At 46.6% G+C, this 144,179-nt stretch overlaps 1 protein-coding gene across 26 annotated transcripts; it reads right to left on the bottom strand.

Moving 5' to 3' along the window:
• Window positions 1–23,395: 23,395 nt before the first annotated feature.
• Window positions 23,396–109,493, bottom strand: MICAL3 (microtubule associated monooxygenase, calponin and LIM domain containing 3). 26 transcript variants are annotated; one of them, XM_073650416.1, is made up of 42 exons: window positions 109,382–109,493; window positions 86,650–86,990; window positions 86,363–86,570; window positions 85,003–85,119; window positions 84,597–84,698; window positions 84,358–84,513; window positions 84,171–84,271; window positions 83,817–84,074; window positions 83,625–83,740; window positions 81,567–81,693; window positions 77,889–77,985; window positions 77,661–77,808; window positions 77,000–77,193; window positions 76,709–76,821; window positions 76,495–76,557; window positions 76,166–76,339; window positions 75,679–75,753; window positions 75,233–75,319; window positions 74,755–74,808; window positions 69,553–69,660; window positions 67,973–68,077; window positions 67,296–67,482; window positions 63,746–63,834; window positions 63,379–63,469; window positions 59,690–59,888; window positions 49,238–49,476; window positions 48,801–48,890; window positions 47,818–47,970; window positions 46,346–46,408; window positions 45,076–45,177; window positions 44,710–44,817; window positions 44,545–44,621; window positions 42,613–44,371; window positions 42,302–42,396; window positions 38,656–38,706; window positions 38,263–38,370; window positions 37,349–37,442; window positions 29,962–30,012; window positions 27,074–27,139; window positions 26,254–26,353; window positions 26,035–26,108; window positions 23,396–25,822 (listed from the first exon to the last, which is right to left on the bottom strand). In XM_073650416.1, the coding sequence occupies exons 2-42, from the start codon at window positions 86,911–86,913 to the stop codon at window positions 25,638–25,640; spliced, it is 6,648 nt and encodes a 2,215-aa protein (XP_073506517.1). In that variant the 5' UTR covers window positions 86,914–86,990; window positions 109,382–109,493; the 3' UTR covers window positions 23,396–25,637. The 26 variants fall into 26 exon arrangements, with proteins under 26 accessions (XP_073506517.1, XP_073506518.1, XP_073506516.1 ...); XM_073650417.1 differs by lacking the exon at window positions 109,382–109,493 and adding an exon at window positions 109,133–109,267 and having other exon boundaries at window positions 49,238–49,473; XM_073650415.1 differs by lacking the exon at window positions 109,382–109,493 and adding an exon at window positions 109,133–109,267.
• Between the last annotated feature and the right edge of the window lie 34,686 nt (window positions 109,494–144,179).

Below are 144,179 nucleotides of genomic sequence, written 5' to 3' on the forward strand. Positions count from 1 at the left end.
AGAAAATGGTGAGAATAGTGGTAATGGGGTGACGGGAGGTGGTGGTATGAGTGGTAATGGGGTGACAAGTAAGGGGAATGAAAGTAGCGGTGCAGCAAATAATGGGAGTAGTGGTGCAGCAAATGGTGGCAGTAGTAGTGGAGTGAATGATGGTAGTAGTGGTGCAGCAAATGATGGAAGCAGCACTGCTGTTGGTGGTGAGGAAGTAGGCGCTGGTCCCACTGCCCCCCCAGCATTGGCGGGGGCTTCAGCCCAAAGCTATTCAGGAGCTGTCAGTGCTGGGGGTAGTAGTGCGCCCTCGTCTGGTGGCCCTGGGGATGGTGACTTGCAACAGCAGCTCCTGGACGCCCTGAGGAGAGGGGAGAGCTCCATCACTGTAGAGGGGAGGGAGGTTGATCTGTCTTTCTGGATAGAGAGACATGGTCTTTCAGCCTTCCGAGATAGAGGGGCAGAGACTGTCTGGTCTCTGCCGACAACGGGGCAGAGGAGTAACCGTAGGAACGTGGTCCGTCTCCAGTGGGTAAGCAAGGATGCCTGTCCTGATAGGTCGAAGGTGGTTGAGCTCCTGCTGGGGATGGGCTTTGCGGCATATGACATCTTTGCCTTGATCCATCCCTACGGGACCTCCTACTTCGATGTCAGCTTCGTGAGACCGGAGGGCCTTGAGCTTTTCTGGTCTCGCCATGAGCTGGCTCGGAGTCGCCCCGAATGGCATGGTCTCTTTCCTTTTGCAATAACGCGCCAGAATTCAGTCAGGAAGGTGACCGTTTTGACTAGTAAACGAGTCGCTTTCCTGTATGGACATTACGACCTGGGTGGGTCGATACGGAGAGGTCACCAATATTCCCGAAAAGAATCTGGATGACCATGGTATCTGGTCAGGGGCCTGGACCTTCATGGTGAAATTGAAGGTTTCGGGAAACACTGTTACCCATATCCCCTCCTCAGCCTTTTTGGGGAGGGATAGGATCTTGATTTTCTACCGGGGGCAGCCTAAGGTCTGTCACAGGTGCGGTAGCCCCACACACTTCAGTGCGCAGTGTACCACCCAGAAATGCGCACTGTGTGGGGACCTCGGTCATCTTGCTGCTGCCTGTGGCAGGATTGGGTGTGACTTGTGTGGTGACCTCGGTCACCCGTTCAGTCGCTGTCCGCGTTCCTTCGCCAATGCGGTCCTGAAAGCGGCGAGTGCGGGACAGGCGAAAGCCGGGACTAATCTTGCCGGTGAAGGGACCAGAAGAGGTGGAGGAGGCAGGGAACCAGTGAGGAGCAAACTGCCGCCATCTAACATCAGGCGGCAGGAGCAGCGCTGTGGGGACAGGGGGCAGGGAGTAATGTCCCTAAACTCTGACCCAGGTACTTCACTTGCAGCTGAGGATCCTAAAGACAGCAAACTGAGTGAGGAAGTCAAGAGACGAATAGGAGGAGCTAGAGGACGCCACGTCTTCCCAGGAACCTTTATCAGATGACATTCTTGATGAGGGAGAGGGGGAGTGGTCACAAAAAAGGAAAAAGGGTAACAGGAGGACAACAGGACAACCAGGGGTAGGAGGAGGACCAGGTCTCAAGCTGCCTCTTTATAGTGCGACCCCTCTGACTCTCTGGCCGTGATCCAGGAGCCATCTGGTGGATCTCTCCATCCGGAGGACGGGGACCCGGGGCCGGAGGTTGCGGACAAGGTGGTTGGGGCTCAGGAGGTGGTTGGGGCTCAGGAGGTTGCTGGGTCTTCCTCTCGGGGGGCAAATAAAAAGCCCTCTGAGGAAGGAACTAACCCAGGACCACCAGATAAGGGCAAGAATGTATGTAAGGAGAGAATGGATGAGTGTCTTAAGAGCACTAAAAACCCGTCATTATCAGAGGAAGAGGTTGGGACTGTCAGTGGTGGGAAGAAAAAGGCTATCTAATTCAATCAATCATGATGGCGGCACCCACCCCGCTGATGCTGGCAACTATTAATGTTAGCAGCATAAAGTCAGATGCGACAAGGTACACGGCCTTTCATTTTCTCAGCCAACTTGATGCCGACATTTTGTTTTTGCAGGAGACCAGGTTGACCGATATATCAACCTTGCATAAAGCAAGGCGGGAGTGGAGGCATGGACCCTCCTACTGGTCTCTTGCGGCCGAGCCGTATAGCGGGGTGGCGGTCCTTTTTAAGCCCGCAGCGGTTGAATGCAGACGAGTGATCGAATTAGAAATGGGGAGAAGCTTGATCCTAGATGTCTCCATGGGGGGGGGGGGGGGGAGAAACTTCGGCTCATTAACATCTATGGTCCCCAGTCCAAGTGGGACCGCAAATTTCTCTTCCTGAAGATCAAACCTTTTTTATTTTCGAGTCGGCAGGTGGTCTTCGGAGGGGATTTCAACAATGTCACGAGATCCTGTGATAGAGGAGGTTCCGGAGACCGGCTGCTTATGACTGCTTTGCAGGATAGTAAGTGAGGCTCGCCTGGTGGATGTCCACATCCAGAACAACACAGGCCACACGGGATTTTTTAGGGGTAGTCAGTGCAGGTCTAGGCTAGACAGGTTTTATTTGAAGGAGGAGGCCATCTCTTCACTGTTCTCCGATCACTGTTTGATTATGTTTTCTCTGAACGTTACAGAGACTCCTCGGATGGGAAGAGGTTATTGGAAGCTGAATTCGTCACTCCTTGAGGAAGAAGCTGTAAGACGGTCTTTTGAGGAATTCCTTCAGAGTCAGGTACCATTGCTGGGCCTAAGTAACACTAAGTCAGAGTGGTGGGAGATGTTCAAACATCGGGTGTCGAGATTCTTCCGGCAGCTCTCGAACCTCAGAAGCCTGAACAGGGATCGCCTCTATCAGAGGAGGAAACTCGAGCATCTTGTCTCGACTGGAGGTAGCCGCGAGGAGATCTCCAGAGTGAAGTCCTCGCTGAAGAAGAGTCCGTACGATAGGCACGCATCTTTGGTTTTTGAGAGGGACAACGGGAAGTACTGCTCGCCCGACCCTTACAGAAACTGTAAGATGTCAGTGAATAGTAAGATAGTGACGGGGCTTATGGACAGTACGGGGTCCCTGAGAAGGTGCAGATCAGGGATCTTGGAGGTCGTCAGTTCCTACTACTCGCACCTCTTGGGAAGGAGGGAGCTGGATCGTGACAGGATGTCGGCTTTCCTGGCTGAAGCTGTTCCTGAGCCAGGGGCTGACCTCTCGCAGGGCGTTTGGGCGGAAGCGATCAAAGAAGAGGAAGTGAGACTGGCGATCGATGGGCTTAAGCCCAAAAAATTGCCAGGTCCGGATGGCTTAACATCTGAGTTCTTAAGGGCCTCTTTGGTCCCCTTCTTGACTCAGGTGTTTAACGAGTGTCTCTCCTCGGGCACTCTGCCGAGATCATTAAGGAGGTCAGCTTTCATCAATTTGTTGAAGGGTAAGGATCCGTCACGCATTGAGAACTGGCGTCCCATAGCACTTCTCAATGTGGACAGGAAGATTTTGGCTAAGATGCTTTTCAACAGGCTGGTGAAGTTTGCACCCCGGCTCCTTTCGGAGGCTCAGCACTGTTGCGTTACTGGCCATAGCACTTTTAGTGCTGTTCTTAGAGTCCGAGGGGCCAGGGAGCAAGACAGGGCGAGCCTTTGGAAGGGGTTCTTTCTGACCCCGGATCATGCAAAAGCCTTTGATCGGGTTTAACCACGAGTACCTCTGGTCCACTCTTTTGAGGTATGGTCTGCCTGGATTGGAAAACCTTTCGGGGTAGGATCTGGTGTCCGTCAGGGCTGCCCTCTTAGCCCTTTGCAATTGATCCCTTCCTCAGAAGAATCGATTGTGGACCATTGGCGGGGGTGAGGATGGGCAGGGCGGCGCAAGAGGGTAGTGGCCTACGCGGACGATGTCACCATCTTTGCTTCTACGCAAGAGGAGGCGATGGTGGTGATGTCAGAAGTGGAGCGCTACTCGGAAGCATCCGGGTCCAAGGTCAACCACGATAAGCGTGAGAGTCTCTGGCTGGGAGGCAGAGATCCCGGCTTTGATCTTCTGGACACCCTCCCCGAACCCTAAAAACACGCCAAAGTCCTGGGCATCGAATTCGGCCAAGGTGATTACCCGACGAAAAACTGGGCAGGCAGAATTAAAAGCGTTGCCCAAAGAGTGGACCAATGAAAGGGTTGGTCTTTGAACCTGAGAGAAAGGGTTGGCCTGTGCAAAGCTTCCCTGCTCCCCTTGCTAATCTACCTGGGCAGCGTCTGTCTTGCCAGAGCCTCTCTGGACACGGGTCTACAGTCTGTTCTTCCAACTGTTATGGGGGAATAGACTGAACCTGGTCAAGCGGGAGGTCACTTACCGCACGAGGAGACTAGGGGGGTTGAATATGGTGAACCCCGTGGTGTTCCTAGTGAACACCTTCTTGAAAGTTAACGTGGCAAACCTCTAGAAAGAGGGGGCTCCTCCGTGGGTATTCTCCTGCAAGGGATGGTTTCAGCCTTTCTTCCAGGAATGGTGTTCACGCACCGCATGGGCATCTCCCGACTTACGTTACCCCGGTTCTGAAAATTATCCGCCGGTTGGGTCTGGGAATGTGGGAGGTGAGTTCCCTCCCGAGGAAACTCCTCGATATGAGGGTCTTGCTTTCTCATTTTCAGAGTCCATTGGTCCTCAAAGACTGCCCAAGTGGGATCTGGAGGTTGGGTTGAGTTTGATAAATTCTAGCAGGATCCCCAGGAAGTACTGGGACTTGACTTGGCGCTGCTTCCATGGTAAGCTGTATGTGAGGGACAATTTGAAGTACAGGAGCTCCGAGGACAGGAATTGCCCCCGTGAGGCTTGTGCTAACGTGCTGGAAAGCATGGAGCACTTCCTGCTTCATTGTCCCTTTAATACAGAGGTGTACAACAGGGTGGGGGCTTCCATTGGTTGGCCGCGGCTGGCTACTCTGTCCTATGCCGGGTGGGCCTATGGAGCGTTCGGAGACCTTGGGAGAAGGGACCGAACCACTTTATTCATAGTCAGCGCAGTGGTGAGGTATTTCACGTGGAACGCACGAGTTTTAGTCTCGACGCAGAGTAAAATCCTCCATGTAGATGAAGTCTGTAGGAACATCCTAGGTGACCTGGTGAAGGTACGTTCTCTGGAGTATGAAGGACTGGGTGCCCGGAGGGCGGCCCGTCTCTGGAGGGGCTTTTCCTTCAGGGTGCCTTAGTCCGGTAGTACTCCTATATCCTAGTGGTGGGCTGATGTCTTTCCACCCTAGATTTTTGTTTTGCATTTATGTCTCCTGAATAGAAGGTTTGCCGGCATCAAATTTGAGCCTTGGATAGTGAGTGTGTAGGTTGTGTTCTGTAAATATTGTAGACTAGATGGTGGCCGGATTCTAACGCATCGGGTATTCTAGAATATGTATGCGGCCGACCGGGCGCAATCAGCGAAGCAGTGTTTAAATTTGGCGCCAATCTCGCTGATTGGTCGCGGTCGGCCGGTGGTTGCGACCAATCAGCAGAGCGGGGTTTAAATTTGGCGCCAATATCGCAGATTGGTCGCGGCCGGCCACCGTGACCAATCAGCAGAGCGGCGTTTAAATTTTCCTTCCATATCGCTGATTGGTCGGGGGCGTCGACCGCGACCAATCAGCGTCGTATTAGTGAGGACCAGGGAGCGGCGCTGCTTGTGCGGATGCTTCAGCTGCGAGAAGCCGGGAGATGAGCGGCTGCTCGCAGCAGAAGCATCCCGACCAGCGGCGCCGCTCCCCGGTCCTCCATTCACACTTGCCGTCCGGAGATCAGAGGGCCAAGCCGCTGATCTCCCGACGTTGGCTGCATGGAGGTGAGCGGCGCCGCCTGTCGGGGTACTTGTGCTGCCAGCAGCGGGGAGATGAGCGGCCACTCCCCGGTCCTCCTTTGACACCCTAGCCGCATGGAGGTGAGCGGCGCCGCAGGTCGGGGTCCTTCTGCTGCTACCGGCCGGGAGATGAGCGCCTCGCGACGGTCATCTCCCGGCTGCATCGCCGCTGACCTTCGTCCTGCAGATGAGCCGCTAACGGCCGCCATCTTTTTCTGAAATCCCGCGTCGCTGATTGGCCGCGCCCGGACCAATCAGTGACGCGGGATTTCCTGGACAGACAGACAGACGGGATAAGACGATTATATATATAATGTATAATAGGGGGTTTTAATTTGGTTGGGTGGGGGATTTGGGGGGGGGGTTCATCAGCGGTAATAAGAGGACTGATCTGGCCTGATCCTAGCTCGGAGTAATCCTGAACTTTGTGGCCAGAGCTGGATCAGGGGTGGCGGGATAGTTAGTGTAGGTCTGTGTTTCAATATATATATACACTATATGGAGGCCCGATTCTAACGCATCGGGTATTCTAGAATATGTATGCGGCCGACCGGGCGCAATCAGCAGAACGTTGCTTAAATTTGGCGCCAATCTGGCTGATTGGTCGCGGCCGACTGCGACCAATCAGGAGAGCGTTGTTTAAATTTGGCCCCGCGCCAAATTTAAACAACGGCCGACCGCGACCAATCAGCGATATTGACGCAAAATTTAAACAACGCTCTGCTGATTGGTCGCGGATGGCGGCCGCGACCAATCAGCGAGATTGGCGCCAAATTTAAACACCGCTTCGCTGATTGCGCCCGGTCTGCCGCATACATATTCTAGATTACCCGATGTGTTAGAATCGGGCCACCATCTAGTTGTATATAATCTTGTATATAGGACGGTGTTTTATGTGTATATAGGACGGTGTGAGTGTTGTGTGGGGTTGTATATAGTAGTATGAATGAAGCTGGGCCGGGGGTTTTATAATAGTTATTTCTTCTCTATGTATATATTCCTGGGGTGATGGTGATTTTGTTCTTTCTCTGTAGGTCGGATCTTCTATTTTCTGTGATTTGTGTCGGGTTTTTGTCGTCTTGTTCTGCAGTTTTTGTTCTTCTGTTTTGTGTCCTGTAATGTTTTCTTCTATAAATAAAAAGACCTACAATCTATTATTCTCTGTTATCAGCCATCACTGGGGGAGGCACAGGAGACTACAATCTATTACTCCCTGTTATCAGCCATCACTGGGGGAGGCACAGGAGACTACAATCTATTACTCCCTGTTATCAGCCATTACTGGGGGAGGTGACTGTAGGACAGGAGACTACAATCTATTACTCCCTGTTATCAGCCATTACTGGGGGAGGAGACTGTAGGACAGGTGCCCACAATCAGTTTCTCCCTGCTGAGAGTAGCACCTGCCTCCTGAGCTCCAGGACTTCCAGGAGGAGCCCCATAGTCTGTCTCTCTTCTCCCCAGGGAGAGGCAGGCTTACTGGGAGGCCGGCATGGCTTCCCAGCCTCCTATCCCCCGGTCTATGCCGGTGGGGGACAAGGAGCCACAACAACCGGCCCAGGAGGGAGTGAGGAGATCGGGTAGGGTGAAGAAAAACATACCCACCTACTCCAACCCCGAGACGATTCATCGCTCGCCCAGAGAGGGAGACCGGGGCACCCCAGGCCCCAGGAACAAGAGCCCAGCAAGATCCTGGGGGGAGATGAGCTCCAGCGAGTCCACAAGTTCCTTCTCCTCCTGAGTGGTCGCCATGCTGCGAGAGTACGGGGACGCCGGCAAAGCACTAACCCAGCTGAAAGAGGAGCTGAGGGAGGCCCGGGTCCTGAACACCCGGGCGTCCAACAAGGAGAGACCCGCGACCTCCCAGAGGTTTAAAGCCCTCAGAAATGAGGTGGTCAGGTTAGTGCTCCTCCGGGAGGGGATTGAGAAAAGCGCAGGTCCCTTCCTGGAGAGGTTTAAGAACCAGCGGCGGTTCTCAGAAATGAAGGGGTTAAACACCCCAGGAGAACTGCCAGCCGGCGTCCTTAGTGAAGAGGAGGAGGAGGATGAAGAGGTGACTGGAGTCTCAGTTGCTGGAGCCAGTGAGGGGCAGAGCCGGAGCTCAAGTGGTCTCCCTGCAGGGCAGAGGACTCCGACAGCAGAGGCTGGAGTGTCGGGGGAGGAGGAGGAAGGAGGACTGCTGAGGGAGATCCGACAGCTGGAGTCTCCAGTGGACCTGACGCGGTTTTCCTTCGGGGAGGACGATCCAGTGGAGGAGAAAAAAAGAAGAAGAAGACCGGAGGAGCTGCACAGGAGGTGGTGAGTTACAAGTATGTACCAATGTCTGATGTTGCGCCTGCCACCTCCTGTGTAAACCCCACCAAACCTAAAGGCGCGGGCTCTGCAGTGGGCTCGAGCCAGAGGCAAGGTGGGGAGAGGAGAAGGACGTCCGGCGATGCTGCCATCTGTGCGGGGAACAGTGCAGGGGGCGAGGCTGTGGAGGTACTCACAGCGCCGGACATAGGGAGTTCTGTGGAGCTTCCCTCCCTGCCCTCTGCGGCTAAGCCGGTTATCACCGGGGCCGGGGAGGCCGGGAGGGATGTGAAAAAAACATCCGCCAAGAATACTGGGCGCACTGCTGCGACAGGGGGGCAGTGTGCCCCAGCGCCCAAAAAGGACAGTAAGGCCCCAAAATCTGTGGGTGCAGGGCGGGCAGCGGTGCCCAACAAACAGTCTGGCCAGAACAAGGAACAAAATGCTGCAGTAGGGGGGCGGGGCACTCCAGGAGACGACCTGCAGAAAGCCAGCAGTAACCAAAAGAAAACGGGTGTGGTGCTGCAGGGAAAGGAGTCTCTGGGAGTGCTCCCCTCCCCCGGCCCAGCAGGTGTGAGTGCAGAGACACCAGACACAAGGGAGGAAGGAATGGAGGTGACTGTGGAAGGTGCAGAGAACAGCCGAGGTAATGGGGTGACAAGTAAAGGGAATGGAAGTAGTGGTGCAGTGAATGATGGGAGTAATGGTGCAGTGAATGATGGGAGTAATGGTGGAGCAGAGGGTGGGAGTAATGGTGGAGCAGATGGTGAGAGTAGTAGGAATGGTGGAAGTAGTGGTGCAGTGAATGATGATGTAGCAAATGGTGGGGGTAGTGGTGCAGTGAATGATGATGCAGCAAATGGTGGGGGTAGTGGTGGTATGAATGGTGGGAGTAGTGGTGTAGCAAATGGTGGGGGTAGTGGTGGAATGAATGGTGGGAGTAATGGTGTAGCAAATGGTGGGAGAAGTAGTGGAGTGAATGATGGGAGTGGTGGTCCTGCGAATGGTGGCAGTAGTAGTGGAGTGAATGGTGGGAGCAGCATTGGTGTTGGTGGGGGGGAAGTAGGCGATGGTCCCGCTGCCCCCCCAGCATTGGCTGGGGCTTCAGCCCAAAGCTATTCAGGAGCTGTCAGTGCTGGGGGTAGTAGTGCGCCCTCTTCTGGTGGCCCTGGGGATGGTGACTTGCAACAGCAGCTCCTGGACGCCCTGAGGAGAGGGGAGAGCTCCATCACTGTAGAGGGGAGGGAGGTTGATCTGTCTTTCTGGATAGAGAGACATGGTCTTTCAGCCTTCCGAGATAGAGGGGCAGAGACTGTCTGGTCTCTGCCGACAACGGGACAGAGGAGTAACCGTAGGAACGTGGTCCGTCTCCAGTGGGTAAGCAAGGATGCCTGTCCTGATAGGTCGAAGGTAGTTGAGCTCCTGCTGGGGATGGGCTTTGCGGCATATGACATCTTTGTCTTGATCCATCCCTACGGGACCTCCTACTTCGATGTCAGCTTCGTGAGACCGGAGGGCCTTGAGCTTTTCTGGTCTCGCCATGAGCTGGCTCGGAGTCGCCCCGAATGGCATGGTCTCTTTCCCCTGGCAATAACCCGCCAAGATTCAGTCAGGAAAGTGACCGTTTTGACTAGTAACGAGTCACTTTCCTGTATGGACATTACCACCTGGGTGAGTCGATACGGAGAGGTCACCAATATTCCCGAAAAGAATCTGGATGACCATGGTATCTGGTCAGGGGCCTGGACCTTCATGGTGAAATTGAAGGTTTCGGGAAACACTGTTACCCATATCCCCTCCTCAACCTTTTTGGGGAGGGATAGGATCTTGATTTTCTACCGGGGGCAGCCTAAGGTCTGTCACAGGTGCGGTAGCCCCACACACTTCAGTGCGCAGTGTACCACCCAGAAATGCGCACTGTGTGGGGACCTCGGTCATCTTGCTGCTGCCTGTCGCAGGATTAGGTGTAACTTGTGTGGTGACCTCGGTCACCCGTTCAGTCGCTGTCCGCGTTCCTTCGCCAATGCGGTCCTGAAAGCGGCGAGTGCGGGACAGGCGAAAGCCGGGACTAATCTTTCCGGTGAAGGGACCAGCAGAGGCGGGGGAGGCAGGGATCCGGTGAGGAGCAAGCTGCCGCCATCCACCATCAGGCGGCAGGAGCAGCGCCGTGGGGACAGGGGGCAGGGAGTAATGTCCCTAAACTCTGACCCAGGTACTTCACTTGCAGCTGAGGATCCTAAAGACAGCGAATTGAGTGAGGAGGTCAAGAGACTTGAAAGGGAAGAGCGAGAGGACGCCACGTCTTCCCAGGAACCCTCTTCTGGTGACAGTCTAGATGAGGGAGAGGGGGAGTGGTCACAAAAAAAAGGGTAACAGGAAAACGGCCAGAGGTAGGAGGGGGACCAGGTCTCGAGCTGCCTCTTTGGAGTGCGACCCCTCTGACTCTCTGGCCGTGATCCAGGCGCCATTGGAGGGTTCAGCCGCCCCCCCTCTGGTGGATCTCTCCAACCGGTTCGGGGCTCTCCAGGACCTCCCTCTGGAGGGGGGAAGTGGGGACCCGGGGCCGGAGGTTGCGGACAAGGTGGTTGGGGCTCAGGAGATGGCTGGGTCTTCCTCTCGGGGGGCAAATACAAATACAAAGCCCTCTGGGGGGACGACTAACCCAGGACCACCAGACAAGGGCAAGAATGTATGTAAGGAGAGAATGGACGAGTCTGTTTGTCTTAAGCGCACTAAAAACCCGTCGTTATCGGAGGAAGAGGTTGGGACTGTCAGTGGTGGGAAGAAAAAGGCTATCTAATTCAATCAATCATGATGGCGGCACCCACCCCGTTGACGCTGGCAACTATTAACGTTTGCAGCATAAAGTCAGATGCGGCAAGGTACACGGCCTTTCATTTTCTCGGCCAACTTGACGCCGACATTTTGTTTTTGCAGGAGACCAGGTTGACCGATATATCAACCTTGCATAAAGCAAGGCAGCAGTGGAGGCATGGACCCTCCTACTGGTCTCTTGCGGCCGAGCCGTATAGCGGGGTGGCGGTCCTTTTTAAGACCGCAGCGGTTGAATGCAGACGAGTGATCGAATTAGAAATGGGGAGATGCTTGATCCTAGATGTCTCCATGGGGGGACAAAAGCTTCGGCTCATTAACATCTACGGTCCCCAGTCCAAGTGGGACCGCAAATGTCTCTTCCTGAAGATCAAACCTTTTTTATTTTCGAGTCGGCAGGTGGTCTTCGGAGGGGATTTCAACAACGTCACGAGATCCTGTGATAGAGGAGGTTGCGGAGACCAGCTGGCTTATGACTGCGTCGCGTTAAACAGGATAGTGAGTGAGGCTCGCCTGGTGGATGTCCACATCCGGCACAACCCGGGCGACACGGGATTCACCTTTTTTAGAGGTAGTCAGTGCAGGTCTAGGCTAGACAGGTTTTATTTGAAGGAGGAGGCCATCTCTTCACCGTTGTCGGTTGTGGAGGTGGAGTTCTCCGATCACTGTTTGATTATGTTTTCTCTGAACGTTACAGAGACTCCTCGGATGGGAAGAGGTTATTGGAAGCTGAATTCGTCACTCCTTGAGGAAGAAGCTGTAAGACGGTCTTTTGAGGAATTCCTTCAGAGCCAGGTACCATTGCTGGGCCTAAGTAACACTAAGTCGGAGTGGTGGGAGATGTTCAAACATCGGGTGGCGAGATTCTTCCGGCAGCTCTCGAACCTCAGAAGCCTGAACAGGGATCGCCTGTATCAGAGCCTGAGGAGGAAACTCGAGCATCTTGTCTCGACTGGAGGTAGCCGCGAGGAGATCTCCAGAGTGAAGTCCTTGCTGAAGAGGTGTCAGTACGATAGGCACGCATCTTTGGTTTTCGAGAGGGACTACGGGAAGTACTGCTCGCCCGACCCTTACAGAAACTGTAAGATGTCAGTGAATAGTAAGATAGTGACGGGGCTGGTGGACAGTACGGGGTCCCTGAGAAGGTGCAGATCAGGGATCTTGGAGGTCGTCAGTTCCTACTACTCGCACCTCTTGGGAAGGAGGGAGCTGGATCGTGACGGGATGTCGGTTTTCCTGGCTGAATCTGTTCCTGAGCCAGGGGCTGACCTCTCGCTGGGCGATTTGGCAGAAGAGATCAAGGAAGAGGAAGTGAGACTAGCGATCGATGGGCTTAGGCCCAAAAAGTCGCCAGGTCCGGATGGCTTAACATCCGAGTTCTTTAGGACCTTTAGGGACTCTTTGGTCCCCCTCTTGACTCAGGTGTTTAACGAGTGTCTCTCATCGGGCACTCTGCCGAGATTATTAAGGAGGTCAGCTTTGATCATTTTGTCAAAGGGTAAGGATCCGTCACGCATTGAGAACTGGCGTCCCATAGCACTTCTCAATGTGGACAGGAAGATTTTGGCTAAGATACTTTTCAACAGGCTGGTGAAGTTTGCACCCCAGCTCCTTTCGGAGGTTCAGCACTGTTGCGTTCCTGGCCGTAGCACTTTTAGTGCTGTTCTAGGTGTCCGAGAGGCCGTGGAGCAAGGCAGGGCGGGCCTTTGGAAGGGGTTCTTGCTGACCCTGGATCAGGCAAAAGCCTTTGATCGGGTTAACCACGAGTACCTCTGGTCCACTCTTTTGAGGTATGGTCTGCCTGGAGGGTTTGTGGACTGGCTTAAGACCTTGTATGCAGGGGCTGAGACTTTCCCTCTGGTGAATGGGTGGATTGGACGACCTTTCGGGGTAGGGTCCGGTGTCCGTCAGGGCTGTCCTCTTAGCCCTTTGCTTTACGCGTTTGCGATCGATCCCTTCCTCAGAAGGATCGATTGTGGACCGTTGGCGGGGGTGCGGATGGGCGGGGCGGCGCGGGAGGCTATCCTGAGGGTGGTGGCCTACGCAGACGATGTCACCGTCTTTGTTTCTTCGCAAGAGGAGGCAGCGGCGGTGATGTCAGAAGTGGAGCGCTACTCGGAGGCATCCGGGTCCAAGGTCAACCAGGATAAGTGTGAGAGTCTCTGGCTGGGAGGCGGAGATCCCGGTTTTGATCTTCCGGACACCCTCCCCGAACCCCAAGAACATGCCAAAGTCCTGGGCATCGAATTCGGCCAGGGTGATTACCCCACGAAAAACTGGGAAGGCAGAATCAAAGGTGTCGCCCAAAGAGTGGACCAATGGAGGGGTTGGTCTTTGACCCTGAGGGAAAGGGTTGGCCTGTGCAAAGCTTTCCTGCTCCCCTTGCTAATCTACTTGGGCAGCGTCTGTGTCTTGCCGGAGCCTCTCTGGACACGGGTCTACAGTCTGTTCTTCCAGATGTTATGGGGGAACAGACTGAACCTAGTCAAGCGGGAGGTCACTTACCGCACGAGGAGACTAGGGGGTTTGAATATGGTGAACCCCGTGCTGTTCCTAGTGAACACATTCTTGAAAGTGAACGTGGCAAACCTCTGGAAAGAGAGGGCTCCTCCGTGGGTATTCTCCTGCAAGGGATGGTTTCAGCCTTTCTTCCAGGAATGGGAGGCAGGGGGAAGAGTGAAGGATCTTCGCACACCACACGGGCATCTCCCGGCTTACGTTACCCCGGTTCTGAAAATGATCCGCCGGTGGGGTCTGGGAATGTGGGAGGTGAGGTCCCTCCCGAGGAAACTCCTTGATATGAGGGTCTTGCTTTCTCATTTTCAGAGTCCATTGGTCCTCAAAGACTGCCCAAGTCGGGATCTGGAGGTTGGGTTGAGTTTGTTAAATTCTAGCAGGATCCCCAAGAAGTACTGGGACTTGACTTGGCGCTGCTTCCATGGTAAGCTGTATGTGAGGAACAATTTGAAGTACAGGAGCTCCGAGGACAGGAATTGCCCCCGTGAGGCTTGTGCTAATGTGCTGGAAAGCATGGAGCACTTCCTGCTTCATTGTCCCTTTAATACAGAGGTGTACAACAGGGTGGGGGCTTCCATTGGTTGGCCGCGGCTGGCTACTCTGTCCTACGCCGGGTGGGCCTATGGAGCGTTCGGAGACCTTGGGAGAAGGGACCGAGACACTTTATTCATAGTCAGCACAGTGGTCAGGTATTTCACGTGGAACGCACGAGTTTTAGTCTCGACGCAGAGTAAAATCCTCCATGTAGATGAAGTCTGTAGGAACATCCTAGGTGACCTGGTGAAGGTACGCTCTCTGGAGTATGAAGGACTGGGTGCCCGGAGGGTGGCCCGTCTCTGGAGGGGCTTTTCCTTCAGGGTGCCTTAGTCCGGTAGTACTCCTATATCCTGGTGGTGGGCTGATGTCTTTCCACCCTAGATTTTTGTTTTGTATTTCTGTCTCCTGAATAGAAGGTTTGCCGGCATCGAACTTGAGCCTTGGATGGTGAGTGTGTAGGTTGTGTTCTGTATATATTGTATATAATGTATAATAGGGGGTTTTAGTTAGGTTGGGTGGGGGATTTGGGGGGGTTCTTCATCAGCGGTGATAAGAGGACTGATCTGGCCTGGTCCAGGTCCCGCCTGGGGAAAAACTTTGGGGCCTGATCCTAGCTCGGAGTAATCCTGAACTTTGTGGCCAGAGCTGGATCAGGGGTGGTGGGATAGTTAGTGTAGGTCTGTGTTTTATATATATATTAAAAAATTACAAAATAAAAAAAAAAAATACAAAAAAAAAAAGGTTTAAAATTGTCCAGGTCACTATTGTATATATTGTTATTTTTGGTTTTCTGTGGTGTGAATGAGGTGCGGTAAGGGGGTGACTAAGGTCAGGCAGTGGGACCAGTAGGTTAGTGTTAGTTCCCGGTTGTATATACGTTATATTAGGTTTAGTGTTTTATTGTATATAATCTTGTATATAGGATGGTGTTTTATGTGTATATAGGACGGTGTGAGCGTTGTGTGGGATTGTATACAGTAGTATGAATGAAGCTGGGCCGGGGGTTTTATAGGTTTTATAATGTTATTTCTTCTCTATGTATATATTCCTGGGGGGATTTTGTTCTTTCTCTGTAGGTCGGATCTTCTATTTCTGTGATTTGTGTCGGTTTTTGTCGTCTTGTTCTTCTGTTTTGTGTCCTGTAATGTTTACTTCTATAAATAAAAAAGACCTACAATCTATTACTCCCTGTTATCAGCCATTACTGGGGGAGGAGACTGTAGGACAGGTGCCCACAATCAGTTTCTCCCTGCTGAGAGTAGCACCTGCCTCCTGAGCTCCAGGACTTCCAGGAGGAGCCCCATAGTCTGTCTCTCTTCTCCCCAGGGAGAGGCAGGCTTACTGGGAGGCCGGCATGGCTTCCCAGCCTCCTATCCCCCGGTCTATGCCGGCGGGGGACAAGGAGCCACAACAACCGGCCCAGGAGGGAGTGAGTAGATCGGGTAGTGTGAAGAAAAACATACCCACCTACTCCAACCCCGAGACGATTCATTGCTCGCCCAGAGAGGGAGACCGGGGCACCCCAGGCCCCAGGAACAAGAGCCCAGCAAGATCCTGGGGGGAGATGAGCTCCAGCGAGTCCACAAGTTCCTTCTCCTCCCGAGTGGTCGCCATGCTGCGAGAGTACGAGGACGCCGGCAAAGCACTAACCCAGCTGAAAGAGGAGCTGAGGGAGGCCCGGGTCCTGAACACCCGGGCGTCCAACAAGGAGAGACCCGCGACCTCCCAGAGGTTTAAAGCCCTCAGAGACGAGGTGGTCAGGTTAGTGCTCCTCCGGGAGGGGATTGAGAAAAGCGCAGGTCCCTTCCTGGAGAGGTTTAAGAACCAGCGGCGGTTCTCAGAAATGAAGGGGTTAAACACCCCAGGAGAACCGCCAGCCGGCGTCCTTAGTGAAGAGGAAGAGGAGGATGAAGAGGTGACTGGAGTCTCAGTTGCTGGAGCCAGTGAGGGGCAGAGCCGGAGCTCAAGTGGTCTCCCTGCAGGGCAGAGGACTCCGACAGCAGAGGCTGGAGTGTCGGGGGAGGAGGAGGAAGGAGGACTGCTGAGGGAGATCCGACTGCTGGAGTCTCCAGTGGACCTGACGCGGTTTTCCTTCGGGGGGGACAAACCAGTGGAGGAGACCAAGAGGAGGAAGAGGAAGACCGGAGGAGCTGCACAGGAGGTGGTGAGTTACAAGTATGTACCAATGTCTGATGTTGCGCCTGCCACCTCCTGTGTAGACCCCACCAAACCTAAAGGCTCGGGCTCTGCAGTGGGCTCGAGGCAGAGGCAAGGTGGGGAGAGGAGGAGGACGTCCGGCGATGCTGCCATCTGTGCGGGGAACAGTGCAGGGGGCGAGGCTGTGGAGGTACTCACAGCGCCGGACATAGGAAGTTCTGTGGAGTTTCCCACCCTGCCCTCTGCGGCTAAGCCGGTTATCACCGGGGCTGGGGGGGCAGGGAAGGATGTGAAAAAAACATCCGCCAAGAATACTGGGCGCACTGCTGCGACAGGGGGGCAGTGTGCCCCAGTGCCCAAAAAGGACATTAAGACCCCAAAGTCTGTGGGTGCAGGGCGAGCAGCAGTGCCCAACAAACAGTCTGCCCAGCACAAGGACCAAAATTCTGCAGTAAGGGGGCAGGGCGCTCCAGGAGACTACCTGCAGAAAGCCAGCAGCAACCAAAGGGAAACGGGTGTGGTGCTGCAGGGAAAGGAGTCTCTGGGAGTGCTCCCCTCCCCCGGCCCAGCAGGTGTGAGTGCAGAGACACCAGACACAAGGGAGGAAGGAATGGAGGTGACTGTGGAAGGTGCAGAGAACAGCGGAGGAAATGGTGGTAATGCAGTGACAAGTAAAGGCAATGAAAGTAGTGGTACAGTGAATGGTGGGGGTAGTGGTGGAATGAATGCTGTGAGTAGTGGGAATGATGGGGGTAGTGGTGGAATGAATGCTGGGAGTAGTGGGAATGATGGGGGTAGTGGGGGAATGAATGCTGGGAGTAGTGGGAATGATGGGGGTAGTGGTGGAATGAATGCTGGGAGTAGTGATGCAGCAAATGGTGAGAGTAATAGTGGAGTGAATGGTGGGAGCAGCACTGGTGTTGGTGGAGAAGTAGGCGATGGTCCCGCTGCCCCCCCAGCATTGGCTGGGGCTTCAGCCCAAAGCTATTCAGGAGCTGTCAGTGCTGGGGCTAGTAGTGCGCCCTCGTCTGGTGGCCCTGGGGATGGTGACTTGCAACAGCAGCTCCTGGACGCCCTGAGGAGAGGGGAGCGCTCCATCACTGTAGAGGGGAGGGAGGTTGATCTGTCTTTCTGGATAGAGAGACATGGTCTTTCAGTCTTCCGAGATAGAGGGGCAGAGACTGTCTGGTCTCTGCCGACAACGGGGCAGAGGAGTAACCGTAGGAACGTGGTCCGTCTCCAGTGGGTAAGCAAGGATGCCTGTCCTGATAGGTCGAAGGTGGTTGAGCTCCTGCTGGGGATGGGCTTTGCGGCATATGACATCTTTGCCTTGATCCATCCCTACGGGACCTCCTACTTCGATGTCAGCTTCGTGAGACCGGAGGGCCTTGAGCTTTTCTGGTCTCGCCATGAGCTGGCTCGGAGTCGCCCCGAATGGCATGGTCTCTTTCTCCTGGCAATAACTCGCCAAGATTCAGTCAGGAAAGTGACCGTTTTGACTAGTAACGAGTCACTTTCCTGTATGGACATTACCACCTGGGTGAGTCGATACGGAGAGGTCACCAATATTCCCGAAAAGAATCTGGATGACCATGGTATCTGGTCAGGGGCCTGGACCTTCATGGTGAGATTGAAGGTTTCGGGAAACACTGTTACCCATATCCCCTCAAACTTTTTGGGGAGGGATAGGATCTTGATTTTCTACCGGGGGCAGCCTAAGGTCTGTCACAGGTGCGGTAGCCCCACACACTTCAGTGCGCAGTGTACCACCCAGAAATGCGCACTGTGTGGGGACCTCGGTCATCTTGCTGCTGCCTGTCGCAGGATTAGGTGTAACTTGTGTGGTGACCTCGGTCACCCGTTCAGTCGCTGTCCGCGTTCCTTCGCCAATGCGGTCCTGAAAGCGGCGAGTGCGGGACAGGCGAAAGCTGGAACTAATCTTGCCGGTGAAGGGACCAGTAGGGGCGGGGGAGGCAGGGAACCGGTGAGGAGCAAGCTGCCGCCATCCACCATCAGGCGGCAGGAGAAGCGCCGTGGGGACAGGGGGCAAGGAGTAATGTCCCTAAACTCTGACCCAGGTACTTCACTTGCAGCTGAGGATCCTAAAGACAGCGAATTTAGCGAGGAAGTCAAGAGACTTGAAAGGGAAGAGCGAGAGGACGCCACATCTTCCCAGGAACCCTCTTCTGGTGACAGTCTAGATGAGGGAGAGGGGGAGTGGTCACAGAAAAAGAAAAAGGGTAACAGGAAAGCGGCCAGAGGTAGGAGGGGGACCAGGTCTCGAGCTGCCTCTTTGGAGTGCGACCCCTCTGACTCTCTGGCCGTGATCCAGGCGCCATTGGAGGGTTCAGCCGCCCCCCCTCTGGTGGATCTCTCCAACCGGTTCGGGGCTCTCCAGGACCTCCCTCTGGAGGGGGGAAGTGGGGACCCGGGGCCGGAGGTTGCGGACAAGGTGGTTGGGGCTCAGGAGATGGCTGGGTCTTCCTCTCGGGGGGCAAATACAAAGCCCTCTGGGGGGGGGACTAACCCAGGACCACCAGACGAGGGCAAGAATGTATGTAAGGAGAGAATGGACGAGTCTGTTTGTCTTAAGCGCACTAAAAACCCGTCATTATCAGAGGAAGAGGTTGGGACTGTCAGTGGTGGGAAGAAAAAGGCTATCTAATTCAATCAATCATGATGGCGGCACCCACCCCGTTGACGCTGGCAACTATTAACGTTTGCAGCATAAAGTCAGATGCGGCAAGGTACACGGCCTTTCATTTTCTCGGCCAACTTGACGCCGACATTTTGTTTTTGCAGGAGACCAGGTTGACCGATATATCAACCTTGCATAAAGCAAGGCGGGAGTGGAGGCATGGACCCTCCTACTGGTCTCTTGCGGCCGAGCCGTATAGCGGGGTGGCGGTCCTTTTTAAGACCGCAGCGGTTGAATGCAGACGAGTGATCGAATTAGAAATGGGGAGATGCTTGATCCTAGATGTCTCCATGGGGGGACAAGAGCTTCGGCTCATTAACATCTACGGTCCCCAGTCCAAGTGGGACCGCAAATGTCTCTTCCTGAAGATCAAACCTTTTTTATTTTCGAGTCGGCAGGTGGTCTTCGGAGGGGATTTCAACAACGTCACGAGATCCTGTGATAGAGGAGGTTCCGGAGACCAGCTGGCTTATGACTGCGTCGCGTTAAACAGGATAGTGAGTGAGGCTCGCCTGGTGGATGTCCACATCCGGCACAACCCGGGCGCCACGGGTTTCACCTTTTTTAGAGGTAGTCAGTGCAGGTCTAGGCTAGATAGGTTTTATTTGAAGGAGGAGGCCATCTCTTCACCGTTGTCGGTTGTGGAAGTGGAGTTCTCCGATCACTGTTTGATTATGTTTTCTCTGAACGTTACAGAGACTCCTCGGATGGGAAGAGGTTATTGGAATCTGAATTCGTCACTCCTTGAGGAAGAAGCTGTAAGACGGTCTTTTGAGGAATTCTTTCAGAGCCAGGTACCATTGCTGGGCCTAAGTAACACTAAGTCAGAGTGGTGGGAGATGTTCAAACATCGGGTGGCGAGATTCTTCCGGCAGCTCTCGAACCTCAGAAGCCTGAACAGGGATCGCCTGTATCAGAGCCTGAGGAGGAAACTCGAGCATCTTGTCTCGACTGGAGGTAGCCGTGAGGAGATCTCCAGAGTGAAGTCCTTGCTGAAGAGGTGTCAGTACGATAGGCACGCATCTTTGGTTTTCGAGAGGGACTACGGGAAGTACTGCTCGCCCGACAGAAACTGTAAGATGTCAGTGAATAGTAAGATAGTGACGGGGCTGGTGGACAGTACGGGGTCCCTGAGAAGGTCCAGATCAGGGATCTTGGAGGTCGTCAGTTCCTACTACTCGCACCTCTTGGGAAGGAGGGAGCTGGATCGTGACGGGATGTCGGTTTTCCTGGCTGAATCTGTTCCTGAGCCAGGGGCTGACCTCTCGCTGGGCGATTTGGCAGAAGCGATCAAAGAAGAGGAAGTGAGACTGGCGATCGATGGGCTTAGGCCCAAAAAGTCGCCAGGTCCGGATGGCTTAACATCCGAGTTCTTTAGGACCTTTAGGGACTCTTTGGTCCCCCTCTTGACTCAGGTGTTTAACGAGTGTCTCTCCTCGGGCACTCTGCCGAGATCATTAAGGAGGTCAGCTTTGATCATTTTGTCAAAGGGTAAGGATCCGTCACGCATTGAGAACTGGCGTCCCATAGCACTTCTCAATGTGGACAGGAAGATTTTGGCTAAGATACTTTTCAACAGGCTGGTGAAGTTTGCACCCCGGCTCCTTTCGGAGGTTCAGCACTGTTGCGTTCCTGGCCGTAGCACTTTTAGTGCTGTTCTAGGTGTCCGAGAGGCCGTGGAACAAGGCAGGGCGGGCCTTTGGAAGGGGTTCTTGCTGACCCTGGATCAGGCAAAAGCCTTTGATCGGGTTAACCACGAGTACCTCTGGTCCACTCTTTTGAGGTATGGTCTGCCTGGAGGGTTTGTGGACTGGCTTAAGACCTAGTATGCAGGGGCTGAGACTTTCCCTCTGGTGAATGGGTGGATTGGACGACCTTTCGGGGTAGGATCAGGTGTCAGTCAGGGCTGTCCTCTTAGCCCTTTGCTTTACGCGTTTGTGATCGATCCCTTCCTCAGAAGGATCGATTGTGGACCGCTGGCGGGGGTGCGGATGGGCGGGGCGGCGCCGGAGGCTATCCTGAGGGTGGTGGCCTACACGGACGATGTCACCGTCTTTGTTTCTTCGCAAGAGGAGGCCGCGGCGGTGATGTCAGAAGTGGAGCGCTACTCGGAGGCATCCGGGTCCAAGGTCAACCAGGATAAGTGTGAGAGTCTCTGGCTGGGAGGCGGAGATCCCGGGTTTGATCTTCCGGACACCCTCCCCGAACCCCAAGAACATGCCAAAGTCCTGGGCATCGAATTCGGCCAGGGTGATTACCCCACGAAAAACTGGGAAGGCAGAATCAAAGGTGTCGCCCAAAGAGTGGACCAATGGAGGGGTTGGTCTTTGACCCTGAGGGAAAGGGTTGGCCTGTGCAAAGCTTTCCTGCTCCCCTTGCTAATCTACCTGGGCAGCGTCTGTGTCTTGCCAGAGCCTCTCTGGACACGGGTCTACAGTCTGTTCTTCCAGATGTTATGGGGGAACAGACTGAACCTAGTCAAGCGGGAGGTCACTTACCGCACGAGGAGACTAGGGGGTTTGAATATGGTGAACCCCGTGGTGTTCCTAGTGAACACCTTCTTGAAAGTGAACGTGGCAAACCTCTGGAAAGAGAGGGCTCCTCCGTGGGTATTCTCCTGCAAGGGATGGTTTCAGCCTTTCTTCCAGGAATGGGAGACAGGGGGAAGAGTGAAGGATCTCCGCACACCACACGGGTATCTCCTTGGGCAGTCCATTGGTCCTCAAAGACTGCCCAAGTCGGGATCTGGAGGTTGGGTTGAGTTTGTTAAATTCTAGCAGGATCCCCAAGAAGTACTGGGACTTGACTTGGCGCTGCTTCCATGGTAAGCTGTATGTGAGGGACAATTTGAAGTACAGGAGCTCCGAGGACAGGAATTGCCCCCGTGAGGCTTGTGCTAACGTGCTGGAAAGCATGGAGCACTTCCTGCTTCGTTGTCCCTTTAATTCAGAGGTGTACAACAGGGTGGGGGCTTCCATTGGTTGGCCGCGGCTGGCTACTCTGTCCTACGCCGGGTGGGCCTATGGAGCGTTCGGAGACCTTGGGAGAAGGGACCGAGACACTTTATTCATAGTCAGCGCAGTGGTGAGGTATTTCACGTGGAACGCACGAGTTTTAGTCTCGACGCAGAGTAAAATCCTCCATGTAGATGAAGTCTGTAGGAACATCCTAGGTGACCTGGTGAAGGTACGTTCTCTGGAGTATGAAGGACTGGGTGCCCGGAGGGCGGCCCGTCTCTGGAGGGGCTTTTCCTTCAGGGTGCCTTAGTCCGGTAGTACTCCTATATCCTGGTGGTGGGCTGATGTCTTTCCACCCTAGATTTTTGTTTTGTATTTCTGTCTCCTGAATAGAAGGTTTGCCGGCATCGAACTTGAGCCTTGGATGGTGAGTGTGTAGGTTGTGTTCTGTATATATTGTATATAATGTATAATAGGGGGTTTTAGTTAGGTTGGGTGGGGATTTGGGGGGGTTCTTCATCAGCGGTGATAAGAGGACTGATCTGGCCTGGTCCAGGCCCCGCCTGGGGAAAAACTTTGGGGCCTGATCCTAGCTCGGAGTAATCCTGAACTTTGTGGCCAGAGCTGGATCAGGGGTGGCGGGATAGTTAGTGTAGGTCTGTGTTTTATGTATATATATTAAAAAATTAAAAAAAATATATAAAATATAATATAAAAAAAAAAAAAAAATTGTCCAGGTCACTATTGTATATATTGTTATTTTTGTTTTTCTGTGGTGTGAATGAGGTGCGGTAAGGGGGTGACTAAGGTCAGGCAGTGGGACCAGTAGGTTAGTGTTAGTGTCCGGTTGTATATACGTTATATTAGGTTTAGTGTTTTATTGTATATAATCTTGTATATAGGACGGTGTTTTATGTGTATATAGGACGGTGTGAGCGTTGTGTGGGGTTGTATATAGTAGTATGAATGAAGCTGGGCCGGGGGTCTTATAGGTTTTATAATAGTTATTTCTTCTCTATGTATATATTCCTGGGGTGACGGTGATTTTGTTCTTTCTCTGTAGGTCGGACCTTATATTTCTGTTTTGATTTATTTTGCTTCTATTTTCTGTGATTTGTGTCGGGTTTTTGTCGTCTTGTTCTGCAGTTTTGTTCTTATGTTTTGTGTCCTGTAATGTTCTTCTTCTATAAATAAAAAAGACCTACAATCTATTATTCCCTGTTATCAGCCATTACTGGGGGAGGTGACTGTAGGACAGGAGACTACAATCTATTACTCTCTGTTATCAGCCATTACTGGGGGAGGTGACTGTAGGACAGGAGACTACAATCTATTACTCCCTGTTATCAGCCATCACTGGGGGAGGTGACTGTAGGACAGGAGACTACAATCTATTACTCCCTGTTATCAGCCATCACTGGGGGAGGCACAGGAGACTACAATCTATTACTCCCTGTTATCAGCCATCACTGGGGGAGGTGACTGCCTCCTGTAGCCTGTGGTACATGCACTGAATCCTATCACATATCTGAGTGCTCTGCTCCTGCTAAACAGGAAGTGTTGTCATGGGGACGCACATCAGGAGATATTTAAAGAGACAGGACGCAGTTTTCAGTTCTGAACCTTTTATATACAAAACAGCAAATCTCTTTCAAGTATTAAAAAATAAGTTAATAACAAAAAAAAATAAAAACAATTAAACCAAAGTGATAACAGTGTCTGCGCAAATCTCAGGGGGATGAGACCCAGAAGAGGAGGAGCCAGATGACGCCCGCCTGGGCACTGAGGCAGAGGGTCACCAATGAGTGACCAGGTGCCCAGACGGGTGACTATCACCCCTCCTCCACCAAGAAGCAGAAAGACCATGGTGAACAGACCCCTGTGGTTGGTCGGGGGCTGTGCAGAGCAGCAGGTGTCCTGGCTTCCGAACCTGACCTGTAGCAGAAAGGCCTCCATAGAGCAGGGGGTGGAGCCTGAGGGGGTGGAGCCTAGCACTGAGGCTGTCAGGCTCCGCCCCCTTAGTCCCTCTCACTGCGATTCCTATGGTGCATGGAATTTAATGAAGGGAAGTCGAAAGTGAGGAAGCCGCCAACTCTCTGGGGTCACGGTGTAGTTGCTGTCCATACCGACCAATCACAGAGCAGCTTTCATGTCTAAAGCGGAGGTGGAATAATGAAAACTGTGTTGTGATTGGTTGCTCTGGTAAAATGAAAGCTGCTCTGTGATTGGTTGGTACTAACCCTGACCCTGATAACTCAGCTTCTCCCCGCCGGCCTCCATCGATGGACTTCTCCTTTAACTCCTTAATAACGTAGCAAGCAGTTTTTCATTTTGAGAGCTGGATTTTTTTTTTTTTTTGTTCGTTTTAAATTTTGTTCAAACCCCTTTTAAGTTTTAAAGAGCCGGTACGGACAAGTAATGGCGCCGGCTGAGATCCGGTGGAGTACAACTGCGGCATCTTGCGTTACGTGCATGTAGATGGCGCGATTCATTACGGGGTCCTGGGGGGTAACAAGTTACCGTCAGGTGAGGTGACCCACGATAAACGCTACCGTCCACCATGTTGCGGGGCCGACGTTCCTGATTTTAGACCCATCTGTAGTATTGTTCGGAAGCTTGGTGATGGCGGCAGTGATGACGCGGAAACCCCCGGTGCGCGGTACACCGGGACGAACGTCCGCAGCACAATCAATATCCGCTATGTAACATAAAATATAAAAAAAGTGTCGCGGCCTCAGAAACGTGAAGACATTCAGTCGTATCATACAATGCAGCAGGCTTATGGGTAACACACACACACACAAAAAAAAAAAAAGCCGCCCCTTTAAGAACGAGACTGACGAGGCCGTGGCGTGTGACCTTCGGTGGTATTGCTCTAATTTCCAAGTATTTCCGCCACATTCAAGACAGACCAATGGGAGACTCCGATACTGTGACACACCCAGCAAGGTCAATTATTATTGGCGGAAACAGAAGACAAAAGCAGGAGGAGCTGCCCGTGGCGACCAATCAGGAGCCAGCATTCATTTCCTGTGCTGGAAAAGGTGGACTCTGATTGGTCGCCGTGCACATCTGACCTCGACATTTTGAGGAATTAAAAAAAAAAAAAATAAATCTTTGGAGGTTGGAATAAGAAAAACAAAAAAAGGAAAGAGCTATCCACAGTGCAGGCGTCGTTAACCCATTGTGTCCTGAAAGAGTTAAAAAATGGCTGCCCAGGGCAGCACGGTGATGGAAGAGCCTTTACGAGACGGCGGGGGTCTCGTGGACTGAGCGATGTTGATATCGCGCTGCTCAGTCGTTCCAAGGGGTAGAAGGTGGCGAGATCCTCATCAATCACGCCGGATACAATCTGCGACTACACTGGCGTAATGGGGGGCTTTCGGCGCCGGCCCCTATGAACGCAGACACCCACCAGTCACCGTTTGGGGGGGCACCTTACAATAAAACGAGCGACATTCCTTTAAAACCTTCTATGGAGAGGACGACTGAGGAGCCACCTAGTGGCCAAATCCCTCAACTGCATCCCCGCTGTAGTACGGGGTGAGGGTCCCGCGTGGTCCGCGCCCGGCACCACTGGAAATGGCAGCGTATTGTAAACCTGAATAGAGGCCGCAGTGCCGAACATCATCTCAGTGGCGAACTGTATGCGGGGGAAAAAAAAAAAAAAAGTCCGGTCCCTTCGGTGGGAATCTCTGCCTCCATTATCTGCGCACTGTAAAGTGCTGTGCGAGGGTTAACGGGGCCGCGTAACATCTCCACGGGAAGGAGCACAGCTCTCGGCTGACCGCCACGTTTAAGACACACCGACCCCTCGCCACGAGGGGTCCCGACAGCTCAGGAAGGACCCTCAGGACCAGTTCAGGTTGTAGCCTTTGGATAACATCACTTCCTCCAAGTCCTTGTCCTCCTCCTTCTCACGCAGCCTCTGCTCCTCCAGCAGCGCCACCAGCGCGTCCCGCTGCTCCACCACGTCCAGCATCTCGTTCAGGATCTGCTTCTCGTCTGTCAGCTCCTGCTCGCTCTTCAGCTGGTCTGTGGGCGGAATACAAAAAGCGGAGCACTTTACTGCACGTGGTAAATGTAACAGGAAGAGGCGTGGCCGCACCATTGTAAGCCCCGCCCCCGAAATCAATCACTGATTCAAGTCTGGATCTAAGAACAGGGAGGAAGGGTCCGGTTACTGAGGAGGTCGGGAGCTCGGACATCATTCCCAGAAGCCTCTCTGCCTAGGATCGGCCACTCACCCTCCACCGCCATCCTCTCCCGCAGCTCCTGCTGTAGCCGACTCTGCCGGTCCTCGAGCTCCAGCTCTCGGGCGCTGAGGAGACAGAACGGGAAGAAATCAGAAGACCAGAACCTGCTGTAGGCCCAGGAAAGGCTTAGATACACATGATTGGCTTAGATACACAGCTCAGCAGACAGTATCACACACGACAGGCTGAGATACGCAGTTACAGACTCACAAGATCATCAGCTCGGACTCGTATCGGACCAGCGCGTTCTTCTCCTGCACCAGCCGGAACCATTCCTGCATCAGTTTGGGGTCGTCCTTCTTGCCCATTCCTGTAACAGACTCAACGTTCACCGTCTGGGAACCGAGACCGGAGGAAAAAGGCGATGGAGCAAACAAAAAGAGACACAAAGCCAAACATGGAGGCGAGCAGACAGGAGGGGGCACTACTGAGGGGATCCGTACAGGAGAACAGAGGGTCCAGCTCAGGGGGCACCACGTATCGGCCTCCGGGTCCGAATAAAAGAGACGTAATCATCACGGTGTCCTCACAAAGCCTCGCGCCTCACATACCGGGGGGCCCTGATATTACCGGGGGATCGATTCCCCACGGGAATGGGGAAAAGGAAAAAACACAAGCACCACATTAACCCCCAAAGTTCCCCAACATCTTAGGATGTTTATGGGGGAAGACGAAAAGCTCAGTAAAATCTTGGTTCACGTAGTCGTAGTCAGAGAATGTTGGACTTAATTTTTTTTTTTTCTTTTGCTCAAAATTCAGAATAAAAAATAAAAAGAACAGAAAAAAATGATAAACGAGGAAACAGACACAGAAGCAGAGCGAGACCCCCGAGAGGTGGACACGGAGGGACCCCGCAGATGGCGTCCCGTCTACGAGTCCGGGGATGAGAAGCCGGTCATGCAGAGATCGTGCACACAGCAGCCGGGAGGGGGGGTTGGCGGACACCAGGCAATGGCAGGGGAGGATCGGGACGCGGGGGTCTCTCACACTGATAACCTGGCGACACAGCTGGGACGTGGAGCTACGTTACCTTCGTGGACACAGCAGGGGCAGAAGGAGATGGGTCTGCGGCGCGGAGTCCCCACAATGGGATCAACTTGAGAGAATGACATATGGGGGCAAATAGATGGTGGAGACAGAAAACAGAGCGGCGGGGGAGGGGACATCGGGGAGGATCGGACAAAACAGGGAAAGAAAGCAGAAAGTACAAAGAGTGAGAGCAGGTGACAGCAAGAAGAAAATGTAGGAAAATAGACCCCAAACCAGGGCCGCAGCACAGGACCCCCGCTGATTACCCACTGCAGGGCAGAGCCACCCCACCCCCGTAATTAATATCTTATGAAGACAAGTCCTAGATCCCCACTGAAAGGTAACAAGCTCCAAGGGCAGTGGTCAGCCACCACCCTTGCTCAGCAGCGACACCTGCAGGCCGCACAGGGTATAACACCAGACTCAGCAAGCGCTGAATGAAACCAAATGGAATTGTGGGAAAAAAAATATTTAGTGGCCAAAGGCTCGAGTTCCCGGCCACTCCGCCAGTTCTAGAATCCCGTGTGTGAAGCACCAAAGGGATCAGTCACCGGGGGCACGAGACGATCCGACCAAAGCACGGGCAGAATTACTACCATAGTAATATACCCAGCACCCTCAGGCCTTCCCGTGTACACCATCCAGACTGATCCAACCTCCTCCAGATCCCCTATCCCCCTCCTCATTCCTCCCCCTCCTCCAGACCCCCTATCCCCCCTCCTCATTCCTCCCCCTCCTCCAGACCCCCTATCCCCCCTCCTCATTCCTCCCCCTCCTCCAGACCCCCTATCCCCCCTCCTCATTCCTCCCCCTCCTCCAGACCCCTTATCCCCCCTCCTCATTCCTCCCCCTCCTCCAGACCCCTTATCCCCCCTCCTCATTCCTCCCCCTCCTCCAGACCCCCTATCCCCCCTCCTCATTCCTCCCCCTCCTCCAGACCCCCTATCCCCTCCTCATTTCTCCCCCTCCTCCAGACCCCCTATCCCCCCTCCTCATTTCTCCCCCTCCTCCAGACCCCCTATCCCCCCTCCTCATTTCTCCCCCTCCTCCAGACCCCCTATCCCCCCTCCTCATTTCTCCCCCTCCCACAGATCGCTCCATCCCCTCATTCAGATTCCTCCATCAGCTAAGTAGACGGTATCACACAGGAGAGGATTAGATACACGGCTCAGCAGACAGTATCACACAGGAGAGGATTAGATACACAGCTCAGCAGACAGTATCACACAGGAGAGGATTAGATACACGGCTCAGCAGACAGTATCACACAGGAGAGGATTAGATACATGGCTCAGCAGACAGTATCACACAGGAGAGGATTAGATACACGGCTCAGCAGACAGTATCACACAGGAGAGGATTAGATACACGGCTCAGCAGACAGTATCACACAGGAGAGGATTAGATACACGGCTCAGCAGTCAGTATCACACAGGAGGGGATTAGATACACGGCTCAGCAGACAGTATCACACAGGAGAGGATTAGATACACGGCTCAGCAGACAGTATCACACAGGAGAGGATTAGATACACGGCTCAGCAGACAGTATCACACAGGAGAGGATTAGATACACGGCTCAGCAGACAGTATCACACAGGAGAGGATTAGATACACGGCTCGCACATTACACCAGGAGAGGATTAGATACACGGCTCAGCAGACAGTATCACACAGGAGAGGATTAGATACACAGCTCAGCAGACAGTATCACACAGGAGAGGATTAGATACACGGCTCAGCAGTCAGTATCACACAGGAGAGGATTAGATACACAGCTCAGCAGACAGTATCACACAGGAGAGGATTAGATACACGGCTCAGCAGTCAGTATCACACAGGAGAGGATTAGATACACAGTTCATCAGACAGTATCACACAGGAGAGGATTAGATACACGGCTCAGCAGACAGTATCACACAGGAGAGGATTAGATACACAGCTCAGCAGACAGTATCACACAGGATAGGATTAGATACACGGGTCAGCAGACAGTATCACACAGGAGAGGATTAGATACACGGCTCAGCAGACAGTATCACACAGGAGAGGATTAGATACACGGCTCAGCAGACAGTATCACACAGGAGAGGATTAGATACACGGCTCAGCAGACAGTATCACACAGGAGAGGATTAGATACACGGCTCGCACATTACACCAGGAGAGGATTAGATACACGGCTCGCACAGTACACCAGGAGAGGATTAGATACACGGCTCGCACAGTACACCAGGAGAGGATTAGATACACGGCTCGCACAGTACACCAGGAGAGGATTAGATACACGGCTCGCACAGTACACCAGGAGAGGATTAGATACACGGCTCGCACAGTACACCAGGAGAGGATTAGATACACGGCTCGCACAGTACACCAGGAGAGGATTAGATACACGGCTCGCACATTACACCAGGAGTGGATTAGATACACGGCTCGCACATTACACCAGGAGAGGATTAGATACAGCTCAGCAGACAGTATCACACAGGAGAGGATTAGATACACGGCTCGCACATTACACCAGGAGAGGATTAGATACACGGCTCGCACAGTACACCAGGAGAGGATTAGATACACGGCTCGCACAGTACACCAGGAGAGGATTAGATACACGGCTCGCATAGTACACCAGGAGAGGATTAGATACACGGCTCGCACATTACACCAGGAGAGGATTAGATACACGGCTCGCACATTACACCAGGAGAGGATTAGATACACGGCTCGCACATTACACCAGGATATTACATATCGGGGGATGTTATTACAGTTTCTTCTTGTTGTTTCGGGATTTAGGAGCCATGGGGGGGGGGGTTGGGCTTTGAGGTCGGGAGGTGTAATAGGGGGCATGTGGGTTAGTACTGGGGTGCGGTTTGGGCATACATACCACCCAGGTGCAAATCGATGAGGTCACTGTAATAAGACTCTCCCCAATAGTCTACAACAAGGAATTGTGAAGAGAGTTATTGCACTGACAACAGAGAGAGCGCGAGACAGAAAGAGGACGTGAAAGGGTTAATGTAGTGTCAGAAGAGGGGTACAGCGGATGGGGGCAGGGGCGGAGGATGGGGAGTGGTGTAACAAGGTGGGGACAGTGATGGTGGGCTAGGGGTAAGGTGGGGAGGTCGGGCTGGAGCTTGGGAGGTGATTCAGGGATTAAGTTAAGGGGTGCAGTGAGATATGGGGGCCCTGAAAGATACAGGGGCCCCGGGAGAGGAGCGGGAGCTGAGGAGGAGGAGGAGAGGAGCGGGAGCTGAGGAGGAGGAGGAGAGGAGCGGGAGCTGAGGAGGAGGAGACAGAAGAGATGAAGAAAGCTACAGAGAAGGAGAACAGAGGACATTATGCAACACATTGTGCAGAAGACGACACTGCGGGCGCCGGCTGTACAACTACTCCCATCATCTCCACACTATCACATACAGCACACGTCTATCCAGGAGACGGAAGCGAATAAAGGACGAGAGCAACAGCTCAGTGTGAACAGAACGTATAATTCTGCTGATCCATTATGTATCTGTATCAGGAGATTGTTTTACTGGAACAGAGCTCCAAACCCTCTGCACATGCATAGTCTGTCTGAAGCCACCACTAGGAGGATACAGGGAGCTCCCCCTAGTGGTGGCTGCAGACAGGATCTTATCATGTATCTCTGTATACAGGGAGCACCCCCTAGTGGTGGCTGCATACAGGATCTTATCATGTATCTCTGTATACAGGGAGCTCCCCCTAGTGGTGGCTGTAGACAGGATCTTATCATGCTTATCTGTATACAGGGAGCTCCCCCTAGTGGTGGCTGCAGACAGGATCTTATCATGTATCTCTGTATACAGGGAGCTCCCCCTAGTGGTGGCTGTAGACAGGATCTTATCATGTATCTCTGTATACAGGGAGCTCCCCCTAGTGGTGGCTGCATACAGGATCTTATCATGTATCTCTGTATACAGGGAGCTCCCCCTAGTGGTGGCTGTAGACAGGATCTTATCATGCTTATCTGTATACAGGGAGCTCCCCCTAGTGGTGGCTGCAGACAGGATCTTATCATGTATCTCTGTATACAGGGAGCTCCCCCTAGTGGTGACTGCAGACAGGATCTTATCATGTATCTCTGTATACAGGGAGCTCCCCCTAGTGGTGGCTGCAGACAGGATCTTATCATGTATCTCTGTATACAGGGAGCTCCCCATAGTGGTGGCTGCAGACAGAATCTTATCATGTATCTCTGTATACAGGGAGCTCCCCCTAGTGGTGGCTGCAGACAGGATCTTATCATGTATCTCTGTATACAGGGAGCTCCTCCTAGTGGTGGCTGCAGACAGGATCTTATCATGTATCTCTGTATACAGGGAGCTCCCCCTAGTGGTGGCTGCAGACAGGATCTTATCATGTATCTCTGTATACAGGGAGCTCCCCCTAGTGGTGGCTGCAGACAGGATCTTATCATGTATCTCTGTATACAGGGAGCTCCCCCTAGTGGTGGCTGCAGACAGAATCTTATCATGTATCTCTGTATACAGGGAGCTCCCCCTAGTGGTGGCTGCAGACAGGATCTTATCATGTATCTCTGTATACAGGGAGCTCCTCCTAGTGGTGGCTGCAGACAGGATCTTATCATGTATCTCTGTATACAGGGAGCTCCCCCTAGTGGTGGCTGCAGACAGGATCTTATCATGTATCTCTGTATACAGGGAGCTCCCCCTAGTGGTGGCTGCAGACAGAATCGTATGTATGTATCTCTGTATACAGGGAGCTCCCCCTAGTGGTGGCAGCAGACAGGATCTTATCATGTATCTCTGCATACAGGGAGCTCCCCCTAGTGGTGACTACAGACAGGATCTTATCATGTATCTCTGTATACAGGGAGCTCCCCCTAGTGGTGGCTGCAGACAGGATCTTATATATCTCTGTATACAGGGAGCTCCCCCTAGTGGTGGCTGCAGACTGGATCTTATCATATATCTCTGTATACAGGGAGCTCCCCCTAGTGGTGGCAGCAGACAGAATCTTATATATATCTGTATACAGGGAGCTCCCCCTAGTGGTGGCTGCAGACAGGATCTTATATATCTCTGTATACAGGGAGCTCCCCCAAGTGGTGGCTGCAGACAGGATCTTATCATGTATCTCTGTATAGAGGGAGCTCCCCCTAGTGGTGGCTGCAGACAGGATCTTATCATGTATCTCTGTATACAGGGAGCTCCCCCTAGTGGTGGCTGCAGGCAGGATATTATCATGTATCTCTGTATACAGGGAGCTCCCCCTAGTGGTGGCTGCAGACAGGATCTTATCATGTATCTCTGTATACAGGGAGCTCCCCCTAGTGGTGGCTGCAGGCAGGATATTATCATGTATCTCTGTATACAGGGAGCTCCCCCTAGTGGTGGCTGCAGACAGGATCTTATCCATGTATCTCTGTATACAGGGAGCTCCCCCTAGTGGTGGCTGCAGACAGGATCTTATCATGTATCTCTGTATACAGGGAGCTCCCCCTAGTGGTGGCTGCAGGCAGGATATTATCATGTATCTCTGTATACAGGGAGCTCCCCCTAGTGGTGGCTGCAGACAGGATCTTATCCATGTATCTCTGTATACAGGGAGCTCCCCCTAGTGGTGGCTGCAGACAGGATCTTATATATCTCTGTATACAGGGAGCTCCCCCTAGTGGTGGCTGCAGACAGAATCGTATGTATCTCTGTATACAGGGAGCTCACCCTAGTGGTGGCTGCAGACAGGATCTTATCATGTATCTCTGTATATAGGGAGCTCCCCCTAGTGGTGGCTGCAGACTGGATCTTATCATGTATCTCTGTATACAGGGAGCTCCCCCTAGTGGTGGCCGCAGACAGGATCTTATCATGTATCTCTGTATACAGGGAGCTCCCCCTAGTGGTGGCCGCAGACAGGATCTTATCATATATCTCTGTATACAGGGAGTTCCCCCTAGTGGTGGCAGCAGACAGAATCTTATATATCTCTGTATACAGGGAGCTCCCCCTAGTGGTGGCTGCAGACTGGATCTTATCATATATCTCTGTATACAGGGAGCTCCCCCTAGTGGTGACTGCAGACAGAATCTTATATATCTCTGTATACAGGGTGCTCCCCCAAGTGGTGGCTGCAGACAGGATCTTATCCATGCATCTCTGTATACAGGGAGCTCCCCCTAGTGGTGGCTGCAGACAGGATCTTATCCATGCATCTCTGTATACAGGGAGCTCCCCCTAGTGGTGGCTGCAGACAGGATCTTATCCATGTATCTCTGTATACAGGGAGCTCCCCCTAGTGGTGGCTGCAGACAGGATCATATCATGTATCTCTGTATACAGGGAGCTCCCCCTAGTGGTGGCTGCAGACAGGATCTTATATATCTCTGTATACAGGGAGCTCCCCCTAGTGGTGGCTGCAGACAGGATCTTATATATCTCTGTATACAGGGAGCTCCCCCTAGTGGTGGCTGCAGACAGGATATTATCATGTATCTCTGTATACAGGGAGCTCCCCCTAGTGGTGGCTGCAGACAGGATCTTATCATGTATCTCTGTGTATAGTGAGCTCCCCCTAGTGGTGGCAGCAGACAGGATCTTATCATGTATCTCTGTATACAGGGAGCTCCCCCTAGTGGTGGCTGCAGACAGGATCTTATCATGTATCTCTGTGTATAGTGAGCTCCCCCTAGTGGTGGCTGCAGACAGGATCTTATCCATGCATCTCTGTATACAGGGAGCTCCCTCTAGTGGTGGCTGCAGACAGGATCTTATCCATGTATCTCTGTATACAGGGAGCTCCCCCTAGTGGTGGCTGCAGACAGGATCATATCATGTATCTCTGTATACAGGGAGCTCCCCCTAGTGGTGGCTGCAGACAGGATCTTATATATCTCTGTATACAGGGAGCTCCCCCTAGTGGTGGCTGCAGACAGGATCTTATATATCTCTGTATACAGGGAGCTCCCCCTAGTGGTGGCTGCAGACAGGATATTATCATGTATCTCTGTATACAGGGAGCTCCCCCTAGTGGTGGCTGCAGACAGGATCTTATCATGTATCTCTGTGTATAGTGAGCTCCCCCTAGTGGTGGCAGCAGACAGGATCTTATCATGTATCTCTGTATACAGGGAGCTCCCCCTAGTGGTGGCTGCAGACCGGATCTTATCATGTATCTCTGTATACAGGGAGCTCCCCCTAGTGGTGGCTGAAGACAGGATCTTATATATCTCTGTATACAGGGAGCTCCCCCTAGTGGTGGCTGCAGACAGGATCTTATATATCTCTGTATACAGGGAGCTCCCCCTAGTGGTGGCTGCAGACAGGATCTTGTATATCTCTGTATACAGGGAGCTCCCCCTAGTGGAGGCTGCAGACAGGATCTTATATATCTCTGTATACAGGGAGCTCCCCCTAGTGGTGGCTGCAAACAGAATCTTCTCATGTATCTCTGTATACAGGGAGCTCCCCCTAGTGGTGGCTGCAGACAGGATCTTCTCATGTATCTCTGTATACAGGGAGCTCCCCCTAGTGGTGGCTGCAGACAGGATCTTATCATGTATCTCTGTATACAGGGAGCTCCCCCTAGTGGTGGCTGCAGACAGGATCTTATCATGTGTCTCTGTATACAGGGGGCTCCCCCTAGTGGTGGCTGCAGACAGAATCTTATCATGTATCTCTGTATACAGGGAGCTCCCCCTAGTGGTGACTGCAGACAGAATCTTATCATGTATCTCTGTACACAGGGAGCTCCCCCTAGTGGTGACTGCAGACAGAATCTTATCATGTATCTCTGTATACAGGGAGCTCCCTCTAGTGGTGGCTGCAGACAGAATCTTATCATCTTTCTTTGTATATATGGAGCTCCCCCTAGTGGTGACTGCAGACAGGATCTTATCATGTATCTCTGTATACAGGGAGCTCCCCCTAGTGGTGGCTGCAGACAGAATCTTAAGTATCTCTGTATATAGGGAGCTCCCCCTAGTGGTGGCTGCAGACAGGATCTTATCATGTATCTCTGTATACAGGGAGCTCCTCCTAGTGGTGGCTGCAGACAGGATCTTATCATGTATCTCTATATACAGGGAGCTCCCCCTAGTGGTGGCTGCAGACAGGATCTTATCATGTGTCTCTGTATACAGGGAGCTCCCCCTAGTGGTGGCTGCAGACAGAATCTTATCATGTATCTCTGTATACAGGGAGCTCCCCCTAGTGGTGACTGCAGACAGAATCTTATCATGTATCTCTGTACACAGGGAGCTCCCCCTAGTGGTGACTGCAGACAGAATCTTATCATGTATCTCTGTATACAGGGAGCTCCCTCTAGTGGTGGCTGCAGACAGAATCTTATCATCTTTCTTTGTATATATGGAGCTCCCCCTAGTGGTGACTGCAGACAGGATCTTATCATGTATCTCTGTATACAGGGAGCTCCCCCTAGTGGTGGCTGCAGACAGAATCTTAAGTATCTCTGTATATAGGGAGCTCCCCCTAGTGGTGGCTGCAGACAGGATCTTATCATGTATCTCTGTATACAGGGAGCTCCTCCTAGTGGTGGCTGCAGACAGGATCTTATCATGTATCTCTATATACAGGGAGCTCCCCCTAGTGGTGGCTGCAGACAGGATCTTATCATGTGTCTCTGTATACAGGGAGCTCCCCCTAGTGGTGGCTGCAGACAGAATCTTATCATGTATCTCTGTATACAGGGAGCTCCCCCTAGTGGTGACTGCAGACAGAATCTTATCATGTATCTCTGTACACAGGGAGCTCCCCCTAGTGGTGACTGCAGACAGAATCTTATCATGTATCTCTGTATACAGGGAGCTCCCTCTAGTGGTGGCTGCAGACAGAATCTTATCATCTTTCTTTGTATATATGGAGCTCCCCCTAGTGGTGACTGCAGACAGGATCTTATCATGTATCTCTGTATACAGGGAGCTCCCCCTAGTGGTGGCTGCAGACAGAATCTTAAGTATCTCTGTATACAGGGAGCTCCCCCTAGTGGTGGCTGCAGACAGGATCTTATCATGTATCTCTGTATGCAGGGAGCTCCCCCTAGTGGTGGCTGCAGACAGGATCTTATCATGTATCTCTGTATACAGGGAGCTCCCCCTAGTTGTGACTGCAGACAGGATCTTATCATATATCTCTGTATACAGGGAGCTCCCCCTAGTGGTGGCTGCAGACAGGATCTTATCATGTATCTCTGTATACAGGGAGCTCCCCCTAGAGGTGGAAGCAGACAGAATTTATTTATCTTTATGACTGTAGAGGATTTGGAGCTCTGAATTGGAAACATTCGGTAGAAAATGTCTATAACAAACCTGGTGATGCGATTACAATGGATTAGTCGGGTTACACAGATATGAAGAACAGTCTGAAAACAAAGGAACATAAAAAAACAGGACGAGGAGGAGTCACGTGGACGATATATTAGAGATGAATGACGCCAATCATTATTTACAAGCTTAAGATTTGCATGAAAGTTTCGGGGGGACGAGTGCTCAGCTGTGACACGTCTATATCAGAGTCTGGTTGTATCAAATGTCCATAGACCCCAAAATGGGACGGTTCCTTAAGATGATGATATGTAAGACCTCAGGATGATGGGAGTTGTTCTTCACATGTTTAGTTTAGGTCAGGACTACAGGCGACCTCTGCTGTTGCCATCATAGGATATAGGGTTATATAATGTGCCAATATAACAAGGGCACAATGGCCAAGAACAAACACCTTGGGCAAGTACTAGTAACTCGTACAGAAGTGGTGGGGAGGCGCCGCACTGCTGGACAACAGCTGTAAAGCACTAATGACGTGAAAGAGAGGCAGCACCACCTGGTGGCAGCCGTGTGTGCCGCAGTGTGAATTGAGGTGTAAAGTACCACAAGTCTTAGGGACATCTCATTACAGTAGGTACATACAGGTTTTTATAGCTCGGTGTTCACACATGGGATTCTCAGAATTGAGGAGAGTGAGAAGAGATTAATATTGTAAAACCGACAAATTAAAAAGACAAAGTTCATTTGTAAAACATGAAGAGATTGATAGAAAACACCCAACCAGATTGATGCAATTTTGTTTGCCCAAGACATTGTCTATAGGGAGGACGACACAAGACAGCACTGCAGAGAAGTGTCAGAGGTTAGTATAGACGCCAGGTCTGACCGCCGCCGCACGGGGTACGCAGCTCCGCTGCACAGTGATACGGGATGTACACAGGACGGTGCCATGTCCGACACCCCAGAGGATTCAAAATAATGAGATCAGCATCAGGGCAAAACAGAGAATTACCGGCTTCTCCCCGCAGCGCCTTCTCCACCGCCACACCGCGCTCCTCCAGCTGCCGCTGCTTCTCCTCCACTTGTTCCAGCTGCCGCTGAATGATCTGCAAAGGGTGTGATTATTAATTGAGCGGCCCCGCGTTGGATCAATGGGGGTGGAGGGGTGGGAAGTGGGACGGCCCCATGAAGGACCGGTGGAGGGGGGTGCAGCCCCATGATGAACCGGTGGAGGGGGGTGCAGCCCCATGATGAACCGGTGGAGGGGGGTGCAGCCCCATGATGAACCGGTGGAGGGGGGTGCAGCCCCATGATGAACCGGTGGAGGGGGGTGCAGCCCCATGATGAACCGGTGGAGGGGGGTGCAGCCCCATGATGAACCGGTGGAGGGGGGTGCAGCCCCATGATGAACCGGTGGAGGGGGGTGTGCAGCCCTGTGATGGACCAGTGGAGGGGGGAGATGGCGCCCTGTGTCGGATCGGTGGAGGAAGGGCCCGTGTTGTATCGGTGGAGGGGAAGCCCCGTGTCGTCGGATCAGTGGAGGAAGGGTTGGGGGTGGGGCGGCCCCATGTCGGATCAGTGAAGGGGGATAAAGGGGGACGGCTCAGTGTCGGATCGGTGGAGAGGGGCGGATCCCCACAATCTGAAATGGTGACTTGTCCTATGAATAGGTTGCAAGTATGCTCCATACAACCCCTTTAAAAGGGGCTGTGTTCTACCGTCACCCCCGTGCCATCACCCACCTGTGCCCAGTGTAGCCACCCACCTGTGCCGTCACCCACCTACCTGTGCAGTCACGCACCTGTGCCCGATACGCCCCCCCATGCCGTCACCCACCTGTGCCTCCCCCCCCCCGTGCACCCACCTGTGCCCGCTGCCCCCCCCCGTGCACCCACCTGTGCCCGCTGCATCCCCCCGTGCACCCACCTGTGCCCGGTGCAGTCTCTTCAGCTCCTCCTGCTTCGCCTGCCTCCTTGCGGCCTTTTGGACCCTCTTGGTGAGCTTCGCGTTCAGTTCCTCGTCCGTGTAGGTTTTCTGTAGATGGAAAAAACGTCAAAATCCCCAAAACAAAAGTCACCTGGATTCTACAAGAAAGACCCCAATAAGAAGTGGCGGCCTCCTCTCCCCACCCCCTGAGCCACACCAACCCTCACACCCTGCCTGGGCGTCCACGGGAGGGGTGACTACCATCATGCAGGAGTAGAGGTGCGGGGGGCCGTGTTTTGGAGCTTGTGCACCCCAGGGACCAGGAGGGCCACAGAAGAGCGGAGGGTTAACCCTTTAGGAATGGACAGAGTAGCAGCGTAATGATGTCACTACCTTTGATGAATACGACCGTCTGAACGCCAGAGCGTGGGGGACATAGACCGACTGACAACACAAACCGCGGGGGGAAAACGAAGCAAATTAATCAGGTTAAAGCAAATGAAAATTAATCCATAAAAACAGTCATTAAACAATAAAGACATGAAGAATGAATGAAAAAAAAAGACAAAACAGCTTATTGGCTGCCAGGGAGTGTTACAGAGGAACAAATCTCATACATGGCCCAACATGGCCGCCTGTATGGCCCCGGGAAGAGAGGACAACAAAGTGATTTGTAGTGGTGGTCTCCAACCTTGTTGTGGACTACAACTCCTAGCATGCCCGGAGGCGCTGGGCTCATCTGTAAGGTCTCCCCGGCAGCACAAAACATCAGGGCCTCACATCCAATAAACCAAGGCAGACACTGGCCGGGCGACCAATCACATCGCTGCTTATTTTCACGTCACTACTAGTAAAATAAAAGCTGAAATCTAATTGGTTGTCACTGGGTCATAGCAACCAATAAAATAGTTGCTTTCATTTTCTAACCCGCACCCTGACACTATAACAAAGCTAGAATCTTACTGGCTGCTACAGGCCCATAGCAACCAAACAGATGACCGCTCTCTTGGCCCCTAGCAACCAAGCAGGTGACGGATCTCTTGGCCCCTAGCAACAAAGCAGGTGACGGATCTCTTGGCCCCTAGCAACCAAGCAGGTGACCGCTCTCTTGGCCCCTAGCAACCAAGCAGGTGACCGCTCTCTTGGCCCCTAGCAACCAAGCAGGTGACCGCTCTCTTGGCCCCTAGCAACCAAGCAGGTGACCGCTCTCTTGGCCCCTAGCAACCAAGCAGGTGACAGCTCTCTTGGCCCCTAGCAACCAAGCAGGTGACCGCTCTCTTGGCCCCTAGCAACCAAGCAGGTGACCGCTCTCTTGGCCCCTAGCAACCAAGCAGGTGACCGCTCTCTTGGCCCCTAGCAACCAAGCAGGTGACCGCTCTCTTGGCCCCTAGCAACCAAGCAGGTGACAGCTCTCTTGGCCCCTAGCAACCAAGCAGGTGACCGCTCTCTTGGCCCCTAGCAACCAAGCAGGTGACCGCTCTCTTGGCCCCTAGCAACCAAGCAGGTGACCGCTCTCTTGGCCCCTAGCAACCAAGCAGGTGACCACTCTCTTGGCCCCTAGCAACCAAGCAGGTGACCGCTCTCTTGGCCCCTAGCAGATCACTGTTTAGATTTTAGACTGCACAAGTAAAAAGCAGGAATCTGGTTGTTGCCCCCGACGACCCCTCCCCCGTTCCGTCTGCTTTGGCTTTGACATGAGGCCAACTAGAATGATGAATCTGCGTGACACAGTTATAATACCTGCGAGCTCGTAATAACCGCTCAGGATATTATAATCTGATGTCGGCCGCGTTTAGTAAAATGATATCATTGTCAACGCTGCGCACAAGAAGCACAAAATAATGTCTGGGGCCTGGAAAACGGAGACAACGGCGGCCCAAAGGAATATATTCTATATACCCTGTTGTGCTGCCCATAGCGACCAATCAGATTGCAGCTTTCATTCACCAAGGAGCATTTATGAAACAAAAGCAGAGATGTGATTGGTTGCTGTGGGCAACAGCACCATTTCCACCCCTCCCTCGTGTATCTCCACCGCGGGTGACACCGTATACGGCCGCCGACGCTCAATGCTCATTTTATCATCGATGTTTCTATTTTCCAGGCTCGTGATTAACGCAATTAATAGAATTAGCGCGGCGGGGAATGAACGATTAACAAGGTTTGTCAGGACATGGCGGCGACGGGGACACAGCGGACGAGACAATCACAGACCGGGAAGCAAATGACGAATCAGGACCGTCCCATCTGAACGCCGACATACGGGACTGTGACATAAAAACATGGCGGCAGCAGCTGGAGGATGAATACGGCCACCACAGGAGGCGCTGCGCTCGGCCATTGTCTCCAGTGCCACAGACTGAGGAGAGGAAAGGCACGAGGTAGACCACCGCGCCTCTGAAACACCTCCTGGCCATAGCCAGGGGGAGAGGGACACTGAGACCCCAACGGCCACAACCAGGGGGAGAGGGACACAGACCCCCAACGGCTACAACCAGGGGGAGAGGGACACAGACCCCCAACAGCCACAACCAGGGGGAGAGGGACACAGACCCCCAACAGCCACAACCAGGGGGAGAGGGACACAGACCCCCAACAGCCACAACCAGGGGGAGAGGGACACAGACCCCCAACAGCCACAACCAGAGGGAGCGGGACACCGAGACCCCCAACAACCACAACCAGGGGGAGAGGGACACAGACCCCCAACAGCCACAACCAGGGGGAGAGGGACACAGACCCCCAACAGCCACAACCAGGGGGAGCGGGACACTGAGACCCCCAACAGCCACAACCAGGGGGAGCGGGACACTGAGACCCCCAACAGCCACAACCAGGGGGAGAGGGACACAGACCCCCAACAGCCACAACCAGAGGGAGCGGGACACTGAGACCCCCAACAGCCACAACCAGGGGGAGCGGGACACTGAGACCCCCAACAGCCACAACCAGGGGGAGAGGGACACAGACCCCCAACAGCCACAATCAGGGGGAGCGGGACACTGAGACCCCCAACAGCCACAACCAGGGGGAGTGGGACAGAGATCCGCAAGGCCACAATCAGGGGGAGCGGGACACTTGTGAGACCCCAACAGTCACAGCCAGGGGGAGTGGAACACTGAGGTCCCCAACAGCCACAACCAGGGGGAACAGGACACTGAGGTCCCCAACAGCCACAACCGGGGGGGAGCGGGATACGGAGATCCCCAACGACCACAACCAGGGGGAGCGGGACACTGAGATCCCCAACGGCCACAACCAGGGGGAGCGGGATAAGGAGATCCCCAACGGCTACAACCAGGGGGAGCGGGACACGGAGATCCCCAACGGCCACAACCAGGGGGAGCGGGACACGGAGATCCCCAACGGCCACAACCAGGGGGAGCGGGACACGGAGATCCCCAACGGCCACAACCAGGGGGAGCGGGACACGGAGATCCCCAACGGCCACAACCAGGGGGAGCGGGACACGGAGATCCCCAACGGCCACAACCAGGGGGAGCGGGACACTGAGACCCCCAACGGCCACAACCAGAGGGAGAGGGACACTGAGACCCCCAACGGCCACAACCAGAGGGAGCGGGACATTGAGACCCCCAACGGCCACAACCAGAGGGAGCGGGACACTGAGACCCCCAACGGCCACAATCAGGGGGAGCGGGACACGGAGATCCCCAACGGCCATAACCAGAGGGAGCGGGACACTGAGACCCCCAACGGCCACAACCAGAGGGAGCGGGACACTGTGTGAGATCCCCCAATGGTCTAGGATTTCAGTGGCGAGGTGATAAAATAACCATTTTAAGGCGATTTGTAACAACCAGCACCAGACCATCCTAACTAGCACCAGACCATCCTAACTAGCACCAGACCACTCTAACCCCCCAGCTACCCAGGACGATACCTCTTCTCTTTCCACATGAATACTGGGATCATGGCGCTGGCGCTGAGAGATGGAAACGTGAGATCAAGATGAAAATATATTCACCCCACCAGTGATAAGTGGTGAAGCCATCGGCCGCTGCGCTGAGCCGCTTACCTCACGCTTGGACTTCTGTGAGGATTTCTCAAGGACGTCATCACTGGAAAGATCAGAGTCTTCAGAGAAGCTCAGGTGTCGTCTGAGCGGAAGTTCTACAAGACAAGATCGGGAGACCTTTGTTAGCCTCTTTCCAACCAGGTTACATTTCCACTTTTTTCCCCTACCATAACTTTTTATTTTCCCGTCCTGATAGGTGAACCAGGGCTTAATTTTTGCGGGATGACTTGTAGTTTTAATGATGACTTTATTTTACCAAATAATGTGTTGAAAAACAAGGAAAAAAAAAAAATCTAAGTGGGGTGAATTACCTGCTCCGAGGACCGCATTGGACGCTTTGACCTTCCCGGAGTCCACGGTGTTGGTGCTAGAAGGAGTGCTCGGTGTAGACTTCTCATCCACCGACTTCTTCTTCTTCTTCTCCTTCTTATAACCAGAGAAGACAGACTTCCACAGTGATTTGGGTTTGGTGCCGTCGTCCAGTTTGTCAGACAGGCGGCTCATCTCTCCCTTGGACTTTTTCTCCTTCTTCCTCGGGGAGAACAATGAAGGCCTCTTCTTGGGTTTTCCACCCCCAGAACCTTCCGATGAGGTGATGGAGCCCTCAGCTGGCAGAGGCGATAGAAAAAGTTCCTCTGCAGCCCCTATTCTGAGAGTTGGCGCCTCGGCTAGAGCTCTGGACTCTGTAGGGAGGCGAGTAGAGAGTTTGGTGGAAGACAGAACTGACCCTCGGTGAGACGCCTGCACGGTTTCCAGATGCTTCATCTTGTGAAGCTGTTGGGCCATGGCGTCCCTCAAGGCCGCGCTTTTCACAGACTTCTCCCTCGCCCTAATCCTCTCCTCGGCCAACTCTTTAGCTTCAGGAGTCAATTGCGGAAGAAGTCTTTTTCTGTGGTGACCTCTTTCTACAGAAGATGGAAGTTCTCCATTCTCCTTAGTCAAGGGAAGTCTCTGGAGTTTAGCCCGACTTGTTGGAGGGGTGAAGAACCTCTCGTGGAGGCTGGAGTTATCCGTTCTCTCATCGTAGGTGTCTTCCACATCATCGGCGAAAGGGATCTCGTCCACGCTCTCAACGAAGGACTTACGAATTTCTTCCAATTTTGGCGTGGGCTGAGGAACATCTGGAGATTTCACATTTGCCTGGGAAAGTGGCGGTGGGATGGATTCTGGTCCATTCTGCCAGGAGGCTAGGCTTTTTTGGAGTGTAGCAGGTTCTTCTCCTTGTGGCGGGGGAGGAGGCGGACTAGAAGGTGGAGTAAGCAGAGCAGAGTCAGATGTGTTGAAACTCTCACTGGCCGCTGTTCGAGTATTGGAATTACTACCATTCAGCCCGAGACCTGAACTGGTGGACAGGTCCCTCCTTTCACCCTCAGAGCTCTTCAGTTCCTTTTCAGATGGCGAAATGGGGGTAAGAGGTGACAGGAGCTCAGGATCCAGTCTATTGGGATTCACTTTCTTGAGGACGTGCTGAGTTTTCAAAGGTGGAGACTTCAGATCACCTTGCGTAGCCTTAGACACTGGGGTTCTGGTTGCAGAGGGATCCATGGATGGAAAACTGACCTCTGATGTTCTGCTCCGCTCCACCGGCGTCAATCCGAGGCTACGACGAATCTCAGCACTTTTTGTCCAAAATTCCTCTATGAGGTCAATACGTTTCAAAGCCTCTTCTGAATTGGGGCTGGTCAACGAGTCTGTCCGCACTTCATGGCCGCTAAAAGGCAGCTTGGCCAGGGGGGTGGAAGTGATGACTGGACTTGGCTGCAGACATACAGGTGGCTTGGTGGTGGGGGGAATGGTGACCACCTCTGTGGAAGGTAAGGGCTGAGAGCATATAGGAGAAGCAGGTGACCTCAGGGGTCGGAGGAGAGGTGGAATTGATGGGGATTTTACAGGAGATGTTGGGGTTATCAGTTCTTGTGATGGGGTTGGCTGGGAGCAAACCGGTGAGACAGGGGTAAGAGCTTTCGGTTCTAATGGAGTTGAGGCTTTGCTGCCGGCTCTTGGGATGTAGGGGTCCGGGAAGAATCTGACAACGGGTGAAGTCCGCTCCTTGGGAGTCAACACGGAGACCTGCAGGAGCAAAAGGTCCATCACTTTAAGTATTAACCTGGCCACTAGGGGTGCTAACAACATGCACGGGGCTCTTAGTTTAGACGTACAACAGCTCAGATTCACAAATGTAAGGCATAAAAGAAAAGAAAAAGCCACAGAACGTAAAAACCTGCAGCGGTGACTACACGCACCTTCTCACTCTCCGCCTTAGGGCTGAAGACTGCGGGCTCGGGGGTCGCTGAAGCCGCACAGGAACCTCTGTCCGACTCTGCAGGAAGACACCAGTCAGGATTTACGTTATACCGCTGCGCCGTAAGTGGAGTCTAAGATTCACGATGACGTTCCCCGATCCTTACCGTTCTGTCCGCTGGAAAGCGCATCTGACCCCTCCTCCAGTCTGAGCCTCAGCCTCTCTGACTGCTGAAGTCGCTCCTCGGCCTCCGCGTCGGATGGGATGTCGTCATCTGGGCGACAAGATATTAAGGGTTAGGGGATGAAGAGAACGGACTGACGGGGTGCCCCCCCCACCCGGTGGAGGATTGAGGTTACTGCAAGTATAGGCAGAAATCAGATTCCACCTAGAAGTGGCGTTTGCAGGGAGATGGCGCCTGGTACATGCAGCAGCAGGAGAACGGGACAGAGGTTGTCGGAGTCGGGGGGGGATGTCTGACAACCAATTTCCCAGTCTATTTATGAAACGGGAAAGATAAGAGACCACGTACCGTCACCAAGATCTGCAGACGTGTCCCCATCACCTCCTGCGCCAGCCTCTAGAAGACCAGTCCCCAGCACTTCAGCCTCGGCCTCTTCATCCTCACAGGCAACTGAGGGAGGAGGGTGGGGAGCAGCAAAGAGACCACCGGGGAACAGGAAGAAGAGAGCGACTTTAGGAGAGAGGCAGAGGGAGCGTGGAGGAGGCGGCACACAGCAGGTGGCACCAGGTGACCAGGGTTAGTGCCTTCACTCATTAGTTAGCTCTGCAGACAAGCGGCTGTGACCATCTCCCGCCAGCAGGGGGCGCTGCACAGTGATCTAGCAAATCTTCTGCACCTATAGCTACAAGTCATTGCTGGGACTTGTAGTTCTGCACCCTCTACAGATGCCACAGCTGATCTAAGAAAGTGGCACCTTTAAGGAATTATTGGGTCAAGTATCCTAAGAAAATAACTGGGACCCCCAATAAGGGTCCCGGGATACCCTGCAATGCAGCCCCCTGCTGGCAGAAAAAGGGTAAAACACAAAAGCTTATTAAACCCCTACAGTAAAGCCCAATATCCCGCCAGTCGCCCCCACGTGTCCGGGCGATGGCGAATGAATTGCTGGGCTCCTCTCCCGTGGCACAGGAGCCAGCAAACAGCAGCACATATCTCAGTTTCCTACGTCCCTGCAGTCAGGGGAGGAGCGATATTGGGGGTCACTGCAGGTGGAGGGTTAATTGTGGTATAACTCCGCGGGAAAGAGGAGAGCGGCCCACGTGTGGCAAGTTAAGGGCAGAGCCGCCATTACCACTAACGACAGTGCAGCCGCTGCTTTATCATCTCCTTCCGCAATGTGAGACGGTAAAGGGTTAAAGTGAGTTATTAAAGGGCCCCTCCTGCGTCAACGGGAAAAGTTCTGCGCAACAACTTCACCGTCTCCAAAACCTCTGCTTGCTGCCAGTGAATGAAAGCAGAGCTCCGATGCACTGTAAGGAGCCTGCAGCTGCGCATGGTCAGGATAGGAACGTCCGCATTCAGTCGCAGCAAGCAGAGCTCTTCAGGCGATATCCGCCTGAAATATCAGAGACGTCCGCAGCCGCAGAGGATTTACAGCCGGTGAATCCTCCGGTGAGATAAGCGGCGCCAGTAGGTGAACGTCTACTGGTGCGTTAATGGCGCAACTCAAGCCACGGCACGAGCAGAGCGAGCATGCAGGGCGCAGGGAGGGCGGTGCAGCAGCACAGCCACACTGCTCCGTACAGGGTGGGCACAGCGACCTCCCCCCATCATCTACCTCCGGGCACGGTCTCCAGCCACGCTTGTACGGGGTCATGGCGGTGGGTGGGGAGCAGGAGCGCTGCGACAAGATAAAACAATACAACACAATATATATGAGTAAACGGAGGAACGCGGAGGTCCCGGGGGCGAGACCCTCATAATCAGGCAGGACTGAGGTCGTGTCATTATGGGATTAACACATTCAGTGCAGTTATTGAGACCTTTGTCGCAGGATTTCATCTGAAAAGGTCGCAGCCCACTGGAGGGCAGTAGTAGTGAGAATATAGCAGCCCACTGGGGGGCCGTAGTAGTGAGAATATAGCAGCCCACTGGGGGGCAGTAGTAGTGAGAATATAGCAGCCCACTGGGGGACCGTAGTAGTGAGAATATAGCAGCCCACTGGGGGGCCGTAGTAGTGAGAATATAGCAGCCCACTGGGGGGCCGTAGTAGTGAGAATATAGCAGCCCACTGGGGGGCCGTAGTAGTGAGAATATAGCAGCCCACTGGGGGGCCGTAGTAGTGAGAATATAGCAGCCCACTGGGGGGCAGTAGTAGTGAGAATATAGCAGCCCACTGGGGGGCAGTAGTAGTGAGAATATAGCAGCCCACTGGGGGGCCGTAGTAGTGAGAATATAGCAGCCCACTGGGGGGCAGTAGTAGTGAGAATATAGCAGCCCACTGGGGGGCCGTAGTAGTGAGAATATAGCAGCCCACTGGGGGGCCGTAGTAGTGAGAATATAGCAGCCCACTGGGGGGCAGTAGTAGTGAGAATATAGCAGCCCACTGGGGGGCAGTAGTAGTGAGAATATAGCAGCCCACTGGGGGGCAGTAGTAGTGAGAATATAGCAGCCCACTGGGGGGCCGTAGTAGTGAGAATATAGCAGCCCCCACTGGGGGGCAGTAGTAGTGAGAATATAGCAGCCCACTGGGGGGCAGTAGTAGTGAGAATATCGCAGCCCACTGGGGGGCAGTAGTAGTGAGAATATAGCAGCCCACTGGGGGGCAGTAGTAGTGAGAATATCGCAGCCCACTGGGGGGCAGTAGTAGTGAGAATATAGCAGCCCACTGGGGGGCCGTAGTAGTGAGAATATAGCAGCCCACTGGGGGGGCAGTAGTAGTGAGAATATAGCAGCCCTCACTGGGGGGCAGCGGTGAGACTATCGCAGCCCCCACTGGGGGGCAGTAGTAGTGAGAATATAGCAGCCCCCACTGGAGGGTAGTAATAGTGAGAATATAGCAGCCCACTGGGGGGCAGTAGTAGTGAGAATATAGCAGCCCCCACTGGGGGGCAGTAGTAGTGAGAATATGGATAATTGCCCTCATAGGTCATTGTTGATCAAACCCTGAATCTGGCTACTAAGAAGTGATGGAACTTGTAGTTCTTCAGTGGCTCAGTGAATTACACATAATATGGTGTGAACTTACCTGGAAAATTACCCCCCCCCCCAACCAATATAATTATCTGCACGGCCAGCAGGGGGCATTACCTTTAGAAGGAGAAGACGTGCCCACTTCTTCCCCCTCTGTGTTAACCCCTTCCTGCTCTTGGCGAACCTTGTGGACATGAGTCCAGTGGACGTCCGCTTTAATCTCCATGGGGTCCACGGGGGTCAGCGCTTGCTGCAGTTTGAGGTTCCCGGCTGGAGAGAGGTGCGAGGAGCGAGGCAGAGACACGAGGTACAGGATAGTGAAGGAGAACAGAGAGAAGAGACAGTTACACAGAGACAGGAGCCCGGAGCAGAGATACTGTGTAAGTTAGGAGACAGAAGCAGGGTGCAAGGGTTAATGAGCATCAGCGACCCCCCAGACCAGACCCCTGCCATTTACAGACCCCCAACACTTCTCAATTAGTCCAGCGGACCCTGCACCAGATCAGCAGCGGCCAATCACATTATGGCTTATTAGCGATGACAGTGTTAGCGGCGGGGGGTACAGGAGGCGCCCCCGCAAAACGGCCAGGACTACTACTCTAAATATGCTAAATATTAAAGCGGCCCAAAGCGGAGCCAGGGATATAAAACCGGCCCATGCAATATACTGCGGGGCCCCACCAGCGACCGCCTCCCCGTAGAAATCATGTTATTTCCACGCCGGTGCTGGGATTAGCCCATGCAGGGAGAAAAGAAAAAAAGAATTAATTCCATATCAGAGGTAACTCATGCTCGCAGGAAGCCTCCAACACCACTGAAAACCACAGGGGGCGCTGCCTCACTTTTAGCTCTCAGGATGCTGCTCAGGTCACCGTCGCCCTCTGCTGGGGTGGGAGAGGATGCACCGGAGCTCCCACATGTCTGACAGCAGAAGAATTATGAATGCAGCTCTGGGTGTGTGCAGAGTAAAGGCCTTGATGTAAATCTAGAGGATTTCAGTGGTGTAGGAATTATTCCAGGTGTTAAATATCCCTCGCAGGAGAGAAATAAAAAAAAAAGGAAAAAATAAATCAGTGGCGTTTGTGGGGAGGGTGGGATACCTTTAAATGTACCAACTGCGTCTTCATCAGAGATACGCTGAAGCCATAGACCCTGCTGCAGTTCTCTCTCCCAGGGGCAATACTCACCCTCTGCACATGGTGGCGCAGTAGAGCCGCCCCTCCCCGCCCCCACAGAGATGGAGACAAAGAGAGAGAGAAGCAGAGAAAGATGAGAGGAGGGATCGATGGGAGAAGAAAGTCCTGAGATAAGAAGAAATCCTCGCACTCCGCTCCATGGACAGAGCGGTGAGGGGCTCACAATCCTAAGAACGGACCCTGCAGACCATTCTCCAGTCCACGGAGCGGTGAATCCAGGGTGAAAGGGTTAAAAAAAACTAAAATATGACCCAAATTGTAAGATACAATGCCGACAAAGGAGTTTTAAAGTGTGGGGTGAACTAAAATAATAACCACCATGTGCAAATATATAAACTGACCTTCACTAGATGGTTCCTCCTCCTCTTCTTCATAGTCATCCTCCTCCTCCTCCTCACTGACGCCCGGATACACAGCCTGATCTGCTTCCATCTCATCCGCACTCCGACCCTTCAGTTTTGCATGAATCTTCACAGCCTCCTTCCAGGGCACCCCGCCGAGATCAGAGGAGGGCGCCGGCTCATAACCATCATCCTGCTCCTCCTCCTCCTCATCTTCCTCCATCTCAGACTCTGAGCTACTGGAAAATCAACAAAATATACAACCACACCAACACCACTGTAATACTGCCCCCTATGTACAGGAACATAACTGCTATAATACTGCCCCCTATGTACAGGAACATAACTGCTATAATACTGCCCCCTATGTACAGGAACATAACTGCTATAATACTGCCCCCTATGTACAGGAACATAACTGCTATAATACTGCCCCCTATGTACAGGAACATAACTGCTATAATACTGCCCCCTATGTACAGGAACATAACTGCTATAATACTGCCCCCTATGTACAAGAATATAACTACTATAATACTGCTCCTATGTACAAGAATATAACTACTATAATACTGCTCCTATGTATAAGAATATAACTACTATAATACTGCCCCCTATGTACAAGAATATAACTACTATAATACTACCCCTATGTACAAGAATATAACTACTATAATACTGCCCCCTATGTACAGGAACATAACTGCTATAATACTGCCCCCTAGGTACAAGAATATAACTACTATAATACTGCTCCTATGTATAAGAATATAACTACTATAATACTGCTCCTATGTACAAGAATATAACTACTATAATACTGCCCCTATGTACAAGAATATAACTACGATAATACTGCTCCTATGTACAAGAATATAACTACTATAATACTGCCCCTATGTACAAGAATATAACTACTATAATACTGCCCCTATGTACAAGAATATAACTACTATAATACTGCCCCCTATGTACAAGAATATAACTACTATAATACTGCTCCTATGTACAAGAATATAACTACTATAATACTGCCCCCTATGTACAAGAATATAACTACTATAATACTGCTCCTATGTACAGGAATATAACTACTATAATACTGCCCCCTATGTACAAGAATATAACTACTATAATACTGCTCCTATGTACAAGAATGTAACTATTATAATACTGCCCCCTATGTACAAGAATATAACTACTATAATACTGCCCCTATGTACAAAAATATAACTGCTATAATACTGCCCCCTATGTACAAGAATATAACTACGATAATACTGCTCCTATGTACAAGAATATAACTACTATAATACTGCCCCTATGTACAAGAATATAACTACTATAATACTGCCCCTATGTACAGGAATATAACTACTATAATACTGCTCTTATGTACAAGAATATAACTACTATAATACTACCCCTATGTACAAGAATATAACTACTATAATACTGCCCCCTATGTACAGGAATATAACTGCTAAAATACTGCTCCCTATGTACAAGAATATAACTACTATAATACTGCCCCCTATGTACAAGAATATAACTACTATAATACTGCTCCTATGTATAAGAATATAACTACTATAATACTGCTCTTATGTACAAGAATATAACTACTATAATACTACCCCTATGTACAAGAATATAACTACTATAATACTGCCCCCTATGTACAGGAACATAACTACTATAATACTGCCCCTATGTACAAAAATATAACTGCTATAATACTGCTCCCTATGTACAAGAATATAACTACTATAATACTGCCCCCTATGTACAAGAATATAACTACTATAATACTGCTCCTATGTACAAGAATATAACTACTATAATACTGCCCCTATGTACAAGAATATAACTACTATAATACTGCCCCTATGTACAAGAATATAACTACTATAATACTGCCCCCTATGTACAAGAATATAACTACTATAATACTGCTCCTATGTACAAGAATATAACTACTATAATACTGCCCCTATGTACAGGAATATAACTACTATAATACTGCCCCCTATGTACAAGAATATAACTACTATAATACTGCTCCTATGTACAAGAATGTAACTATTATAATACTGCCCCCTATGTACAAGAATATAACTACTATAATACTGCCCCTATGTACAAAAATATAACTGCTATAATACTGCCCCCTATGTACAAGAATATAACTACGATAATACTGCTCCTATGTACAAGAATATAACTACTATAATACTGCCCCTATGTACAAGAATATAACTACTATAATACTGCCCCTATGTACAGGAATATAACTACTATAATACTGCCCCCTATGTACAAGAATATAACTACTATAATACTGCTCCTATGTACAAGAATGTAACTATTATAATACTGCTCCCTATGAACAAGAATATAACTACTATAATACTGCCCCCTAGGTACAAGAATATAACTACTATAATACTGCTCCTATGTATAAGAATATAACTACTATAATACTGCTCTTATGTACAAGAATATAACTACTATAATACTACCCCTATGTACAAGAATATAACTACTATAATACTGCCCCCTATGTACAGGAATATAACTGCTATAATACTGCTCCCTATGTACAAGAATATAACTACTATAATACTGCCCCCTATGTACAAGAATATAACTACTATAATACTGCTCCTATGTATAAGAATATAACTACTATAATACTGCTCTTATGTACAAGAATATAACTACTATAATACTACCCCTATGTACAAGAATATAACTACTATAATACTGCCCCCTATGTACAGGAACATAACTACTATAATACTGCCCCTATGTACAAAAATATAACTGCTATAATACTGCTCCCTATGTACAAGAATATAACTACTATAATACTGCCCCCTATGTACAAGAATATAACTACTATAATACTGCTCCTATGTACAAGAATATAACTACTATAATACTGCCCCTATGTACAAGAATATAACTACTATAATACTGCCCCCTATGTACAAGAATATAACTACTATAATACTGCTCCTTTGTACAAGAATATAACTACTATAATACTGCTCCTATGTACAAGAATATAATTACTATAATACTGCCCCTATGTACAAGAATATAACTACTATAATACTGCTCCTATGTACAAGAATATAACTACTATAATACTGCTCCTATGTGCAAGAATATAACTACTATAATACTGCTCCTTTGTACAAGAATATAACTACTATAATACTGCCCCCTATGTACAAGAATATAACTACTATAATACTGCTCCTTTGTACAAGAATATAACTACTATAATACTGCCCCCTATGTACAAGAATATAACTACTATAATACTGCTCCCTATGTACAAGAATATAACTACTATAATACTGCTCCTATGTACAAGAATATAACTACTATAATACTGCTCCCTATATACAATATAACTACTATAATACTGCACCCTATGTACAAGAATATAACTACTATAATACTGCTCCTATGTACAAGAATATAACTACTATAATACTGCACCCTATGTACAAGAATATAACTACTATAATACTGCACCCTATGTACAAGAATATAACTACTATAATACTGCCCCTATGTACAAGAATATAACTACTATAATACTGCTCCTATGTACAAGAATATAACTACAATAATACTGCTCCCTATATACAAGAATATAACTACTATAATACTGCACCCTATGTACAAGAATATAACTACTATAATACTGCTCCTATGTACAAGAATATAACTACAATAATACTGCTCCCTATATACAAGAATATAACTACTATAATACTGCTCCTATGTACAAGAATATAACTACTATAATACTGCACCCTATGTACAAGAATATAACTACTATAATACTGCCCCTATGTACAAGAATATAACTACTATAATACTGCCCCTATGTACAAGAATATAACTACTATAATACTGCCCCCTATGTACAAGAATATAACTACTATAATACTGCCCCTATGTACAAGAATATAACTACTATAATACTGCCCCTATGTACAAGAATATAACTACTATAATACTGCCCCCTATGTACAAGAATATAACTACTATAATACTGCTCCTATGTATAAGAATATAACTACTATAATACTGCTCTTATGTACAAGAATATAACTACTATAATACTACCCCTATGTACAAGAATATAACTACTATAATACTGCCCCCTATGTACAGGAACATAACTACTATAATACTGCCCCTATGTACAAAAATATAACTGCTATAATACTGCTCCCTATGTACAAGAATATAACTACTATAATACTGCCCCCTATGTACAAGAATATAACTACTATAATACTGCTCCTATGTACAAGAATATAACTACTATAATACTGCCCCTATGTACAAGAATATAACTACTATAATACTGCCCCCTATGTACAAGAATATAACTACTATAATACTGCTCCTTTGTACAAGAATATAACTACTATAATACTGCTCCTATGTACAAGAATATAATTACTATAATACTGCCCCTATGTACAAGAATATAACTACTATAATACTGCTCCTATGTACAAGAATATAACTACTATAATACTGCTCCTATGTGCAAGAATATAACTACTATAATACTGCTCCTTTGTACAAGAATATAACTACTATAATACTGCCCCCTATGTACAAGAATATAACTACTATAATACTGCTTCTTTGTACAAGAATATAACTACTATAATACTGCCCCCTATGTACAAGAATATAACTACTATAATACTGCTCCCTATGTACAAGAATATAACTACTATAATACTGCTCCTATGTACAAGAATATAACTACTATAATACTGCTCCCTATATACAATATAACTACTATAATACTGCACCCTATGTACAAGAATATAACTACTATAATACTGCTCCTATGTACAAGAATATAACTACTATAATACTGCACCCTATGTACAAGAATATAACTACTATAATACTGCTCCCTATATACAAGAATATAACTACTATAATACTGCACCCTATGTACAAGAATATAACTACTATAATACTGCACCCTATGTACAAGAATATAACTACTATAATACTGCTCCCTATATACAAGAATATAACTACTATAATACTGCTCCTATGTACAAGAATATAACTACTATAATACTGCACCCTATGTACAAGAATATAACTACTATAATACTGCCCCTATGTACAAGAATATAACTACTATAATACTGCTCCTATGTACAAGAATATAACTACAATAATACTGCTCCCTATATACAAGAATATAACTACTATAATACTGCTCCTATGTACAAGAATATAACTACTATAATACTGCACCCTATGTACAAGAATATAACTACTATAATACTGCCCCTATGTACAAGAATATAACTACTATAATACTGCCCCTATGTACAAGAATATAACTACTATAATACTGCTCCTATGTACAAGAATATAACTACTATAATACTGCTCCCTATATACAAGAATATAACTACTATAATACTGCACCCTATGTACAAGAATATAACTACTATAATACTGCTCCTATGTACAAGAATATAACTACTATAATACTGCTCCTATGTACAAGAATATAACTACTATAATACTGCTCCTATGTACAAGAATATAACTACTATAATACTGCACCCTATGTACAAGAATATAACTACTATAATACTGCACCCTATGTACAAGAATATAACTACTATAATACTGCTCCTATGTACAAGAATATAACTACTATAATACTGCTCCCTATATACAAGAATATAACTACTATAATACTGCACCCTATGTACAAGAATATAACTACTATAATACTGCACCCTATGTACAAGAATATAACTACTATAATACTGCTCCCTATGTACAAGAATATAGCTACTATAATACTGCTCCCTATGTACAAGAATATAGCTACTATAATACTGCCCCTATGTACAAGAATATAACTACTATAATACTGCCCCCTATGTAAAAGAATATAACTACTATAATACTGCTCCTATGTACAAGAATATAACTACTATAATACCGCTCCTATGTACAAGAATATAACTACTATAATACTGCCCCTATGTACAAGAATATAACTACTATAATACTGCCCCCTATGTAAAAGAATATAACTACTATAATACTGCCCCTATGTACAAGAATATAACTACTATAATACCGCTCCTATGTACAAGAATATAACTACTATAATACTGCCCCTATGTACAAGAATATAACTACTATAATACTGCTCCCTATGTACAAGAATATAACTACTATAATACTGCTCCCTATGTACAAGAATATAACTACTATAATACTGCTCCCAATGTACAAGAATATAACTACTATAATACTGCTCCCAATGTACAAGAATATAACTACTATAATACTGCCCCTATGTACAAGAATATAACTACTATAATACTGCCCTCTATGTACAAGAATATAACTACTATAATACTGCCCCCCTATGTACAAGAATATAACTACTATAATACTGCCCCTATGTACAAGAATATAACTACTATAATACTGCCCCTATGTACAAGAATGTAACTACTATAATACTGCCCCTATGTACAAGAATATAACTACTATAATACTGCCCCTATGTACAAGAATATAACTACTATAATACTGCTCCTATGTACAAGAATATAACTACTATAATACTGCCTCCTATATACAAGAATATAACTACTATAATACTGCTCCTATGTACAAGAATATAACTACTATAATACTGCTCCCTATATACAAGAATATAACTACTATAATACTGCACCCTATGTACAAGAATATAACTACTATAATACCGCTCCTATGTACAAGAATATAACTACTATAATACTGCTCCTATGTACAAGAATATAACTACTATAATACTGCTCCTATGTACAAGAATATAACTACTATAATACTGCTCCTATGTACAAGAATATAACTACTATAATACTGCTCCTATGTACAAGAATATAACTACTATAATACTGCTCCTATGTACAAGAATATAACTACTATAATACTGCCCCTATATACAAGAATATAACTACTATAATACTGCCCCTATGTACAAGAATATAAGTACTATAATACTGCCCCTATGTACAAGAATATAACTACTATAATACTGCCCCTATGTACAAGAATATAACTGCTATAATACTGCCCCCTATGTAGTAGAATATAACTACTATAATACTGCTCCTATGTACAAGAATATAACTACTATAATACTGCCCCTATGTACAAGAATATAACTACTATAATACTGCCCCTATGTACAAGAATATAACTACTATAATACTGCCCCTATGTACAAGAATATAACTACTATAATACTGCCCCTATGTACAAGAATATAACTACTATAATACTGCCCCTATGTACAAGAATATAACTACTATAATACTGCTCCTATGTACAAGAATATAACTACTATAATACTGCTCCTATGTACAAGAATATAACTACTATAATACTGCCCCTATGTACAAGAATATAACTACTATAATACTGCCCCTATGTACAAGAATATAACTGCTATAATACTGCCCCCTATGTAGTAGAATATAACTACTATAATACTGCTCCTATGTACAGGAATATAACTACTATAATACTGCTCCCTATGTACAAGAATATAACTACTATAATACCGCCCCTATGTACAAGAATATAACTACTATAATACTGCTCCTATGTACAAGAATATAACTACTATAATACCGCCCCTATGTACAAGAATATAACTACTATAATACTGCCCCTATGTACAAGAATATAACTACTATAATACTGCTCCTATGTACAAGAATATAACTACTATAATACCGCCCCTATGTACAAGAATATAACTACTATAATACTGCCCCTATGTACAAGAATATAACTACTATAATACTGCCCCCTATGTACAAGAATATAACTACTATAATACTGCTCCCTATGTACAAGAATATAACTACTATAATACTGCTCCCTATGTACAAGAATATAACTACTATAATACTGCTCCTATGTAAAAGAATATAACTACTATAATACTGCCCCTATGTACAAGAATATAACTACTATAATACTGCTCCTATGTACAAGAATATAACTACTATAATACCGCTCCTATGTACAAGAATATAACTACTATAATACTGCCCCTATGTACAAGAATATAACTACTATAATACTGCCCCCTATGTACAAGAATATAACTACTATAATACTGCTCCCTATGTACAAGAATATAACTACTATAATACTGCTCCCAATGTACAAGAATATAACTACTATAATACTGCCCCTATGTACAAGAATATAACTACTATAATACTGCCCTCTATATACAAGAATATAACTACTATAATACTGCCCCCCTATGTACAAGAATATAACTACTATAATACTGCCCCTATGTACAAGAATATAACTACTATAATACTGCCCCTATGTACAAGAATATAACTGCTATAATACTGCCCCCTATGTAGTAGAATATAACTACTATAATACTGCTCCTATGTACAAGAATATAACTACTATAATACCGCCCCTATGTACAAGAATATAACTACTATAATACCGCCGCTATGTACAAGAATATAACTACTATAATACTGCCCCTATGTACAAGAATATAACTACTATAATACTGCTCCTATGTACAAGAATATAACTACTATAATACTGCCCCCTATGTACAAGAATATAACTATTATAATACTGCTCCTATGTATAAGAATATAACTACTATAATACTGCTCCTATGTACAAGAATATAACTACTATAATACTGCCCCTATGTACAAGAATATAACTACTATAATACTGCTCCTATGTACAAGAATATAACTACTATAATACTGCTCCCTATATACAAGAATATAACTACTATAATACTGCTCCTATGTACAAGAATATAACTACTATAATACTGCTCCTATGTATAAGAATATAACTACTATAATACTGCCCCTATGTACAAGAATATAACTACTATAATACTGCCCCTATGTACAAGAATATAACTACTATAATACTGCTCCTATGTACAAGAATATAACTACTATAATACTGCTCCTATGTACAAGAATATAACTACTATAATACTGCCTCCTATATACAAGAATATAACTACTATAATACTGCTCCTATGTACAAGAATATAACTACTATAATACTGCTCCTATGTACAAGAATATAACTACTATAATACTGCTCCTATGTACAAGAATATAACTACTATAATACCGCTCCTATGTACAAGAATATAACTACTATAATACTGCCTCCTATATACAAGAATATAACTACTATAATACTGCTCCTATGTACAAGAATATAACTACTATAATACTGCTCCTATGTACAAGAATATAACTACTATAATACTGCTCCCTATATACAAGAATATAACTACTATAATACTGCACCCTATGTACAAGAATATAACTACTATAATACCGCTCCTATGTACAAGAATATAACTACTATAATACTGCTCCTATGTACAAGAATATAACTACTATAATACTGCTCCCTATGTACAAGAATATAACTACTATAATACTGCTCCCTATGTACAAGAATATAACTACTATAATACTGCTCCCTATGTACAAGAATATAACTACTATAATACTGCCCCCTATGTACAAGAATATAACTACTATAATACTGCTACCTATGTACAAGAATATAACTACTATAATACTGCCCCTATGTACAAGAATATACTATAATACTGCCCCCTATGTACAAGAATATAACTACTATAATACTGCTCCCTATGTACAAGAATATAACTACTATAATACTGCCCCCTATGTACAAGAATATAACTACTATAATACTGCCCCCTATGTACAAGAATATAACTACTATAATACTGCTCCTATGTACAAGAATATAACTACTATAATACTGCACCCTATGTACAAGAATATAACTACTATAATACTGCCCCTATGTACAAGAATATAACTACTATAATACTGCCCCTATGTACAAGAATATAACTACTATAATACTGCTCCCTATGTACAAGAATATAACTACTATAATACTGCCCCCTATGTACAAGAATATAACTACTATAATACTGCCCCCTATGTACAAGAATATAACTACTATAATACTGCTCCTATGTACAAGAATATAACTACTATAATACTGCTCCTATGTACAAGAATATAACTACTATAATACTGCCCCTATGTACAAGAATATAACTACTATAATACTGCCCCCTATGTACAAGAATATAACTACTATAATACTGCCCCCTATGTACAAGAATATAACTACTATAATACTGCTCCTATGTACAAGAATATAACTACTATAATACTGCCCCTATGTACAAGAATATAACTGCTATAATACTGCCCCCTATGTACAAGAATATAACTGCTATAATGCTGCCCGTATGTATAATATCAGTAGTAGAGTGTGGGCTGTGCTCACCTGCTGGCGGCCTCCTCCTCGTCCTCGCCTCCCTTATCCAGGAGGCTGCTCAGGTTGTGCTCCGCCAGCGTCTCCTCTGGGACTTCCTCCAGCTCCTCTTTCTGCATGGACACTCTGTAGTTCTCCAGCTCTATACGCTCCGGCGTGGCTCGCAGTCTCTTCGCTGCCGTATGATCCTCAACACCGTTTATGCTGGGAACTAAAAAAAAAACAAAAAGGAGATATAACGGCATAAAAAGCTGGACCATTAGAGCGCAAGCTCTCGGGCTGTTGGTACATTTAAAGGTTTGGAAACCATTTTTCCATCAAGTATGGACTGTAGGTGGCGCTGTGGTACAGTATTTATGATATCACTGTACGATCCTGGTAATTCTGATATTTTGTCCTCCGAGACCCCAATGTGATGAATATGCTTCAGTTTTGCACTATATTTACTGCTATTTTGCTAATCTATAATGTCATGTGACTAGATACAAGGGTGTTGATTGGCTCTGTGATGACTTCGTCCCAGGTGTGAGCGAAAATTAAAGTCAAAAGACTGAAATTAAAAAAAAATAAATAAACCCACCCTTCCGGCTGCTACCTGCGAGACTACAGCTTACAATGAACGTGTAATCCAGGCTCCGACTGAACATTGAATCTTGAGGTTTTGTCTCCAGTCACATCCAAAGCTGCATTCATAATTCTGTCTGTGCAGCTTTGGGCAGGACTGGAGCAGATTCGGAGCCATTCATCACTAAATTTGGCTCGCTCTACTATCCTCTAAAGTAGAGTCTTAAAGGGGTCTTCTCATCTCCAAGATCCTATCCCAATATGTAGTAGGTCTAATAATAATATTAGCAAATACCTCTAGCTAGAAATGTAGTATAGTTCTTCTGATTAGCCATGTCGTTTACCCTATGTGCAGGCCATTGCAGTAGTTTAGGTATCCATGGTTACGACCACACTGATATAGTGACAGTTAATTAGCGGTTGTAACCATGGTGGATATCTAAGCTACAAGCAATGCCCTGCACATAGGGTGAGCTGCATAGCTAATCAGAAGAACTATACTACATTTCTACATATTGGTATGGGATTTTGGGAGATGGGAATACCCCTTTAAATCTTTAATGTGACGGCGCCCCTTTGCCCGTAAAATAAAAAACTCAAGAAACCAGCGGGTTAAAAAAACAAACAAAAGCTTTAATTTATTAAATTAAAAAGTGCAACAGAGAAAAACTGGAGGAACACAACAAATACAGAGCATGACACAGGAAGAAATACCCAGAGACACACAGGGCAGAAGAAACAGGGCGGAGTCTCAGAGGGGAGGGTGGGGCCTAATACTGGGGGAGGAGTCAAATCACACACATAAGGCGCTAATAGGGTGTCCACATTTACATAAGTGCCGTGATCCTAAGGAAAAGGATTTGGGTCATGAAGAAACGGTTTTAATCACCTCCACAGCTGCATTTGTAATTCTGCTGATTCACTGGAGCTGACTATCCCTCCCCGCGACAAGAGGATGGGAAGCTCTCCGCTCAGTATTTAGGAGCATACACAGTTTCTATTTATAAGCCTGCAGAATTAGGAGCGCAGCTCTGGCTGTTACTCCAAACTAATATAAGGGAAGTGTCCTACTCAGAACCTGCACTTTAATGGGGGCTTGAAATAACAGTAAAGCGCCCGCGCCTCAAAATTTAAAGGGAACTTCCAGTTACTTTTACGTTTGTCGTCATTTTCCAGCTTTAGTAATAATATAGATATTTCTTATCATTTAAGGATCATTTCTGGCTTCCTAGACGTGCAGGGGGACAAACACTCAACACATTGACATTTAAAGGGATACACACATTAGAATCTCGTCCGATCCAGTGTAACAGAGTGGACACCACAACAACGATAGGTTTCCATAGAAGCGAGAAGACGGGACGCGTTCACGTTATTATCGACACAGAGAAAAGGAGGACAATACAGAGAGAACGAAACGAAAATGATTGCAAGTTACAACAGCTCCGGTATAAAAACCTAAAAATCTGACGAAATAAAAAGCATTTTTGAGATGCAAAAAATCCTCCAAGAAGCAATGTCCGAGTATCCGGAGCAGTCAGTCAGCGAGCGCTAGACGCCGTGTGAAAGCGGGAAACGCGTAATCAGGTTTTTCTACAATACACCCAGGCGGCGATCCCTTTAATCCTCCACGCACCTTTATGAAATTGAAAGCAGCAAATAATCAAGTAATTAAACGCTATTCTCCCATGCGATGCGACAGTACCAGGTTACAGCGGATGCGTTGTGTTACAACAGCTCTGGTGATCTCCACCCAGTGACACCGCAGCGGCGCACAACCACAGCGGCGCACAACCACAGCATCATGGACGCCATTTACGGCATAAAAATCTACGGTCGAAACAAAACCAAAACTACCAGACGCACTCAAAATAAAACTAAAAGCTCCAGAAAAAAAAAATATTCTGACAAATCTGATTAATAAAGGAAGCAAAATATGGCAGAAATGTATAGGATACGGCCTCTGACAGACCGTTACTAACCACTGCCTGGCAACCGTGTAGAATTGTGGTTGTTAGGCTGTGTATCCCTTAGCAACCAAACTGTCACTCACGGAATGTGACAGCACTAATAAATCAGATCTTTTTTTTTTTTGCCCCTGAAATGAAAACAGGAGTGTTCCTTTAAGAAAAACAGAAACCGTACATCCTACCCATCAAGAGATGATTAAAAAAAAAAAAAAAAAAAGCGGCGAAACGATTTTATCGCCATCCTTAATGCTAAGAAACCTAAGAAAAAGCGCATCCTACGTTCGGCACCAATTTACTGGAGTTCCGAAAAAAAAAACAAAAAAACCCTTTTGACAATCATTTTAACCCTTTCAGTGCACATAAATGTGAAATTTTGGTAAAATATATAAAAAATAAAACGTTTATAAAATATAACTCGTGAAGACCCGTGCGAAACCAATACAATTCAGAAATTTCAAGTATCAAATCAAAAAAATGATGTGCGCAGCGACCCGACTATCACGTTCACTAAATCTAATAATCTAAAGAGTCTTTTTTTTTGGACTACCGCTACATTAAAAAAAAATAATTTATTTATATTATATATATATATATATATATATATATATATATATTTTTTTTTATTTCGAAATGTCAAAAAAGAAAAAACAGATTTTTTGGGGGGGGGGATCAATGAATGCTTCCTGCCCATATATTACTATTGTAAATCCTGACAGACTTAAAAATTAATAAATAAAAAAATCAAACAATAAAAAAAAAAAACAACAACTCACTTTTGGTTCCAGTTAATACGAAACGAACTACAACTCCCATCGCACAAAAATAAAAAATGGCAGTAATAAAAAAAAAAATAAATAAATACAATAAAAATTTGAGAAAGCAGCACAATATCCCTGCGACGATGAGCAACAAACTAAAAATATCCAGATTTTTCCATCCTGCTGACCCCTCAGGGCACCGACGACCAAGGAAACTCCCCCAATATCTGCATTAGGATTTCAGACTGGACATAGAGGAACGGGAGGCCGAAGACCGTCAGCTGGCACATGAAAAAACAGTCCAATGGATCTTGGCAGAGCAGACTCTTTACGGTGGACGCCATTCTCGGCAGCCGCTGTGCCAGGGAACACAGGCTCATAGCGCGCCGCAGGAAGGAACTGCGGGTACCTGGGGTCTTCTCTGCAGCAGCAAGTGGCAACGTGGGGGCTCGTCCGAGTTCTTCAGCATCGGGGGTGTCCTTTGCGGGTGTTTTGAGCTCCTGCAGAATCAGAGATAGTAATTAACATTAATTTGTATAGAAAGCTTTTATTTTAGGTGTGTGTCAGTCTTTACTGCATTTCTGGGGTTCTGTTCAGGATGAAGTAAAAAAAAAAAAGTACTTAGACACATAGTAAAAGTATAAAATTAGAAGCTGAGAACATATTCAATACGGATTGGATTTACGGAGCCCTGGATTAGCAGAAGTACAATACATACAATAGTATGATGGTAGTTGTAGTGTCACAACAGCCATAAAGCCTTACTAAGGGCTCACCTTGCTGACCTGCGCAGGAGCGGCTGCCCTCTTCCGCTGGCTGTACCCAGAACGTCTGTAACAATAGTGCGGTTTGCAATAAAATTTTCCTGTTAAAGAAAAAAAGTAAAAAAACAGCGTATGTGTTAGATTTTTTGGGTTAGACTTTAGCAAAGCAGATGCAGAATGTAACGGGAAGGGACTCGGATGCAGCAGCAGTTTCCAAGCTGTGGGCAGGGTATGGGGAAACTTGCAATGTCTGGGGAGGGGGACAATATGCTACTGTGTGAGGGACAAAGACGTCAATGTCACATGCAGCACAGAGGAGGCAGCGAGGAGAACAACCACGCGTTAACCCCCTCGAGGACGGAGTCTATAACTTAAAAGGACATTAAACCTGCAGCTATAATTTATAGGGGACTGGTAAAAGTAAACCTTTGTAATCAACAAATTTGGGGTCTAGTTGTCCCAAAACACTAATACATCAGATTTTAAAGAGTTAAATTTTTAATAACCACATTTAAAACACATTTTATAAATAAGGGTTCGTGACAGACCCCATAGCGGTACCCGAATAATTTTTTTTTTTTTAAATTCAGATAATTTTTTTCATTAAAATAATTTTTTTTTAATTGTACATACAACAATTTTAAATACAGTGGGGGAAAAAAAGTATTTATTTAGTTAGCCACCAATTGTGCAAGTTCTCCCACTTAAAAAGATGAGGTCGGCCTGTAATTGACATCATAGGTCGACCTCAACTATGAGAGACAAAATGAGAAAACAAATCCTGAAAATCACATTGTCTGATTTGGAAAGAAATTTTTTTTAAATTTTGGTGGAAAATAAGTATTTGGTCAATTAGAAAAGTTCATCTCGATACTTTATCCTTTGTTGGCAATGACAGAGGTGAAACGTTTTCTGTAAGTCTTCACAAGGTTGGCACACACTGTTGCTGGTATGTTGGCCCATTTCTAATTATTGCTCCCACAGTTGATTTCTTCACACCAAGCTGCTTGCCTATTGCAGATTCAGTCTTCCCAGCCTGGTGCAGGGCTACAATGTTGTTTCTGGTGTCCTTCGACAGCTCTTTGGTCTTCACCATAGTGGAGTTTGGAGTATGACTGTTTGAGGTTGCGGACAGGAGTCTTTTATACTGATAACGAGTTCACACAGGTGCCAGCACTACAGGTAATGAGCGGAGGACAGAGGAGCCAGCGCTACAGGTAATGAGCGGAGGACAGAGGAGCCAGCGCTACAGGTAATGAGCGGAGGACAGAGGAGCCAGCGCTACAGGTAATGAGCGGAGGACAGAGGAGCCAGCGCTACAGGTAATGAGCGGAGGACAGAGGAGCCAGCGCTACAGGTAATGAGCGGAGGACAGAGGAGCCAGCGCTACAGGTAATGAGCGGAGGACAGAGGAGCCAGCGCTACAGGTAATGAGCGGAGGACAGAGGAGCCAGCGCTACAGGTAATGAGCGGAGGACAGAGGAGCCAGCGCTACAGGTAATGAGCGGAGGACAGAGGAGCCAGCGCTACAGGTAATGAGCGGAGGACAGAGGAGCCAGCGCTACAGGTAATGAGCGGAGGACAGAGGAGCCAGCGCTACAGGTAATGAGCGGAGGACAGAGGAGCCAGCGCTACAGGTAATGAGCGGAGGACAGAGAGGAGCCAGCGCTACAGGTAATGAGCGGAGGACAGAGAGGAGCCAGCGCTACAGGTAATGAGCGGAGGACAGAGGAGCCAGCGCTACAGGTAATGAGCGGAGGACAGAGAGGAGCCAGCGCTACAGGTAATGAGCGGAGGACAGAGAGGAGCCAGCGCTACAGGTAATGAGCGGAGGACAGAGGAGCCAGCGCTACAGGTAATGAGCGGAGGACAGAGGAGCCAGCGCTACAGGTAATGAGCGGAGGACAGAGAGGAGCCAGCACTACAGGTAATGAGCGGAGGACAGAGAGGAGCCAGCGCTACAGGTAATGAGCGGAGGACAGAGAGGAGCCAGCGCTACAGGTAATGAGCGGAGGACAGAGAGGAGCCAGCGCTACAGGTAATGAGCGGAGGACAGAGAGGAGCCAGCGCTACAGGTAATGAGCGGAGGACAGAGAGGAGCCAGCGCTACAGGTAATGAGCGGAGGACAGAGGAGCCAGCGCTACAGGTAATGAGCGGAGGACAGAGGAGCCAGTGCTACAGGTAATGAGTGGAGGACAGAGGAGCCAGCGCTACAGGTAATGAGCGGAGGACAGAGGAGCCAGCGCTACAGGTAATGAGCGGAGGACAGAGAGGAGCCAGCACTACAGGTAATGAGCGGAGGACAGAGAGGAGCCAGCGCTACAGGTAATGAGCGGAGGACAGAGGAGCCAGCGCTACAGGTAATGAGCGGAGGACAGAGAGGAGCCAGCGCTACAGGTAATGAGTGGAGGACAGAGGAGCCAGCGCTACAGGTAATGAGCGGAGGACAGAGGAGCCAGCGCTACAGGTAATGAGCGGAGGACAGAGGAGCCAGCGCTACAGGTAATGAGTGGAGGACAGAGAGGAGCCAGTACTACAGGTAATGAGTGGAGGACAGAGGAGCCAGCGCTACAGGTAATGAGCGGAGGACAGAGAAGAGCGCTACAGGTAATGAGCGGAGGACAGAGGAGCCAGTACTACAGGTAATGAGCGGAGGACAGAGGAGCCAGCGCTACAGGTAATGAGTGGAGGACAGAGGAGCCAGTACTACAGGTAATGAGTGGAGGACAGAGGAGCCAGCACTACAGGTAATGAGTGGAGGACAGAGGAGCCAGTACTACAGGTAATGAGTGGAGGACAGAGGAGCCAGTACTACAGGTAATGAGTGGAGGACAGAGGAGCCAGCGCTACAGGTAATGAGTGGAGGACAGAGGAGCCAGTACTACAGGTAATGAGCGGAGGACAGAGGAGCCTCTTAGAGAAGAAGTTACAGGTCTGTGAGAGACAGAAATCTTGCTTGTTTCTAATTGACCAAATACTTATTTTCCACCAAAATTTGAAAAAAAATTTCTTTCCAAATCAGACAATGTGATTTTCAGGATTTGTTTTCCCATTTTGTCTCTCATAGTCGAGGTCGACCTATGTTGTCAATTACAGGCCGACCTCATCTTTGTAAGTGGGAGAACTTGCACCATTGGTGGCTGACTAATACTTTTTTTTTTCCCCCGCTGTATATAATATAAAAATAGAATAAAAACCAAAACACTATCCCCATTTCTCCACCTTTGGGAACAAAGAGAAAAAAAAAATGTATGAAAAACAAAATGTTCTTCTGAGAATATAATTAAAGATCTCCATAACGGCTACTTGAAGAATATAATGGAGAAGTATAAGAATAGAAAAACTTGTCGGCTTTTTCCAGAAACAGCACCACATCCGTCCACAAATATACTGTAAAGGAACAGAGCTGCAATACTGGGCATAAACTGAGGAGAGGTCTGGCTTCTCAAAAAAATAAAAAAAAAATCAGGCATGTTTTTACAATCCTTGACATCCCGTTTAAAAACAACATTAGGATACTTAATGCCTTAATTCACCTGTGTGACTCCCATAGTAACTCACCATCCTCCAGGTCATAAGCGTAGCAGGAAAGACGCAGCGTTGTATTGCAGTAGTCACATTTAAAGCAGCTTCGATGGAAGAATTTCCCCTCTGCGCTCAGACGCTCCATGACATAGACTCTCCTGTGGCAGAAGTAACAGACGTCGCTGCCCCCGAGGTTCTGCGGAAATTCCTTCCTGAAGGATGCCTGCATACCACATGAAAAGTAATAACTGGTTAATGAGGAAGATACAACAGAAAGGCATCCACACACTTCATTACAGTAATGGAGCCAAGAAGAAAAACTCTTGTAGTTTATATATTTTGTCTGTGTTTCCTGAAGGGTAGGGGTTGTGGAGAACCCCATGGCGGTCCCTCACTGAAAACAGGACTGCAGTTTGAGAATTCCTGTAGAATGCGGTCAGATAGTTAACACTCCTGATACAAGTGAGAATTAAGACCAGATCCTCAGACACGTTAAATGACAGCCGATGGATTATTGAAATTGTACACGCAACTGGAATTTTTTGCATAAGGAAGAAAAAAAAAAAAAAAAACTAAGACTTTCCAATCTGTTCTACCAATCCATCAGGAGGTGCTGAAGGTTAATGTAGTAAAACATGAACGTTAGAAAGACGGCAACCAAAAAAAAATAGCGAAAGAAAAACATTTAAAGTCAACAACATATTCGATCTTACCACTTTTTTCCCAAATAATGGCTTTGGGGTCTCCTTCTTTTGAAGCTGATTGGCTATTTGCTCAGCCAATGAGCTCACTCCACCTGTATATAGCTTTATGTATTTCTAAATGGACAAACAAAAATTCAAAAACCAAAAGAAAAACAAAAAAAAGAAAAAACAAAAAAGAATGAAAGGTCAGAAGACAAAGGGCAGAGGTGGTACACAACCAATAGGACAGCAGTGTCAGCGGGTCACACGCCGTGCTGGGGGGGGGGGGGGTGATACAGATTAGTAGAGGACATCTCTTCTGATATTCAATCCAACAAGTTGCCAAAAAGACTTTCACGCGGTGGAGAAGCAATAAAAATGGCGCATTCCGGTTATAAGGGTCACGTGATGCGGACGTCCTGCTGTACATCAGCGACTCGATGTCTACGATCTTCAGTAGGGATTAATCACCCAATACCTCGGGCCTTCCGTTACTCAAGCGCTGGGAAATCCTATTAAGGCTGTGTTCACACGATGCGTATTTCATGCGTTTCCGCGGCGTTTTTGCAGTTGCGTAAACGCCGCGGAAACGCATGAAAAACGCATGGTAGAAGGGCAGCAATGTTCCCCAATGGAAATCCGCATGTGCTGTGCCCATGATGCGGATTTTTCCGCAGCGTTAACGCTGCGGTCAAAAATCCGCAGCATGTCAATTAATTTTGCGGAAACGCGGCGATTTCGCCGCCATTGACTTGCATTAGAACGCGCCAATTCCGCAAGACTGCATTTGTACTTGCGTAATTGGTGCGTTCTAATGTGCGGATGGTACCCGGGTGTGGAGGAGAGGAGAGTCTCATCCACACCCAGGTACCATTAAAAAAGCTGTAAAAGAAGAATAAAATAAAAAATAAATGTATTCTTACCATCTGTCGGCCCGAGCTGCGCTCCCGCTTGGTTCCCGGCACTTGCAGTGAGTTGTAGGACCTGCGGTGACGTCAGAGTCATGTGACGGGTCACGTGACGCTGACGTCGGCAGGTCTTTCAATTCAAAGTTGCCGGCGAGGGAGAACAGATTGAGCAGGACAGCGCGGGCCATCGGAGGTAAGTATATACACTCTCTCGGTTCACACTGTATAAATCCATGCTGTTTGCATGGATTTATATAGTGTGACCTAGTTATCAAGCACTTTCCAGGTGATGCTAAAATCGCCTGGAAAGCGCTTGTCAATCTGCATGCGGAAACGCATGTGAATCTGCATGTGGATCCGCATGTATTCTGCAGGAAAAACGCATGCACAATCTGCATGCGTTTTTTCTGCCAGGGAGATGCAGAAATGATGCAGAAATTTTCTGCTTCATTTCTGCATCGTGTGCACATACCCTTACACTTGCGCAGTTCTCTACGTCAGTGTCCCCTCAGCTGAAGAGGTCGCGCAGTAAGCGTGCGTGGACCCCGAAATTAGCATCTGCCAGAGTCAATGTTAGGCCCAGAGAGTGTCAGTCCTGTATTCTGTAGTGCTGGAAGCCGTAGACCTGTGAGCACACTCTGCAGCCGGCGGTGACCACAACATGCAGCAAGCGGCACACGCAGCGCGCCAGAAAGACGCTACCTGCCGGATCTCGTCGTACGAGGGGGAAGCGGGACGTTCGGCTGAGCGAAGGGTTACCGAATCCTGCCAAAGGTCGATCGGGGAGCGGCGGGTGGTCTCAGACTCAAGCTGGTGGGTATAGAGAGGAGTCAAACATTGCGGGACGGGAAGCAAACTGCAGACTGCACCCCTGTGTAACCGTACCCGTATGGACTTTAGGAAAGAAAACATTCCTTTTTATAGCACGGGACAAATATTCTGCTTTCCTTCATATGGTCATAAAAGTAGTGGGTGAAAATTAAGTCTGTCTGCAGTCACCACTAGGGGGAGCTCTCTGTATACAGAGATACAGGATAAGATTCTGTCTGTAGCCACCACTAGGGGGGGCCCCCTGTATCCAGAGATACATAAGATCCTGTCTGCAGCCACCACTAGGGGGAGCTCCCTGTATATAGCAATACATGATAAGATTCTGTCTGCAACCACCACTAGGGGGAGCTCCCTGTATACAGAGATACATGATAAGATTCTGTCTGCAGCCACCACTAGGGGGAGCTCCCCTCTGTCATTCCTTACACTGTCTCCCCATTGCCCAGAGACTCCAGTTCAAGACACTAACCATGGCATCCACAACCTTTCTACTCGTCTCCCGGTACTTACCTGCACGTAACCTCCGATCCTCACAAGATCTCCTTCTCTACTCCCCTCTTATCTCCTCTTCCCACAATTGCATACAAGATTTCTCCCGTGCATCCCCCCTACTCTGGAACGCTCTACCCCAACATATCAGACTCTCGCCGACCGTGGAAACCTTCAAAAGGAACCTGAAGACCCACCTCTTCCAACAAGCCTACAACCTGCAGTAACCACCGCTCCACCATACCGCTGCACGACCAGCTCTACCCTCACCTACTGTGTCCTCACCCATCCCCTGTAGATTGTGAGCCCTCGCGGGCAGGGTCCTCGCTCCACCATACCGCTGCACGACCAGCTCTACCCTCACCTACTGTATCCTCACCCATCCCTTGTAGATTGTGAGCCCTCGCGGGCAGGGTCCTCGCTCCACCATACCTCTGCACGACCAGCTCTACCCTCACCTACTGTGTCCTCACCCATCCCCTGTAGATTGTGAGCCCTCGCGGGCAGGGTCCTCGCTCCACCATACCGCTGCACGACCAGCTCTACCCTCACCTACTGTATCCTCACCTATCCCTTGTAGACGGAGCCCTCGCGGGCAGGGTCCCCGCTCCACCATACCGCTGCACGACCAGCTCTGCCCCCACCTACTGTATCCTCACACATCCCTTGTAGACTGTGAGCCCTCGCGGGCAGGGTCCTCGCTCCACCATACCGCTGCACGACCAGCTCTACCCTCACCTACTGTGTCCTCACCCATCCCCTGTAGACTGTGAGCCCTCGCGGGCAGGGTCCTCGCTCCACCATACCGCTGCACGACCAGCTCTACCCTCACCTACTGTATCCTCACCCATCCCTTGTAGACTGTGAGCCCTCGCGGGCAGGGTCCTCGCTCCACCATAACGCTGCACGTCCAGCTCTACCCTCACCTACTGCATCCTCACCCATCCCTTGTAGACTGTGAGCCCTCAAGGGCAGGGTCCTCGCTCCACCATACCGCTGCACGACCAGCTCTACCCTCACCTACTGTATCCTCACCCATCCCTTGTAGACTGTGAGCCCTCGCGGGCAGGGTCCTCGCTCCACCATAACGCTGCACGTCCAGCTCTACCCTCACCTACTGTATCCTCACCCATCCCTTGTAGACTGTGAGCCCTCGCGGGCAGGGTCCTCACTCCACCATACCGCTGCACAATCAGCTCTGCCCTCATCTACTGTATCCTCACCCATCCCCTGTAGACTGTGAGCCCTCGCTCCACCATACCGCTGCTTGACCAGCTCTACCCTCACCTGCTGTATCCTCACCCATCCCCTGTAGACTGTGAGCCCTCGCGGGCAGGGTCCTCGCTCCACCATACCGCTGCACGACCAGCTCTGCCCTCACCTACTGTATCCTCACCCATCCCCTGTAGATTGTGAGCCCTCGCGGGCAGGGTCCTCGCTCCACCATACCGCTGCACGACCAGCTCTACCCTCACCTACTGTATCCTCACCCATCCCTTGTAGACTGTGAGCCCTCGCGGGCAGGGTCCTCGCTCCACCATACCGCTGCACGACCAGCTCTACCCTCACCTACTGTATCCTCACCCATCCCTTGTAGATTGTGAGCCCTCGCGGGCAGGGTCCTCGCTCCGCCATACCGCTGCACGACCAGCTCTACCCTCACCTACTGTATCCTCACCCATCCCTTGTAGACTGTGAGCCCACGCGGGCAGGGTCCTCGCTCCACCATACCGCTGCACGACCAGCTCTACCCTCACCTACTGTATCCTCACCCATCCCTTGTAGACTGTGAGCCCTCGCGGGCAGGGTCCTCACTCCACCATACCGCTGCACGACCAGCTCTGCCCTCACCTACTGTATCCTCACCCATCCCCTGTAGACTGCGAGCCCTCGCGGGCAGGGTCCTAGCTCCACCATACCGCTGCACGACCAGCTCTACCCTCACCTACTGTATCCTCACCCATCCCTTGTAGATTGTGAGCCCTCGCAGGCAGGGTCCTCGCTCCACCATACCGCTGCACGACCAGCTCTACCCTCACCTACTGTATCCTCACCCATCCCTTGTAGACTGTGAGCCCTCGGGGGCAGGGTCCTCGCTCCACCATACCGCTGCACGACCAGCTCTACCCTCACCTACTGTATCCTCACCCATCCCTTGTAGACTGTGAGCCCTCGGGGGCAGGGTCCTCGCTCCACCATACCGCTGCACGACCAGCTCTACCCTCACCTACTGTATCCTCACCCATCCCTTGTAGACTGTGAGCCCTCGCGGGCAGGGTCCTCGCTCCACCATACCTCTGCACGACCAGCTCTACCCTCACCTACTGTATCCTCACCTATCCCTTGTAGATTGCGAGCTTTGTGGGCAGGGTCCTCGCTCCTCCTGTATCAGTCGCTGACTTGTTTTTGTTCAATTTATTGTACTTCTTTGCGATGTATACCCCCTTTTAAACATGGAAAGCGCCAAGGAATTAATGGCGCCATAATAAATAATAATAATAGTATACAGTTGAAATCAGAAGTTTCCATCCACTATATATAAAGACACATATAATGTTTTTCTCAATATCTGACATGAAATCAGAATAAACCTTTCCCGTTTTAGGTCTATTAGGATTTCACCATAATGTTTAATATCTGCCAAATGGCAGAATAATGAGAGAGAGAGAAGGTTTTAAGGCATTTTTATTACTTACTGCAAAGTCAACAGTTTCCATACACTAAGATTACTATGCCTTTAAACAATTCTGGACGGCCCATATGATGATGTCATGTGTTTGGAAGCCTCTGTAGGTTTTTTGGCAACATCTGAGTTAATTAGAGACACACCTGTGGATGTATTTTAATGCACACCTGAAACACACGGCTTCTTTGTGTAGCATCATGGGAAAGTCTAAAGGAATCAGCCAAGATATCAGGAAGAGAATTGTGGACTTGCACAAGTCTGGCTCATCCTTGGGTACAATTTCAGGATACCTGAAGGTGCCTCGTTCATCTGTACAGACAATTATACACAAGTACAAACACGATGGAAATGTCTAGCCATCATACCGCTCAGGAATGAGACGGGTTCTGTGTCCCAGAGATGAACGTGCTTTGGTCCGACATGTGCATATCAACCCAAGGACAAAAGCAAAAGACCTTGTGAAGATGATGGTGGAAGCTGGTAAGATTGTGTCAATATCCACAGTGAAACGAGTACTGTATCGACATGGGCTGAAAGGCCACTCTTCCAGGAAGAAGCCATTACTCCAAAAGAAACATAAAAAAGCCAGATTAATGTTTGCAAATGCTCACAGGAACAAAGATCTTAATTTCTGGAGACATGTCCTGTGATCTGATGAAACTAAATGGAACTTTTTAGGCATAATGACCATCGTTACATTTGAAGGAAAAAGGGAAAAGCTTTGAAGCCTAAAAACACCATCCCAACTGTGAAACATGGGGGTGGCAGCATCATGTTGTGGGGTTGTTTTGCTGCAGGAGGGACTGGTGCGCTTCACAAAATAGATGGCATCATGAGAAAAGAAGATTATGTGGCAATACTGAAGCAACATCTCAAGACATCAGCCAGGAAGTTAAAGCTTGGAGGAAATGGGTCTTCCAAATGGACAATGACCAGAAGCATACTGCCAAAATAGTAACAAAGGGGCTTAAGGATAACAAAGTCAATGTTTTGGAGCGGCCATCACAAAGCCCTGATCTCAATCCTATTGAAAATGTATGAGCAAAGCTGAAAAGGCTGCGAGCAAGACGACCTACAAACCGGGATCAGTGACAGCAGTTCTGTCAGGAGGAATCGGCCCAAATTCCATCAACTATAGTGAGAAGCTGTGGAAGGAGATCCCAAACGTGTGACCCAAGTCATTCAGTGTAAGGGCAATGGCACCAAATACTAATGAAATGGATGGAAACTTCTGACTTTGCAGTAAGTAATAAAAATGTCTTAAACCTTCTCTCTCTCTCATTATTCTGCCATTTGGCAAATATTAAACATTATGGTGAAATCCTAATAGACCTAAAACGGGAAAGGTTTATTCTGATTTCATGTCAGATATTGAGAAAAACCTGCAGATGTGTCTTTATATATAGTGGATGGAAACTGCTGGTTTCAACTGTACATGACAAGATCCTGTCTGCAGTTACCACTAGAGGGAGCTCCCTATATACAGAGATACATGATAAGATTCTGTCTGCAGCCACCACTAGGGGGAGCTCCCTGTATACAGAGATACATGATAAGATCCTGTCTGCAGTCACTACTAGGGGGAGATCCCTGTATACAGAGATACATGATAAGATCCTGTCTGCAGTCACTACTAGGGGGACCTCCCTGTATACAGAGATACATGAAAAGATCCTGTCTGCAGTCACCACTAGGGGGAGCTCCCTGTATACAGAGATACATGATAAGATCCTGTCTGCAGTCACCACTATGGGGATGTGACCCTGTTATTTGGGGGGGTTGGACCCCGTTAATGGGCGCAGGCTTGGGGCTTATTTGACTTTACATAAAGCAGTAGCGCTGCCGCTGTTTGGAGGTGAGTTCACTGCAAAGCAAACAAGTCAAACCCTTGCCGTTACCCTCTCGGGGCTGGGGCACCTCTCGCCATGGACACTGGACGGCACCCGGCGGCTCTGTGAACGGAGAGAAGAAAACACACAAAAATCCGTATATAAAAAGAACTAGAAGGCACAGGCAGCGCTGGCAGCCATGTGGCAGGGGGTGTGGTGGCAACCACCAAATGTGTTCTGGCATAATGCGGGAAGCCGAGTGTGCACGGTGCCCAGTGATTACCACACGTCCGCCATATTGCCGTGGCTTGTGATGAACGAGTAACACACCAAGCACGTGTGAAGCAGCGGGCGGTCAGTACGGCACGGCGAGTCTGGACCATCACAGCGCCAAAAGACAAGACGCCCCCCCTCCCAAAACCAAGCCAAGATGCAGACCGCACATAACACGGGTCATGGCTACTCGCTGTGGGACGTGGCCCCATCGCCCCAGAGCCACGTGCCGGGCAGAAGCAGTGAAGCCCCCAGAAGGATCGGGCAGAGTCACCTGCGGGGAGGAGCGGGGCCACGACCCCGTGCTGTACAGGCGGATCACCTTTTTGGGGCAGGTCCGGGGAAGGTTGCTAGTCCTGGGCTTTATGGAGCCAGAGAGGATGGAGGGGAGAAAAGCACGAGAGTGACAGACGGCGGACATGGAAAGCGGCGGCAGGAGGGGGTCTTCTTAAAGGGGACACTACCAGTTATCACATTTTAGAGCCCCTTTAAATTGCAAAAATCTCATAAATTAAATTACTAGATTAGATAACTCAATCTGGCCCACGTGGGTCTCATAGCCCCCCTGCCACCACCTCATACGCTCGGCAGCTGGGATGAAACTACAAGTCCCAGCATGCCCTCCCGGCCAACGTACTTGGACATGAAGTTGGAGAACACTTTGTCTAGGGGCAAATAAAGCAAGGCCGCACACCCCTGCCGTCTCAGGCCCCCCGTTACCTGTTTCCATTGAGGCTCAGTCTGCCGGAGGGCAGCCTGTTCTAGTAAACGCTGCTGATAGGGCAGGAGGGGTTTCTGTGGGGGGGCGTCCGGGAGGAAGACGAGAAGGTGACAGAGGAGGAGAGAACATAAAAAAGGGGGGAGAAAAGAAAGGACGTGAGCAAAAGAAAAAATAAAAAGTAGTAGCACGATATGGCCACATGGTGGCAGCACCTGCAGAGGCCGGAGAGAGACTGTCATCAGTTACTAGGTCCTGAGCTCCAGCAATGGCAACACTTAAAGGGCCGGTGCCATTAGATGACACTTTGTTTTGGACCCTTTGAGGCGGTCACCGCTGGAGCCCATCACGCATCATCTGGAATAAAAGGATTTTACATGTCATATGTGAGACAAATCAATTCAACATATACACTATATACATTGTAACGCCTGACCGTGCATCTCCAGTGTCACATGAGCAACTCAATGGCGGAGGACGGCTTCCTACCTGTTTCCGCAGTCCGGTGTTAGGCGCCGGCGCGTTCTCCTCGAATTTGGCCAGGAGCTGAGTCGCCATGGATTTCACCTTGTTCTGATTGCCAGCAGTGGCGTCGACCCGCCGGTCGGTCAGGCCACTGACTACTAGGGGTCTCTCATCCCGGTTGGGTCGGGAGCCTTCCTCCTGCAGGCGACACCAATAGCACTGATACAACTGCGCAGAAGCTTTCAGAAAGAAAAAAAAAAACAAAAAACTCCTGCCGTTTTGAGTATACAGCTCCGATGCCGACCGATTCTGCAGTCCTGCCTTTCTAGTGTGTAATAGAGAAGGACACTCACGTCTTCTGATTGGCTGGTTTTCCGCCTTTTGCCCGAGCTGTCCACTTCTTTTTCTTTCTTGTCCTTTATGGGGAAAAAAAAAAAAAAACCATAAAAATCAGAAAATGATTTTAAGATGAATTTCCGCTTTATAAAGGCTTTCCCGCCTCTTCGTACCCTGGATCTATGACATTACTATGGGAGGTCACCGCTGCCCGGGCCGGGTGGTCCCTACCTTGGGGGTGCGTTTCCGGGAGATGGTCTGCCCCAGCTTGCTCAGGAAGGAGATGGGCGACTTGGTGCTGGCCAGGAGGGCGGCTTTTTCCTCCAGATTCTGATCTGCGTCTTCTGTGGGCGACAAAGAAATAAGAACGCGAAGAGTTAAAACTGCAGGAACATTGTTTCCCTCCCTCGGAATGTCTAGTGCAGGGGCGGAGCCCGATAGTGAGAACCGCCCACGAGGATCCCCTGGGGGTCAGGACACAAAGCCGGACCCCCCCAATGACCAGTCAGCGGCCCCTTGTACCAGTGTTGTTGGTCTCCTTGAACATCTCGTAGAACTGGCTGAGGTACACCACCATGGACAGCTTGTCGGGCTCCCCGACGGACGCCATCTCTTTCCCGGTCATAATGGGGGAGATTCCCAGCTCCCGCTCGGCGATGTCGAACGCCAACTGATTGTTCTTCTCTACGTTCCTCTCGTCCAGGGATCCAAAGTCTCTGCGAAAAGAGGAAGGGGGCGCCGGTAACGTCACGTGATGGATGAGCCTGCCGTATTACTGGTTCTGCTTCCGCAGCTGCGGGTCTGTCACTATGTATCAGCACGGTGTGGAGGACACTACGGAGACGTCTCAGGATTGTCAGGTGTGTGCCACCATTAGTGCTGCCCTCTGGTGGAGGCTCCTATTACAGGAGCGGCAAGAATCAGTGTCAGCAAATTTCTGCACGTCAGTGCCCTGAAGGCGGAGGTGACGAGGACGGAAGGAGGGCGACATGCTCCTCGCACGCTCATTCTGGTGATGACGAGCAAACTACAGGGAGCAGCTTAGACCACATAAGCCCCAGCCAATCAGCTGCTGCTCTGACTCCTGATTAGTTCCTACAGAGTCAGGGAGGCGGAGCTCATTCCTGACCTTATAAAGACCCCCCCCCCCCGATAGTGGTCCCTGGAGCACCTGGTCCCTTACATGAGCTCGGGCCGATACCGGTGGATGATGGCGCACAAGGCGAGGCCGCTTTTCCAAGACATGGTGAGGTCGGTAACGCTGACTCCGGCGTAGCCGTCCGTCTGCTTCTGACACCAGCTCAGCAGTTTACCGGTGCGCGCCACCGACTCTGCGCAGCCAGGAGAAATGGGTCATTTATAGGAGAAGAAAAAGAAATAAATCTGGGTGACTGTAGACACCATTACTCACCATTTCTGCCCAGTTTGGGGGTCCTCTGGGCATTTACCAGATTCGCAATCTCCAGATTGACGTCCTTCATTTCTCCCGTATAGTACAAATGCCGAACCTGAGGAGAACGTACAATGACCGGGCGGGAAAGTCCGAAAACCCTCTACAGCTCAGTGAGAGCAGAGAGCGATGCACGGAGCGGGGGGGGGGGCGGGCGATGAACGGAGCGTGGGGGGGGGGGGGGGGCGATGCACGGAGCGGGGGGGGGGGGGGGGCGATGCACGGAGCGGGGGGGGGGGGCGATGCACGGAGCAGCGGGGGGGGGGGCGATGCACGGAGCAGCGGGGGGGGGAGATGCACGGAGCAGCGGGGGGGGGAGATGCACGGAGCAGCGGGGGGGGGGAGATGCACAGAGCAGCGGGGGGGGAGATGCACAGAGCACCGGGGGGGGAGATGCACAGAGCACCGGGGGGGGAGATGCACAGAGCACCGGGGGGGGAGATGCACAGAGCACCGGGGGGGGAGATGCACAGAGCACCGGGGGGGCGATGCACGGAGCAGCGGGGGGGGGGGGGGGGGGCGATGCACAGAGCAGCGGGGGGGGGGGGGGGAGGAGATGCACAGAGCAGCGGGGAAGGGGGCGATGCACGGAGTACCGGGGGGGGGGGGGTGGGGGATGCACAGAGCACCGGGGGGGGGGGGGGGATGCACAGAGCACCGGGGGGGGAGATGCACAGAGCACCGGGGGGGGGGGGGGGGGAGATGCACAGAGCACCGGGGGGGGGGGGGAGATGCACAGAGCACCGGGGGGGGGGGGAGATGCACAGAGCACCGGGGGGGGGGGGAGATGCACAGAGCACCGGGGGGGGGGGGGGAGATGCACAGAGCACCGGGGGGGGGGGGGGGGGGAGATGCACAGAGCACCGGGGGGGGGGGGGGGGGGAGATGCACAGAGCACCGGGGGGGGGGGGGGGGAGATGCACAGAGCACCGGGGGGGGGGGGGAGATGCACAGAGCATCGGGGGGGGGGGGGGGAGATGCACAGAGCACCGGGGGGGGGGAGATGCACAGAGCACCGGGGGGGGGGGGGGGAGATGCACAGAGCACCGGGGGGGGGGGGGGAGATGCACAGAGCACCGGGGGGGGAGATGCACAGAGCACCGGGGGGGGAGATGCACAGAGCACCGGGGGGGGGGGGGGGGGGGGCGATGCACGGAGCAGCGGGGGGGGGGGGGGAGCGATGCACGGAGCAGCGGGGGGGGGGGGGCGATGCACGGAGCAGCGGGGGGGGGGGCGATGCACGGAGCAGCGGGGGGGGGGGATGCACGGAGCAGCGGGGGGGGGGGGCGATGCACGGAGCAGCGGGGGGGGGGGGCGATGCACGGAGCAGCGGGGGGGGGGCGATGCACGGAGCAGCGGGGGGGGGGCGATGCACGGAGCAGCGGGGGGGGGCGATGCACGGAGCACCGGGGGGGGGGGGGGGGGGGGCGATGCACGGAGCAGCGGGGGGGGGGGGGGGAGCGATGCACGGAGCAGCGGGGGGGGGGGGGGCGATGCACGGAGCAGCGGGGGGGGGGGCGATGCACGGAGCAGCGGGGGGGGGGGATGCACGGAGCAGCGGGGGGGGGGGGCGATGCACGGAGCAGCGGGGGGGGGGGGCGATGCACGGAGCAGCGGGGGGGGGGCGGCGATGCACGGAGCAGCGGGGGGGGGGCGATGCACGGAGCAGCGGGGGGGGGGCGATGCACGGAGCAGCGGGGGGGGGCGATGCACGGAGCACCGGGGGGGGGGCGATGCACGGAGCAGCGGGGGGGGGCGATGCACGGAGCAGCGGTGGGGGGGCGATGCACGGAGCAGCGGGGGGGGGGGGCGATGCACGGAGCAGCGGGGGGGGGCGATGCACGGAGCAGCGGGGGGGGGGCGATGCACGGAGCAGCGGGGGGGGGGGCGATGCACGGAGCAGCGGGGGGGGGGCGATGCACGGAGCAGCGGGGGGGGCGATGCACAGAGCAGCGGGGGGGGGGAGGAGATGCACAGAGCAGCGGGGGGGCGATGCACGGAGCAGCGGGGGGGGGGGCGATGCACGGAGCAGCGGGGGGGGCGATGCACGGAGCAGCGGTGGGGGGGCGATGCACGGAGCAGCGGGGGGGGGGCGATGCACGGAGCAGCGGGGGGGGGGCGATGCACGGAGCAGCGGGGGGGGGCGATGCACGGAGCAGCGGGGGGGGGGCGATGCACGGAGCAGCGGGGGGGGGGCGATGCACGGAGCAGCGGGGGGGGGGCGATGCACGGAGCAGCGGGGGGGGGGGCGATGCACGGAGCAGCGGGGGGGGGCGATGCACGGAGCAGCGGGGGGGGCGATGCACGGAGCAGCGGGGGGGGCGATGCACGGAGCAGCGCGGGGGGGGGCGATGCACGGAGCAGCGCGGGGGGGGGCGATGCACGGAGCAGCGCGGGGGGGGGCGATGCACGGAGCAGCGCGGGGGGGGGCGATGCACGGAGCAGCGGGTGGGGGGGCGATGCACGGAGCAGCGGGTGGGGGGGCGATGCACGGAGCAGCGGGTGGGGGGGCGATGCACGGAGCAGCGGGTGGGGGGGCGATGCACGGAGCAGCGGGTGGGGGGGCGATGCACGGAGCAGCGGGTGGGGGGGCGATGCACGGAGCAGCGGGTGGGGGGGCGATGCACGGAGCAGCGGGTGGGGGGGCGATGCACGGAGCAGCGGGTGGGGGGGCGATGCACGGAGCAGCGGGTGGGGGGGCGATGCACGGAGCAGCGGGTGGGGGGGCGATGCACGGAGCAGCGGGTGGGGGGGCGATGCACGGAGCAGCGGGTGGGGGGGCGATGCACGGAGCAGCGGGTGGGGGGGCGATGCACGGAGCAGCGGGTGGGGGGGCGATGCACGGAGCAGCGGGTGGGGGGGCGATGCACGGAGCAGCGGGTGGGGGGGCGATGCACGGAGCAGCGGGTGGGGGGGCGATGCACGGAGCAGCGGGTGGGGGGGCGATGCACGGAGCAGCGGGGGGGGGGCGATGCACGGAGCAGCGGGGGGGGGGCGATGCACGGAGCAGCGGGGGGGGGGGCGATGCACGGAGCAGCGGGGGGGGGCGATGCACGGAGCAGCGGGGGGGGGGGCGATGCACGGAGCAGCGGGGGGGGGGGCGATGCACGGAGCAGCGGGGGGGGGGGCGATGCACGGAGCAGCGGATGGGGGGGCGATGCACGGAGCAGCGGATGGGGGGGCGATGCACGGAGCAGCGGATGGGGGGGCGATGCACGGAGCAGCGGATGGGGGGGCGATGCACGGAGCAGCGGATGGGGGGGCGATGCACGGAGCAGCGGATGGGGGGGCGATGCACGGAGCAGCGGATGGGGGGGCGATGCACGGAGCAGCGGATGGGGGGGCGATGTACGGAGCAGCGGGGGGGGCGATGTACGGAGCAGCGGGGGGGGGGGGCGATGCACGGAGCAGCGGGGGGGGTGATGCACAGAGCAGCGGGGGGGGGGGGGGAGATGCACGGAGCAGCGGGGGAGGGGGGAGATGCACGGAGCAGCGGGGGAGGGATGCACGGAGCAGCGGGGGGGGGGGCGATGCACGGAGCAGCGGGGGGGGGGGGGGCGATGCACGGAGCAGCGGGGGGGGGGGCGATGCACGGAGCAGCGGGGGGGGAGGCGATGCACGGAGCAGCGGGGGGCTCACCTGGCTCGGCCGCAGGAACTGAAGGTTCACGTTGGGGTATCGAGTGGTGGGGTCCAGACTGTACTGACCGAAGTTCTTGCTCACATTTTCTGGTGTCGTCTGAGGAAGTAACCGGTAAATGCTCTCCCTGGGGTCAGAAGGAACGGTGTCAGCAATAGTATCACAGAGAGTACCGCAAGGGTCATACAAAAACAGCCTAGAGAACGGCCAAACGAGTGCAGCTCTGGAGTATAAAGCAGCATCAGTAATGTACGTACAGTGACTGCAACAGCAGAATAGTGAGTGCAGCTCTGGAGTATAATACAGGATGTAACTCAGGATCAGTAATGTAATGTATGTACACAGTGACTGCACCAGCAGAATAGTGAGTGCAGCTCTGGAGTATAATACAGGATGTAACTCAGGATCAGTAATGTAATGTATGTACACAGTGACTGCACCAGCAGAATAGTGAGTGCAGCTCTGGAGTATAATACAGGAGGTAACTCAGGATCAGTAATGTAATGTATGTACACAGTGACTGCACCAGCAGAATAGTGAGTGCAGCTCTGGAGTATAATACAAGATGTAACTCAGGATCAGTAATGTAATGTATGTACACAGTGACTGCACCAGCAGAATAGTGAGTGCAGCTCTGGAGTATAATACAGGAGGTAACTCAGGATCAGTAATGTAATGTATGTACACAGTGACTGCACCAGCAGAATAGTGAGTGCAGCTCTGGAGTATAATACAGGATGTAACTCAGGATCAGTAATGTATGTACACAGTGACTGCACCAGCAGAATAGTGAGTGCAGCTCTGGAGTATAATACAGGATGTAACTCAGGATCTGTAATGTAATGTATGTACACAGTGACTGCACCAGCAGAATAGTGAGTGCAGCTCTGGAGTATAATACAGGAGGTAACTCAGGATCAGTAATGTATGTACACAGTGACTGCACCAGCAGAATAGTGAGTGCAGCTCTGGAGTATAATACAGGATATAACTCAGGATCAGTAATGTAATGTATGTACACAGTGACTGCACCAGCAGAATAGTGAGTGCAGCTCTGGAGTATAATACAGGATGTAACTCAGGATCAGTAATGTAATGTATGTACACAGTGACTGCACCAGCAGAATAGTGAGTGCAGCTCTGGAGTATAATACAGGATGTAACTCAGGATCTGTAATGTAATGTATGTACACAGTGACTGCACCAGCAGAATAGTGAGTGCAGCTCTGGAGTATAATACAGGAGGTAACTCAGGATCAGTAATGTAATGTATGTATACAGTGACTGCACCAGCAGAATAGTGAGTGCAGCTCTGGAGTATAATACAGGAGGTAACTCAGGATCAGTAATGTAATGTATGTACACAGTGACTGCACCAGCAGAATAGTGAGTGCAGCTCTGGAGTATAATACAGGATGTAACTCAGGATCAGTAATGTATGTACACAGTGACTGCACCAGCAGAATAGTGAGTGCAGCTCTGGAGTATAATACAGGATGTAACTCAGGATCAGTAATGTATGTACACAGTGACTGCACCAGCAGAATAGTGAGTGCAGCTCTGGAGTATAATACAGGATATAACTCAGGATCAGTAATGTAATGTATGTACACAGTGACTCCACCAGCAGAATAGTGAGTGCAGCTCGAGTATAATACAGGATATAACTCAGGATCAGTAATGTAATGTATGTACACAGTGACTGCACCAGCAGAATAGTGAGTGCAGCTCTGGAGTATAATACAGGATGTAACTCAGGATCTGTAATGTAATGTATGTACACAGTGACTGCACCAGCAGAATAGTGAGTGCAGCTCTGGAGTATAATACAGGAGGTAACTCAGGATCAGTAATGTATGTACACAGTGACTGCACCAGCAGAATAGTGAGTGCAGCTCTGGAGTATAATACAGGATGTAACTCAGGATCTGTAATGTAATGTATGTACACAGTGACTGCACCAGCAGAATATCGAGTGCAGCTCTGGAGTATAATATAGGATGTGCTCAGGATCAGTAATTTGTATCGTGGTTATCAGAGGCAATTACTGGCCATTACCTCTCGGCTAGGACCTCTAACGGGCTCGCTCCATAAGCCCAGCTGCGTACCATCCAAGCAGAGTCCATAGCGGCCAGGAAGCCTCGTGCTATGCCGGTGCCCATGGGCCAGAAAGGCTGTAGGATACATTACATATATTAGTGGATATACTACATGTAACGACATCTATATAATGAGATGCATCACACTGACCTCCAGGAGACTGTCGCCGACTAGCGCTACGAGCAGCCGGTGTCCGTTTCTCTCCCGCACCAGGCCGGCATTCTCGGAGGCGTACATGCAGGTGAAGTCAAACATGGCCACGTCCGGCTGCCCATAGTGATTGATGGCAAAATCCAGTGAGGGCAGCTGCTGATGGGTGGAGAAGCGTGCCGCCTCGGTGGCGTAGTTCTGCAGCGCCTCCTGATCCACGTTGGCCCGTGACAATAGCATCTCGGTGTCGGCATAATCCTGAAAACAAAGGACACGAGTATCATCCAGAGAAAGCAGTGAGAAGCGCAGGAGGATGTGTGTGTGGACAGTGACGGAGATCTGGACGACACTGACCTGTAAGATGACCCCTTTCTCCAGAAGACTCTGCTTCTTGGCCGTCATCACAAAGTAGTGGGTGTCATCCTTGTAGTAGACGATGTTCTCCAGATCGATCCCTGCGAGGGCAGAATACAGGGAAGATCAGCCCCATCCTTGCAGACGACCCCCCCACATCCCAGACCAGAAGCCCCCGGACACTGACCCGTTGCCTCGCGCAGATCCTGGAAGAACTTCTGATTGAAGATGAAGGCGACGCCGCTGATCTCCTCCACCTTGGCCTCCGCCGTCGTGTTTCGGTTGATAAAATTGGCGGTGATGGCGATGGCGAGTTTACCGCGAAACTCTTTCCTTCGGAAACCTGACAAAGCGCATAATGATTACAACGCTGATGGCAGCGGCACTGAATACCTCCTGCCGCCCCCAAACCACGGGGACACTCACCGGCCAATGTGTTCCTCCGGCCGTCGGCGCCGATGATTACATCAAAGTCGTATTCTGATATGGGGTGACCCTTGGGGTGCACTTTGGCCCTCCAGCCGATACCTGAAAGACAAGGGATCCGGTGACGTCCGTGTACGATATAACACGGCAGAGGATGCCGAGCAGCAGCAGCGCACTTTGCTTTATTGATCCGGTATTGATCCCAAATGTCATCTTGTGCTCTAGTCACATCCAGAGCTGCACGGACAATGCTGCCGACAGCTCGCAATATACGACTACTGCAGAAAAGTCAATTGCAACGCCCCCCAGCAACGTGCCCCCTACCCATCTACAACATGCCACCCTCTCCCTCCGACATGTGTCCCACCCCCATCTACAACAGGTCATACGCCCCCCAGTAACTCACGCTCATTTTCCTGCTCTTCTGGGGGCTCGATCAGTCCCTGGAACTCGACGTTGACGTGTATCTCGATCCCCAGGATGAGGGAGACCTTCAGAAGGATGAGCTGGAGCTGCCGAATACCTGGCGGGAAAAGGATCAGTGGCGTTACAGGATAGTGTTGTCCCCAAGAGCTGACAATCTATTCTCCTCATACACCAGGGCTCCAATGGCCGGGACCCCTAGGTTCTTACTATTCCACCACTGTCCCAGGTCCGGGACCCCCAGGTTCTTACTATTCCACCACTGTCCCAGGTCCGGGACCCTCAGGTTCTTACTATTCCACCACTGTCCCAGGTCCGGGACCCCCAGGATCTTACTATTCCACCACTGTCCCAATTCTGGGACCCCCAGGATCTTACTATTCCACCACTGTCCCAGGTCCGGGACCACCAGGATCTTACTATTCCACCACTGTCCCAGGTCCGGGACCCCCAGGTTCTTACTATTCCACCACTGTCCCAGGTCCGGGACCCCCAGGATCTTACTATTCCACCACTGTCCCAGGTCCGGGACCCCCAGGATCTTACTATCCCACCACTGTCCCAGGTCCGGGACCCCCAGGATCTTACTATCCCACCACTGTCCTAGGTACCTGACAGCATTAGAAGTAACGCGAGGCTCGTCTGGGGTTATTAGGGTGCACGCTCCCCATTAGTCACACGCTCTGGGGGTCTCCTTTACTGCCTGCGGCTCGCTCCTCCATTATAAACCAGAACAAGTATGTTTGGACTGGACGAGAACAAGTCTTACACAAGATTCCTGAGCGCCTGGCATCGGCCCGGGCTGTGAATACCCGCCAGGGAATGTCTGCAGCCGACACCACGGGAGGCCATTAACCCCGCACAGGAATGTAAAGCCCTGAAATGTATACGGTGGGGGGCTCACGAGGCCGTGGTGTCTCCTCCAGAGACCCCCGGGTCAGTACAGGAAGGGGTCGGCCACATATGCCTATATAATGTACATGATACCGGTTACACCAGGAGTTTTCTGCATCCTTAGTCACTCTGTAATATTTGGGAAAGCTGGATGGCGTCCAGAGAACCAGGCTGGTGTATATGGGTAATTACATACTGATATTACCCGTACGGACATATCCTCTTATGGACTGACCAGCCAGGAGTCTGGGAAAGCTGAGTGACAGTCCAGAGAGGAGAGACTAGGAAGCGGCCCAGAGTAATAATATTATATGTGCACATTAGCGAGACGGCGGAAGTGTGAAGTCACCGTAGCAAGTTACGACAGCCGACCACATGTCTGTGAAATGGGGACAAGTGTAATGCAGGCCATGGCCACTAGATGGCGGCACTGGGATGGGGGTACTCACTGATGTGATCAATGGCTCCGGCACAGAACTTCCCATAGAATTTCTTGGCGCCGAGACCTCGCAAGTCGTGGATGGTGAATGGCCACAAGTGCAGGACGTTGTTCCTGGAGAAGGCGTCCCTCTTCTCCACCACCACCACCTTGGCCCCGAGGAAGCTGAGCTCTATGGCAGTGCGCAGCCCGCAGGGGCCCGCGCCGATGATTAGACACTGAAGAGGGAACAATGTAAAGACATGAGCAAAGGTAAGGACACACAAGACCCCGGCCCCCGCGGAGGAGGCGGCCCACCTTGGCGTTGCTGCAGGCCTTGCCCTTCTTGTAGTCCTTGTGGCTGCTCCTCTTGTCCAGCTTCGACCACAGGGCTTTGGCTTTCCAGTAGTTGAGTTTGGACTTGAGTTTGTGGTAGAAGGATCGGTAGTTGCGCGGCTTCAGCTCCAGGTAGTCGCATAGTTCCTGGAAGCTTTTCACCGTCCCTTTGCAGGTCGTGGCCTGGACGAAGCGGTCGAACAGGACGTGGGCCTGGATCGCATTATCGTTACGGCCGTCCTCCATCGCTCTGCGCTGGGCCGGGACCCTCCGCCGTGTCAGCCTCCTCAGAGAAGCTGCTTTAAAGGCCGGCCATCTTTAACCTGACGGGGCAGAGCGTTAGGAGACTTACAAACCAGACGTCAGGAAGAATCATTAATGGAGCAGCGATCGTCCCTCCAGTAATGGCTGATAACAGGGAGTAATAGACTGTAGTCTGTCACCATGGGGGTCACTCTGGACATACAGACAGTGTTTGCATGACACCACAAGGGGTTAAACAGAAGCCATTGTGTAAATCCCAGTCATGTGCGTCCCATCAGTTACCACGGTGCGATAAACCTCCGACCCCCCCCACGCGCGCCGGCGTCTGGACAAGGAGAACGGTTACTTTGGCGCAAAATCAGACATTCTGGGGAAAAACCGCGGCCAATGTAAACAGGCGGCGGCCGAGTGTTACGGGCAGCGAACGTCACACCGCCACTAAAAGTAAAAGCCGACTGGTTGCTATGGGCAACAGCATAAATATGGCCGCCAGTAAAAAAAAAAATAAAATATAAAATATTATTAATAATAATAGTAATATAAAATAACATTAATAAAATAATAATAATTTGAAATTTTGATAAAAAAAAAAAAAAAAATCCCCTAAAATCTGAGTCACGTCCCGGACGGTCACCTCCGTTCTGTGGCAAGAGGAAGAGATGTCACATTCCAGGGGTGAGAAACACCGCGACCATCGCATCCGGATCCAGACCATACGTGGAAACCAGAATCCTGGCCGACCCCGCAGGAAGGGACACCTTAAATGTGACCCCCGAGAGGAAGCACCGGTGGGATGGGGATAACTTGCTGTTATCTGGGCTGAGAGCTATTGTTCCCCGTTATCAGCGATTGCATGCTAAATATTTAAGGCCATACGGCATCTTGGTGATGATTTGTGTGTGATGTCAGCGAGCGCAGACCTCGTGTTTCCACTATAAACATTCCCCCGGGACTCCGGAGCAGCGCTCACCAGGAAGCATTTTTTCCCCCGTTGCTTCTCGGAAAGAAATGACCTCCGTCGCCCCCTTTTGAGACAATCATGGTCAAAATGTGTATTCAAATACAGCGGTACAGTGTATGAATATAATTCCAGAATCTCGGTGAAGACTGGCACTGGAAAGCTCGCTGGCGTCATCCAGCATCTGCTACACATGGAGGCGATTAAGAAATAAAAAAACCCGATACGAGAGGATGATCCAGCGAGGCCGACCCCAGACTGAGCGGGGATTAAATCTGTGTCATGGAGAACAGGTGTCTGGCAGCGCCCGTATTGCCCCGCGCCAGCCCGTATCGCCGCCAAAGCTGGAGATTTGCAGTTCATGAGCCGGTGATGACCCAGGACGAGGGCAACAAATGGTTAACATCAAGTACGACACCGGCGATCATATACATCCATAATATATATATATATATATATATATATATATATATATATATATATATATATATATATATATATATATATATATATATATATATATATATATATATATATATATATATATATAAAAAAGGGAAGGTTTCTCTTTAATTATCAGTCAGGAAATTGTGCCATAATTTACATCAGCTAAGTGGAAACAGTCAGCAAGCTGACTGGAAGGGAAATCTGTCCCGAATCGCAGCAAAAATAAAAAATTACCAGCTTCAAAATTCGATTTTTGTGCCAAATTTACATAGTTTGAGCCAAAAAAAAAAAAAAAAAAAAAATCAATATTTTAGTCCCGTAAGGACCGGACCATCTCAGACATGGCAGCTGTCGCAAGCCTAAAAACCGTACGATCTACACGCGGCGCCACAGCTACAGGCGGCGCGCCCCACAGCTACAGGCGGCGCGCCCCACAGCTACGAACCAGGTGAATACAGCAAACATTGTTGTTCCTAAGAGACGGCGCGTTTCGGGGCGCCGATAAACAAGAGACGATGGATACAGAGCGATGCAAGGGGGGGGTGAAGACTCCAGGCTCCTGAAATACTCTGCGGCTTATCTCAATCTCTCCGTAGAAAAAACTAGACATTATAAACGTCCAGGAATGTCGCCAATTGATTAAATAATGTCCCAAAAAAAAAGCGAATCCGTTTAGGCCGCCATTTTGTCTGCTGAGGCCTAAGTGATGTAAATAGATGAAAAGTACAAAGCGAAAATGGCCGACGAGTGCAAAATAAACACCACAAATCCCAGGCGAGGTGCCGACCTGATATAACCCCTCGTGTCCCGACCACAAAACCTGTAATGTCTTGGAGTAAACGCCGGCGGTCAGCCCCAAATCCTGCGCTGTCAGGGCCGTCACATCACAGCCGCTCGTCTCTCGTCCTGGCAGTGGCCATCGCTGCCTGAGCCTAACTAATATCCTAAAATGGAGCTGGACACCCGGGAGATGAAGAGGGCGTCCGTTCGCACGCCCCAAGTGTGAGGTGATCCTATAAATGTCCTGACTCACGTCTCTCACACCTCAGGCGGCCACCATTAGAACGCGATTACAGGAGGGGAGAGGTGTAATGAGGGGACGTGTTACTATTTTAGGTCACACTTATATGATATTATTCTCATTATTTGCGCTATGAACCAGATAAAAGATAAAAACGCGGCCATCGGGCCTTCCCTAGCCACACTTGTCCATAGGGAAGCTTTGCATAGCATCCAATCAGGACGCAGATCTCATTTTCAAATCTGCTGTGGAATGATGAAAGCTGGAAGCTGATTGGTTGCTAGGGGGTAACACCTCATGCACTGGTCTGAGGCCTAGTAAAAAGGCTAAACTGGAAGCCATTTTGTATCCAAAATAACAGATTGTGAATTGAGTAAAGTGATTCTACCCCAAACTCAAAATAACCATCATCCTCCTCTTCATTAATCGGCATATGTACGAGCCGAACATAGGCCGACAAACCGCCATTTATTCGTAGGATAAATGGCCGTTCGTGGTGCTCGGTGTCTGACAGCCCGGCGGCAAAAGTTTGTAAACAAAACATGACTTTATTGCTCTGTAATTGTATTCTGTCAGAGCCGGCGCGGAGGATTTTATCAGCATTTTAAGTGAAAGATGTTTTTCTTTCCATCTCCCCCTCCTGCGACAGATGCGGCCATTTTCCATAACTCAGCATTGCTAACAATCCAATCATTTATCCGGATGTTACTATTCAGTACATACAGCCCGGCAGGCAGGACAGTGCGGCCTTCACACCCTGCGCCGCGCGACCACACAAAGACGCATTATTCAGCCATGAAGAGGCCGGACTCCTGCACAAACCCTTGTATTGAGCGACCGTCGCTGCCGAGGATCAGATCCCCGACATAATAGAAATGAGAGGGGCAATAAAATCCCTTCATTACCGCAATATAATGTAATGTAGATCGACAATCATCAGCCGCCGGCGCAGTAATGTCAGCGAGCGCCATCTAAATGTAAATGGTCACAGACCGTCACCTCGCCGGAGGAATGAAATCAACACTAAGAGGAAGGAGCAGACGGGGAAAAAAAACCCGCCACATCTGTTCTGTCATCTCATCCCAAATGAATACCGCCGCACGGAGCAAAACGATACGAGAGATCGAAATACAATGACAAGACGGAAAAAGGGACAGCGTCTCCATTAACACCGCACTGGGGGCAACAGATGCAACGACCAATCCACTACCAAACCATAAAATAATAACTACTATAATACTGCCCCCTATGTACAAGAATATAACTACTATAATACTGCCCCCTATGTACAAGAATATAACTACTATAATACTGCCCCCTATGTACAAGAATATAACTACTATAATACTGCTCCCTATGTACAAGAATATAACTACTATAATACTGCTCCCTATGTACAAGAATATAACTACTATAATACTGCCCCCTATGTACAAGAATATAACTACTATAATACTGCTCCTATGTACAAGAATATAACTACTATAATACTGTCCCCTATGTACAAGAATATAACTACTATAATACTGCCCCCTATGTACAAGAATATAACTACTATAATACTGCTCCCTATGTACAAGAATATAACTACTATAATACTGCTCCCTATGTACAAGAATATAACTACTATAATACTGCCCCCTATGTACAAGAATATAACTACTATAATACTGCTCCTATGTACAAGAATATACCTACTATAATACTGCTCCCTATGTACAAGAATATAACTACTATAATACTGCCCCCTATGTACAAGAATATAACTACTATAATACTGCTCCTATGTACAAGAATATAACTACTATAATACTGCTGATCAGTCTTTCTCAGTTTGTGCTCCAGATCACTTCGCCACATTGGTACATAGATGGCCATGTCGCCCCCGGCCTGTATACAGTGGAGCTAAGCTGGAGGCCTTCAATGAGTCTCAGTGGGTCAAGAGGAGGGGTGCAAGGAAACAATGCTGCAACTGTTTACAAACACAGGAATGGCGGCCCCCGCATTACAGCATCGCCTTAAAATAAACCCTGCCACAGGGCAGAGAGGATGGAGGAGAACATGGGAAGCTGCCCAGGGGCCAAGCTCATCTCACAGACCTATGCCAGCTGACAAGTGTACAAGATGTTTCTCTGGATGAGCCCCGCACAAGGCATGTACTCTTCTGCTGCCAGAGACGCTGCACCCTGCAAGAATACAGAATCGTAGACTTATAATGCGGCTATTAACTGTGAAGTGTAATGTATCTGTCTGCTCACAGCATTGGTTGTTTAGATGACATATCTTATACATAGGGGGCAGTATTATAGTAGTTATATTCTTGTACATAGGGGCAGTATTATAGCAGTTATATTCTTGTACATAGGAGCAGTATTATAGTAGCTATATTCCTGTACAGAGGGGGCAGTATTATAGTAGTTATATTCATGTACATAGGGGGCAGTATTATAGTAGTTATATTCTTGTACATAGTAGCAGTATTATAGTAGTTATATTCTTGTACATAGGGGCAGTATTATAGTAGTTATATTCTTGTACATAGGGGACAGTATTATAGTAGTTATATTCTTGTACATAGGAGCAGTATTATAGTAGCTATATTCTTGTACATAGGGGGCAGTATTATAGTAGTTATATTCTTGTACATAGGGAGCAGGATTATAGTAGTTATATTCTTGTACATAGGGAGCAGGATTATAGTAGTTATATTCTTGTACATAGGGGGCAGTATTATAGCAGTTATATTCTTGTACATAGGGGGCAGTATTATAGTAGTTATTCTTGTACATAGGGGCAGTATTATAGTAGTTATATTCTTGTACATAGGGGCAGTATTATAGCAGTTATATTCTTGTACATAGGGGGCAGTATTATAGTAGTCATATTCCCTTTTAATCCTGCAGACGTATGATGTCGCCTCCTGGAGGGATGGGTGTCTGATCATTTCCGCTTTGTGATCGCCTCCTGGATCCGGTGTGGTCTTTTCTCCGTCCAGCACTTAGACCTGATCCTTTTCCTGTTTTGGGAGGGGGCAGCAGCCGCCTCTTTGTTGTAGTCGGCAGAACATGGTGTCAGTGGATCCGCGTCACTGCGCTGGGATAAGACTTCAAAACAATGTCTTCATACGATGAAAGCCTTAATATTAACTGTTGATGAAACGTCCGGTGATTTTATAAATCGTCCTGCTCGCCAGCGGTGAGATCACGGCGAGGCCAGAGGCCGCCAGCCTCCCATCGAGCGTCGTAAAAAAATGGCGATTGCTGGAAAGTAAAATCTACCCCAAAAATCGCGGTAAATGTCTGTGCAGCCACTCACTATAGATATTATAAGAACGTTGCCTGACAACTAATATGGCCGCCATTAACGCTCCCTTCTGGTTGTCACGTGCGCTCCACACCCGCCCACGCTATGTCTGCCAGACGGCGGGATGATAAGTGTGAAACGTGACAGGTACACAACAGCGTGAACACGGAGAAGCCGAGAGAGACATTTACGAGTCGTCCTGAACGCTCCGATCACGCGGAGACATTTACACATCTCATCAAACACGAAAATAAACATGTCACCCGTCCCCGTGTCACCACGATGAGGGAGGACTGACGGTCTATACATTCATGATGAGATCCGCGGGTTGTGTCGCCCCGATCTCCACAGATCCTGTCAGTGTCCGCCATGTTTACTGCCATCTCGTCAGACCAGCTGCTGCTGCCGCCCGGTAGGTTCCTGCGCCCCCGCGTGTCGGCCATACTTCACGAGCGGCCTATATGACGCAATGTGGAAAGACAGGTGACTGACACAAAGATGGCGGCGGAGAGGGAGCATCGGGTACAAATTCCACATACTGAGGTAATAAATGTGACCGGGGACCAACGTCAGGAGGCCGAGGTGGAGACGATGTCTAATGACCGGACATTTACCTCATAGGTGGCGGCAGAAGACTGGCATGACCGGAATATTCACCACATCCAGGAGGACGGCGGCCATTATAACCGTCCATAACAATCACATCAAGAGCTTTACTGCATCTAGTAAAGACGTCGCCACAAAGCAGCAGTGACACATAAAAGGCTTAGGTACACACATACAGAGACTTAGATACACCACTACATATCACAAAGGCTTAGATACACCATTAGACTGTATAACACAAGAGGCTTAGATACACAAGTAGATTGTGTCACACACAGACAGTGGGGAGATTTGAAGCTCGTGGCCCCATCTACCACGGGACCTCCGCCTTCTCATATGGGCCAAAAGGGACATTGTAGCCCCCCCGGGGGGCCGACTGCAGCCCCCGCACACACTGTAGGCACAACACATGACGGGCTTAGATACCACAGTAGACAAAATTAGACAAGAGAGGCTTAGATACAGCAATTCAGCGCACAGTATCACATCTCTAGACGATATAACAAGAGGCTTAGATACATCACTTCATAGTAGCACACGTGGCCGATTAGGTACACAGCTCGGAAGCACACGTGGCCGATTAGGTACACAGCTCGGAAGCACACGTGGCCGATTAGGTACACAGCTCGGAAGCACACGTGGCCGATTAGGTACACAGCTCGGAAGCACACGTGGCCGATTAGGTACACAGCTCGGAAGCACACGTGGCCGATTAGGTACACAGCTCGGAAGCACACGTGGCCGATTAGGTACACAGCTCGGAAGCACACGTGGCCGATTAGGTACACAGCTCGGTAGCACACGTGGCAGATTAGATACATCGGTCTCCCCTCCCGCCTGTTTCTGGTGACAGCAGCACACGTGTCGCTCACATGTCAATGACCTCACCGGGGGCCACGTCACATTTGGGGCCACGTTTTCTACATTCTTGGTGACGTCTCCGTCCAGCTGTAACATATTACAAATCCCAACACTAGACAGTCGCAGAGGGGGCGAGAGCGCAGCGAGACGCCCGGAGAACATTCCTCCGAGGGGATGGGAAAACATTACAGCGAAAACTGCAGGAGGGAAAAAGCAACCGTGAGAAGAGGACGGTGAGACCGCGCAGATACACCGCGCCAGGCTATACCGCGCCGCCATATCCCAGAACAACCGGCGGCGCTCCTGACCCCGCTCCAGCCTCAGGTATTACACACCGGCAGCTGAAGGGGTTAATGAAGAGCTGCGATGAGGACGACTGCGGCCTCTTCCCGTCTACACGCCGGAGACCCAGCGCCTCCATATTTGGCCTGATGCGTCACCACATTGGCACAACACCTGCCCCGGCCGACAGAAGAGAAGGGGGCCGGACCCCCAAACGACTGATCCCCGTCACCTGCCCATTGCCAAGTAAAAGAAACGGTCAAGGTGCATGTACCTTCTGAACATGCGCCTACTGGAAACTAACAACAAGTTGCTGTTGATGGATCTCATATCATAGATAGTGAGTATTCGGGTCCTGCAGTTCTAAGAGCAATACCTTATGGCCTTCTCAGATCAGTGAGCAGCATCTCGCCTGCTTGCTGATGGTTTCCATGTATTATCGACTTTCCTTCTTCTATGAAAAGTAAAAAAAAATAAATGAAAGATTGTGTAGCTGCTGTTATGTAAGAGTCCTACAGGGGAGAGGGCAGAGGGGGCGCCGCGTCTCTTAACCCATGAAGGGAGCAGCACAGCTGCAGGAATAGATAACGTTACGGACATCGTCAGGCGGGCGGCTGCAGATCCGCGCACACGTGACTCAGCGCCGCGAGAAGAAAGCCACACGTGGACCACCCATGACCGCAGCGCCCCCAGGAAAGAATCCTCACACAGAATGCACCGCGAACATCAGATACTGAGAGAAGCGTGTATCCAACCCAGTCATGTGTGATACTATCTGCTGCGCCAAGTATCTACATCTAATCATGTATCGGGGGAGGAGACTGCAGGATGAGAAGTCTGCCCCCTATAGGATAAAGAGCGCTGCTGAGGCCGCCCCGATATCCCGAGCTCCCGACTTCTCCCGTCACAACGCTCCACTCAGCAATTCTTAATTACATCCGCTGCGTCGTCGCGCCGTATTCAGACTAAGCCTTATATTTCCTGAAGACTGGGTGGGACCCGAGACCACAGAGTTACAATAAACCAGACATTTTCTCCCCCCCCCGCACACGACAAGTTCCAACGAGCCGGAGCCATGACAGAATACAACGCCGTAACTACAACACCTGGACAGGCCGCGACAGCCCCGACCGACAGCAGCTACGGCGCTGATGTCATATATATGATGAGACGCGAAAAGTATGCAGCAGCCGCACAGAGGCGAGAAAGCAGTACAGATCGCGTCAAAAGCTTTCATACTGACCAAGGTTACCTCTGCCAGCGACCTCACAGGCATTCTCAACTTACTATGTCGCTTACAGACGCAACATAGAACATTTTAGGAGACTTTCGGAGTCTCAGGATTTCGCCACCATTAGATGAGAAGCATTAATCTGTATCCACCTGTCTAAAAGGAGTAACGTGTGATTAGTTCAGCCTCAGGACTTGGACGTCCACCCCAGCAAGACAATATGGCTGCCGTCACCGCTCCTTAAGGATTCACCGTACCGGTAAATAAAGGCCAGAGCAAAAATCGATGCTTTCAGTCATGTGACCTGACAATTATGGTGCCAACTAGATCAGACAGCATTGATACCCCATAGTCAATCCTCATCCCAATCAAAATCCAATAGTCCAGACAGTCTGGTAATCCAGCGCTTCTCAGCTCTCTGGAGGGTTGAGCAATAAGCAGCGATGTAATAAGCTCCGGCTGTCATCACCGCCGCAGCTGAAAGGACAACGCACATGACACCGGAATACCGGCTACTGAGTCCCATAGTCAAGAGCCGGAGATTATGGGAGAGAGTGGGATCAGGGCTGGAAGATTAGGATCCTAAGACTAACGGATTCCACGTCCAGGACACTGGAGGCGAGGACAGAGGACTTATCCCCGCGACACCGACCTTTACACCAGATTAAAGGCACAGTCAGTAACCGAATAAGTCAGGAGCTTTCTGCAGATTCCTCTGGTGACTCCTGCAACAGACATTCCGATAGAGGGTAATCAAGCAAGTACTATCCTCCAGAGCTGCACTCACTATTCTGCTGGTGCAGTCACTGTGTACATACATTACATTACTGATCCTGAGTTACATCCTGTATTATACTCCAGAGCTGCACTCACTATTCTGCTGGTGCAGGCACTGTGTACTTACATTACATTGCTGATCCTGAGTTACATCCTGTATTATACTCCAGAGCTGCACTCACTATTCTGCTGGTGCAGTCACTGTGTACATACATTACATTACTGATCCTGAGTTACATTCTGTATTATACTCCAGAGCTGTACTCACTATTCTGCTGGTGCAGTCACTGTGTACATACATTACATTACTGATCCTGAGTTACCTCCTGTATTATACTCCAGAGCTGCACTCACTATTCTGCTGGTGCAGTCACTGTGTACATACATTACATTACTGATCCTGAGTTACCTCCTGTATTATACTCCAGAGCTGCACTCACTATTCTGCTGGTGCAGTCACTGTGTACACACATTACATTACTGATCCTGAGTTACCTCCTGTATTATACTCCAGAGCTGCACTCACTATTCTGCTGGTGCAGTCACTGTGTACATACATTACATTACTGACCCTGAGTTACATCCTGTATTATACTCCAGAGCAGCACTCACTATTCTGCTGGTGCAGTCACTGTGTACATACATTACATTACTGATCCTGAGTTACATCCTGTATTATACTCCAGAGCTGCACTCACTATTCTGCTGGTGCCGTCACTGTGTACATACATTACATTACTGATCCTGAGTTACATCCTGTATTACACTCCAGAGCTGCACTCACTATTCTGCTGGTGCAGTCACTGTGTACATACATTACATTACTGATCCTGAGTTACATCCTGTATTATACTCCAGAGCTGCACTCACTATTCTGCTGGTGCAGTCACTGTGTATATACATTACATTACTGATCCTGAGTTACCTCCTGTATTATACCCCAGAGCTGCACTCACTATTCTGCTGGTGCAGTCACTGTGTACATACATTACATTACTGATCCTGAGTTACACCCTGTATTATACTCCAGAGCTGCACTCACTATTCTGCTGGTGCAGTCACTGTGTACATACATTACATTACTTATCCTGAGTTACATCCTGTATTATACTCCAAAGCTGCACTCACTATTCTGCTGGTGCAGTCACTGTGTACATACATTACATTACTGACCCTGAGTTACCTCCTGTATTATACTCCAGAGCTGCACTCACTATTCTGCTGGTGCAGTCACTGTGTACATACACCAGGCTGAAGTGAAAAATGGAGGATGTGGACATGGAGACCACAGAAAGGGTTAACGATCTGGTCAGGAGCTCGGAATGGGATGATTGTAGAATTCCAGGGTGGAACGTTGCGCTGTGTGCCCTGAGGTCACTATGACCCCGGGGTGTAAATACAGGGCGTCACTACCACAATACACCAGTAAGTGCAGTACCTGTCCGCGCCTGCACTGATGGGGGCGCTGACACACATTCAGTCATCACTAGGTGACAACTCAGGAACTACAGTCATACCGGTTGTCACCCAACTTCTCCAAAAATTACAGACTAACCCCTTTATATCCCTCCCATGGATCCATCACACCTACTTCCTGCACCTCCTAAAAGTGCAGGGGGTGACTATGCAGAGCCATGAATATTCATCGGAGTGGAAGCTGCAATTATCTCGGCGGAGACGTCTCATCATCCTTCCATTTAAGTCATTTTTAGCCCGTGGTCTCTGGGTGCGTGTCGCTGCCTGACTATAATAACACAGGGCGGGGGAGGGGCCGGCCATTATCTGTCTCCTGAAGAACACGCCGAGCGCTGCCAAACCCACAATCCCCTGCAGGGACCGCGCCGCCTCACACCGGCGACCGTAGGGTTAACGTGCCCGGCGACAATGGCAGGTGTGGATGTGATACATACCGCCACAGAGGGCACCTGCGGATGTGACAAGTGGGCGGGGTTTGTTGTATCATTCAGATATCACCGGGATTAGCGACAGCGCGGAACAACATAGAATACAATCCTCTAAATCCGGGAGATTACGATCCTGGACGACGGAGAGAAATGCGGTTTTTCTATTTAATCAGCGATTAAGATGTTTCATTCATCTATTTCCCAACCCGATGTGTGCGGCACGTCGTTTTGTGTACACAGCCCCGGCGCACAGGAAGACATTGACATCCGAGATGACATTCACCATCCTGATCGATCTGGAGCGGCACGGCAACGGCTGGCGGTCGGGCCCTCCTCGGCAACGGCTGGCGGTCGGGCCCTCCTCGGCAACGGCTGGCGGTCGGGCCCTCCTCGGCAACGGCTGGCGGTCGGGCCCTCCTCGGCAACGGCTGGCGGTCGGGCCCCCCGGGGGAAAATAATGACCCGAAATCCTAAACACAGGAGGGGGTCGAGTAGCACGGACACGAAAAAAAAACAAACACAACGGCGAATCTCCGGATCTGCGTGGAAAAGAAAGCGACGACCCCAGAGAGGAGACGGGAAAAAAAAAAAACAAGCATTTAGCAGCATCCATTATTTATGGGATCCCTTCTTGCCATCATTTAATCAGATTCACTCAGAATTCATGAGTACGGCGGCGCAAAGGAAGGCTGGCGGCAAGAACGGTGGGGGAGGGGCAGAAAATTCGCACTTTGCTAAATCAAAAGAAAAAAAAAAAAAAAGAGAGGCTATGGGGTGACCCTACTTTCCATCAGGTCCTGTAATTTTCTTTTCATTTACTCACGATTTGTTGAAAATGTACTTATTTAATGATAATGTTGCCACCAGGTGGCGCTGTTCTATTGCTTCCTCTGAGCTTTCACTGGCTCTGGCGCATTTCATGTGTTTGCATCGCTCATGGCTTCAACCCAGCGAGATAAAAGGAGCAAAGGAAACAACAACCCCCCCGACCTTGTTCTTCACCTTCTATCAAAACCGGATTCTCACCTGCTCCAGAATGAGAGACCCCCAAATCCTGCATCAGAAAATACATCAGATGTCTGGGACAGGAGTAACGCTCGTTTACACGTCTGTATATGAGGAGTGTTCCCCTTTAAAAGGAGTATTTTTTTTTTTTTTTTTAATTGGCTTCCGCCAAATCATCCATAATTTATTTAGAATAAAGGGACAAACAATGGATAAAGTGAGCTCCGCGGGGGCGGGGCATGTGTGACAAACCAGATCCCATATCTGTCTTACTGGAGGCCACATACCATGTACAATAGCGCCCCCTATAACCACATTATTACCACATGAGTCATGGAAAAGGGGAGTCTCTGGAAGAGTTCCCCTTTGAGTTATAATAACACCCCCCTCCCCCATCTCCTATATAATTGTCCTGGCAATAAAACACTCTGGCGTCCCTTGAGAAATTATGAACAAGTCCTGGACGGCCACAGCGAGAAACTGCAAAAAAAGTCCAACTAAATCATTCACCACGATGACAAGAGGCGGCCGCCGCGCCAAAAAAAAGAGTATTTATAGAAAATATCTAATGAGTCACAAAATACTTCACACATCAAATCAGACAGAGCGCGAGGAGCTACAACCACCAAGAGGGCGGCGCTAAAGAGATCGCTGCAGGTCCTGTATATGGCAGGACCCAAAGGCTTATTGATGCACATTGGGGGAGAAAGGGGCGAGCCTGACAACATAGCTGCGATGCTCTGACGACTATTCTACGACAGAAAGGGGAGTCGGGGCGCGCCAGGGCAGCCCCGACAGAAAGGGGAGTCGGGGCGCGCCAGGGCAGCCCCGACAGAAAGAAAGACGGGGCGCGCAGGACAGCCACGACAGAAAGGAAGACGGGGTGCGCAGGGCAGCCACGACAGAAAGGAAGACGGGGAGCGCAGGGCAGCCTCGACAGAAAGGAAGACGGGGAGCGCAGGGCAGCCTCGACAGAAAGGAAGACGGGGAGCGCAGGGCAGCCTCGACAGAAAGGAAGACGGGGAGCGCAGGGCAGCCTCGACAGAAAGGAAGACGGGGAGCGCAGGGCAGCCACGACAGAAAGGAAGACGGGGAGCGCAGGACAGCCACGACAGAAAGGAAGTCGGGGAGCGCAGGACAGCCACGACAGAAAGGAAGTCGGGGAGCGCAGGACAGCCACGACAGAAAGGAAGTCGGGGAGCGCAGGACAGCCACGACAGAAAGGAAGTCGGGGAGCGCAGGACAGCCACGACAGAAAGGAAGTCGGGGAGCGCAGGACAGCCACGACAGAAAGGAAGACGGGGCGCGCAGGACAGCCACGACAGAAAGGAAGACGGGGCGCGCAGGACAGCCACGACAGAAAGGAAAACTGGGCGCGCAGGACAGCCACGACAGAAAGCAAGACGGGGCGCGCAGGACAGCCACGACAGAAAGGAAGACGGGGCGCGCAGGACAGCCACGACAGAAAGGAAGACGGGGCGCGCAGGACAGCCACGACAGAAAGGAAGACGGGGCGCGCAGGACAGCCACGACAGAAAGGAAGACGGGGCGCGCAGGACAGCCACGACAGAAAGGAAGACGGGGAGCGCAGGACAGCCACGACAGAAAGGAAGACGGGGAGCGCAGGACAGCCACGACAGAAAGGAAGACGGGGAGCGCAGGACAGCCACAACAGAAAGGAAGACGAGGCGCGCAGGACAGCCATGACAGAAAGGAAGACGGGGCGCACAGGACAGCCACGACAGAAAGGAAGACGGGGCGCGCAGAACAGCCACGACAGAAAGGAAAACGGGGCGCGCAGGACAGCCACGACAGAAAGGAAAACGGGGCGCGCAGGACAGCCACGACAGAAAGGAAAACGGGGCGCGCAGGACAGCCACGACAGAAAGGAAGACGGGGAGCGCAGGGCAGCCACGACAGAAAGGAAGACGGGGTGCGCAGGGCAGCCACGACAGAAAGGAAGACGGGGTGCGCAGGGCAGCCACGACAGAAAGGAAGACGGGGCGCGCAGGACAGCCACGACAGAAAGGAAGACGAGGCGCGCAGGACAGCCACGACAGAAAGGAAGACGAGGCGCGCAGGACAACCACGACAGAAAGGAAGACGAGGCGCGCAGGACAGCCACGACAGAAAGGAAGACGGGGCGCGCAGGACAGCCACGACAGAAAGTAACCACTACACGTCGAGCATCGCACCCACCAGGCAGGTGGTTTTAATGTTCTGACTGGATTGAGTAAGGAAAAGTGGAGCGCCTCCTTCCTCCGGGAGGGCGGGCCGATAAGCAGCCAGCACCACCCTGCCTCACCGCCCGGGGTCAGGGAGATAAGGTTACCGGGCCTCTCGGATCCTCCAAACCTGACATCACATTCCTGCAGATTGATTACACCCATGTCCAATACTGACCCAGATCTGAGAGCTGCGGGGGGCTGCCGGCAACACAGGGGTCAGGTAACCATAGACCATTAAACCCCAAAATAGGACGGCCGCCATTTATACTACACTGTCAGTCGCTGTACCTAATGTAGTGTCAAAGGGAATTCCAGCAGTGGGGTCTGGGATCCCCCTTTACCCTGCAGGAGGCTGAGATTCTTCTGAAGTCTCTGGAGATCAGAGTTACTGAAGACTGAACTTTTTGAACTTCCGCCTCATAGGGTCAGAAAGGGTTTTGGTCCCTTTAAATGATTGGGATGACTGACTTAAGATCCCACAGGGCCTGAAGACCACCGGCATCAGCCCCTGGCAACCAATCAGATTACAGCTGGGCACGGGGACCATTTTTTGGACACCTGACTAACCTCCTCCAGGGGCTATACAGTCATTAAGGCATAAAGCTGACTGGAGGTTTAATAAATATGGAGTTCCCCTTTAAGTACCTACAGGCCAGCTTGGTACCTTAAAGGGCCAGTAACCCTTACAATCTGAAAGGTATAAAACTATATCTGATGACTGCACGGACCCAGGACAGCGGCGAGGAGCATTAGAGGAACTCCATGGCAGCCGTGTCTGGGTTGTATCAGCTGCTGGCAGAGCTGGGTGACAACTCGTATGGCCACCATGACACATTTATGTGGTTGTCAGACGTTAGAGCGGCCATATTGGCTGTCACCCAGCTTTCCCAGAGCCGGATAGGACGAGCTTAGGACCGGGAGTAGGAGTTCTTTATATGTCCCCCGTGCATCGTCTCGCTCGGCGCCGACACACGGGGTCACATGACCGCGCAGAACGTCTCATTACAGCCCAAGATTCTTCAACCAGAAAACCACTAAAAGCTTTTACAAGAACAAACAAACAGGAGAAATGGGAAGAAGCGCCGCAGCGGCCGGGGGGGGGGGGGCCGATTCCAGCTCTGGAGCCCTAATATAACCAAAATAAAACACAAAGACCCCCACATCCACCTGCCCAGTCCTTGAAGGAGGTCACAGCCGCACACAGGGGGGGGGCTCCGGAATGACATAGTCACCCCCATATGGGGGTCTGAGACCCCAAGTGGCATCATGTGATCTATGTGCAGCTCTGCACTTGTCACCTGATGGCACCATTCTCCCCAGTGTCTGGTGAGCGGGCGGCCTCAGTAGAGGGTGACCCCTCTCTACGCCCCAGGGCGACTCCCCAGGTGCAGATCGCTCCTCCGCACCTTTATTCTCATTGTATCATACACAAAAGCCGCTGCTAAGAATACGAGAATGGAGAAGGTTCCCAGCAGAAAGCCTCCTCCGGCCGCGCTGCTGCCAAGGCACCGCGGGGTTAAAAATAGCCCGGTGACAGGAGGAATCTGCCGCCCGAGGACAAGTGCCACCTCAGTGCCAGGGGGGCCACGAGTCACAGGCCACGGCCAAGAAGGGGGGGGGGGGGGACACACAGAGCGTGTATGTATGTATGTATGTATGTATGTATGTATGTATGTATGTATGTATGTATGTATGTATGTATGTATGTATGTATGTATGTATGTATGTATGTATCTCTATATACACACTGCTCAAAAAAATAAAGGGAACACTTAAAGAACAGAATATAACTCCAAGTAAATGAAACTTCTGTGAAATCAAACTGTCCACTTAGGAAGCAACACTGATTGACAATCAATCTCACATGCTGTTGTGCAAATGGAATAGACAATAGATGGAAATTATTGGCAATTATCAAGATACCCTCAATAAAGGAGTGGTTCTGCAGGTGGGGACCACAGACCACATCTCAGTACCAATGCTTTCTGGCTGATGTTTTGGTCACTTTTGAATGTTGGTTGTGCTTTCACACTCGTGGTAGCAGGAGATGGACTCTACAACCCACAGAAGTTGTTGAGGTAGTGCAGCTCATCCAGGATGGCACATCAATGCGAGCTGTGGCAAGAAGGTTTGCTGTGTCTGTCAGCGTAGTGTCCAGAAGCTGGAGGCGCCACCAGGAGACAGGCCAGTACACCAGGAGACGTGGAGGGGGCCATAGGAGCAGGACCGCTACCTCTGCCTTTGTGCAAGGAGGAACAGGAGGAGCACTACCAGAGCCCTGCAAAATGACCTCCAGCAGGCCACAAATGTGCATGTGTCTGCACAAACGGTTAGAAACCGACTCCGTGAGGGTGGTATGAGGGCTCGACATCCACAGATAGGGTCTGTGCTCACAGCCCAACACCGTGCAGGACGCTTGGCATTTGCCACAGAACACCAGGATTGGCAAAGTCACCACTGGCGCCCCGTGCTCTTCACAGATGAAAGCAGGTTCACACTGAGCACATGTGACAGACGTGACAGAGTCTGGAGACGCCATGGAGAGCGATTTGCTGCCTGCAACATCCTTCAGCATGACCGGTTTGGCAATGGGTCAGTAATGGCGTGGGGTTGCATTTCTTTGGAGGGCCGCACAGCCCTCCATGTGCTCGCCAGAGGTAGCCTGACTGCCATTAGGTACCGAGATGAGATCCTCAGACCCCTTGTGAGACCATATGCTGGTGCGGTTGGCCCTGGGTTCCTCCTAATGCAGGACAATGCCAGACCTCATGTGGCTGGAGTGTGTCAGCAGTTCCTGCAAGATGAAGGCATTGAAGCTATGGACTGGCCGCCCGTTCCCCAGACCTGAATCCGATTGAGCACATCTGGGACATCATGTCTCGCTCCATCCACCAACGTCACGTGGCACCACAGACTGTCCAGGAGTTGGCGGATGCTTTAGTCCAGGTCTGGGAGGAGATCCCACAGGAGACCATCCGCAACCTCATCAGGAGCATGCCCAGGCGTTGTAGGGAGGTCATACAGGCACGTGGAGGCCACACACAATACTCAGCCTCATCAGGAGCATGCCCAGGCGTTGTAGGTAGGTCATACAGGCACGTGGAGGCCACACACAATACTCAGCCTCATCAGGAGCATGCCCAGGTGTTGTAGGGAGGTCATACAGGCACGTGGAGGCCACACACAATACTGAGCCTCATCAGGAGCATGCCCAGGCGTTGTAGGGAGGTCATACAGGCACGTGGAGGCCACACACAATACTCAGCCTCATCAGGAGCATGCCCAGGCGTTGTAGGGAGGTCATACAGGCACGTGGAGGCCACACACAATACTCAGCCTCATTGTGACTTGTTTTAAGGACATTACATCACAGTTGGATCAGCCTGTAGTGTGTTTTTCCACTTTAATTTTGGGGGTGACTCCACATCCAGGCCTCCATTGGTTAATAAATGTGATTTCCATTGATGATTTTTGTGTGATTTTGTTGTCAGCACATTCAGCTTTCTACAGAACAAAGTATTCAATGAGAAGATTTCATTCATTCACATCTAGGATGGGGTATTTCAGGGGTCCCTTTATTGTTTTGAGATATATATATGGGTGGAAAGGACACAGGGAAGCGCATATACAGGTGCATCTCACTAATAGAGTATCATCAAAAAGTTCATTTATTTCAGTTCTTCAATACAAAAAGTGAAGCTCCTATATTATATAGAGTCACTCTACACAATAGACCCCTCTGCGCGTGTAATGACTCTACACAATAGACCCCTCTGCGCGGGTAATGACTCTACACAATAGATCCCTCGGCGCGGGTAATGACTCTACACAATAGATCCCTCGGCGCGGGTAATGACTCTACAGAATAGATCCCTCGGCGCGGGTAATGACTCTACAGAATAGATCCCTCGGCGCGGGTAATGACTCTACAGAATAGATCCCTCGGCGCGGGTAATGACTCTACAGAATAGATCCCTCGGCGGGTAATGACTCTACAGAATAGATCCCTCGGCGGGTAATGACTCTACAGAATAGATCCCTCGGCGGGTAATGACTCTACAGAATAGATCCCTCGGCGGGTAATGACTCTACAGAATAGATCCCTCGGCGGGTAATGACTCTACAGAATAGATCCCTCGGCGGGTAATGACTCTACAGAATAGATCCCTCGGCGGGTAATGACTCTACAGAATAGATCCCTCGGCGGGTAATGACTCTACAGAATAGATCCCTCGGCGGGTAATGACTCTACAGAATAGATCCCTCGGCGGGTAATGACTCTACAGAATAGATCCCTCGGCGGGTAATGACTCTACAGAATAGATCCCTCGGCGGGTAATGACTCTACAGAATAGATCCCTCGGCGGGTAATGACTCTACAGAATAGATCCCTCGGCGGGTAATGACTCTACAGAATAGATCCCTCGGCGGGTAATGACTCTACAGAATAGATCCCTCAGGGGGTAATGACTCTATAGAATAGATCCCTCAGGGGGTAATGACTCTATAGAATAGATCCCTCTGGGGGTAATGACTCTATAGAATAGATCCCTCTGGGGGTAATGACTCTATAGAATAGATCCCTCTGGGGGTAATGACTCTATAGAATAGATCCCTCTGGGGGTAATGACTCTATAGAATAGATCCCTCTGGGGGTAATGACTCTATAGAATAGATCCCTCTGGGGGTAATGACTCTATAGAATAGATCCCTCTGGGGGTAATGACTCTATAGAATAGATCCCTCTGGGTGTAATGACTCTATAGAATAGATCCCTCTGGGTGTAATGACTCTATAGAATAGATCCCTCTGGGTGTAATGACTCTATAGAATAGATCCCTCTGGGTGTAATGACTCTATAGAATAGATCCCTCTGGGTGTAATGACTCTATAGAATAGATCCCTCTGGGTGTAATGACTCTATAGAATAGATCCCTCTGGGTGTAATGACTCTATAGAATAGATCCCTCTGCGTGTAATGACTCTATAGAATAGATCCCTCTGGGTGTAATTACTCTATAGAATAGATCCCTCTGGGTGTAATGACTCTATAGAATAGATCCCTCTGGGTGTAATGACTCTATAGAATAGATCCCTCTGGGTGTAATGACTCTATATAATATAGGAGCTTCACTTTTTGATGATAATCTAATTTTGTGACATGCACCTATAATATATATATATGGAACGGGACACGGGGAGCGTATATATAAGGGGGCAGGACGCATGTATATATATATTGGGGGGGGGCAGGATGCATGTATGTATATATATATATATATATATATATATATATATATATATATATATATATATATATATATATATATATATATATATATATATTGGGGGGGGCAGGATGCATGTATATATATATATTGGGGGGGCAGGACGCATGTATATATATATTGGGGGGGGCAGGACGCATGTATATATATATATTGGGGGGGCAGGACGCATGTATATGTATATATATATATTAGGGGGGGCAGGACGCATGTATATATATATATATATATTGGGGGGGCAGGACGCATGTATATATATATATATATATTGGGGGGGCAGGACGCATGTATATATATATATATTGGGGGGGGCAGGACGCATGTATATATATATATATATATATATTGGGGGGGGCAGGACGCATGTATATATATATATATATATATTGGGGGGGGCAGGACGCATGTATATATATATATATATATATTGGGGGGGGCAGGACGCATGTATATATATATATATATATTGGGGGGGGCAGGACGCATGTATATATATATATATATATTGGGGGGGGCAGGACGCATGTATATATATATATATATATATATATATATATATATATATATATATATATTGGGGGGGGCAGGACGCATGTATATATATATATATATTGGGGGGGGCAGGACGCATGTATATATATATATATATTGGGGGGGGCAGGACGCATGTATATATATATATATTGGGGGGGGCAGGACGCATGTATATATATATATTGGGGGGGGCAGGACGCATGTATATATATATATTGGGGGGGGCAGGACGCATGTATATATATATATATTGGGGGGGGCAGGACGCATGTATATATATATATATTGGGGGGGGCAGGACGCATGTATATATATATATTGGGGGGGGCAGGACGCATGTATATATATATATTGGGGGGGGCAGGACGCATATATATATATATATTGGGGGGGGCAGGACGCATATATATATATATATTGGGGGGGGCAGGACGCATATATATATATATATATATATATATATATATATATATATATATATATACATACATATACACACACACACATATATATATATTGGGGGGGCAGGACGCATGTATATATATATATTGGGGGGGGCAGGACGCATGTATATATATATATTGGGGGGGGCAGGACGCATGTATATATATATATATATTTGGGGGGGGCAGGACGCATGTACATATATATATATATTTGGGGGGGGCAGGACGCATGTACATATATATATATATATATATATATATATATATATATATATATATATTGGGGGGGCAGGACGCATGTATATATATATTGAGGGGGGGGCAGGACGCATGTATATATATATATTGGGGGGAAAGGCAGGACCCATGTATATATATATATACACACACATATATATATATTGGGGGGGCAGGACGCATGTATATATATATTGAGGGGGGGGGGCAGGACGCATGTATATATATATTGAGGGGGGGGGCAGGACGCATGTATATATATATATTGAGGGGGGGGGCAGGACGCATGTATATATATATATTGAGGGGGGGCAGGACGCATGTATATATATATATATTGGGGGGAAAGGCAGGACCCATGTATATATATATATACACACACATATATATATATTGGGGGGGCAGGACGCATGTATATATATATATTGAGGGGGGGGGCAGGACGCATGTATATATATATTGAGGGGGGGGGGCAGGACGCATGTATATATATATTGAGGGGGGGGGCAGGACGCATATATATATATATATATATATATATATATATATATATATATATATATATATATATATATATATATATATATATATATATATATATATATATATATATTGGGGGGGGCCTCTGGTACACTATATTCTCCGGCCGGACGCCAACACGGATGTGACCTCCACTCATCGCCATGGAGACGGATGGAATACACCGCTTCTTCGACGTAATAGGGTCATCATTCCGCTCCGCAGGTCATGTGACGTCCAGGATCCAACCAATGACCAGGTGTCACCAGCTGCGGACACCAGAGGGGAGGACTACAACCCCCAGCGGCCTCAGGCCATGCTGACAGTTGTAGTACTCCGGTCCATCCCAAGGTCACCGAGTACAAGCTTCCATCACACACAGGCCGTGTATGGAGGAGCCACCAGCCCACCAGGGGGAATCAGCCCTGCTGGGCCAGAGGCCAGAGCTGGGGAAGGAGGAGCAATGCTGGCACCAGACCTGCAAGGGTTAAACATCCACCTGGTGGGAGAGAAGGGGTTACACCGGCGACCAGGGCCGCGCCGTCACCGCTCACCTCCCAAGCCGCATCCCCGGGAAGTGCCGGCCCCGCCCGGCCGTGTGCGCTCAGCGATCAGCGGCCGCTCCAGGACTCCTCCGGACAGATCCGCGCTGCAACATTGTATCCAGCAGCAGAACAACCCGCAGCGCTGAGCGCTGGCCCCGCCCACCGGAGCAGACCACCCGCCCAGCGGAGGAGGGGAGAACGGATGGACGGAAGCTCACACACCTTCCAAACCGAGCGCACGGTGTAGAGAAGACTCACCCGGTAATCGTGCTGCTGACGTGCAGAGCGGCACTGCAGCTTAATAAAAGAAAAGCTCCCCCCTGGAATAGCTTAGATGGTACGACCCAGCCTATACACGCGATTGGTTGAAACGGAGTGTGAAAACTATAATAGAACGAATGGGGCGGGGCCTGAGCGAGGATGAAAGGACCAATGGGAAAGCGGGGATTAATGATAGGCTCCGCCCACTGGTGTGCGGTAACAGAGTTAAAGAGACAGCACACCTTATTATTATTAATAATAATAATAATAATAATAATAATATCATGATGATTGTTATTATTATTTCCCATATTATATATTCCTGATACCACTGTGACGTCATTATATACTATAATTATTTTCTAGAATTTATAACTATTCTGTACAACACTCGCTACATAGAAAGGTATAAAAATAGAGAAGGCTGCGGTACCTGATACAGTCTGTACAGTACTATAGAATGAAACAAGAGATACCCAGGTTATATCAGCTGTACATGTATAATTATATACAGGAGATACCCAGGTTATACCAGCTGTACATATATAATTATATACAGGAGATGCCCAGGTTATACCAGCTGTACATATATAATTATATACAGGAGATGCCTAGGTTATACCAGCTGTACATGTATAATTATATACAGGAGATACCCAGGTTATACCAGCTGTACATGTATAATTATATACAGGAGATGCCCAGGTTATACCAGCTGTACATGTATAATTATATACAGGAGATACCCAGGTTATACCAGCTGTACATATATAATTATATACAGGAGATGCCCAGGTTATACCAGCTGTACATATATAATTATATACAGGAGATGCCTAGGTTATACCAGCTGTACATGTATAATTATATACAGGAGATACCCAGGTTATACCAGCTGTACATATATAATTATATACAGGAGATGCCCAGGTTATACCAGCTGTACATATATAATTATATACAGGAGATGCCCAGGTTATACCAGCTGTACATGTATAATTATATACAGGAGATGCCCAGGTTATACCGGCTGTACATATATAATTATATACAGGAGATGCCCAGGTTATACCAGCTGTACATATATAATTATATACAGGAGATGCCCAGGTTATACCAGCTGTACATGTATAATTATATACAGGAGATACCCAGGTTATACCAGCTGTACATATATAATTATATACAGGAGATGCCCAGGTTATACCAGCTGTACATATATAATTATATACAGGAGATGCCTAGGTTATACCAGCTGTACATGTATAATTATATACAGGAGATACCCAGGTTATACCAGCTGTACATATATAATTATATACAGGAGATGCCCAGGTTATACCAGCTGTACATATATAATTATATACAGGAGATGCCCAGGTTATACCAGCTGTACATGTATAATTATATACAGGAGATGCCCAGGTTATACCGGCTGTACATATATAATTATATACAGGAGATGCCCAGGTTATACCAGCTGTACATATATAATTATATACAGGAGATGCCCAGGTTATACCAGCTGTACATATATAATTATATACAGGAGATGCCCAGGTTATATCAGCTGTACATATATAATTATATACAGGAGATGCCCAGGTTATATCAGCTGTACATATATAATTATATACAGGAGATGCCCAGGTTATATCAGCTGTACATGTATAATTATATACAGGAGATACCCAGGTTATACCAGCTATACATATATAATTATATACAGGAGATGCCCAGGTTATACCAGCTGTACATGTATAATTATATACAGGAGATACCCAGGTTATACCAGCTGTACATGTATAATTATATACAGGAGATGCCCAGGTTATACCAGCTGTACATGTATAATTATATACAGGAGATACCCAGGTTATACCAGCTGTACATATATAATTATATGCAGGAGATGCCCAGGTTATATCAGCTGTACATATATAATTATATACAGGAGATGCCCAGGTTATACCAGCTGTACATATATAATTATATACAGGAGATGCCCAGGTTGTACCAGCTGTACATATATAATTATATACAGGAGATGCCCAGGTTATACCAGCTGTTCATATATAATTATATACAGTAGATGCCCAGGTTATACCAGCTGTACATAGATAATTATATACAGGAGATGCCCAGGTTATACGAGCTGTACATATATAATTATATACAGGAGATGCCCAGGTAATACGAGCTGTACATATATAATTATATACAGGAGATGCCCAGGTTATACCAGCTGTACATAGATAATTATATACAGGAGATGCCCAGGTTATACCAGCTGTACATGTATAATTATATACAGGAGATGCCCAGGTTATACCAGCTGTACATATATAATTATATACAGGAGATACCCAGGTTATACCAGCTGTACATAGATAATTATATACAGGAGATGCCCAGGTTATACCAGCTGTACATAGATAATTATATACAGAAGATACCCAGGTTATACCAGCTGTACATATATAATTATATGCAGGAGATGCCCAGGTTATACCAGCTGTACATAGATAATTATATACAGAAGATACCCAGGTTATACCAGCTGTACATAGATAATTATATACAGGAGATACCCAGGTTATACCAGCTGTACATATATAATTATATACAGGAGATACCCAGGTTATACCAGCTGTACATAGATAATTATATACAGGAGATGCCCAGGTTATACCAGCTGTACATGTATAATTATATACAGGAGATGCCCAGGTTATACCAGCTGTACATATATAATTATATACAGGAGATACCCAGGTTATACCAGCTGTACATAGATAATTATATACAGGAGATGCCCAGGTTATACCAGCTGTACATAGATAATTATATACAGAAGATACCCAGGTTATACCAGCTGTACATATATAATTATATGCAGGAGATGCCCAGGTTATACCAGCTGTACATAGATAATTATATACAGAAGATACCCAGGTTATACCAGCTGTACATATATAATTATATACAGGAGATGCCCAGGTTATACCAGCTGTACATATATAATTATATACAGGAGATACCCAGGTTATACCAGCTGTACATAGATAATTATATACAGGAGATGCCCAGGTTATACCAGCTGTACATAGATAATTATATACAGGAAATACCCAGGTTATACCAGCTGTACATAGATAATTATATACAGAAGATACCCAGGTTATACCAGCTGTACATATATAATTATATGCAGGAGATGCCCAGGTTATACCAGCTGTACATATATAATTATATGCAGGAGATGCCCAGGTTATACCAGCTGTACATATATAATTATATACAGAAGATACCCAGGTTATACCAGCTGTACATAGATAATTATATACAGGAGATGCCCAGGTTATACCAGCTGTACATAGATAATTATATACAGAAGATACCCAGGTTATACCAGCTGTACATAGATAATTATATACAGAAGATACCCAGGTTATACCAGCTGTACATATATAATTATATGCAGGAGATGCCCAGGTTATACCAGCTGTACATAGATAATTATATACAGAAGATACCCAGGTTATACCAGCTGTACATATATAATTATATACAGGAGATGCCCAGGTTATACCAGCTGTACATATATAATTATATACAGGAGATACCCAGGTTATACCAGCTGTACATAGATAATTATATACAGGAGATGCCCAGGTTATACCAGCTGTACATAGATAATTATATACAGGAGATACCCAGGTTATACCAGCTGTACATATATAATTATATGCAGGAGATGCCCAGGTTATACCAGCTGTACATATATAATTATATGCAGGAGATGCTCAGGTTATACCAGCTGTACATATATAATTATATACAGAAGATACCCAGGTTATACCAGCTGTACATATATAATTATATACAGAAGATACCCAGGTTATACCAGCTGTACATATATAATTATATGCAGGAGATGCCCAGGTTATACCAGCTGTACATAGATAATTATATACAGGAGATGGCCAGGTTATACCAGCTGTACATATATAATTATATACAGGAGATGCCCAGGTTATACCAGCTGTACATATATAATTATATACAGGAGATGCCCAGGTTATACCAGCTGTACATAGATAATTATATACAGAAGATACCCAGGTTATACCAGCTGTACATATATAATTATATACAGAAGATACCCAGGTTATACCAGCTGTACATATATAATTATATGCAGGAGATGCCCAGGTTATACCAGCTGTACATAGATAATTATATACAGGAGATGCCCAGGTTATACCAGCTGTACATAGATAATTACATACAGGAGATGCCCAGGTTATACCAGCTGTACATATATAATTATATACAGGGGATGCCCAGGTTATATCAGCTGTACATATATAATTATATACAGGAGATGCCCAGGTTATACCAGCTGTACATATATAATTATATACAGGAGATGCCCAGGTTATACCAGCTGTACATAGATAATTATATACAGAAGATACCCAGGTTATACCAGCTGTACATAGATAATTATATACAGAAGATACCCAGGTTATACCAGCTGTACATAGATAATTATATACAGGAGATGCCCAGGTTATACCAGCTGTACATATATAATTATATACAGGGGATGCCCAGGTTATACCAGCTGTACATAGATAATTATATACAGAAGATACCCAGGTTATACCAGCTGTACATAGATAATTATATACAGAAGATACCCAGGTTATACCAGCTGTACATATATAATTATATGCAGGAGATGCCCAGGTTATACCAGCTGTACATATATAATTATATGCAGGAGATGCCCAGGTTATACCAGCTGTACATATATTATTATATACAGGAGATGCCCAGGTTATACCAGCTGTACATATATAATTATATACAGGAGATGCCCAGGTTATACCAGCTGTACATATATAATTATATGCAGGAGATGCCCAGGTTATACCAGCTGTACATATATAATTATATGCAGGAGATGCCCAGGTTATACCAGCTGTACATATATAATTATATGCAGGAGATGCCCAGGTTATACCAGCTGTACATACAGCACAGACCAAAAGTTTGGACACACCTTCTCATTTAAAGATTTTTCTGTATTTTCATGACTATGAAAATTGTACATTCACACTGAAGGCATCAAAACTATGAATTACCACATGTGGAATTATATACTTAGCAAAAAAGTGTGAAACAACTGAAAATATGTCTTATATTCTAGGTTCTTCACAGTAGCCACCTTTTGCTTTGATGACTGCTTTGCACACTCTTGGCATTCTCTTGATGAGCTTCAAGAGGTAGTCACCGGAAATGGTCTTCACTTCACAGGTGTGCCCGGTCAGGTTTAATAAGTGGGATTTCTTGCCTTATAAATGGGGTTGGGACCATCAGTTGTGTTGTGCAGAAGTCAGGTGGATACACAGCTGATAGTCCTACTGAATAGACTGTTAGAATTTGTATTATGGCAAGAAAAAAGCAGCTAAGTAATGAAAAACGAGTGGCCATCATTACTTTAAGAAATGAAGGTCAGTCAGTGTGAAAAATTGGGCAAACTTTGAAAGTGTCCCCAAGTGCAGTTGCAAAAACCATCAAGCGCTACAAAGAAACTGGCTCACATGAGAACCACCCCAGGAAAGGAAGACCAAGAGTCACCTCTGCTTCTGAGGATAAGTTTATCCGAGTCACCAGCCTCAGAAATCGCAGGTTAACAGCAGCTCAGATTAGGATTTATTCAAAATTGAAGGCATACTGAACCAGCATGGCTACCACAGCATCTTGCAGCGGCATGCTATTCCATCCGGTTTGCGTTTAGTTGGACCATCATTTATTTTTCAACAGGACAATGACCCCAAACACCTCCAGGCTGTGTAAGGGCTATTTCACCAAGATGGAGAGTGATGGGGGGCTACGCCAGATGACCTGGCCTCCACAGTCACCAGACCTGAACGCAATCGAGATGGTTTGGGGTGAGCTGGACCGCAGAGTGAAGGCAAAAGGGCCAACAAGTGCTAAGCATCTCTGGGAACTCCTTCAAGATTGTTGGAAGACCATTTCCAGTGACTACCTCTTGAAGGTCATCAAGAGAATGCCAAGAGTGTGCAAAGCCGTCATCAAAGCAAAAGGTGGCTACTTTGAAGAACCTAGAATATAAGACATATTTTCAGTTGTTTCACACTTTTTTGTTTAGTATATAATTCCACATGTGGTAATTTATAGTTTTGATGCCTTCAGTGTGAATGTACAATTTTCATAGTCATGAAAATACAGAAAAATCTTTAAATGAGAAGGTGTGTCCAAACTTTCGGTCTGTACTGTATTTAATTACCCAGGTTATACCGGCTGTACATATATAATTATATACAGGAGATGCCCAGGTTATTCCACCATGCTTCCTATCACTATGCGCAGGCTGATGCTTATGTTATAGCAGGTATCTATGACATGATATTTGCCCCGGTGACCTGTTTTGGGTATGTGCCCACATCTGCCCCCCTGTTCCCTGCGGTGACTTTCCGTTGCCCCCTGCCTGCGGTCCTCTAGGAACGGCTGATCTTGTGCGTTTGTCGGCCAAGGGCAATCACCGGCTCTTAGACCTAATGAGATTAAGGACACAGAGAGCGGCCATCTGACGCCGGCACCGAGACTGCAAATCCCCTCCAAGATCAGGGCAAGAAGCTTTGCCTGCTGCCCAGCGTGGAGCTGCGGGCACTGTACTCTCGCTCCTCGGTCTCTGCGGGCACTGTCATCTCGCCCCTCAGTCTCTGCGGGCAATATCCTCTCACCCCGTCGGTCTCTGCGGGCACCGTCCTCTCGCCCCCTCGGTCTCTGCGGGCACCGTCATCTCGCCCCTCGGTCTCTGCGGGCACCGTCCTCTCGCCCCTCAGTCTCTGCGGGCACCGTCCTCTCGCCCCCTCGGTCTGTGCGTGCACCATCATCTCGCCCCTCAGTCTCTGCGGGCACCGTCATCTCGCCCCCTCGGTCTCTGCGGGCACCGTCCTCTCGCCCCTCAGTCTCTGCGGGCACCGTCCTCTCGCCCCCTCGGTCTCTGCGGGCACCGTCCTCTCGCCCCTCAGTCTCTGCGGGCACCGTCCTCTCGCCCCCTTGGTCTCTGCGGGCACCATCCTCTCGCCCCCTCGGTCTGTGCGTGCACCGTCATCTCGCCCCTCAGTCTCTGCGGGCACCGTCCTCTTGCCCCCTTGGTCTCTGCGGGCACCGTCCTCTCGCCCCTCGGCCTGGACCACATTCCCATGATGTATAAAGTGTCCAGAGAGCCGAGCGCCTGTAGATTATAGTATAGTGTGCATGATGGGCCACTAGGGGCGTTGTTCAAATATTAATCAACCTGACCCTCTGCCCTGGTGAGTGGCATAGCTAAGAGGGCGACAAAGTCAAATTTGTTATTATGTGGGAGCAAAATTACCACACGGCACAAAGGGGTATTATTACTATGGGGCACAAAGGGGTATTATTACTATGGGGCACAAAGGGGTATTATTACTATGGGGCACAAAGGGGTGTTATTACTATGGGGCACAATGGGGTGTTATTACTATGGGGCACAAAGGGGTGTTATTACTATGGGGCACAAAGGGGTATTATTACTATGGGGCACAAAGGGGTGTTATTACTATGGGGCACAAAGGGGTGTTATTACTATGGGGCACAAAGGGGTATTATTACTATGGGGCACAAAGGGGTGTTATTACTATGGGGCACAAAGGGGTATTATTACTATGGGGCACAAAGGGGTGTTATTACTATGGGGCACAAAGGGGTGTTATTACTATGGGGCACAAAGGGGTGTTATTACTATGGGGCACAAAGGGGTATTATTAATATGGGGCACAAAGGGGTGTTATTACTATGGGGCACAAAGGGGTATTATTACTATGGGGCACAAAGGGGTATTATTACTATGGGGCACAAAGGGGTGTTATTACTATGGGGCACAAAGGGGTGTTATTACTATGGGGCACAAAGGGGTGTTATTACTATGGGGCACAAAGGGGTATTATTACTATGGGGCACAAAGGGGTATTATTACTATGGGGCACAAAGGGGTGTTATTACTATGGGGCACAAAGGGGTGTTATTACTATGGGGCACAAAGAGGTATTATTACTATGGGGCACAAAGGGGTGTTATTACTATGGGGCACAAAGGGGTGTTATTACTATGGGGCACAAAGAGGTATTATTACTATGGGGCACAAAGGGGTGTTATTACTATGGGGCACAAAGGGGTGTTATTACTATGGGGCACAAAGGGGTATTATTACTATGGGGTACAAAGAGGTATTATTACTATGGGGCACAAAGGGGTGTTATTACTATGGGGCACAAAGGGGTGTTATTACTATGGGGCACAAAGGGGTATTATTACTATGGGGCACAAAGCTGTATTATTACTATGGGGCACAAAGGGGTATTATTACTATGGGGCACAAAGGGGTATTATTACTATGGGGCACAAAGCTGTATTATTACTATGGGGCACAAAGGGGTATTATTACTATGGGGCACAAAGGGGTGTTATTACTATGGGGCAAAAAGGGGTATTATTACTATGGGGCACAAAGGGATGTTATTACTATGGGGCACAAAGGGGTATTATTACTATGGGGCACAAAGGGGTATTATTACTATGGGGCACAAAGGGATGTTATTACTATGGGGCACAAAGGGGTGTTATTACTATGGGGCACAAAGGGGTGTTATTACTATGGAGCACAAAGGGGTATTATTACTATGGGGTACAAAGGGGTGTTATTACTATGGGGCACAAATAGGTATTATTACTATGGGGCACAAAGGGGTGTTATTACTATGGGGCACAAAGGGGTGTTATTACTATGGGGCACAAAGGGGTATTATTACTATGGGGTACAAAGGGGTGTTATTACTAAGGGGCACAAAGGGGTATTATTACTATGGGGCACAAAGAGGTATTATTACTATGGGGTACAAAGGGGTGTTATTACTATGGGGCACAAAGAGGTATTATTACTATGGGGCACAAAGGGGTGTTATTACTATGGGGCACAAAGGGGTATTATTACTATGGGGCACAAAGAGGTATTATTACTATGGGGCACAAAGGGGTGTTATTACTATGGGGTACAAAGGGGTATCATTACTATGGGGCACAAAGGGGTGTTATTACTATGGGGCACAAAGAAGTATTATTACTATGGGGTACAAAGGGGTGTTATTACTATGGGGCACAAAGGGGTATTATTACTATGGGGCACAAAGGGGTATTATTACTATGGGGCACAAAGGGGTGTAATTACTATGGGGCACAAAGGGGTATTATTACTATGGGGCACAAAGGGGTGTTATTACTATGGGGCACAAAGGGGTATTATTACTATGGGGCACAAAGGGGTGTTATTACTATGGGGCACAAAGGGGTATTATTACTATGGGGCACAAAGGGGTGTTATTACTATGGGGCACAAAGGGGTGTTATTACTATGGGGCACAAAGGGGTATTATTACTATGGGGCACAAAGGGGTGTTATTACTATGGGGCACAAAGGGGTGTTATTACTATGGGGCACAAAGGGGTGTTATTACTATGGGGCACAAAGGGGTATTATTACTATGGGGCACAAAGGGGTGTTATTACTATGGGGCACAAAGGGGTATTATTACTATGGGGCACAAAGGGGTGTTATTACTATGGGGCACAAAGGGGTGTTATTACTATGGGGCACAAAGGGGTATTATTACTATGGGGCACAAAGGGGTGTTATTACTATGGGGCACAAAGGGGTATTATTACTATGGGGCACAAAGGGGTGTTATTACTATGGGGCACAAAGGGGTGTTATTACTATGGGGCACAAAGAGGTATTATTACTATGGGGCACAAAGGGGTGTTATTACTATGGGGCACAAAGGGGTGTTATTACTATGGGGCACAAAGGGGTATTATTACTATGGGGTACAAAGAGGTATTATTACTATGGGGCACAAAGGGGTGTTATTACTATGGGGCACAAAGGGGTGTTATTACTATGGGGCACAAAGGGGTATTATTACTATGGGGCACAAAGGGGTAATATTACTATGGGGCACAAAGGGGTATTATTACTATGGGGCACAAAGCTGTATTATTACTATGGGGCACAAAGGGGTATTATTACTATGGGGCACAAAGGGGTGTTATTACTATGGGGCACAAAGGGGTATTATTACTATGGGGCACAAAGGGATGTTATTACTATGGGGCACAAAGGGGTATTATTACTATGGGGCACAAAGGGGTATTATTACTATGGGGCACAAAGGGATGTTATTACTATGGGGCACAAAGGGGTGTTATTACTATGGGGCACAAAGGGGTGTTATTACTATGGGGCACAAAGGGGTGTTATTACTATGGAGCACAAAGGGGTATTATTACTATGGGGTACAAAGGGGTGTTATTACTATGGGGCACAAAGGGGTATTATTACTATGGGGCACAAAGGGGTATTATTACTATGGGGCACAAAGGGGTGTTATTACTATGGGGCACAAAGGGGTGTTATTACTATGGGGCACAAAGGGGTATTATTACTATGGGGTACAAAGGGGTGTTATTACTATGGGGCACAAAGGGGTATTATTACTATGGGGCACAAAGAGGTATTATTACTATGGGGTACAAAGGGGTGTTATTACTATGGGGCACAAAGAGGTATTATTACTATGGGGCACAAAGGGGTGTTATTACTATGGGGCACAAATGGGTATTATTGCTATGGGCCACAAAGAGGCATTATTACTATGGGGCACAAAGGGGTGTTATTGCTATGGGGTACAAAGGGGTATTATTACTATGGGGCACAAAGGGGTGTTATTACTATGGGGCACAAAGAAGTATTATTACTATGGGGTACAAAGGGGTGTTATTACTATGGGGCACAAAGGGGTATTATTACTATGGGGCACAAAGGGGTATTATTACTATGGGGCACAAAGGGGTGTAATTACTATGGGGCACAAAGGGGTATTATTACTATGGGGCACAAAGGGGTGTTATTACTATGGGGCACAAAGGGGTATTATTACTATGGGGCACAAAGGGGTGTTATTACTATGGGGCACAAAGGGGTATTATTACTATGGGGCACAAAGGGGTATTATTACTATGGGGCACAAAGGGGTGTTATTACTATGGGGCACAAAGGGGTATTATTACTATGGGGCACAAAGGGGTATTATTACTATGGGGCACAAAGGGGTATTATTACTATGGGGCACAAAGGGGTGTTATTACTATGGGGCACAAAGGGGTGTTATTACTATGGGGCACAAAGGGGTATTATTACTATGGGGCACAAAGGGGTGTTATTACTATGGGGCACAAAGGGGTATTATTACTATGGGGCACAAAGGGGTATTATTACTATGGGGCACAAAGGGGTGTTATTACTATGGGGCACAAAGGGGTGTTATTACTATGGGGCACAAAGGGGTATTATTACTATGGGGCACAAAGGGGTGTTATTACTATGGGGCACAAAGGGGTATTATTACTATGGGGCACAAAGGGGTGTTATTACTATGGGGCACAAAGGGGTGTTATTACTATGGGGCACAAAGGGGTATTATTACTATGGGGCACAAAGGGGTGTTATTACTATGGGGCACAAAGGGGTATTATTACTATGGGGCACAAAGGGGTATTATTACTATGGGGCACAAAGGGGTGTTATTACTATGGGGCACAAAGGGGTGTTATTACTATGGGGCACAAAGGGGTATTATTACTATGGGGCACAAAGGGGTGTTATTACTATGGGGCACAAAGGGGTGTTATTACTATGGGGCACAAAGAGGTATTATTACTATGGGGCACAAAGGGGTGTTATTACTATGGGGCACAAAGGGGTGTTATTACTATGGGGCACAAAGGGGTATTATTACTATGGGGTACAAAGAGGTATTATTACTATGGGGCACAAAGGAGTGTTATTACTATGGGGCACAAAGGGGTGTTATTACTATGGGGCACAAAGGGGTATTATTACTATGGGGCACAAAGGGGTATTATTACTATGGGGCACAAAGGGGTATTATTACTATGGGGCACAAAGCTGTATTATTACTATGGGGCACAAAGGGGTATTATTACTATGGGGCACAAAGGGGTGTTATTACTATGGGGCACAAAGGGGTATTATTACTATGGGGCACAAAGGGATGTTATTACTATGGGGCACAAAGGGGTATTATTACTATGGGGCACAAAGGGGTATTATTACTATGGGGCACAAAGGGATGTTATTACTATGGGGCACAAAGGGGTGTTATTACTATGGGGCACAAAGGGGTGTTATTACTATGGGGCACAAAGGGGTATTATTACTATGGGGCACAAAGGGGTGTTATTACTATGGGGCACAAAGGGGTATTATTACTATGGGGCACAAAGGGGTATTATTACTATGGGGCACAAAGGGGTGTTATTACTATGGGGCACAAAGGGGTGTTATTACTATGGGGCACAAAGGGGTATTATTACTATGGGGTACAAAGGGGTGTTATTACTATGGGGCACAAAGGGGTATTATTACTATGGGGCACAAAGAGGTATTATTACTATGGGGTACAAAGGGGTGTTATTACTATGGGGCACAAAGAGGTATTATTACTATGGGGCACAAAGGGGTGTTATTACTATGGGGCACAAATGGGTATTATTACTATGGGGCACAAAGAGGTATTATTACTATGGGGCACAAAGGGGTGTTATTACTATGGGGTACAAAGGGGTATTATTACTATGGGGCACAAAGGGGTGTTATTACTATGGGGCACAAAGAAGTATTATTACTATGGGGTACAAAGGGGTGTTATTACTATGGGGCACAAAGGGGTATTATTACTATGGGGCACAAAGGGGTATTATTACTATGGGGCACAAAGGGGTGTAATTACTATGGGGCACAAAGGGGTATTATTACTATGGGGCACAAAGGGGTGTTATTACTATGGGGCACAAAGGGGTATTATTACTATGGGGCACAAAGGGGTGTTATTACTATGGGGCACAAAGGGGTATTATTACTATGGGGCACAAAGGGGTATTATTACTATGGGGCACAAAGGGGTGTTATTACTATGGGGCACAAAGGGGTATTATTACTATGGGGCACAAAGGGGTATTATTACTATGGGGCACAAAGGGGTATTATTACTATGGGGCACAAAGGGGTATTATTACTATGGGGCACAAAGGGGTGTTATTACTATGGGGCACAAAGGGGTGTTATTACTATGGGGCACAAAGGGGTATTATTACTATGGGGCACAAAGGGGTATTATTACTATGGGGCACAAAGGGGTGTTATTACTATGGGGCACAAAGGGGTGTTATTACTATGGGGCACAAAGGGGTATTATTACTATGGGGCACAAAGGGGTATTATTACTATGGGGCACAAAGGGGTGTAATTACTATGGGGTACAAAGGGGTATTATTACTATGGGGCACAAAGGGGTGTTATTACTACAGGGCACAGAAGAGAATTATTATTTTTTGGGACACAGAGGGGCATTAATGTAGGTCACAAAGTGTAGTTGTTAATTTTTGGAGCACAGAGGGGGATGTTATTACTGTAAGGCATAAACGCGTTAATATTACTGTGATGGTGGAGACTATGTCTGGTCTCTGTGAAGGGCACAAAGCAGATATTAGGCGTTATAGAGGAGGGAATTATTCCTATAAGGCATATAAAGGGCCATTTTCACTGTGTCACTAAACTATTTGCAGTATAATGTTATGACATTAAATAAGGTGCGGTGTCACTTTAAATTTTAAAGGGGAACTTCACTTTTTATGAATTTCTTACATGTGAAATAAATGTCATATATGCGGGGTCTGTGAGCGAATTCAGGGGTCTGTCCGGTCTTCCTTTAGAATCGTCGTCATACCCTCAGGGTGTATAATGGGCACTGTCCTCTGGGCACCCGCCATCATCTGGGACTTATGTGATATTATCAGTGTAGGAAGTGATTATTGGGGCAGACACTCGGCCCTTTGTCCCGTCCCGGCCTTTTATCATGAAACAAAAAGATCTTGTGTTTTATTCCTTCTGACTAATGAGAAGCGATCGGCGGTTATGTCACATGGGTCGCAGCAGCGAAAACACTGAAATTTGGTTTACATTTCATGGGTCATAATGGATTCATACAGAAAACAAGGGGCCAAAATAAACGCCGGAGGGGCAGTCACCCAGCTTTACTACAGCCCTGAGTGACATCTAGAAATACTGATAATAATCATTCCTAGCAGAACAGTCCTGGATGCGTCTACAGACAGTATGACACAAGAACAAAACTTGTTTTCTAAACTGGTGCTGTCCCTTTAAATATTTTAAAACATGCTCAAATATTAATTTGCATAAATTTACATGTTAAGCATCACAGGATTGTACAGCACGATCCGCCCGGATATCGTGTAATATCAGAACCGAGTCTACAGATAGAGAGGGATATCACTGAGGGGTCACATCACTACAGGAAGAGAGAAGGGACAGATATATAGGGGGCAGTATTATAGTAGTTATATTCTTGTACATAGGGGGCAGTATTATAGTAGTAATATTCTTGTACATAGGGGACAGTATTATAGTAGTTATATTCTTGTACATAGGGGGCAGTATTATAGTAGTTATATTCTTGTACATAGGAGCAGTATTATAGTAGTTATATTCTTGTACATAGGGGGCAGTATTATAGTAGTTATATTCTTGTACATAGGGGGCAGTATTATAGTAGTTATATTCTTGTACATAGGAGCAGTATTATAGCAGTTATATTCTTGTACATAGGGGGCAGTATTATAGTAGTTATATTCTTGTACATAGGGGGCAGTATTATAGTAGTTATATTCTTGTACATAGGGTGTAGTATTATAGTAGTTATATTCTTGTACATAGGGGCAGTATTATAGTAGTTATATTCTTGTACATAGGAGCAGTATTATAGTAGTTATATTCTTGTACATAGGGAGCAGTATTATAGTAGTTATATTTTTGTACATAGGGGGCAGTATTATAGTAGTTATATTCTTGTACATAGGAGCAGTATTATAGTAGTTATATTCTTGTACATAGGGGGCAGTATTATAGTAGATATATTCTTGTACATAGGGTGTAGTATTATAGCAGTTATATTCTTGTACATAGGGGGCAGTATTATAGTAGATATATTCTTGTACATAGGGTGTAGTATTATAGTAGTTATATTCTTGTACATAGGGGCAGTATTATAGTAGTTATATTCTTGTACATAGTAGCAGTATAATAGCAGTTATATTCTTGTACATAGGGGGCAGTATTATAGTAGTTATATTCTTGTACATAGGGGGCAGTATTATAGTAGTTATATTCTTGTACATAGGGTGTAGTATTATAGTAGTTATATTCTTGTACATAGGGGCAGTATTATAGTAGTTATATTCTTGTACATAGGAGCAGTATTATAGTAGTTATATTCTTGTACATAGGGAGCAGTATTATAGTAGTTATATTCTTGTACATAGGGGGCAGTATTATAGTAGTTATATTCTTATACATAGGAGCAGTATTATAGTAGTTATATTCTTGTACATAGGAGCAGTATTATAGTAGTTATATTCTTGTACATAGGAGGCAGTATTATAGCAGTTATATTCTTGTACATAGGGGCAGTATTATAGTAGTTATATTCTTGTACATAGGAGCAGTATTATAGTAGTTATATTCTTGTACATAGGGAGCAGTATTATAGTAGTTATATTCTTGTACATAGGGGGCAGTATTATAGTAGTTATATTCTTGTACATAGGAGCAGTATTATAGTAGTTATATTCTTGTACATAGGGGGCAGTATTATAGTAGATATATTCTTGTACATAGGGTGTAGTATTATAGCAGTTATATTCTTGTACATAGGGGGCAGTATTATAGTAGATATATTCTTGTACATAGGGTGTAGTATTATAGTAGTTATATTCTTGTACATAGGGGCAGTATTATAGTAGTTATATTCTTGTACATAGTAGCAGTATTATAGCAGTTATATTCTTGTACATAGGGGGCAGTATTATAGTAGTTATATTCTTGTACATAGGGGGCAGTATTATAGTAGTTATATTCTTGTACATAGGGTGTAGTATTATAGTAGTTATATTCTTGTACATAGGGACAGTATTATAGTAGTTATATTCTTGTACATAGGAGCAGTATTATAGTAGTTATATTCTTGTACATAGGGAGCAGTATTATAGTAGTTATATTCTTGTACATAGGGGGCAGTATTATAGTAGTTATATTCTTATACATAGGAGCAGTATTATAGTAGTTATATTCTTGTACATAGGAGCAATATTATAGTAGTTATATTCTTGTACATAGGAGGCAGTATTATAGCAGTTATATTCTTGTACATAGGAGCAGTATTATAGTAGTTATATTCTTGTATATAGGAGCAGTATTATAGTAGTAATATTCGTGTACATAGGGAGCAGTATTATAGTAGTTATATTCTTGTACATAGGGGCAGTATTATAGTAGTTATATTCTTGTACATAGGATCAGTATTATAGTAGTTATATTCTTGTACATAGGAGCAGTATTATAGTAGCTATATTCTTGTACATAGGGGCAGTATTATAGTAGTAATATTCTTGTACATAGGGGGCAGTATTATAGTAGTAATATTCTTGTACATAGGGGCAGTGTTATAGTAGTTATATTCTTGTACATAGGGGGCAGTATTATAGTAGCTATATTCTTGTACATAGGGGCAGTATTATAGTAGTAATATTCTTGTACATAGGGGGCAGTATTATAGTAGTTATATTCTTGTACATAAGGGCAGTATTATAGTAGTTATATTATTGTACATAGGGGGCAGTATTATAGTAGTTATATTCTTGTACATAGGAGCAGTATTATAGTAGTTATAATCTTGTACATAGGAGCAGTATTATAGTAGTAATATTCGTGTACATAGGGAGCAGTATTATAGTAGTTATATTCTTGTACATAGGGGCAGTATTATAGTAGTTATATTCTTGTACATAGGATCAGTATTATAGTAGTTATATTCTTGTACATAGGAGCAGTATTATAGTAGCTATATTCTTGTACATAGGGGCAGTATTATAGTAGTTATATTATTGTACATAGGGGGCAGTATTATAGTAGTTATATTCTTGTACATAGGAGCAGTATTATAGTAGTTATATTCTTATACATAGGGGGCAGTATTATATTAGTTATATTCTTGTACATAGAGGCAGTATAATAGTAGTTATATTCTTGTACATAGGAGCAGTATTATAGTAGTTATATTCTTGTACATAGGGGGCAGTATTATAGTAGTTATATTCTTATACATAGGGGGCAGTATTATAGTAGTTATATTCTTGTACATAGGAGCAGTATTATAGTAGTTATATTCTTGTACATAGGGGCAGTATTATAGTAGTTATACTCTTGTACATAGGAGTAGTATTATAGTAGTTATATTCTTGTACATAGGGGCAGTATTATAGTAGTTATATTATTGTACATAGGGGGCAGTATTATAGTAGTTATATTCTTGTACATAGGAGCAGTATTATAGTAGTTATATTCTTATACATAGGGGGCAGTATTATAGTAGTTATATTCTTGTACATAGAGGCAGTATTATAGTAGTTATATTCTTGTACATAGGAGCAGTATTATAGTAGTTATATTCTTATACATAGGGGCAGTATTATAGCAGTTATATTTTTGTGCATAGGAGCAGTATTATAGTAGTTATATTCTTGTACATAGGGGGCAGTATTATAGTAATATTCTTGTACATAGGGGCAGTATTATAGTAGTTATATTCTTGTACATAGGGGGCAGTATTATAGTAGTTATATTCTTGTACATAGGGGGCAGTATTATAGTAGTTATATTCTTGTATATAGGGGCAGTATTATAGTAGTTATATTCTTGTACATAGGGGCAGTATTATGGTAGTTATATTCTTGTACATAAGGGGGCAGTATTATAGTAGTTATATTCTTGTACTTAGGAGCAGTATTATAGTAGTTATATTCTTGTACATAGAGGCAGTATTATAGTAGTTATATTCTTGTACATAGGAGCAGTATTATAGTAGTTATATTCTTGTACATAGGAGCAGTATTATAGTAGTTATATTATTGTACATAGGAGCAGTATTATAGTAGTTATATTATTGTACATAGGGGGCAGTATTATAGTAGTTATATTCTTGTACATAGGAGCAGTATTATAGTAGTTATATTCTTATACATAGGGGGCAGTATTATAGTAGTTATATTCTTGTACATAGAGGCAGTATTATAGTAGTTATATTCTTGTACATAGGAGCAGTATTATAGTAGTTATATTCTTGTACATAGGGGCAGTATTATAGCAGTTATATTTTTGTGCATAGGAGCAGTATTATAGTAGTTATATTCTTGTACATAGGGGGCAGTATTATAGTAATATTCTTGTACATAGGGGCAGTATTATAGTAGTTATATTCTTGTAAATAGGGGGCAGTATTATAGTAGTTATATTCTTGCATATAGGGGCAGTATTATAGTAGTTATATTCTTGTACATAGGGGCAGTATTATGGTAGTTATATTCTTGTACATAAGGGGGCAGTATTATAGTAGTTATATTCTTGTACATAGGAGCAGTATTATAGTAGTTATATTCTTGTACATAGGAGTAGTATTATAGTAGTTATATTCTTGTACATAGGAGCAGTATTATAGTAGCTATATTCTTGTACATAGGGGGCAGTATTATAGTAGTAATATTCTTGTACATAGGAGCAGTATTATAATAGTTATATTCTTGTACATAGGGGGCAGTATTATAGTAGTTATATTCTTGTACATAGGGGGCAGTATTATAGTAGTTATATTCATGTACATAGGGGGCAGTATTATAGTAGTTATATTCTTGTACATAGGGGCAGAATTATAGTAGTTATATTCTTGTACATAGGAGCAGTATTATAGTAGTTATATTCTTGTACATAGGGGGCAGTATTATAGTAGTTATATTCTTGTACATAGGGGGCAGTATTATAGTAGTTCTATTCTTGTATATAGGAGCAGTATTATAGTAGTAATATTCTTGTACATAGGGGGCAGTATTATAGTAGTAATATTCTTTTACATAGGGGCAGTATTATAGTAGTTATATTCTTGTACATAGGAGCAGTATTATAGTAGTAATATTCTTGTACATAGGGGCAGTATAATAGTAGTAATATTCTTGTACATAGGGGGCAGTATTATAGTAGTTATATTCTTGTACATAGGAGCAGTATTATAGTAGTAATATTCTTGTACATAGGGGCAGTATTATAGTAGTTATATTCTTGTACATAGGGGGCAGTATAATAGTAGCTATATTCTTGTACATAGGGGCAGTATTATAGTAGTAATATTCTTGTACATAGGGGGCAGTATTATAGTAGTTATATTCTTGTACATAAGGGCAGTATTATAGTAGTTATATTATTGTACATAGGGGGCAGTATTATAGTAGTTATATTCTTGTACATAGGAGCAGTATTATAGTAGTTATATTCTTGTATATAGGAGCAGTATTATAGTAGTAATATTCTTGTACATAGGGGGCAATATTATAGTAGTTATATTCTTGTACATAGGGGGCAGTATTATAGTAGTTATATTCATGTACATAGGGGGCAGTATTATAGTAGTTATATTCTTGTACATAGAAGCAGTATTATAGTAGTTATATTCTTGTACATAGGGGCAGTATTATAGTAGTTATACTCTTGTACATAGGAGTAGTATTATAGTAGTTATATTCTTGTATATAGGGGCAGTATTATAGTAGTTATATTCTTGTACATAGGGGCAGTATTATGGTAGTTATATTCTTGTACATAAGGGGGCAGTATTATAGTAGTTATATTCTTGTACATAGGAGCAGTATTATAGTAGTTATATTCTTGTACATAGGAGCAGTATTATAGTAGTTATATTCTTGTACATAGGAGCAGTATTATAGTAGCTATATTCTTGTACATAGGGGGCAGTATTATAGTAGTAATATTCTTGTACATAGGAGCAGTATTATAATAGTTATATTCTTGTACATAGGGGGCAGTATTATAGTAGTTATATTCTTGTACATAGGGGGCAGTATTATAGTAGTTATATTCATGTACATAGGGGCAGTATTATAGTAGTTATATTCTTGTACATAGGAGCAGAATTATAGTAGTTATATTCTTGTACATAGGAGCAGTATTACAGTAGTTATATTCTTGTACATAGGGGGCAGTATTATAGTAGTTATATTCTTATACATAGGGGGCAATATTATAGTAGTTATATTCTTGTACATAGGAGCAGTATTATAGTAGTAATATTCTTGTACATAGGGGGCAGTATTATAGTAGTAATATTCTTGTACATAGGGGCAGTATTATAGTAGTTATATTCTTGTACATAGGAGCAGTATTATAGTAGTAATATTCTTGTACATAGGGGAAGTATTATAGTAGTAATATTCTTGTACATAGGGGGCAGTATTATAGTAGTTATATTCTTGTACATAGGAGCAGTATTATAGTAGTAATATTCTTGTACATAGGGGGCAGTATTATATTAGTAATATTCTTGTGCATAGGGGCAGTATTATAGTAGTTATATTCTTGTACATAGGGGGCAGTATTAGAGTAGCTATATTCTTGTAGATAGGGGGCAGTATTATAGTAGTTATATTCTGGTACATAGGAGCAGTATTATAATAGTTATATTCTTGTGCATAGGGGGCAGTATTATAGTAGTTATATTCTTGTACATAGGGGGCAGTATTATAGTAGTTATATTCATGTACATAGGGGGCAGTATTATAGTAGTTATATTCTTGTACATAGGGGCAGTATTATAGTAGTTATATTCTTGTACATAGGAGCAGTATTATAGTAGTTATATTCTTGTACATAGGGGGCAGTATTATAGTAGTTATATTCTTGTACATAGGGGGCAGTATTATAGTAGTTATATTCTTGTACATAGGAGCAGTATTATAGTAGTAATATTCTTGTACATAGGGGGCAGTATTATAGTAGTAATATTCTTGTACATAGGGGCAGTATTATAGTAGTTATATTCTTGTACATAGGAGCAGTATTATAGTAGTAATATTCTTGTACATAGGGGGCAGTATTATAGTAGTTATATTCTTGTACATAGGGGCAGTATTATATCAGCTATATTCTTGTATATAGGGGCAGTATTATAGTAGTTATATTCTTGTACATAGGGGCAGTATTATAGTAGTTATATTCTTGTACATAGGAGCAGTATTATAGTAGTTATATTCTTGTACATAGGAGCAGTATTATAGTAGTTACAGTATATTCTTGTACATAGGGGCAGTATTATAGTAGTTATATTCTTGTACATAGGGGCAGTATTATAGCAGTTATATTCCTGTACATAGGGGGTAGTATTATAGTAGTTATATTCTTGTACATAGGGGCAGTATTATATCAGCTATATTCTTGTATATAGGGGCAGTATTATAGTAGTTATATTCTTGTACATAGGGGCAGTATTATAGTAGTTATATTCTTGTACATAGGGGCAGTATTATAGTAGTTATATTCTTGTATATAGGGGCAGTATTATAGTAGTTATATTCTTGTACATAGGGAGCAGTATTATAGTAGTTATATTCTTGTACATAGGGGGTAGTATTATAGTAGATATATTGTTGTACATAGGGGGCAGTATTATAGTAGTTATATTCTTGTACATAGGGGCAGTGTTATAGTAGTTATATTCTTGTACATAGGGGGCAGTATTATAGTAGTTATATTCTTGTAAATAGGAGCAGTATTATAGTAGTTATATTCTTGTAAATAGGAGCAGTATTATAGTAGTTATATTCTTGTACATAGGGGGCAGTATTATAGTAGTTATATTCTTGTACATAGGGAGCAGTATTATAGTAGTTATATTCTTGTACATAGGGGGCAGTATTATAGTAGTTATATTCTTGTACATAGGGGCAGTATTATAGTGGTTATATTCTTGTACATAGGAGCAGTATTATAGTAGTTATATTCTTGTACATAGGAGCAGTATTATAGTAGTTACATTCTTGTACATACGGGCAGTATTATAATAATTATATTCTTGTACATAGGAGCAGTATTATAGTAGTGATATTCTTGTACATAGGGGCAGTATTATAGTAGTGATATTCTTGTACATAGGGGCAGTATTATAGTAGTTATATTCTTGTACATAGGGGGCAGTATTATAGTAGTTATATTTTTGTACATAGGGGCAGTATTATAGTAGTTATATTCTTGTACATAGGGGCAGTATTATATTAGTTATATTCTTGTACATAGGGGCAGTATTATAGTAGTGATATTCTTGTACATAGGGGCAGTATTATAGTAGTTATATTCTTGTACATAGGGGCTGTATTATAATAGTTATATTCTTGTACATAGGAGCAGTATTATAGTAGTTATATTCTTGTACATAGGGGCAGTATTATAGTAGTTATATTCTTGTACATAGGGGGCAGTATTATAGTAGTTATATTCTTATACATAGGAGGCAATATTATAGTAGTTATATGCTTGTACATAGGAACAGTATTATAGTAGTTATATTCTTGTACATAGGGGCAGTATTATAGTAGTTATATTCTTGTACATAGGGGCAGTATTATAGTAGTTATATTCTTGTACATAGGGGCAGTATTATAGTAGTTATATTCTTGTACATAGGGGGTAGTATTATAGTAGATATATTGTTGTACATAGGGAGCAGTATTATAGTAGTTATATTCTTGTACATAGGGGCAGTATTATAGTAGTTATATTCTTGTACATAGGGGCAGTATTATAGTAGTTATATTCTTGTACATAGGGGCAGTATTATAGTACTTATATTCTTGTATATAGGGGCAGTATTATAGTAGTTATATTCTTGTACATAGGGAGCAGTATTATAGTAGTTATATTCTTGTACATAGGGGGTAGTATTATAGTAGATATATTGTTGTACATAGGGGGCAGTATTATAGTAGTTATATTCTTGTACATAGGGGCAGTATTATAGTAGTTATATTCTTGTATATAGGGGGCAGTATTATAGTAGTTATATTCTTGTACATAGGAGCAGTATTATAGTAGTTATATTCTTGTACATAGGAGCAGTATTATAGTAGTTATATTCTTGTACATAGGAGCAGTATTATAGTAGTTATATTCTTGTACATAGGGGCAGTATTATAGTAGTTATATTCTTGTACATAGGGGGCAGTATTATAGTAGTTATATTCTTGCACATAGGAGCAGTATTATAGCAGTTATATTCTTGTACATAGGGGCAGTATTATAGTAGTTATATTCCTGTACATAGGGGGCAGTATTATAGTAGCTATATTCTTGTACATAGGGGGCAGTATTATAGCAGTTATATTCTTGTACATAGGGGGCAGTATTATAGTAATTATATTCTTGTACATAGGAGCAGTATTATAGTAGTTATATTCTTGTACATAGGGGGCAGTATTATAGTAGTTATATTCTTGTACATAGGGGCAGTATTATAGTAGTTACATTCTTGTACATAGGGGCAGTATTATAGTAGTGATATTCTTGTATATAGGGGCAGTATTATAGTAGTTATATTCTTGTACATAGGGGCTGTATTATAGTAGTTATATTCTTGTACATAGGGGGCAGTATTATAGTAGTTATATTCTTGTAAATAGGAGCAGTATTATAGTAGTTATATTCTTGTACATAGGGGCAGTATTATAGTAGTTATATTCTTGTACATAGGGGCAGTATTATAGTAGTTATATTCGTGTACATAGGGGCAGTATTATAGTAGTTATATTCTTGTACATAGGGGCAGTATTATAGTAGTTATATTCTTGTACATAGGGGCAGTATTATAGTAGTTATATTCTTGTACATAGGGGGTAGTATTATAGTAGATATATTGTTGTACATAGGGAGCAGTATTATAGTAGTTATATTCTTGTACATAGGGGCAGTATTATAGTAGTTATATTCTTGTACATAGGGGCAGTATTATAGTAGTTATATTCTTGTACATAGGGGCAGTATTATAGTAGTTATATTCTTGTATATAGGGGCAGTATTATAGTAGTTATATTCTTGTACATAGGGAGCAGTATTATAGTAGTTATATTCTTGTACATAGGGGGTAGTATTATAGTAGATATATTGTTGTACATAGGGGGCAGTATTATAGTAGTTATATTCTTGTACATAGGGGCAGTCTTATAGTAGTTATATTCTTGTACATAGGGGGCAGTATTATAGTAGTTATATTCTTGTAAATAGGAGCAGCATTATAGTAGTTATATTCTTGTAAATAGGAGCAGTATTATAGTAGTTATATTCTTGTACATAGGGAGCAGTATTATAGTAGTTATATTCTTGTACATAGGGGCAGTATTATAGTAGTTATATTCTTGTACATAGGGGCAGTATTATAGTAGTTATATTCTTGTACATAGGGGGTAGTATTATAGTAGATATATTGTTGTACATAGGGAGCAGTATTATAGTAGTTATATTCTTGTACATAGGGGCAGTATTATAGTAGTTATATTCTTGTATATAGGGGCAGTATTATAGTAGTTATATTCTTGTACATAGGGAGCAGTATTATAGTAGTTATATTCTTGTACATAGGGGGTAGTATTATAGTAGATATATTGTTGTACATAGGGGGCAGTATTATAGTAGTTATATTCTTGTACATAGGGGCAGTATTATAGCAGTTATATTCTTGTATATAGGGGGCAGTATTATAGTAGTTATATTCTTGTACATAGGAGCAGTATTATAGTATTTATATTCTTGTACATAGGAGCAGTATTATAGTAATTATATTCTTGTACATAGGAGCAGTATTATAGTAGTTATATTCTTGTACATAGGGGGCAGTATTGTAGTAGTTATATTCTTGTACATAGGGGCAGTATTATAGTAGTTACATTCTTGTACATAGGGGCAGTATTATAGTAGTGATATTCTTGTATATAGGGGCAGTATTATAGTAGTTATATTCTTGTACATAGGGGCTGTATTATAGTAGTTATATTCTTGTACATAGGGGGCAGTATTATAGTAGTTATATTCTTGTAAATAGGAGCAGTATTATAGTAGTTATATTCTTGTACATAGGGGAAGTATTATAGTAGTTATATTCTTGTACATAGGGGCAGTATTATAGTAGTTATATTCTTGTACATAGGGGCAGTATTATAGTAGTTATATTCGTGTACATAGGGGCAGTATTATAGTAGTTATATTCTTGTACATAGGGGCAGTATTATAGTAGTTATATTCTTGTACATAGGGGCAGAATTATAGTAGTTATATTCTTGTACATAGGGGGTAGTATTATAGTAGATATATTGTTGTACATAGGGAGCAGTATTATAGTAGTTATATTCTTGTACATAGGGGCAGTATTATAGTAGTTATATTCTTGTACATAGGGGCAGTATTATAGTAGTTATATTCTTGTACATAGGGGCAGTATTATAGTAGTTATATTGTTGTATATAGGGGCAGTATTATAGTAGTTATATTCTTGTACATGGGGAGCAGTATTATAGTAGTTATATTCTTGTACATAGGGGGTAGTATTATAGTAGATATATTGTTGTACATAGGGGGCAGTATTATAGTAGTTATATTCTTGTACATAGGGGCAGTATTATAGTAGTTTTATTCTTGTACATAGGGGGCAGTATTATAGTAGTTATATTCTTGTACATAGGAGCAGTATTATAGTAGTTACATTCTTGTACATACGGGCAGTATTATAGTAATTATATTCTTGTACATAGGAGCAGGATTATAGTAGTGATATTCTTGTACATAGGGGCAGTATTATAGTAGTTATATTCTTGTACATAGGGGCAGTATTATAGTAGTTATATTCTTGTACATAGGGGGCAGTATTATAGTAGTTATATTTTTGTACATAGGGGCAGTATTATAGTAGTTATATTCTTGTACATAGGGGCAGTATTATAGTAGTTATATTCTTGTACATAGGGGCAGTATTATAGTAGTTATATTCTTGTACATAGGAGCAGTATTATAGTAGTTATATACTTGTACATAGGGGCTGTATTATAGTAGTTATATTCTTGTACATAGGAGCAGTATTATAGTAGTTATATTCTTGTACATAGGGGCAGTATTATAGTAGTTATATTCTTGTACATAGGGGGCAGTATTATAGTAGTTATATTCTTGTACATAGGAGGCAGTATTATAGTAGTTATATGCTTGTACATAGGAACAGTATTATAGTAGTTATATTCTTGTACATAGGGGCAGTATTATAGTAATTATATTCTTGTACATAGGAGCAGTATTATAGTAGTGATATTCTTGTATATAGGGGCAGTATTATAGTAGTTATATTCTTGTACATAGGGGCTGTATTATAGTAGTTATATTCTTGTACATAGGGGGCAGTATTATAGTAGTTATATTCTTGTAAATAGGAGCAGTTTTATAGTAGTTATATTCTTGTACATAGGGGCAGTATTATAGTAGTTATATTCTTGTACATAGGGGCAGTATTATAGTAGTTATATTCTTGTACATAGGGGCAGTATTATAGTAGTTATATTCGTGTACATAGGGGCAGTATTATAGTAGTTATATTCTTGTACATAGGGGCAGTATTATAGTAGTTATATTCTTGTACATAGGGGCAGTATTATAGTAGTTATATTCTTGTACATAGGGGGTAGTATTATAGTAGATATATTGTTGTACATAGGGAGCAGTATTATAGTAGTTATATTCTTGTACATAGGGGCAGTATTATAGTAGTTATATTCTTGTACATAGGGGCAGTATTATAGTAGTTATATTCTTGTATATAGGGGCAGTATTATAGTAGTTATATTCTTGTACATAGGGAGCAGTATTATAGTAGTTATATTCTTGTACATAGGGGGTAGTATTATAGTAGATATATTGTTGTACATAGGGGGCAGTATTACAGTAGTTATATTCTTGTACATAGGGGCAGTATTATAGTAGTTATATTCTTGTATATAGGGGGCAGTATTATAGTAGTTATATTCTTGTACATAGGAGCAGTATTATAGTAGTTATATTCTTGTACATAGGAGCAGTATTATAGTAGTTATATTCTTGTATATAGGAGCAGTATTATAGTAGTTATATTCTTGTACATAGGGGCAGTATTATAGTAGTTATATTCTTGTACATAGGGGGCAGTATTATAGTAGTTATATTCTTGCACATAGGAGCAGTATTATAGCAGTTATATTCTTGTACATAGGGGCAGTATTATAGTAGTTATATTCCTGTACATAGGGGGCAGTATTATAGTAGCTATATTCTTGTACATAGGGGGCAGTATTATAGCAGTTATATTCTTGTACATAGGGGGCAGTATTATAGTAATTATATTCTTGTACATAGGAGCAGTATTATAGTAGTTATATTCTTGTACATAGGGGGCAGTATTATAGTAGTTATATTCTTGTACATAGGGGCAGTATTATAGTAGTTACATTCTTGTACATAGGGGCAGTATTATAGTAGTTATATTCTTGTATATAGGGGCAGTATTATAGTAGTTATATTCTTGTACATAGGGAGCAGTATTATAGTAGTTATATTCTTGTACATAGGGGGTAGTATTATAGTAGATATATTGTTGTACATAGGGGGCAGTATTATAGTATTTATATTCTTGTACATAGGGGCAGTATTATAGTAGTTATATTTTTGTATATAGGGGGCAGTATTATAGTAGTTATATTCTTGTACATAGGAGCAGTATTATAGTAGTTATATTCTTGTACATAGGAGCAGTATTATAGTAGTTATATTCTTGTACATAGGAGCAGTATTATAGTAGTTATATTCTTGTACATAGGGGCAGTATTATAGTAGTTATATTCTTGTACATAGGGGGCAGTATTATAGTAGTTATATTCTTGCACATAGGAGCAGTATTATAGCAGTTATATTCTTGTACATAGGGGCAGTATTATAGTAGTTATATTCCTGTACATAGGGGGCAGTATTATAGTAGCTATATTCTTGTACATAGGGGGCAGTATTATAGCAGTTATATTCTTGTACATAGGGGGCAGTATTATAGCAATTATATTCTTGTACATAGGAGCAGTATTATAGTAGTTATATTCTTGTACATAGGGGGCAGTATTATAGTAGTTATATTCTTGTACATAGGGGGCAGTATTATAGCAGTTATATTCTTGTACATAGGAGCAGTATTATAGTAGTTATATTTTTGTACATAGGGGCAGTATTATAGTAGTTATACTCTTGTACATAGGGGGCAGTATTATAGTAGTTATATTCTTGTACATAGGAGCAGTATTATAGCAGTTATATTCTTGTACATAGGGGCAGTATTATAGTAGTTATATTCTTGTACATAGGGGGCAGTATTATATTAGTTAAATTCTTGTACATAGGGGGCAGTATTATAGTAGTTATATTCTTGTACATAGGGAGCAGTATTAAAGTAGTTATATTCTTGTACATAGGGAGCAATATTATATTAGTTATATTCTTGTACATAGGGGGCAGTATTATAGTAGTTATATTCTTGTACATAGGGGCAGTATTATAGCAGTTATATTCTTGTACATAGGGGGCAGTATTATATTAGTTATATTCTTGTACATAGGAGCAGTATTATAGTAGTTATATTCTTGTATATAAGAGCAGTATTATAGTAGTTATATTCTTGTACATAGGGGCAGTATTATAGTAGTTATATTCTTGTACATAGGGGCAGTATTATAGTAGTTATATTCTTGTACATAGGAGCAGTATTATAGTAGCTATATTCTTGTATATAGGGGGCAGTATTATAGTAGTTATATTCTTGTACATAGGAGCAGTATTATAGTTGTTATATTCTTGTACATAGGGGCAGTATTATAGTAGTTATATTCTTGCACATAGGAGCAGTATTATAGTAGTTATATTCTTGTACATAGGAGCAGTATTATAGCAGTTATATTCTTGTACATAGGGAGCAGTATTGTAGAAGTTATATTCTTGTACATAGGAGCAGTATTATAGTAGTTATATTCTTGTACATAGGGGCAGTATTATAGTAGTTATATTCTTGTACATAGGGGGCAGTATTATAGTAGTTATATTCTTGTACATAGGGGCAGTATTATAGTAGTTATATTCTTGTACATAGGAGCAGTATTATAGTAGTTATATTCTTGTACATAGGGGGCAGTATTTTAGTAGTTATATTCTTGTACATAGGAGCAGTATTATAGTAGTTATATTCTTGTACATAGGGGGCAGTATTATAGTAGTTATATTCTTGTACATAGGAGCAGTATTATAGTAGTTATATTCTTGTACATAGGGGGCAGTATTATAGTAGTTATATTCTTGTACATAGGAGCAGTATTATAGTAGTTATATTCTTGTACATAGGGGCAGTATTATAGTAGTTATATTCTTGTACATAGGAGCAGTATTATAGTAGTTATATTCTTGTACATAGGAGCAGTATTATAGTAGATATATTCTTGTACATAATGGGCAGTATTATAGTAGTTATATTCTTGTACATAGGAGCAGTATTATAGTAGTAATATTCTTGTACATAGGGGCAGTATTATAGTAGTAATATTCTTGTACATAGGGGGCAGTATTATAGTAGTTATATTCTTGTACATAGGAGCAGTATTATAGTAGTAATATTCTTGTACATAGGGGGCAGTATTATAGTAGCAATATTCTTGTGCATAGGGGCAGTATTATAGTAGTTATATTCTTGTACATAGGGGGCAGTATTAGAGTAGCTATATTCTTGTAGATAGGGGGCAGTATTATAGTAGTTATATTCTTGTACATAGGAGCAGTATTATAATAGTTATATTCTTGTGCATAGGGGGCAGTATTATAGTAGTTATATTCTTGTACATAGGGGGCAGTATTATAGTAGTTATATTCATGTACATAGGGGGCAGTATTATAGTAGTTATATTCTTGTACATAGGAGCAGAATTATAGTAGTTATATTCTTGTACATAGGAGCAGTATTATAGTAGTTATATTCTTGTACATAGGGGGCAGTATTATAGTAGTTATATTCTCGTACATAGGGGGCAGTATTATAGTAGTTATATTCTTGTACATAGGAGCAGTATTATAGTAGTAATATTCTTGTACATAGGGGGCAGTATTATAGTAGTAATATTCTTGTACATAGGGGCAGTATTATAGTAGTTATATTCTTGTACATAGGAGCAGTATTATAGTAGTAATATTCTTGTACATAGGGGGCAGTATTATAGTAGTTATATTCTTGTACATAGGGGCAGTATTATATCAGCTATATTCTTGTATATAGGGGCAGTATTATAGTAGTTATATTCTTGTACATAGGGGCAGTATTATAGTAGTTATATTCTTGTACATAGGAGTAGTATTATAGTAGTTATATTCTTGTACATAGGAGCAGTATTATAGTAGTTACAGTATATTCTTGTACATAGGGGCAGTATTATAGTAGTTATATTCTTGTACATAGGGGCAGTATTATAGCAGTTATATTCCTGTACATAGGGGGCAGTATTATAGTAGTTATATTCTTGTACATTGGGGCAGTATTATATCAGCTATATTCTTGTATATAGGGGCAGCATTATAGTAGTTATATTCTTGTACATAGGGGCAGTATTATAGTAGTTATATTATTGTACATAGGAGCAGTATTATAGTAGTTATATTCTTGTACATAGGAGCAGTATTATAGTAGTAATATTCTTGTACATAGGGGCAGTATTATAGTAGTAATATTCTTGTACATAGGGGGCAGTATTATAGTAGTTATATTCTTGTACATAGGAGCAGTATTATAGTAGTAATATTCTTGTACATAGGGGGCAGTATTATAGTAGCAATATTCTTGTGCATAGGGGCAGTATTATAGTAGTTATATTCTTGTACATAGGGGGCAGTATTAGAGTAGCTATATTCTTGTAGATAGGGGGCAGTATTATAGTAGTTATATTCTTGTACATAGGAGCAGTATTATAATAGTTATATTCTTGTGCATAGGGGGCAGTATTATAGTAGTTATATTCTTGTACATAGGGGGCAGTATTATAGTAGTTATATTCATGTACATAGGGGGCAGTATTATAGTAGTTATATTCTTGTACATAGGAGCAGAATTATAGTAGTTATATTCTTGTACATAGGAGCAGTATTATAGTAGTTATATTCTTGTACATAGGGGGCAGTATTATAGTAGTTATATTCTCGTACATAGGGGGCAGTATTATAGTAGTTATATTCTTGTACATAGGAGCAGTATTATATCAGCTATATTCTTGTATATAGGGGCAGTATTATAGTAGTTATATTCTTGTACATAGGGGCAGTATTATAGTAGTTATATTCTTGTACATAGGAGCAGTATTATAGTAGTTATATTCTTGTACATAGGAGCAGTATTATAGTAGTTACAGTATATTCTTGTACATAGGGGCAGTATTATAGTAGTTATATTCTTGTACATAGGGGCAGTATTATAGCAGTTATATTCCTGTACATAGGGGGCAGTATTATAGTAGTTATATTCTTGTACATTGGGGCAGTATTATATCAGCTATATTCTTGTATATAGGGGCAGCATTATAGTAGTTATATTCTTGTACATAGGGGCAGTATTATAGTAGTTATATTATTGTACATAGGAGCAGTATTATAGTAGTTATATTCTTGTACATAGGAGCAGTATTATAGTAGTTACAGTATATTCTTGTACATAGGGGCAGTATTATAGTAGTTATATTCTTGCACATAGGAGCAGTATTATAGTAGTTATATTCTTGTACATAGGGGGCAGTATTATAGTAGTTATATTCTTGTAAATAGGAGCAGTATTATAGTAGTTATATTCTTGTAAATAGGAGCAGTATTATAGTGGTTATATTCTTGTACATAGGAGCAGTATTATAGTAGTTATATTCTTGTACATAGGAGCAGTATTATAGTAGTTACATTCTTTTACATACGGGCAGTATTATAGTAATTATATTCTTGTACATAGGAGCAGTATTATAGTAGTGATATTCTTGTACATAGGGGCAGTATTATAGTAGTTATATTCTTGTACATAGGGGCAGTATTATAGTAGTTATATTCTTGTACATAGGGGGCAATATTATAGTAGCTATATTCTTGTACATAGGGGCAGTATTATAGTAGTAATATTCTTGTACATAGGGGGCAGTATTATAGTAGTTATATTCTTGTACATAAGGGCAGTATTATAGTAGTTATATTATTGTACATAGGGGGCAGTATTATAGTAGTTATATTCTTGTACATAGGAGCAGTATTATAGCAGTCATATTCTTGTATATAGGAGCAGTATTATAGTAGTAATATTCTTGTACATAGGGGGCAGTATTATAGTAGTTATATTCTTGTACATAAGGGCAGTATTATAGTAGTTATATTATTGTACATAGGGGGCAATATTATAGTAGTTATATTCTTGTACATAGGAGCAGTATTATAGTAGTAATATTCTTGTACATAGGGGGCAATATTATAGTAGTTATATTCTTGTACATAGGAGCAGTATTATAGTAGTTATATTCTTGTACATAGGGGGCAGTATTATAGTAGTTATATTCTTGTACATAGGGGGCAGTATTATAGTAGTTATATTCTTGTACATAGGAGCAGTATTATAGTAGTTATATTCTTGTATATAGGGGCAGTATTATAGTAGTTATACTCTTGTACATAGGAGTAGTATTATAGTAGTTATATTCTTGTACATAGGGGCAGTATTATAGTAGATATATTCTTGTACATAGTGAGCAGTATTATAGTAGTTATATTCCTGTACATAGGGGGCAGTATTATAGTAGTTATATTCTTGTATATAGGGGCAGTATTATAGTAGATATATTCTTGTACATAGGGAGAAGTATTATAGTAGTTATATTCTTGTACATAGAGGGCAGTATTATAGTAGTTATATTCTTGTACATAGGAGCAGTATTATAGTAGTTATATTATTGTACATAGGGGGCAGTATTATAGTAGTTATATTCTTGTACATAGGAGCAGTATTATAGTAGTTCTATTATTGTATATAGGGGGCAGTATTATAGTAGTTATATTCTTGTACATAGGAGCAGTATTATAGTAGTTATATTCTTGTACATAAGGGCAGTATTATAGTAGTTATATTATTGTACATAGGGGGCATTATTATAGTAGTTATATTCTTGTACATAGGAGCAGTATTATAGTAGTTATATTCTTGTATATAGGAGCAGTATTATAGTAGTAATATTCTTGTACATAGGGGGCAATATTATAGTAGTTATATTCTTGTACATAGGAGCAGTATTATAGTAGTAATATTCTTGTACATAGGGGGCAATATTATAGTAGTTATATTCTTGTACATAGGAGCAGTATTATAGTAGTTATATTCTTGTACATAGGGGCAGTATTATAGTAGTTATATTCTTGTACATAGGTGGCAGTATTATAGTAGTTATATTCGTGTACATAGGGGCAGTATTATAGTAGTTATATTCTTGTACATAGGAGCAGTATTATAGTAGTTATATACTTGTACATAGGTGGCAGTATTATAGTAGTTATATTCGTGTACATAGGGGCAGTATTATAGTAGTTATATTCTTGTACATAGGGGGCAGTATTATAGTAGTTATATTCTTGTACATAGGAGCAGTATTATAGTAGTTATATTCTTGTACATAGGGGCAGTATTATAGTAGTTATATTCTTGTACATAGGAGCAGTATTATAGTAGTTATATTCTTGTACATAGGGGCAGTATTATAGTAGTTATATTCTTGTACATAGGAGCAGTATTATAGTAGTTATATTCTTGTACATAGGAGCAGTATTATAGTAGATATATTCTTGTACATAATGGGCAGTATTATAGTAGTTATATTCTTGTACATAGGAGCAGTATTATAGTAGTAATATTCTTGTACATAGGGGCAGTATTATAGTAGTAATATTCTTGTACATAGGGGGCAGTATTATAGTAGTTATATTCTTGTACATAGGAGCAGTATTATAGTAGCAATATTCTTGTACATAGGGGGCAGTATTATAGTAGCAATATTCTTGTGCATAGGGGCAGTATTATAGTAGTTATATTCTTGTACATAGGGGGCAGTATTAGAGTAGCTATATTCTTGTAGATAGGGGGCAGTATTATAGTAGTTATATTCTTGTACATAGGAGCAGTATTATAATAGTTATATTCTTGTGCATAGGGGGCAGTATTATAGTAGTTATATTCTTGTACATAGGGGGCAGTATTATAGTAGTTATATTCATGTACATAGGGGGCAGTATTATAGTAGTTATATTCTTGTACATAGGAGCAGAATTATAGTAGTTATATTCTTGTACATAGGAGCAGTATTATAGTAGTTATATTCTTGTACATAGGGGGCAGTATTATAGTAGTTATATTCTCGTACATAGGGGGCAGTATTATAGTAGTTATATTCTTGTACATAGGAGCAGTATTATAGTAGTAATATTCTTGTACATAGGGGGCAGTATTATAGTAGTAATATTCTTGTACATAGGGGCAGTATTATAGTAGTTATATTCTTGTACATAGGAGCAGTATTATAGTAGTAATATTCTTGTACA

The sequence above is a fragment of the Phyllobates terribilis genome, unplaced genomic scaffold (assembly GCF_046119375.1).
Source record: "Phyllobates terribilis strain yellow unplaced genomic scaffold, ASM4611937v1 Scaffold_10__3_contigs__length_209671492, whole genome shotgun sequence".
NCBI lineage: Eukaryota > Metazoa > Chordata > Amphibia > Anura > Dendrobatidae > Phyllobates > Phyllobates terribilis.

Excerpts from the sequence above, each read along its gene's own strand:
- MICAL3 (XM_073650416.1), bottom strand. The coding sequence starts at position 86,913 with ATGGAGGACGGCCGTAACGATAATGCGATCCAGGCCCACGTCCTGTTC. Across the intron at positions 75,320-75,678 it reads CTGAGCCTCAATGGAAACAG|CCCAGGACTAGCAACCTTCC; the intron begins GTAACGGGGGGC and ends GGCTCCATAAAG. Across the intron at positions 44,372-44,544 it reads CTAAGGCGGAGAGTGAGAAG|GTCTCCGTGTTGACTCCCAA; the intron begins GTGCGTGTAGTC and ends TTGCTCCTGCAG.